Source organism: Semicossyphus pulcher, unplaced genomic scaffold (assembly GCF_022749685.1).
Source record: "Semicossyphus pulcher isolate SPU_LCO1_2020_fin unplaced genomic scaffold, fSemPul1.0.p SCAF_12, whole genome shotgun sequence".
Taxonomy (NCBI): domain Eukaryota; kingdom Metazoa; phylum Chordata; class Actinopteri; order Labriformes; family Labridae; genus Semicossyphus; species Semicossyphus pulcher.
Window position 1 is genome coordinate 8,593,856 of NW_027211626.1, and position 101,903 is coordinate 8,695,758.

The 101,903-nt window shown below is 41.3% G+C and overlaps 7 protein-coding genes across 8 annotated transcripts; 2 read left to right on the plus strand and 5 right to left on the minus strand.

Annotated features, from left to right (window-relative positions):
• Nucleotides 1-40,816: 40,816 nt before the first annotated feature.
• cuedc2 (CUE domain containing 2) lies at nt 40,817-45,339 on the plus strand. 2 transcript variants are annotated; one of them, XM_069658799.1, is made up of 9 exons: nt 40,817-40,915; nt 41,771-41,856; nt 41,945-42,088; nt 42,191-42,252; nt 42,445-42,578; nt 42,705-42,872; nt 42,975-43,039; nt 43,128-43,188; nt 43,284-45,339. In XM_069658799.1, the coding sequence occupies exons 2-9, from the start codon at nt 41,783-41,785 to the stop codon at nt 43,428-43,430; spliced, it is 855 nt and encodes a 284-aa protein (XP_069514900.1). In that variant the 5' UTR covers nt 40,817-40,915; nt 41,771-41,782; the 3' UTR covers nt 43,431-45,339. The 2 variants fall into 2 exon arrangements, with proteins under 2 accessions (XP_069514900.1, XP_069514901.1); XM_069658800.1 differs by lacking the exon at nt 40,817-40,915 and adding an exon at nt 41,445-41,475.
• Nucleotides 45,340-45,424: 85 nt separating this feature from the next.
• Nucleotides 45,425-53,013, minus strand: hif1an (hypoxia inducible factor 1 subunit alpha inhibitor). The gene is made up of 8 exons (XM_069658421.1): nt 52,632-53,013; nt 49,883-50,133; nt 49,179-49,327; nt 48,922-49,067; nt 48,565-48,671; nt 47,895-47,958; nt 47,684-47,794; nt 45,425-47,373 (listed from the first exon to the last, which is right to left on the minus strand). The coding sequence occupies exons 1-8, from the start codon at nt 52,809-52,811 to the stop codon at nt 47,317-47,319; spliced, it is 1,065 nt and encodes a 354-aa protein (XP_069514522.1). The 5' UTR covers nt 52,812-53,013; the 3' UTR covers nt 45,425-47,316.
• An 8,380-nt stretch (nt 53,014-61,393) lies between these two features.
• Nucleotides 61,394-66,288, minus strand: wnt8b (wingless-type MMTV integration site family, member 8b). Its single transcript, XM_069658631.1, has 6 exons — nt 66,218-66,288; nt 65,270-65,303; nt 64,199-64,337; nt 63,295-63,420; nt 63,060-63,202; nt 61,394-61,963 (listed from the first exon to the last, which is right to left on the minus strand). Exons 1-6 carry the CDS (start codon nt 66,286-66,288, stop codon nt 61,394-61,396), a joined length of 1,083 nt encoding a protein of 360 aa, XP_069514732.1.
• Nucleotides 66,289-69,175: 2,887 nt separating this feature from the next.
• scdb (stearoyl-CoA desaturase b) lies at nt 69,176-78,963 on the minus strand. Its single transcript, XM_069658547.1, has 6 exons — nt 78,861-78,963; nt 76,839-77,097; nt 75,917-76,047; nt 73,774-73,979; nt 72,796-73,028; nt 69,176-70,874 (listed from the first exon to the last, which is right to left on the minus strand). The coding sequence occupies exons 2-6, from the start codon at nt 77,080-77,082 to the stop codon at nt 70,675-70,677; spliced, it is 1,014 nt and encodes a 337-aa protein (XP_069514648.1). The 5' UTR covers nt 77,083-77,097; nt 78,861-78,963; the 3' UTR covers nt 69,176-70,674.
• Nucleotides 78,964-80,593: 1,630 nt separating this feature from the next.
• trmt2b (tRNA methyltransferase 2 homolog B) lies at nt 80,594-82,317 on the minus strand. Its single transcript, XM_069659175.1, has 2 exons — nt 81,435-82,317; nt 80,594-81,334 (listed from the first exon to the last, which is right to left on the minus strand). The coding sequence occupies exons 1-2, from the start codon at nt 82,299-82,301 to the stop codon at nt 80,711-80,713; spliced, it is 1,491 nt and encodes a 496-aa protein (XP_069515276.1). The 5' UTR covers nt 82,302-82,317; the 3' UTR covers nt 80,594-80,710.
• Nucleotides 82,318-83,934: 1,617 nt separating this feature from the next.
• dnajb12a (DnaJ heat shock protein family (Hsp40) member B12a) lies at nt 83,935-90,138 on the plus strand. The gene is made up of 9 exons (XM_069658449.1): nt 83,935-84,067; nt 84,402-84,579; nt 85,669-85,814; nt 85,913-86,083; nt 86,902-86,981; nt 87,088-87,197; nt 87,289-87,461; nt 88,357-88,499; nt 88,982-90,138. Exons 1-8 carry the CDS (start codon nt 83,935-83,937, stop codon nt 88,476-88,478), a joined length of 1,113 nt encoding a protein of 370 aa, XP_069514550.1. The 3' UTR covers nt 88,479-88,499; nt 88,982-90,138.
• Nucleotides 90,139-91,914: 1,776 nt separating this feature from the next.
• LOC138588924 (DNA damage-inducible transcript 4 protein-like) lies at nt 91,915-93,150 on the minus strand. Its single transcript, XM_069659178.1, has 2 exons — nt 92,904-93,150; nt 91,915-92,810 (listed from the first exon to the last, which is right to left on the minus strand). Exons 1-2 carry the CDS (start codon nt 93,070-93,072, stop codon nt 92,311-92,313), a joined length of 669 nt encoding a protein of 222 aa, XP_069515279.1. The 5' UTR covers nt 93,073-93,150; the 3' UTR covers nt 91,915-92,310.
• Between the last annotated feature and the right edge of the window lie 8,753 nt (nt 93,151-101,903).

The window sequence follows — 101,903 nt, forward strand, 5'->3', positions numbered from 1 at the left end:
ACTGGGCTGTGTGAAGTGTGCAACCGCACAGGGCCTCGCGCCTCTAAAGACACTTTGAAAGTTGCCCAGTTCAGCAACCCTAGCAACCCTGTCTTCGCATCCCATGGAACTTTGATCATGAAGCCTGACGCCCCTCTGAAGCTCTGTGTTTATCAATAAAGTATATGAAACACACAGCATACGCGCATGTGACAGCCCGTGGAGACGAAGTTAATACTTTAACTGTGCGCAGAAATACGTACGGATCGCAACATTATTGATTCAGATATGAGCATCGAAACACACACAGGTCTGCATCATATCTGCTCCTCTCCTAACGTCTGTGTCCTCCCCGCGCGGCGCGATAACTCTATGGATCATCTGTCTCTGACCCGCGCCGGCTCATCCTGTATTACAAACTTAGATGCAGTCTCCTCACTGAATAAATACAGATACAATCTGTCTGTATTTCTGCTACTGTCTTGTCCGTGTAGTCAAAAAGGTTGGGAACCCCTGTGTTAACCTAAAGCCCCTTTTACACTGCCAGTTCAAGGCGGGATTATCACGCCTCTGTTACGCCTTGTCTTCTATCTGCAAAGCGCACTAAACGTAATGATGAGGACAGCGGAGCCTGCGGGGTGAAACAGCGTGCAGAAACACACACTGGGGCGGCTTTACGTCGGCGTTGCTTGGTCCAGTGTATTATTATAGCAAAGGCGGCATAACGGTGGAGCGTCGTTACCGCACTGAGGCGGAACTGCAGTGTAAAAAGGGGCTCATGGTAGGACCACAAGAAGCAACAAGAAGACACCACCATGGATTAATAAATCATGATCAGGATTTTGTCACTATTTTAGATGAACTGATGGATTAAATGCACAAAATTATCAGTAGATAAATCAGTGATGAAGGTAATTTTTGCAGCTCTAAATGACTCCTAGTTAGAGTTTGGTTTATTGCTGAGGGTTTACACATTGGAGGAATTCGTCCTGGTGGTTTGGTGCGTAGACGCAAGTAAAAAGAAGTTCTCCTTCCGTCAAGAAACATACACAGAATAACAATAAAAGTATGAAGCTTAAATATTTGTAATATTTGCTTGTTGAATGTTTAAAGAAGAGCTGTGCAGGAATTTGCAAGAGTCAGAGAGTGAGGTCACAAATGTTGGTGCTACTTAAACGTGTGACCTTCTGCAGGACCAGCTAGCATTAAGCATTTGTCCCTCAGCACTGTGCGTCTCAGAGAGAAGAAGTAAAACAGACTAAAAAGCCACCAGCGTGCAGACACACACCGAGCTTGTACTCGCTCGTTCTGCCTGCTCTTGACAATGAGGTTAAGTACTTCTTTGCACAGGGCCACGAATAAAAATGTCACTTGTCCCTGCCAACTAGAAACCCGTGTCAGTGTGCCGCGTGCAACGCCTCCAACACAACCTACTGTCAGGTTTACAGAGTGTGTGAGCTTCTGCGCTGCACGGCAAAGGGAAGCTACACAGACACATGTGAAGCAGTGTGACGTGGACTTTTTTTTAATGATTTTTAGAGCTTAGCATGAGGATAGTTCTTGTCTTTTTGGCGCTACAGATCAGAGCTGCACAAATACTATTTTGGCTTAAAGAACATGAGGAAAAATTGGTGACATTAATGACATTTCTGCCGTCAGTTGCAGCCAAACACAGGATCTATACCTAACTTTCTCTGTGGAAAACACACAACAGCATTTAGGGGTCTGCACGCGGCCCTGCAGCCGAGGCTCTGCGAAGCGGACAGCTCAATATCCAGCCTTAGCTCGGCTTGTCAATGCAACACCAAACTCAAGACAGAGAGGGATGGGGGGGCGGGTGCGGGGAAGGCTTTTTTAATTATCTGTGGTTGGGTCGGACTGTGCATCATCATTAGAGAGACTAAATAGCAGTGGTCACTGACTCAGGTAGTGGTAAACGGCACAATTAACAAGCTGAGGAGGGAGAACTGTATTCAATTTGAAAGCCTTCTCTCCTAATCCATCTCCAGTGATCAGCAGTGCTGCTGAGCTACGCCCTTTTACATTCAATTACATTAATCAGGTTATTACCCAGCAAAAAGTCAACATTTTAATCAAGAACTGGCAAAGTAGGGCAGGACATTATACCTATAGGACGGGGCTAAGTGACAGTCAGAGGAGATATTGGAGATAATCTTTCACTCAGAGGTTTGCAACTTCAGGACGCATATATCTTGTATTTATGTGATTACAACGTGCCATTTTTTTTTGCAGGATCCTCCAGACTTTATCCAGCATCCTGTCCACATTTGTACCAGTCGGAATTAATCTCATCTTTCGGCGTGAACTTCATGAACGCGTGCAGCACATGTAAAGAATTCAGGCCCTTGTTTCAGCCGGCAAATCCTCTTGGCTGTAATCCTCGCAGGGGTGTTGTTAGCACAGCAGGTGTGTGAGAAATGTAAAAACACAGCTGCAGGGTTCGCAGCTATCCTGATAGTGTCCAAATCCTTTAGAGAAAAAACTCACATTCTCTTACAGAAGCCATTATTCATGTACGGACGGACAACAGCTTGTCTAAATGTATGTAGAGCTCGACGCTGCGGTCAGGACGGAGGATTATTTCATTCACAGCACAAAAAAAAAGCCAATTTATATGAATATGTGCTTACTTCACAAGCAGTGCGAGGTGCCTTTGCTGACTGACTGCTGACTGCACACACAAAGTGAATCTAATTTAGTAGAACCTCTGGCTAAGCAGTAGTTTCTCGCCCGTTTTCTCCAACTAACAGGGAAGAAATCAATCGCGGGGCATCTATGACACTCAGGAGATGCTCGTCTTGTTTTGATTTTTTCGTACTTCCACACTTCTTTTTGCATTTTTGGCTTGTTAGGAGTTCTCTGACGGCTGACCCGAAGGATCGGGTTCTTATTAATGGAGGGAAATTCTGGTTGTCCGTGCGATAATGAGAGAAGACAGAGGTGAGAACAGCTCAATAGGAGAGATAACCACTCTTTGATCCAAACGGTCATGCAGAACCTTTAACTCGCTGCATCGTCAGAAGAGCGGACTGTCGAGCTCCTCGCTTTCCCCCTCGCGCGCTTTGGGGACGGACACGCTTTGAGGACGATTATAATTTAAAACTAAAGCAATTTGAGTCGTCTTTTGTTAATAGAACAGTTTGCAAATGATATCAAACTGTCTTGAACTTTGAGCGCAGCGTTTCCAGATCACAGCCGGCAGACAATTGCAGTATGATAATTGACTTCTTACACTCAGTTACGCACAAACAGCAGCCCGGCGACGCGGCGGCTTCACCGTTTTCAAAATATTCAACTGTCTAAACGCCGTTTCAGAGTTCCCCCGCTAACAAGACCCATCTCAACTTAAGATGTCTTGTTAAATTGAGACCTTGTTCCCCAGTGGACTTAAATGTAAAACACATCTCTACCCTTGACAAGCAATGTTAATCCATTTAGTGTAACGAACTAACATGTCCCTAATTAAAATATGCCTTTTAATGATACATACTGACATCCTGGAAAACACTGTCACGCTTCCCTCCTTTAATACAGGAATATGCTAATTGCTCCAGTAACACTGGTGTTCAAATCCCAAAGGCTACCGGCACATCCTGAGGGAGGCGGCGTGTTGGGGTTTGGAACCTTTGCTTTCAAAAATAAAAGCCCCCTTTGTAACGTAATGTTTCCTGAAGAGCGTTTTGTTAGGGAGCTTTGGGGACTGAAGCCGTTTCATTTCCATTCATTTACAGACGTTTAATTTACCATTCAGGCACCGCCACCCTCCTCGCTCCTTCAGTCCGGCGCTTCACCTTTAGCTGCCGGAGGACGGATCCCGAGCATCAAGCCTCCCTACTCCACCCCGTGGCAGCTCATTTAAAACAAATCAGGCTGATTGCCGAGTGTCTGCGCTCACACAGCACAGGTGATAACGCAATTAAATCCCTCTAATTCCGCAGATCAGGAAGGCCCGGTAGGTAATTAACTGTATACAATGAAATCCTTTTGTTACCTTGTGGTTTTTCTCCACGTTTGGTTTTTTTTTTTTTGTCTCTTGATGTGCGAGGCCGTTGGTTTGATGGGCAGCGAGGGACGGGATCATGTGGGTGGGGTCTGCGGCCCTCTGCGGCAGGGACCCTGGATGAGAGTCAGGCTTTAGTTAATAGGCTCTCTCTGGACAGATGAGGTCCATTAGGAGGTTAATTTAAAAATGAATAGAGGACACAGAGAGAAGAAGAAGAGATGGAGGCACTGAGAGGGTTGAGTGCAGACCTCTCAGAATGCAGCGACTTATATTTATTTTCTGTGCCGCTAATTAAGAAGGCGATAATTAAATAACCACAGATTCACACGTACGACGCCGCCTCCAGACCGACACAACTGAACCCGACCGCTTCCCGTCCGCGAGGCCGTTCCTCAAACATTGAGGCATTGTTCAGATGCATGGACTGCAGCCCTTTGCCTCCCAAATTTCCATTTCTCTCCCCCCCCTCCCCTCTTCTCCTGCAGAAAGGCTGAATCTGATCCGGACCCATTGGTGTGTGGATAATGAAGGGGTTACCAGGAGCTGGGAGAGGCCCAGTAATTCCCCGCACCGGGGGAGTGGGTTTTTGGGTGGGGTTTGGATGAGTAGCCCTGCTCCGTGATGCATGCACTCATGTGAGCTTGTGACAGACTTTACCCAAATCCAAGGCCAGACACAGACGCTGCATGTATTATATAGAGATACAGTAGAGACGTTTTATTGCTGCAGAAATTCAAATGGAGCTCAAACTGTTTACATTAGTATCGCTCTTACATTTCAAAGGATTGTAGTAGAAAATCTTGATGACAAAGACAGATTAACGGCATGTAAATAAAATCCAGTCCCTCATATTTCTGCTGAGTTGATCGTCCTCTTTTTCCCGTAGACGTGGGAGTAACCCAGCTCAATCTAAGGTCACAAAAATTAGCATATCATCTGGCAAAATGGTTAGCCAATGTGTGGGCGTCTCCCCAAGGGGGGGTCACCTTAAACATCAGTGTTAAGGCACTAAGAGACCCCCGCGTTCTCCAGGGTTAAGTATCTCCACTTCATTATGATAAAGATGTTAACAACTACCCAACCTACCAACGCCGTCAATAGACATCGAGCCCCGGCTCCATCCAGGCCGCCTCGCCCTCTCTCAGGACCCGGCGCTAGCCTCCATCCATCATCTGAATACTCCGGGCCCGAATCATTGCCGATCATTATAGTAACAGAGAGAGAGTCCCGGTGATTGGCCGTGATTGTTAGATCACAGGGACCTGAGGGGTGATCCATCACGCTGGGTGGCACGCTAACACCTCTGTGTGATGGGGTTCAGCTCAGGGGTCAGGGCCGGGTCAAGCCAGAGGAGAGCCCCTCCACGGAGAACAGCTCCAGCAGTCCCAGTAAGCTATCACAGGCTCCCAGCGTGAGTGTGAGATAAAAAGGTTACTATTTCTATCTTGATCAGTAATCAGTAACTTAATTGATCCTAAGATGATCTAAGCCCCTGGGTTTGGCTTGAAATAGTAAAAATGCATATATGCTGTCAAAGTTGAGTCTCAGTAAGCATCCACAAAAGTCTGAGTCGTCTGAGTCTGAATCCAAGGAAGCAGCAGTCCTCACCACTTTGTTGGCAACAAAATGCTTTGCTGTCCATATTAGCAGTTAGCATACACATGCGACATTAGCTAAGATGCCCCTGTTTGTTGTCAAAGTTGTGAATACAATGCTAAATGATAGCTCTGTTGCGTTAGCTAATGATATGTTATCACAGAGCTTATCTTCTCCTGCCGACGCTCAACACCAGCCATCGAAAATATATCATCAAAGACCTGCACCATGTTCTGGCAGCCAAAAGTAGACAACTGTTCTCCATACTTAAAGTTGTAATCTCGAAGATCTCAGTTTCGTTCTCTTTGGCGGCACCTATGGCGATAAACGGTAATTGCGGAATCACATATTATGACAGTGTTGCATGTGTGACGTCCACGGTTGGCTCCGGTTGTCACTCTTGATTTTCCTCGCTGACGGTCGCTTTCCTTTTCAGACTGTTTGCTTCATCTGAGCGTCGAGTTTGTTTCTTTTTCTTTGGATTTTCACTTATTTTTGAAGTTGTATCTGTAGTCATGGATCTTTTCTTTGTTTGTTCAGCCATAGTAGGTTACTGTTTACTCGCAACACTTGCAGAGACCGGAAAAGCAGCCGCTTAGCTCCGCCTACCCTCTCTGGCAGACCAACCACTGCTGGGTGATGGAAAACGCGTCACTAACTGGGCGCCGCTTGTGATTTTTGTCCGTGAAAGTCGCCACAGACACCCAGTCTGTAATACTGCAAATGCAAAGGCTTTCATCAGTGGGCCATAGGCTCAATCACCATTGTGTTACCTCATTCGGCGATAGATAGTGATTTAACAGACATTTATTTAAATGAAAATCTTTGAGATTATCTCTTTAACACCCTCTTTAGAAGAAGAAGATGCTAATGGGTGTTAATGCAGTATCAGACAGTTTACAGGAGTGTAAATGACAGTATTTTGTTTTGGGATTTAAACTAAGTTCTAATTATTTTGGTTACTATTATCTTTGTACATCCTAAATGACATAGTAAGAAGGCTAATGTGGAAAAAGGGGTCCCAGGTTCTTAAACAATCACTGGTATATCATAATTTCTCTCTGCCTCACAACTCCGCTGACCCCATCCGACTTGTTTCTCAAAACTGGTGCAACACGACACGGTAACCCGAGGCTATGTGTTGTCATCCAAATGAGATAAGTTTATTTTCCCTAGACCAGCATTTGTTCCATCAGCCTGTAGGGTCGCAGACCACACTAGGAAGCAGTGGGGAGTCCTTCTCAGCACCTGCAGCTCGAGCGAGGTGGCCCGCTAGCGAGGAAAGGCTTTGGCCGCTGCCCAAATATCTGCCTGCACCTTCTGTGCAAACGCAGCAGCCTTAGGAAACCAGGAGGCAGCAATATTGTGGAACAAATGTCCTCTAATCTCAGCCTGCTGGTCCGGGGTCCTGGGTGGGGCCTCCTCAATGTCCCTTAAGGACACTTAGTGCTCTTAAAGTCTGATCCTGCATGATGGTCACACAGGACAGTGTTAATGCTGGTTAAATAAGAAACAACTACAGAGGCGTCTCAAAGTCTTCCAGCTTCCCCTTTATAGTGGCCTTATTAACGGAGCGCTAATGAAATGTTTGTACCAACAAACAGGGGTGTTAAATAGACTTTAACTCACGATAACTTACAATTATTACTGAAAATTATGTTATAATACAGAATTACTTTCTTATGTCAGCTTTTTGAAGAGTGCAATAACAGATTTGTATCTTTGACGTATCAAAACAGCTCATGTGAGTCATCCACGTTGACCCCTCCTCATGTTTAAGTGGACAGATACTTTGGTTTGCTGAACAAATGGAGAAGATTTTAAATGCTTTGGGAAAATGGCTTCATTATACTCGTTTATATGAAATACATACACAACCTTCATGCTTCAAAGACTTTAACACGGGGGTTTTTTGGCATCAACCAGACACGCAGATGCATGCTGGGTAAGCAAGGCCACCCATACATCATTTTAAGGATAAGTTTATGCTTTAACTTTTTTATAGGGCTCGTTGTGCATGGGTTTCTCAGCAGGCCAAAATGTCTTGCAGGTGCAGCTTAGAAATACATTAAAACAGAGCTTTAACAGCTTTTCCGGTGTCCTCATGTGTCCTTTGCAGAACACCAATTCTTTTAATTTCATCTTTTGACTTTTGACGAACACAGACCAAAATTCTCGAGACCCTACAGCCAATAAGAGCAAAGAAAGGTAAGACAGCAGTAGGATGCTTGGTTAAGTAGCTTGGCTACAAAATCCAGATGGTAACACAGAGTAACCAACAAGCACCATTTCTATTTAACATGAAATACTGTCTATGTTGTTGTTGTTTTAGGATTTTTTGGCCTTTCGCCTTATTTATATGGGACAGTGGATAGAGTTGGAAGTACAGGAAGAGTGAATGGGGATGGCATGCAGAAAAGGCTGAAGACAGGGCTGTTGTGTTAAGAGCTGAGCCTCCATACATGAAGCACGCACTTTAGCCGCTGAGCTAAACTAGCGCCCCCGGTTTATATTGTTGTATACTGATGTCTGAGCAGGATCAAAAAGTTCCTGAGCTGGGTCACTTCAGCTGGAAATGTGTCTGAATGGGATGAAGACAAGACTCGTCTTTAGAGCAAATAAAAGTTTGCAGACATGTCTGTTTCCGAGGCTACAAACTGATTCTCCTTTAGCATAAAGTCAAATGTGCACTGTTGGCCTTTATTGTCTGTATATCTGCTAATAAGGCTATTTAACTACTCTCATTACAAAACTACACTTAGACTGCGAGAAGTGTCTGTTAGATGTTTTTTTGTTATTTGGCTGTTCAAGTAGACATTCAGAGGTGTTATAGTTGATGTTGTTTGTTTATATTTATAAAAGGTTAATTGTTAATCACAAGATTTATTTTATGTTCTGTGCTTAATTTGTCAAAACATAAATTAACAGCTACTTTAGAAATGACACATTATACCCATAGTGGCCACTGTGGCCTTTTAGGCCTTTGTCCACATTAGGAAATGAAAGAAATAAAATTGAACTCCATTATTAACGTAAGATATTCATTAGTTGTTTGCAACTGAGCTACTGCAAGAAAAGAGAAGCTCAGTACTTTCTGTGATACTTAAAGCTAAGATGCTGGTGTGTCTGTGTCAGAGTGTAAGAGTATTTTTTAACTTTAATTTGAAACAATCGTCCGTTTTTTAAAGCTCCTGTGAGGAACTTCTGGTTTGTGTTGATTTTGGCGCCCCCTGTGGACAAAGCTGTACCTCTTATCTCTTTGCTGATTTTGTCCTGTAAATGCTTAAGTGTTGGTTTATATGTATCACTCACTTTAAATTTTTGATCTGCAAAATGTAAACAAAGGCAGCGTGCAGTTAATCCCTTCGTCTGACACCTACCACATTTTGGTCGGGATGACGGCCATCTTGAATATACACCGATCAGTGTACTTTGATTTTGTGATCACAGGTTGGTGGACACAGTGTCCATGAATGAGACCAACGGGTCTAAGTTTGGCAGAATTAAATATTGTGGTGCTGTGAAGCCAAAATGTAATGTCCCCGTATGAGGACGCAGGGTCTCAGGAGGTTCAGGATAAACAGATGGTTTTCCCTTTAGGTCAGTTTATAACTTACAGCTCGGTTTACGTCACCATGTTTTTTTAATTTAAAGTATTTAACTATGCTTGATGCAGTCGAAGTAAAACAGAGATGATTCTTTAGCATTTTTTTCAAACTTAGGATTTATTCCTCAGAGAAGTTCTTGCATAAAAACCAAATTCCCCTCTGTTCAATCAGTGAACAAGACCTGTATCTCCTGTAGCCCGGCACACAGGAAGTTGCCCCGTGGAGTGTGTTATTGGAAAATAATATTTGAAATTATTTTCCTGATCACTGGTTTATCTCTTGGAATTCTTCCATCTCCAGTGAGAAAGTTCTGCAATTTGAGCAAAACAAACAGAAAGGCAGTCACACAGGGACTGAAATCTATTTTTACTGTTCCAAAAACTGACTTTCCATTTTTCATAATCACTTCTAATAGATAAAAATTAAACCTCAGGGTGCATGAAGGGAAAGAGTCTCCACATTCACTGTTCATATTGTTCACTCGTAAAGCTGCTTAGAGAAATAATACATATGAAACTGGTCACTATTAGCTGAAACTGTATACAGCATATCTATATGTGTGTGCGTTCAAACGAGCAGTCAACTGGGGGAGGAGACTGTATCTATGGTAACCGTGTGGTCCCCAGCTGTCACGGTGAAGAAGAAGATGGGTGCCATGAGCGAGGAGACCACTTAACCTCAGCTGCTCCTCAGCTTAGGGGAGTCAAGATGCTGCTGAAACCCTCGCAGACCCTCACTTAATATGTAGACAATAACCCCCCCCACAACACACAAAGAGAGAGAGAGAGGGAAGAGAGAGAGGGAAGTTCACGTTCAGGCGCTCAGATACAGCAGATGTAATGTTTAGGGGTACGAGAGAGGGGGAACTGGTAAAAGATAATTAGATCTGGTTTAACTGGAGAACCGTTTTAATTGTAAAGTGTTAACTTCTGATGGAGGGAGGCCGTTATGCAGCAGATTTAACTCTGCTGTAGCCATCTGCCAGAGTTACATCTAACTAGTCGGAGTGAATACAAAATAAACCAGTGGAATGTAGCAAACACGAGTAGCTCATCTATTTGCGATTACGGTTGAACTAAAATGTCAGGAACGATGGTTTCTAACATTTTCTGAGTTGTAAACTTTGTACTCGTTACTACGACTCGCTTATGGTCCAAACAAAAGGACTTCCTCACTTAAAAAGTAAACGTAACTCAAACAGTAATCCTCTTTACCTCAGACAAATTTGGAAAATAAAAGAAAGCATGGTACAAATTGAATTTTTTAAAGTTTATATGCTCTCTTATTTTTTCTTTTTCTGGTAATGAGTACAGTGTCACTTTCAGTAATTACAATATAGCACCACCAAGGATACCAGTTGACTACACAATTAGAGTCACGCACGTAAAAAAGCATACCATATAAAACAACGCATATATTTAGGGCATGATAGATAGATGATAGAGGTAGTTAGTCAGCACATAGTAACAGTTACATAGTTCTAATTTGAGTCATAAAACTTAATAGTACAATGGTGAATGTAGTACATACTGATATGATTGGTTTTCTTTTTTGACCAACTTTTTATGTGTTTATGAGAAGTATTGCAGGTGTACATTCAATGACTTTGTCATACCATATAACTGATGAAACAAAAAACATAACGACTTAAAGTATTGACCTGCAGAATTGTGCTTTTCTTAACTCCTACTTTTCCCCTTCTCCATGCGTGTCTTTCTGAGTTACACAAAACAAGTAGAATATGTCTTTAAATTCTTTTCAAAGTTCGTGATCAATCATGTAGTCATTAAAACAAGTGGATCACACGTTCCTAATACCAAAGACGATGTGTCCATATTACATGATAGTGTCAGGCAACAGCCTGAGAAAAAGATGTTAAATGTACAATCATATTACGCAGATAAAAGCAGCATGTGTTCACCTTTGAGAAGCTAGAAGCAGGAAATGTTTGGTTTGATTGCTGGAAAGGGATTATTAAAGAAACATACCAAACTAGCCAGTTTAGCTCAGCGGTTAAATTGGCGACCTTATACAGAGGCTACAGTCCTCGATGCTGCGGCCCCGGGTTCAACTCAAACTCTCTGCCCTTTGCCGTGTGTCATCCCCCACTCTCACTATCCACTGTCCTCTCTGTCAAAAAAGGGATAAAAAAAGGCCAAGAAAATAATCTAAAAAAAATAAAATATTTCTCAAGAGACGAACGGTTTCAGTTGAAATGACACCGATCAGCCATAACATTATGATCTCCTGCCTGACGTTGTGTTGGTCGCCCTTTTGCTACCAAAACAGCCCTGACCCGTCGAGGCGTGGACTCCACGAGACCTCTGAAGGTGTGCTGAGGTATCCTGCACAAAGACGTGAGCAGCAGATCCTTTAAGTCCTGCAAGTTGCGAGGTGGGGCCTCCATGGATCGGACTATGTTGTTATCAATTTCTATTTCTTGTATTTATATAGTTTATTGGTTCACTTGACAGCTATATAGCTAATTTACTGCTGTGGTCCATATATTTGTGTATATGTGCGGTCCAGAGACGCAAAGTGTGGAGGGCTTTCATCCTTCTACCTTTCTATAGACACTGAAGAACTTTTTATCAACATGGTACTGGATCTCGAGTTATCAAAAAGGACTTCAAACATAAGACCCCCATTTCTCACACCTGCTGTTCCTAAAGTGAATAATTTGGGGGTCATCAGCTGACAGGTCTGGAGTGACAGACTTGAGGTTGAGAGAAAGGAGGGAGGTGGGTGATGGAGAGAGGGAGGCAGGGAGGGAGGGGTTGGGTGGCTCTGACAGGGTGTCGTCCCGGCTGTGACACGTATTGCCGGTGACAGAGGTTAGGGGGTCAGACAGGAAGGTCTGTTGTTATGAAGGGGAAGCGGACTGCATTGTTCAGCCCTCCCTGACTGAGCAGCGACGGCCTAATCAGGCATTGTCGCTGCTGCCCGACATGGACAGCACAAGCTTGTCTGTGTTTTTCTCCTTTATCTGCCATTGTCTCTTTGTCCGTCCCTGTCTCCATCATTTCCCAAACCTCGCTCTCATCTTGCTCCTGCAAAAATTCTCTCCTCCTTCCTTGTTTTTCTCTCTCCACATCCAATCCCTCTGGCGTATCTCCCTCTGCCTTTTTGTATGTGCATGCATTTGTGTGCGAGTGTGTGCGTCTTTGCCTCAGGCCTTCCCCTGGGAGGCTTCACAGGCTTTAGAGGCCAAATGAGGTGTAAGTCTATTAAAAAAAAAGGCCGAGCATGTGTGCAGATTCACCGCCATGGCCTTTCATTCAGATGCAGTTAATTTCCACTTGATCAACAGTAGATGTGCCGCAGAGGTGAGCACAGAGAGACTGACAGGTTAGCGTCAAAACACCCGCCATCTTTCTGCAGCCTCAGGTGAACCTTTAAGACCTTTCGATGCTTAAGCTGCGGCTCTTACTAAGGTTTAAGTTGCGAAAGCATCCAACACGTGCGCAGGCCTGATCTTATTCCAAACACTGTCAAAGTTTTCCACATAAATTCAGCGAATGACGGATTGCTTCTACATCTCTGTGCAGTTCATTTGCAATGGAGATTCTGTTGATAACCATTCAGTGGAACAGGACAAAACAAGCATGTTTGTAGGCTACACATAGCCTGCTGTTAGCGTGTATGTGTGTGGAACAGAACTCCAGGAGAGGACAGAGAGATTAAATAGGCCTGTTTATTCATATGAAGATGACAAATGTAGGAAGCTGGAGGAAAACTAAAGGCTCCGAGGACACACTATTCATTATAAGAGCGCCTGTGGGTCGTCGTGTTTTTATCTAAATCAGGTCCCAGCGCATTTTACAAACCGCACCAGCAGGCCAGACGCATGTGTGTCTGCTTAACCTACTTCAGGTGCTCCAGGTTTTTTGAATACATGTGTCGGCACTAATACAGAACACATAAGGAGCAGATATTCTAATGTGCGGATAATAACACATATAAATGCACTGTTTTAATTATAATCACAAAATGCTGGTGGGTAGATCTCAGCGTCTAGGTCTTAACGGCGAGCAAAGTGACATGAGAGCAGTGCAGCCACAGTCTGTCAGGGCTAATTACAGGTGATTCTGAGTGTAGCTTGCACTGCTAAAAAATTTAATTTGCTATTGATTTGATACTTAAATGGCTCCGTCCAGTCCTATCATTATAACATGGAAGCAGGGCTGCCAATACACAAAGACCCCTGACTCCTCTCAGGGTGACTCCAAAAGGCTGTGAGGGAGTTTTCTAAACACTCAGCACCAAATGAAGTCACAGGATCGCAAGGCGAATATGCAACTTTCCTTTGATATTGTGGAAACTTAGTGACAAACACATGTAACCTAATACAAAAAATCCATAAAATCAACATATGATATTGTAGAAATGATCAGGAGAACTACAGGACTGGAACACAGGTCTAAGAAAAAAGTATATGACATCCATAGACTCGTAAGCAGCTTCCAGCTTTATTAATTCATTGGCCAAGAGGATTCCAGCAAATATTATAATTAACGATCATGCTCGTCAAGTATATTCAGCTGTTTAGAGAATTAACTATGCATTATGACTTTATCTCCTCTTTATTACACGGCTGTGTTAAATCCTTGATTCTGATCGGTTCATTACGGCATTCCGAGGTCTGCTATTTCTCGACAACAGCCCGTTACTATGAAGAACAGACCGTTGCTAGGGATGCGGCTCTAATCACACAATCGAGCTGTGTCCCAGTCCAGGTGATGCGTCATTCATAGCCGGCGTAGATCGCTAAAGCCGAACTGAAATGAGACGGTCTGGTCTATGGAAGATTTCTGGTTTGCATCACCAGCTGTCTCCAAAACGCCGCTCCTGTCGCCTAGCAAAAGGTAGCTAGCGGGCTTACTAGCTAGCATAACTAACGTCACGTAACTTAACCTGTTATTTTAAAGATAATTTGTTTAAAGGCCCCTTCGTTTGGTTTAACATTTGTATCGCAAGCTTTTTGACTGAGTTGAAACCAAAAACTTTTACATTTAAAAGTGTGTTCCTCGGCCGTTCAAGAGTCCGCCATCTCATTTGAATTGGTGCGCAATGAATCTCGTGATATGTTGGGCTGCGAAGGATGCACTCGATGCGTAGTCAGGTGCTGCTCTGATTCCTAAGGTCCTGTTCACCTTGTCTTACTTCACCATCAGTGGAAATGTTTCCATTTAATGTGAGTAAAAACAGGTAGCTGAGCTCATTTTAAGAAGGCTAGGGTTAACTGTTGCTATGGAAGCAGCTCTCACTGTGAGTGTAACGGACTACTTTTAAACGGAAATATGATCACTTTTAAATTAACAAAAACATTTCCAAATTAATACTTTTGTGTCAAATAATTAATTTCGTAAGTAAATAGCCGTGCTGGGGCCTGCTCACCTTGTCAAGGTTCCATTCCACTATGACAACCTGCTCACTACATTGTTCCTTTAACCCAATCACTTTGCGTATCTACTTTTAAATTGGCATGTACAATGCTCTCCTCGTTTTGTCCCTTTCTTATCCCGGATGTTACGTTTGCATGGAATAAGAAGGCTTGGTTATTCCTGTCTTTCTATACAAGATCAGAGCAGTAACCATGCTTCTGATCATCTGCATGCAGGTGTCTCTCACCCCACAACATCACAGCCGAACGGATGAGCACAGTTTGGTTTGTAGGTCTCTAAAATCTCTGCTTTAACCGCTCTGCTGGATCTAGCTTCTCCATTTTATTGCCTATTATTTGAAGAGCTACAACACAATTTATGCTCTGCTTTTCAAGAGTCATACCTCCACTTTCACACATCTCATCATGTTGATTTCCTCAACTAACGGTGCATCTACAAACATGACAAGCAGCGATCACAAAATCCAAAAGGTTTCTCATTAAATAGATTGTTCTGCATTGTTCCTCACAGTGACAGAGTGGACAGGTTAACTGACATCACTGCGAAGGTAAACACATTTTCGTACATTCTGATAAAAGCGTGCACACAAAAACAGACACCTGCCATCAAACTGAGTATTCCACCGTAGCCTGCGTCAGCCTGCTCTGTCAAGGGGGGGCAGAGGTCAGGAGCCCAGCTCTGACCTCTCTGGACCCATTTCTCTGACGGACATTTGTCACTCTGCAGAGGCCCGTGTGCTGTAATAGATTATTGACCACCTCAGCAGTCCCATCACTCCTCACAGCCTCGGATCCCCAACGCGGCCATCTCTGACGGCACGCAGGAACAAGAGGGAAAAGACGGAGAGCAACAGCGTGAGGAATGTTCTGATGAATGCTCATTAGTGTTATTTTATTTGCATGTGAATTATTGTGCTTTAGGAGTCAAAATACTCCCACTTACAGAAGAGTTTGATTGCTTTTGGAATAGATATCAATATCCGAATACGTGGGAACAAGCAGAACAATCAGTTTGACATTTAAAAATTAACTGCAACACATTACAAACAGAAACGTATCGACGGAGCAGACCCGTGTGTAAATGCTCCCTGTTCCTTTAAATGGAGGATGAGTCGCCGGTCTGTCTCTGATGAATTCAGGGGGAAAGTAGGTCTTTCCTCCATATTGTGTGTTTTGTGTTTTGGCACATTCTGGGCTCCTTAATTGTATGATAATTCATCTCGGAGCACTAATTTACCCCCTGCCAGTTGCTTTAAATGTTGGACCATTTTGTGAACCGGCACTCTGAATCAGAAATGAGCTGATGGCCCAAAGAAGTGTGTCTCCCAGCTAAGGAGCATATTTACACCCACATTCTTCACTGTTCCTTCACCATTAGGGCTTTGGGCATATGAGTGTCCATATGTGGTATTTTCTGACATTGTTTTAATGTTTCATGTGTCGGGGTTTGAATCTTAAAACAACTGAAAGTAAGGCTTTGTCTTTAAGGCATTCACGCTGTGAGAGAATTTGTTTTTTTGGATATTTAATAACGCTGAACACAAAGATATCAGCAAACATTGTGCAGCAAATGAGCTTTTTCCTCCGACATAATGATTCAAATCCAATGCAGTGTGATGGTTTTGATGTGGCATGTTGGGTCTGCAATATGTCCCTCTCCAGCAATTCATATAATAACTACCTGCTGTTCGGATACTTGGGTCCTGTCTGTCATGCGATCGGGGGACATTTAGGCTTATTTCGCCATTGCTTATTTAGCCACGGGAGGCCTATTAATTTCAGCAGGGCCTGTCCTCTCCAGGGGCGATCGCTACCCGCAGCACGCGCGTCCCATTGTTTGGATCCATTTACATCTGTGGTCAATGAATAATGACAGCTCCAACGCAGCAAAACACATACTTGCACACGAATGCATATAGGGACATGTGCGGAGATAAACAGATTTCCCAAATGTAGGATTAACAAGAAAGGAAATTTGCAGGAATGCGTCATATGTGGAGAATTAGGATTAAAAGCTGCATAAAGCCGAGCAGAGCTGCAACTTTCCTTTGTGATTCTCCGCCCTGTTAGAAATTCTGCTGCTACGGCTGTTGTTTTGGCACCCTCCCAACCGTATTTGACCCATTAAATTAGCCACATTGGTTGATATGGTGCCATGCTAATGTTGAGGGTTTCTCTCCATCGGATGCACAGACTCCTGGCACACGCTATTTCACTCTGGCTGTGCAAAAGAGGCTGTGCCACTGCTACCACACATCATAGAATATTAACCCTTTTCTGTTCCCTGGCAAATGCACCAGATGGCACAGCACAATAGCAGCTGTCAATTTCAAGGCAGTGCCTCTTTGGTGGATTTTCTCCCCCTTGCTCTTTGGGACGCTGGGAGGATTTTTTAAGACATAATAAGCGAGGCTGATGTGCTGTTTCAGATCGTAATGAATCAAATGTTACAGCGGAGCAAGAAGCGTGTTTCCTCCCCGGGAAAGCAAAGAGGTGTTACAGAGCGAGAGCAACAGTCAGCTGCGACGTAAACACACACACACGCACACACGTGCGCAGGAGCAGCGCTGGAGCAGTGGAAGAGGCTGTGCACATTGAAATGTACGGCACCAGGTTGAGGTTTCCCCTCCTTCCACCCGAGCGATCGTAGCAGCCATGAGATGAGGTCCCTGGTGCCCCCTCAGCTGCCACTCTAGTTAAATTAAAACTGAGGCCTCCAAATACATTCCTCATTGTGGGCCTAAAGCGCAGGAAAGTTGTATTTGGCCCAAGTGGCGGCTGGGGAATTGTCCCCCTAACCCAGTCCCATTCGCCTTATTTACATGATAAAAGCTGGAGTCAGGAGGAGCCACAGGCGCCGGGGCTGTGCTGTGTTTTTTTTTCTCTCCTCCATGTATTCATTTCTTTACCAACATCACTTCTCCTTCACGTGACGAAATGATGGTAGCAATTTAGATTTAGTTCAACACACTCCCCGGGAAACAGGACAGGGAATTGCCTCTGTGCCTGCCACGTGTTTCTCCCCGCGTCGAGAGAGAGAGGGAGTGTTTTACATACATCTGCCTGCCCCATCAGTCTGTATTTGCCCATAGCAGAGCTCTTAATGTCGTGTCTTCATTCCTCCAGAGCTCTCAAGAGGACTCAACCTGCTTCGAGATTACAAGAGTATGAAGAGAGTAATATGGATTTTTACTTCACTTCAATCATCTCACTTTCTCCAGCTGGAGTTATGAAGAGCAGACACAAACTGTATAACTGTCACAGAGGTCATCTCTGCCTCTCATGCTCTGCTTTTGTAACTCAATTTCCCACCTGGATTGAGCTGAGGGGGCGACACACACAGAAGTCAATTCCAATAGCGGCTCTTCAAAGTGCATGTCCAATCGAGAACTCTGCAGTTTAACCTGAACGGACTTCATCAATCGCAGAGTTGAGGTAAATCAATTTTGAATTGACCCGAGTCCCAGCGCGCTCTCTCAGGTGACACTGCATTGTCTATACGCGCTGCCTGTCCGCACCTGACTCTGCTAAACGAATCTGACTTAATGACATCACACTGGAGCGTGTAAGTGACGCGCTCGCCGGCTAAATCCTCGCTCTCATCTTTTCTCCTGGAGTTCTCTTTCATGCCACAGGTTTCAGGCCCCCCCGAGGCAAAGAGGAGAGAAGTGCAGTCAGCAGGAGGTAAAAATCCATACGCATCTCCTGAGAGCTCATCACACTCATCAGCGTAAGAACTCATACGCTCCTGCTAATGTCTGCGCGCCTGTCAATAGCAGCCCTCGCTGAGACAAAAGTGTCCTAATTAGAAAACAAAAGTGCAAACACACTTTATCCGTGTGTGCGATGACGGAGGGAGAAAAAAAGGAGATGATGAAACGCGAGCTAGGTGAACACTGGAACGCACGTCGTTAAATTTGCATGAGTCAAATCGTCTATTTGCGATTTTCATAATTAGCAGTATACCTTCCGCATCTACAAACGCCCTCTTCATATCCCCCCTGCCATTTCCGCCGAATGGTATCCTCCCCCTTAAAGATTAATTGAAGCTGGGATAAAACAAAATGGTTCCCAGGGGGTGGCCCACTGTTTGTTATTCATGTGGGTCTGAAAACAGCAACAGTAAATCCTCTAAGTTGTTGTTAAGCTGGGGATATTACCATATGTGTGCCATTTCCATAGACTGACAGCTCCCTCTGGATCAACTGGGGACTATTGATCTTGCAGCACTCCATTTCAAGTTAATTGTGCTTGAAATGAGGTCCACACTCCCAGGCATACCTTTGTTTGAAAGGTGGATATTCATTTTTATTTGGCAGGATGTTGATATCACAGACACAGGATATATTCTATATTTAGTTTATGTTTATCCTGCAGAAGCACTTTCTCTTGCAGTGATTGGTCAAACAGTCAAATGCGGATAATAGCCTGAAGAACGCGAGCGCTCGAGTGTTTTTCTCAGTTGTGATTGGACAGAAATAATGCTCCTCCTACACTAAGAAAATGCAACGAGGCCAACATCGTCGTCATCATGTGATAGAAGATATCAGCTACGAATACTCTTCTTGTAACAGAGAGTTTAAGTGAAAGTTGTGACTTCTGATTGACTTCAGTCATGAACAGGAGAGGATAAGAGAGGAGATCTTTACTGTTCTGAGACAGAAACAATTCTTTTGGAGATAATTCATGTATTTCTTATGTTTTAGTCACACTTGTGCGCATCATAAAGGCTTATCTGTTGTTATAACATTATAACACATACATACATACATACTGGAAAGTGCTTCGTTCTGATTGGCTGAAGGGTGTCGATTATTTCCTGTCAATGAACAGCTTTGAAGTAGTTCAGGTGAAACTGTCTATTCACTGTTTTTTAGTTATGTGCCTGCTGAAATCAGCCTCTTTATAACTTACTGATAATATAAATTATGTTAGCGATCATCTCACAGCCCATTGGCTTTTCACTTCAGGCTGTCGCCAACATTAACATGGCCGACTGTTTGTCCGCAAAAATCTTGATGTTGATTTGGGCAAACTGACATGGCTGGTTAGCTAGCTCGTGCTGTTATTTAACATACTGTCAAACTATATTTAATGTATCTAAACCGTAAGCGATGTTATTGACTTTGAATCTTGCTAGCATGGCGTTAGCTTTCTGCGTCATAGCTGTGCCGAAGCATTCTATGAGCTGTGCTGCAGACTTCAAATATCTACAGATGCCAAGTTGTACTTAAGATGTGTTCTAGTTCCTGGAGTAGTTAACAAGATATTCACTGCATAAGAATGCTAGCAAGAATTAAATATGGTTTAATTATAGCAGCATTCCAGTCCGAGACAACTTTCTCTGTAGGGACAATATAGTGTCGTGTGTGTGTCGTAACATATCGTGTAACATGTTGTGTGTCATATCGTGTGTCGTATCATGTCATGTTGTATCGTATCGTGTCGCCTCTTCTTGTATCGTCTCGTGTTACATCGTGTCATATCATATTGTGTCGTAACATATCGTGTGTCATATCGTGTGTCATATCGTGTCATGTCGTATCATATTGTGTCGTATTGTGTCGTGTCGTAACATATTGTGTATCGTATCGTGTCATATTGTATCGCATTGTGCCGTGATGTGTCGTATCGTGTTGTAACATATCGTGTATTGTATCGTGTTGCGTCGCGTCATCTCGTGTTGTGACGTGGTATATTATGGTGTGGTATGGTTCCGTAGAGCCTTATAAAATGGTACATTTTCTTTTCTAATTATGAAAAAAATATTTGATTGCAAAATGCATGACGAGGTGTCCATTATGAGGTTTTTATGGACGACATGGAGTCTGTCATGGTGTCCACTACTAGGAATGAATGAACTCTGTGGAAGCACAGCACATCCTCCTGGCCTCACTATCAACCATAACTTACTCATAATGAAAACCTGGTCGAGCATTATCCCTTACTTAAGTGACCCTGCATTTGTGTGCTTGCCATTGCTCTCATTCACAGGACTAATGAGTTGTTGTTGACGCAGAAGAAATTAATTGTTTCTAATCACACTGTTTCAAGCTAAGAAGGCAAACTTTCCCACCAACTGGCCGCTGCACAAGCAAACAAACACTTGAGCCAGTAATTCATCTACTCATTTGCGGCGATTATTCAAAGACAAAGCCTTAACAGGAAACCTTGAAAGCTACTTATGTAAAAGTTCTTAGTATTTTCTTTTCTTCTTGGCTTGTTAAATTTTAAGTCCTAATCAGAGTGAAATTGTCTGCGTCGTAAGCTTGTGCCAAACTCACAGGCAGGTGAACTCGGCTGCTGGAAATCACAGAAACTGCAGTGAAAGTTTCACAGCTTCGTGCCTACTGTACGTACAGTATAATCCCTGTCATGATTAAGTGCAAATCGGATTAGCATATGTGACATATGTGTGTTTATACAGCTACTTCTGACAGCCAGGCAGGAACAGAGTGTGAGAGGTAGACTTCCAAGGAATGAAGCAAAGTACAACCTCATTAAGACAAAAGAGAAACCGGTGAGGTAAGCTCTGTTACGGCCCAAATACTGCCACTCACACTGATTAAACCTCTCAGTCTCAACTGCATCATAATCCTGCCTGGAACTCATGAAGGCGGATTCGTAAGGAGAAGAAAAACACCCGCAGACGATGCAAGAGGAGTGTCAGTCCCAATCTGAGACCATCTTGGAATATTCCCGTCGCTGGTTCCTCCGAGGCAAAGACCTCGCTGGCTGGAAGAACAAGGAAGCAAATCCCATCTTCCCCAGTAATCACTCCAATCCCAGTTTGATGTCCCTGACTGTTACTGGAACTGTTTGCAATATCACACCACAACAAATAAAAGGTGTGTAATGGAGGACATTAGAGGGGCCAGTACAAAGAGGCAGGATTCAATTTGCATGGCAGATTAGCCTCCTAGTCCCACTGGTGGGGCCTCGGCCTCGGGGGCAAAGTCACCCCTTTTCTTCTTCCCTCCATCTCTTTTATTCCTTTATTAATAGGATCTAGTCTCTTCAAATCCATTAAGTCAATTGAGCCAGGCCCGTATATAATCTGATTTCGAATCCGGCATGAAAATGCTTAACCAGTGGCGCTGGCTTCATGCTGGGTTTCCTTCTCCAGGCTACTGGAAGGTAGTGTGAGGGAGGAAGGAGAAGAAGGAAGGCAGAGTGAGGATATACAAATGTCTGTGCAGTGGAAGATGCAAGAAAAAGGACAGTTTAGCTAATGCCTAAAACAACCTGTAGAGGCTGTAGGAATTAAGACTATCATGGAAAAGAAGATTCAGTTCCCGTTTCCCTCCGATAGTTGGTGCTGCTTTCTTTTACCTTTCCTGACCTTAGCCAAGTGGTGGTTTTTAAAATCATGAAGAAAAAGGTCCCCTAACGTTAAAGTCACGAGCGGCGCCCAGTTAGTGACGCGTTTTCCATCATCCAGCAGTGGTTGATCTGCCAGAGAGGGTAGGCGGAGCTAAGCGGCTGCTTTTCCGCTCTCTGCAAGTGTTGCGAGTAAACAGTAATCTACTATGGCTGAACAAACAAAGAAAAGATGGATGACTACAGATACAACTTCAAAAATAAGTGAAAATCCAAAGAAAAAGAAACACATTGGACGCTCAGATGAAGCAAACAGTCTAAAAAGGAAAGCGACCGTCAGCCAGGAAAATCAAGAGTTACAACCGGAGCCAACCGTGGACGTCACACATGCAACACTGTTTGGATATCTGGGGAGTGTGCTCCAGCAATTACCGTTTATCACCATAGGTGCCGCCAAAGAGAAGGAAACTGAGCTCCTCGAGATTACAACTTTAAATTGAGCTGCTTTAGAGGGTTATTTTTCGTAATGTTGATTTCTTTCTTAAAAAAATCTATCAGACAACTGCAGCTGATTAAAAACACTGCTGCTAGAGCAAGAAAGTAGATCACATCACTACAGTTCTGACGTCTTTACACTGGCTCCCTGTCTCTCAGAGAATAAAACTACGGCCTTGCTTTAGTGTTTCAGAAGGCAAAGACAAGTGACATTTCCCTGCTGATGTGTACGCAAGATCAAAAGAGTTTTAAGTTTCGTTTTGATTAGAAATGCTGCATTTCGACATTTAATTTGAAGGTTGGGAAACAGAAACACTGAACTCTGAAGCCTGCTTGTGCATCTGTAAATTAGAAAATCTCTCCAAATCAACCACAAAGTCAATGCTTTTTTATTTCTGTCACTGCAGCATCAGTAAGAATGTACTGCGTGTGCATTTACACAAGGCCAAAGAATCCCTGAGTGTTGTGTACAAAATAAATACATGTTACATCCTCCGGGCTACCTATTTCCAAATCCCAGAGGAAAAGTGAGAGATTGAATGAGAGAGAGAGAGAGAGAGAGAGAGAGAGAGAGAGAGAGAGAGAGAGAGAGAGAGAGAGAGAGAGAGAAAGCACGGCTGGAGGCTTTTGGTCTCTGCCCTCTGCGCACTGGCCTGACTGGGGCCAAGTTTCGCCTCAGTGCCCCGGCGAGCCTCAGCTTTACACAGGCAGACAAATACACACACACACTCACAGCTGGGGTTACCAGTTATTAGACAGCAAGAGGAGAGCCAAGTACACACTTTCACAAAATCATGCATTCATAAATACATTTACACAGCCTGAACTCTTCTCTCTACAACACATAACTGAGTGACATGGACGCGGGCGGCTTGACAGCTCGAGATGCTGCATAAGAGGTGCGGCGATTACCAATACAGCAGGACTGTAATGAGCTCGCAGGCTTTCTGTGTCAAAATGTTTTTGAATTTATGTATTTTATGATAAGATTTTGATTCACAATCACTATGTTTGAGAAGTAAGTTGAAATATATCGTGTTAAATCAATTTGTCACTTCTTTTCTCGGAGCTTCCTCGTGTGAAATCATCACCCGCACGTCTTTCCTACTGACTTTAAAACTTCTTCTGTCTAGGTCTGCCAAATGCATGATATCCCTCACTATAGGTGCATTATGAATCTTGTGATGTCAACCTTGAATTACATCTGTGCACCCCCCCCCCCACCTCTATCCACGTCTTATTAACATAGAAGGCAACAGCAGCAGCAACAATGTTTTGCTAACAGTTCATGCATTACTACTCAGGGGAGGGTTAGCACCATGCATCCCTGCATCTCAAACACACACACATGTTCCCCAGTGTGATTCAGTGGGAAAAAAAAAAATAACACAACACTGCTGATCAGAGCTGCTCAGCCCGCTTGCTCTGCACTCGGGGCCCCTGACAGAAGCAGTGATGTTTGAGATGCAGGGAGCCCTGAGTTTGTCCATCACTGATTAGTAAAAACTCTTCCCGCGCAGCTGCAGCTGATTCGCACGTCGATGGATCCTGACACGAGCTCCGAACACGCTTATTTTTACAATAAGACATAAGTGGACTAACACAACGGCACATGTAAACAAGGACGCACGAACCGGCGTGCACGGGAGGCGCGCACACGCTGACAAATGCTCTGCCGTGTGCAGGAGCTGTTGTTTAATTTGTAAAACACAGCTCGGCAAAGCTGGAGCAAAGCAGGCAATTAGGGGCTCTTCTTCCTGAGCACTTGACTGTATTCCTTTAACCTTTACACAATGATTTATGTCAAAGGATTTGTCACCTTCGCAGTGGGGCCTTCACACACGGCTTTTCAAAACACACAATGGGGGAAAAGGAGGGGAAAAAACTTACAATCCTCCTGTGAGGATTTTGGAACTTATATAACTCCCAATTATCAAAACTTCTTGCAGCCTTTGCAGGCCTCCCCTCTGTTTGTAAGACTCACAAAATAGCTGCAGTGCCACTGAAGAGTGTATAATGCCTGTGTGCCCACATGACTGGCGAAAACACTCCTGCTCTTTCTGCCCCGCTGAGTCCTGCTGCATAATGGGGGTCTTGAAGGCTCTGGGCTCAGAGCAGGCCTGCCTAACAAAGCCTTGGTGGCTTGCAGCAGACAGGAGAGTGTGTTTGCGAGCCGCTTGCCAAAAACTAATTTTCAGGAGGTTTTCTGTGGGATGCAGTGGCAGCAGCATGACAGTGTGAGGTTTAGATATCTCGGTGAGCGGGGAGGGCTGGGGTTGAGATATGTAGGTCTTTTGTGAAGGTCCAGAGAGTTGGTTCAAGGAGAGGAAGTTCACAAATTGGTAGTTCAGAATACATTTCAGAAGGGGGAAAAAAAGAAGTTCAACTTTTTTGTTTGTTTCTTTGCACAAAATGTGTAAATTTGCAGCACGTCTTCAGGCAGTTTTTGGAATTAATTTCAGATTAACCGCCCCAAGTAATCCGCTTCCACCCGTCTACCAGCTTGTCTCGTATTTATTTCACTCGCTCTGTATCCATCTCTCATCAGTTTTTTTCCCCCTCTATCCCCCCCACTCCTTTTGGCTCCACAGTAATGTACCTGTTTACCTGTTGGGTGGTCTTGAGCTGGGCTAAACTAAAGCCCCAGTCCCTGCAATGTAAGTGTAGAGTAGCTGCTAATCCGATTTCAGGAAACAGCCAAGCCCCCACCTCCCTACCCCCTAACCCCCCTCGCCCTCCTCCATCCCAGCTTACCCCTTCTCCTCAGAGAGCGGAGGAAATAAAAGAAAAATGAGCGGCAGAAGGAGTCAGAGGGAGGAATATTTTAACTATGAGTTTGGTTATTGGACTATTTTCAGCATATGCTTAAATACTCCAGGAATACATAAGCAGGGCTTTTAATGCGCATCTGGCCCTTTAACAAGGTGTGACACAGGGGACATATTACCTGCTCAGTGACTGCTCTCTCCTCTGAGTCCACTCTGCCCTCTCTGGGACGTTACCGAGGCCAAACATAAAGCAGTGTTTCATGGTGCGGGGGCTTATCTGGCCTCTGAAAGTATGTGAGACATGCCAGGAAACAAAGGAGCGTCTCTGCGCCCACTAGCAGGGTGAGCATATCCCTTTCACGGGCCACACATCTCCCTGGATTTACTTATTTGACAGGCTCACGGTGGTTTTCAGAGGAGAAGGTTCTGCACCTGTACAGAGACGGACCAGCACAGCTAAAGGACCTCTGCTGCTGGGGGAGAGGCAGACACCTGACTCAGTACTAGTTTGCAACACATATGTGGTCTTATAAAAGTTATGTGTTAATATGTTTGATTTCTCCATGTGTTCTTCATGTGCTACAAGACATATCAGGGACAACATCAGCAGTCATCTCCATGGCTGGGCCTGTCTGCCTTTAAACTGCAGTGTACCAAGAACAGGCTGAACAACACGTTTTCAGATTGGCAGGTTTGAGACGTCACAAACCTAAGGAGCCAATCCCGTTAATGGACGGGGTGACGCTATGCATATCATTATGTGTAACCTATGGCAACCACTTCAGCAAACTCACTACTTACTACTAACGTTAAGGTTACTGCTACTAATTACTACATTTTGAGCTAGCTAAGTTTCAACAAGTTGCCACTAAACGATGGCAGAGACGTGTTTTGCTTTCACGACGGAGGGGGCGGATGGAAATGTGCATAGTGGGCGGGGACTATGCAGATTGAGGAATTTTTAATGAGGGAGAAGGAGGAGATGCCTCGGGAGGATTTTTTCAAGGTAATTTTGTAGAAAAAACATATCAGACACAATTTATTATTTGTCTTAAAACATGACTGGAGCTGCTCTCTAGTGCAGGTTAATTGCTTTTGTCTTTAAATCTGTGGGGGAAAACTGAACTTCCCAGAAGTTCAAAGTAAATCTTTACGAACTTAAAAAATCAAAGGGTCCTTTTATTTTCTTATCTTATCTTATCAACTCCACAGCTGTGTTTTAAACCTCCATATTGTTCAGATTGATAAGTATCTAGTTATTTACTAACAAAGTCTTAGTTGTTGGAAGGCCTTTACTTAAGTTTACGTAGGCTAAGTCAAATTAATAAATCAATTAATAATACAGCAATAGAAACACTTCAACACATGTATGGATTTATTTGCAGTAAGGTAAGAAAAGGTACACATACTGGACATTTACCCCTTAATGCATCGACCTGCAAGAAGCATTTTAGTTTGCGAAACATCAACTTTTTTTCTGAGTCTTGTCTCGAATATGTTTAGTAGAAACACACAGAGGGGAAAAACAAGTCACATGTAACAGAATAAAAGAAAAGACAAATTAAAAAAACGGTAATAAAAGAGTAGAAGTCACTACCTCAACATTTTCTTTACAGATCTCGACCACTTTTATAGAGAATAAAATGTGAGATTATTGTGCGAATGCTGACCCATATACACGGCTTGGTTGTGAGGAGAGAAGTGGGACAGAGTGACAGTACGCGTTGAGACTGGAGTCAGACTCTGAGTCTCACCCTGAGGAAAGCATGGCCTCAACTGGCCAAACATGAGCAGTACAACCAACTGCACCCTGTTTGTGCAGACACTGACGAGGTGGATGAAACCTTTCAAATTATACAAACACGTAAAATATTTTGATGCATTTATTTATTAAAATTTGTATTCTGAAAAAAATGAAGAATAGGGGTGTAAGTGTGGCGGTCACGTAAAGGTGCATTAAGGCAGTTATTCTACAGACATGAATAAATCTGCAGTAGTATATATGACGTGAAAAAACACACACACTGAGCACGCGGTGTTAGGGCAGCATTGTGTGCGTGACATGAGGGGATCGGTGTCACTGTGTCACAGCTGATCCCTGGTGTACTGTCAGACAGCGGAGACCCTCAGGGCCCTGCTTTACTGCTGAGAATACAACAGTCCATACGGCATCTGTCGTACACACTGAAACACGAGCGTGCATGTGTGGGTGGGTGTGTGTGTCCCTGTGGGCAACACTTGTGTGTGTGTTTGTGCATAAACGTGTCTGTTGCCGTTCTCCTTATATTGTTAATTTCTGATTCTGCACTGAAGTATCTGTTTGATGCAGAATGTCACTCTAATTGTCACTGTAGCTCTCTGATAAGCCACATTCTCCACATTTCCTCCCGTGTTTATTTGTCCCATCTTTAACGACGAGTCGCCCCGTTGCAGCCGCTGATGACCTTTGTCTAACACTCCTGCCACAGTAGGATTGCTCCATAAACGGTGAGCGGAGACTGTAGTGTGTGGGGGGTTAACTATCACAAACAAAGGTAGGTAACAGGGAGCGGGCTGTGATCGTTCAGGGCTTCTGTTCCTCCTGGTATGACTGTTTCCTCTGGTTGCTTTTTAAGGAGAGTGAGGCTTTAATGTCTGATTCAGAGTCGCTCACTGCTTTCTCATTAAAGGCCACGGAGAATCGAACATCACGGAGGTCAAGGGAAAAGAACTAGCTTTGTTCCTTCCTCCACAAAAGTGTTGTCTCAAATGAATTAGCAAGGGAAGTGATCATGGAACGGCAGAGCCTGGACTGAAATAGCAAATATTGGATGGATTGCCAATAAATGAGAACAGCCAATCATTTTCCAGAGAGTTTAAATCCTACTTACTTTGGCATTGATTGGGTGTACTCCCATGAAATGTGCTCATTTTGAACATTCAAGTTCTCCTCAGGATGAATTTTAATAGCTTTATAAATTGTTCATCAGCAAATGTTAGCATGCTCAACACGCTAAACAAAGAAGAGTAACATACAACTGCAACCGGCTAGGTCCAGCAGGTCAAGTCGCGTTAACACCCATCTTCTTTTCCTTACATTGGCTGCCAGTTAAATTCAGGATTCATTTTAAGGTCCTTCTTTTCATTTACAAAGCCTGTGCACATCTCTGACCTGCTCCATCACCTGTAGATCCCTCAGGTCTTCTGAACAGGTTCTACTTGTTGTCCCTCGTGTCTGACTGAAAACAAAAGGTGGATTTTGTGGCTCCAACACTTTGGAGCTATCTATGCATATACGCTCTGCAGTTTCTACTGACGCTTTTTAAAAGCAGCTTAAGGTCCCGATCAGACAGGATGTGTTTTAGCAGCTGGGGGCGGTTTTTGCGCGCTGCTTTTGCGTTGCAGAGCGCCTCGCGTTTTTGAGGAAACGCTCCGAGCACCTGGAGTTGGAAAAACTTCAACTCAAAGCAGAAAAGTGCCTGATGTCATTGCTGTTTTTTCTCAATGTCCAACTGGATGAAAGGAGAGGCGGGCCTTCTGTCAGTTTACAAAATAACGGTTAGGTTAATGACAGCTAATGATTTGGTGGCTGCCTTAACAACATAAAAAAAAGCAGCTCTTGTTTTAGTTTTTTTTCCGAAGGCTTCAACAGAAAAAAGGCAGTGCAGTGCGCCTCGTGTTTTACAGCCTGCATTCTGACATATCGGGGCCTAAGACACACCTTTTAAAACTGGCTTTTGATCATCTGATGTCATGTTTTTCTCTGTTCATTTTTAGTATATGATTGTTATTACTTAATATTTAGTTTGCTCAAAGGTGCTATACCAAATAAACTTTACTTACTTACTTTGGGCTGCACAACAAATCACTTTTTAATCTCCTTTGCCACACACACACATATATATATATACATATATATATGCACGATACACACAAAAGACTGCCTGAAAAGCAATGAATAAGAAAACTTCTTTTTTTTCACACCGGCCAAACATTTACGAACTTTAGGACAATCAGACAAAGCCTCAGCTAACCGCCTGCTAACCTTACATTACTTGATCACTTGTCAGTTTGAGGGACTGCAATGTTAGCTAGCACGATGGCTGAGAAGGGAGGAAAAGAAGGAAAAGAAGAGCACTTCAACTGTTTTTAATTATTTTGGATACAAGACAGACGACATTACAAAAACAGGAACTGTTTAAAACATGTCAAACAGCAGAAAGACATAGGGACAGTAATGCTAACGCTAAAATGCACACTTTAATACTTGTTCATTTATTGCACTTCATAATGTCATCTCAATATTGAACAATGTCATGGCAAGTAGCAGATAATTGGCAGGCCTAGAACAACAGTATCCCTGCTTAACATTAGCATGTTAGCTTGTCATTGTGAGCATGTTAGCATGGGTGATTACAGGCCTTAAAAGCAACCACTTATACTTTGGCATACAGATATTACAATCAGGCGCATGAGAGGGGAATGATACTTAGTTGAAACATTAGGGCACGTTGCTCTGCATTATCATCCAACAATATGTTTTGTGAATTGAACCTTGAGACGGGGCAGACAGCGGTTGTAACATTTTAAAGCCTTCCATCTCAGTAAACTAAAGAGGCTCCCCACTTATTTGTTTAACCACTGTGTCTTCATCAGGGCTCCTGAGAAAAGTGCTGATCCAACACTTCTACGGCCGCTGTGAAGAGAAAACCTCTTGAGAAGGCACCAAGGAGCTGGGTCCGCTCCCTGCGCAGACACACACAGAAAGCTCCAGATTAACTGGTTTTCTTAATGTCTCCTCTGTGTCGAGGTTTCTTTCAGAGCGCTGAGAGGCAAACAGGCCGCGGAGAAAGACTCACTCCCCATTAGCGGAGGTAAATGCCTCTTCTGTGAGCAACCGGTTAAAGCAGCGAGGGATAAAGGGCCTCTCCACACACTTCTTCAGCCAGATTAGAGAGGTGACTCTTGTCTCGAGGATGTAAATGTTTATACGCGCGCACAGGGGAGCACTCTACCGTGGAAACCTCAGCAGGGTCACCGTTACGTTTATCATCAGGAATTCACGAGGATCTGGTCCTCAGTAGTGAAACAGGCTTACTTTTTTTATGGTTTAACTTTCATGAAATGTGGTATAAGTTTCTAAATAAGTTTTGAGACAGTACCAAACTATTACAGCACATTTCTCCTTCCCAGTCTTCCTTACTTCTTGAGAGGAGGTGGGGGGGAAACTGCACCTAATCGCAGGCTCATTGCTTCCTTGCCAGCGACCAGCCCCTGATTGCATTTCAGCCGAGAAGTAAATACTACATGCTCAGTTACCAGGTGAAATCAAGCAGGCAGATGTGTCTGCAGCCTCAGTAGACACTCGCTGGACCCTGCTCCTGTCTACCTGTGCCACAGAGTTTCTAGCCAAGTCAGCTGCTGCTGTTCCATGTTGCTGAGTAGGTATATGTCTGCGCGTGTGAAGGAGAGATTGAGAGAGAGAAAGTAGAGAGCAAGTCAGGATAATTCAGCTGACTTTTTAAGGAATGAACCACAAATACTCTTAGTAATAAGACACTAAATTCAGCTCCTTTTAATCACTAAGATAATACCACTCTGCAGCACCATCAGGCCTGTTTGTTATGAAGAGTGTGCAAAGGACGAGAGCAGCAGAGGTGTGTTTGCCAGAGAAGGGGTGAGAATACAATAGCCCTCCTTCCAAGGGTCTGTAACCATAGACCTTAATAAAGTCACTGCCTGCAAATAAAGAGCCACTGTGCGGCTCGCGTTACAACAACAAGGACGCCATTATACAGCGCGCCTCTGTTTTGAAGTACACCAGCAAATGTTGGACAGGAACAAACCTGAGAGCAAAATGTGCTTTATAAAATATTAATGATCATATAATATCCTATATTATTCTTATTTGTAGAAGAGCTGATAATGAGTCTCTATTATTGATGCTGCTGGCTAGTTTGGGAGATGTTTTTAACGTAACACTGTGTCAGGTGCTTCCTTATAAAACAGGGTTTTTATGTGATTCATGTGATAAAAGACTTTGTGGACTTCTTCACCCTCATGCTTTCAGATCTGAATTAAGGTGCAGTGAAATTTCACAGACAGATTTGACAGTTCAATTTAGTGTTAAATAAACTAAACTACTAGCTAACAATGATTTGGATTACTGACATTAAAAAACACTTTAAACTTTTTAACAGACTGTAAGAGACAGACTGTTCATCTCTTCTGCAACAACCTGCCAGGGCAATGTTCAGAAATAGATCACTATATTATACCTCAGGGCTAAATAAAATAGAACTATATGTTGTATTTATAAAACACGCACAAAGTAAAATATTGAAATACATGTTACTAATTACCTGCAGCACATTTTAACATTTAATCAATATAACAAAAGTAAAGTAATTTTGTTTTCATGTAAATTTCAAGCAAATATAAATGAAAGAATGTATGTGAAATGTAATACTGACACATACATACTTTTGCACAGAGGTGGTAAAGTAGACACATTATTGACTCAAGAAGAAGTAGAGGTACTCGTGTAAAGAAACACTAAATAACTAGAATTTGAAGCTTATTCCAAATGGAAACTGGACTCGTTTAAAGTTCTTAAAGACGATTCACCTCTCATCCAAAAGTTTTCTTCAGTTCTAAACTGACTGATGGACGGAGCTAGAGATATAAGCCTCACTAACAGATGTTAGCATGACCTAGCATAAATAACTGGAAGAACTGACATAACTTGTTTACTAAAGTAAGAGCGAAGTGGATTGTACTCACATCATAAAATCAAATCTAACTTCCAAAAAAAATAATGAACATTAACTTGCTGAGAAGGTGATTTTATGGTACACCTACTATATCTTAAAACTTATATCTCATTTCATACTGCTAAATGCTGCTGCTATTAACCATACATGTCATTTTGCCCCCTTTTGTCTACCAGTTGTATACTCTTATTTTATTTTATTTATCTATTCTTATTTCTATTCGTATTTACCTTCCTGCTACTTTGTCTTGTGCTGTTGCAACGCCTGAGTTTCCCCTCTGGGGATCAACAAAGAAGTATCTTATCTTATTAATGAGTAAATCAGTCAGTGTCTCAGGCAGTTTGGCTGGAGTTGTTCTCGATGTTGGGAAGGCGCCGCACAACAACGCAAAATAAAAATAAAGCAAAATTCTCCTTAAATGCATTCAATCTAAAGTAATGAGCCTGTTTTGAAAATATGAGGAGGATATACTTTTGTGGGGTAAAATGTGGAATAAAAGTAAAAAGTTGACAGGAAAATAATCCCTCCAGCTACTTAAAAACTTTACTTATATAGTTACAAAGTACTTTCTTACGTCAAAGACACCCACCTCTAAAATGTAACGCAGTTAGACTGACTGGATTTCCTTTTAGATGATAACTTCCCCCATGAACACTTCTGTCTGTATTGTGTCAGTAGTTGCATCCAGCCAAAGTTAGCGGGAGCCTCTCTTTACAAACTTCAGGGCATCCCCATTGCTAAAGGTTGCGACCCCGCTTTTTATTTTTCCTGGGGCTGTTGGGTTAATGAAGTAACAACAAACTGGGCCCGCGGCTAATTTGGAGTGGCACTTCCTGGCCCCTCCTGTCTGCACCAAGACGTATTTCATTTTCTCTTATCTCCGCCTCGGTCATGTGGCTTTCCGCATGGACGCCCATGTCTCCCCCAGTTGCGCGACTAATGGAAACTTCGTTAATGTCATTAATCTGCGGACCGGGACATGAACCAAACACGTTTAACCTCTCCCGGGCAGGCCTCTGCCACCGACGCTGCGGTGACCGTCCACACGCTCTTGTGCTTGTGGCTCAGTGTGACGCGTAACAATGCGAGATTCTCTTGTCCAGTCGCCTTGTGTGAATCAAACTTTCCAACGTGATTTTAATTCGTCCGCTGATTCTAAAGTTTGAGCAGGAAACAGGCTTTACACACTTCCTGAGAGGGTTCCTGCATCTCTGCTTATGCACTGAATATCTATCTCTTCTAATCAGCCTCACTTGACTGAGCGGCTGTTTATAGATGACAGCACTCTCACTTCCACCATGCACATTTAAACAATGGTAACGTCAAAAGACTGCTTAATGACTTATCAGGTGGCGGTGATTCCTCCCTCATTCAGGGCCCTTATTCACACATTCCAGCAGCTCCATGAATGGACACTGTCAGCCCCACATGTCATATACTTTCATTCATAAAGAGGAAAACAGGAGAGGGGGAGCGAGGCTGGAAAAAAAGGGACTCTCTCTGGTAGGATGGGTAACCCAGGGGACATTTTCTTTTGTGTGGCGCTCAGCTTATGGGGCCAAATGCCAGCAGGCTTACCTCCACACTGTCTGTCTCTGTGTGTCCCCCTTTCCTTTGCACACAGTAATTAGGAGGATCTTAATGGAGAGGGGGTTTATTAGTGTCTGAGGAAGGCTTTAAAAGTCACTTTAATTAAGGGGGATTCTGCAGACAGCTTGTGTGGCGATGTCACCCGTTTTATAAAATCCTTGTTTGGGCACAACAGGAAAATAGAAGTGGGGCTTTAAAAGGAGGGGAAAAAAAGGCTTTGCAGAGGAAGGCCGTCTAGACCTGCGGTCAGGCACAGAACAGATACTCTGACCCGGGCTGAGCATTAAGATGACGGTCATTATCTGCCAAGAAATTCCACATGTGTGCACGCGGGGCGCAAACAGCACCCCCCCTTCCTCAAGAGAAAATTGGCCAAACGAAGCGGCCGCCCTGCTGCAACTGTTTCACTCAAAAGATAACCTCTCTGCAAAAATTTTGGGGGGGATTAATTTATTCTCAGCATATCCTATGGCCATTCATGCAGGATATAAAATCCTAGATTATTTCCTGCTTGGTTAACCCGCATCCGGCCAGTCCCTCTCACAAAGCCATTCTAATGTTGCCATTAGTTATGCTCCTCTGGTGGCCAAAAGATTGATCCTGCAGACTTGGAATCCAATAAATGTGTACATGAATGGCAGAGGGAGATAACACGTTTCCCACAGATAGAGCGAGGGGCCGATCAGGCCTCAAACATGATTGGAAAAAGATGATTAACAGTATGTGTGAAAATAGACTCAACATTAAATTTAGCGTCACATTTTCGACCACTTTTTTTTTAAGAGAGGTAAAAAGGAAGACAAAATTGCGGGGAAGCCTCCCTCTTACATCCGAACGACCACGAGTCAACACGCACTCACTCATAAAAGCCAGTGTTGTCACAGACATCACGCTGCTATAAAAGTCTTCCACAATAACTGCAGCTGCTGAGGGAGCCTACAGAGGGGATCTGATAATGGGCCCGAGGGGAAACGACGGCGCGCTCAGGGACCCGGGATTGTCAGGAAGACAGATAAGAAGACACAGGAACAGGTTATCAGCTAGTTTATGAGGTGTCACTCTGCTCAAACACTCACCTGTTCTGCAGGAGAGTCACAAACAGGCGTCCCGTTAATTCATGCAGGGATCTCGCTGTTATGAGTTTTACACCTTTTAAAGCAGCTCTCAAATGATTTGACTCCTTTTTAAGTTTTTTAAAGCTTTAAGAAATTAAAATCTGTTTTACATAAAAGCTCATTTTGTTTTGTTTTATTTAGATAATGAAGACAGCAAGACTGAGAAGGGAAGCTTAATTCTAAGAGTTGAAATAATATAATAAATCTGCGTGGCATTCAGGTTTCAGCATCTACATCTAATATGGTGGAGAACTGATGCGCTTTTGTAACAATTCATAAGAAGATTTTGTCAGAGTTTAGGGCCTAGATTTTTAGATATAAACTCACCGGCCACTTCATTAGGTACACCTGTACAATCTAATGCAGTTCAATATGACAGCACTGCCATGGATTCTGCTTTTATGAAGTTTTTGTTGACTTTTGTTTTGTTGGAAGTGTGTTAATTCAATGATGTTTATTACTGAGGCCGCAGTTAAAGGTTGTGTTGTACTGAACGCAATTATATTGATGTGTCTCCCTATTTACAAACATGAGGGGGCCAGAGTATTAGAAACACCTCTGAATACAATGCAGCTCAGTACAGCCCCACCACACTTATGAGCTAGACGCTGAAATATCATTGAGTTAACACCTCTGTGACAGCTTAAAAAGAAGCCTAAACATTACAGGCAACATCAAAGCAAACCTTATGGCTGAGCTGGTGTATTGGATTACATTAGATTTTTCAGGTGTACCTAAAGAAGTGGCCGGTGAGTGTAATGTCACAGTGCACACAAAGCAGTGATTTTCCTCTTGTGTAAGATCCCTAAAAACATACAAGAACACAAACATAATCTGAAGTTTAGTTGACTGAACTTGATCCTTACAATCTCAAAGAAAACTATTAATTTGTTGTATATATATACATCATTGTTTCGCAGTGGATCAGTTGAGCAGATTATCTGAACGAGCAGCCCGACTGAGATAAATGGCAGCTGACCTGAGAGGACACAGAGATGCGACGTGCCTTGTAGCGCTGCTGGACAGGTGATCTCAGAAACACTTCCTGTGTGGGTGGTGAACAGCGGCGTCATCGCACCGAGGGCCATCCTGAAAGAAAGTCAGACAGAAAAATCTGTTGATGATAAATTTCAAGCAACCGTACAGATCACCACCTCTCTTTAGTTTCAGTAAGTTTGTGCTAAATTAAAGAGACTGTTTCGTTTACTCAAACTAAGCTGACAGAAGGGATGAGCGTGTTTTACTTTTCGTGCAAAGAGAAATAAAATTAACACGATGGGACGATGCCAGATTTCTCTTTTCCAGTGACTTCTTCCGAACATGATAAGGATCAGCACATCATGAATAATTAAAGAGCATTTTTTGTTATCGCCTTTAAGCAGCTTGTCCATAACACCACCAGTGTTTTCTGCAGAAATGGTTAACATTTCTAAAAACGTAACTTTGTCATGTCACTCATTATAGTTTACTTTCACATTAAATAACATAGTTACATGACATGCATCAATGTGCAGATCAAAAAGACACTAAATCAGAGAGAAATGCTCCTTAAAAAAACAATCTAAACCGTAGACTGCTCGACTGCGTGGATACATCCTCCAGATTCTTTATCGGTATTCTCTCACCCACATAAATGATCAAAACAAATGACAATCTCTGTGCAAAGAAGAGACGGAAACCCACAAAAGGGAGTCTGACAGCCATTTCCACAACAGATGTTTTTACAGAGGGGTGTCTTCTCTCCGCTGAGCAGTCTCACACATGAGAGACCCCCAAAAGCTTCAGAGAAACGTCCAGAAAACCAACATGTAAATTTGTAACTGCCGTGTCTCCGACGAGCGGGCCCGCGCCACTTTTATTTCTTTAGAAGGGGGAGAAAAAACACACGAGGACAAACGAGGAAGGCATGTCCAAATATACATATCAGCGTGGATGATTTAAAAAGGCGGAGGAATTAGACCTTCAATATGAGAAAAAGACAACAGACAACATCGTTATGTGTTATCATGAAAAGATAAGTCCCTATTGATCCGCTTTGTGGGCAAAGGCTGCGCTATTGACAGGAAGACGGAATATGTCGGAGGGGCAATATTTCATACATTTGGCCTGTTCACTCCATCACTGTGAGAGGCTGTTTTTCTGGGCTGTATATAATAACACGTGTGCTCTTTATTTCCCTCAGATCAATGGTAATGCGAGGGGGGCCACACAAGATGGATGCCAGGGGCAGGTTAACCTATCGACTGCTGAACAGAGACACACAGAGCAGGACAAGGGACACAAAACAGCTCACTGAACCTGAGCTGGTTGTGTTTGGATCGCCCCGTTCAATGCACCCATTTATTCTCTGCAAAAAAATCTAGCATTGTCTGCTGCCGTAGATTTTTATAACATATATTATTCTATTTTTTTCTGTTTAAAAAGGATCAATGGGATTCCTGTTGACGACTTCCTGGAGACGGTACAGGAGGCAGACGGGAGGGCAGGCTAGCCCACACAGGTGGCCCCGGATCTGGATCGGGTCAGCCGCACCCTCGGACAACCGGCCAGCTAATCTCCTGCCCTTAAAGCCACTAACCTGCACTTTTTAATAAAGCAAGAAAAAAAGTGTAAAATGTAATTAAAAACATGTGCAAACTTTGATTCTGCATGCGTTTATAACACCGGAGAAATCTACACAATAATGCCTCTAATCACACGACCTTTAAAACCAAGCAGAGAGGTGAAATCATTAGTAAGTCTTCGATGTGATTAAAGATGGCTGACGATTGCAAAGGAGGCCTTGTATTATAAAAGTTATATCTAATTAAACTGTTCTGTGCTTGAATTCACTCTGTAAATGCACCTTTTGTGACGCCTTGCAACAGATTTGTTAAGTGTTTAAAATTTTTAACAAATTCTCTCTCCTAATAATTAGCGATCCCATCTCTGCAGCACAGGTGATTCAACTGCCAGATAATGCTGAGCCTCTCTATTGTGGATGCAAAGCCACACATTCGCTTAGAAAATACAATAAAATCTAAATATGAAGTCACTCTGGCTGAACTGCAAATCGAACGTTAATAGAATCAAAGTGTTCCGACAGACAGCTCCGAGCACTTTTTGTCGAAAGTTGGGTAAAGGGTAATTAATTTGGCAATAAATCATTCAGTGTTTTGGTGACTCTGAGAAGAATAGTAGATTTTTTTTTCCTTTTTGCTCAGACGTCCCCCGAGCCAACCCCCCACTCCCCATTGTCTGTGTGAAAATGGAAATCTGTGCCACCAGTACAATATCCACATTATGTGCCCTGCCTCGACATTGTTGCATGACATGCTTGATTGTACCCGGGCATATAGGAGCAGAAATGAGTAAACATACCATTAGCACATATTAACGTTTGGCTTCCACTTATATTAATGTAATGAATTAGTTTAGTAAGTTTTAAAATGATTTCTTCTGCTTTTTTTTAATTAAATACCTGTAAGACATCGAAGCAGTCTTGTTCTCGTGCTAAACGGGTAAAAAAATCAATTTATTTCCAAATCATTTTTCACTTTCTTTGGCTAAAGTGAAGCTATAAACTTACATTAAATACATTATATAAAATACTCTACATACTATAATAATACTATAAAAGAATTAATGATTTATTTTACTGTCACAGCTTTCAAACTGAACTTTTCCGCTGGTTTGTGCTTCCCTCAATGGTTATTTTAAATAATCATGTTGCTCTGGGCTAAAAGTGCGATATGTCCGTGTTATTATTGAAGGCACGGCATTTGTATACAATGATTTCGATTGTTGTTTGTGTTTCTGTGTGGTATTGTATAATAATCATTCAACTGCATGTCTCTCAGGATGTTTTTTGTTTGATTCTGTTTAAGGAGGTGTGCAGCAGACTAACGGCCCTCATCAGAGCTGCTTCTTTGTTCAAACTGAGGCTCATTTCACCTTCGAAACACTTGTTCTATGAGTCCTAATTAAATTTCCCCTGTTGTGTTATTATGCAAAAAATTAAACATTGTTGGAATAACTAATTGGACAAACTGTTTGAACTCTATTTGACCTCTTCAGTACAGCCGGTGCATTTATGTGTCTTCTTTTCTCACTTATGCAAAAGCATGCATTAATTTACCAACTACTAAAACACTCACTACAAAGATGTGAATGACGTGCTCATGAGGGCAAGACAGAGTAAATGACAGCTGAGTTGCTGTTCTCCGACAGGACTGACTTTCAAAATTTAAGAGAACTATCTTCCAACAAAATCTCTGCGACACTACTTTCTGAGAACCAACTACAGGCACAAGTATGCGGTGTCTGTACGGGTGAACTCACGACCTTTGTGCTTTAAGGTTAAGCTGTGTTCCAGAACAAATAGGGCTGTTTTAAAAAAAAAATGGCAATAAAAGTATTTTGATGCTTAAAATCTGCTACAAACTTTTGATCTGTTGTTGTTGCAATCTAACTTTTTTTTCTGTTGCGTTTCTACTAGAAGATGTCAAGAGCAAACCACCTCTCAGAGACGTGGATGAGGTGCTGCTGGCACTTATAACTCAATGCTGCCATCTAGTGTTGGGACACAAAGAAAAACAGGAATCCAGTCACAGCTGTAAAAGGTATTTTTTAACCACTAAATGATGACTTGTTTAAAATGAAAAACATCTGGGATAGAGATCAGTTATTTTGTGTGGGACTACATGTGACACTGCTGCTAAGAATTAGCTTTAAACGAGTGCAGGCAAATGGCTTGAAACTTGAGTCTGTACAATGTAAATGCAAATGTGATCATATAATTACAGTATATTGATGGCACTAAATGAAGGTGTATTAGATTGTGTTATACGGCTTGCAGGATGTTCTCAGTGTCAGCTGTTAACACACGGAGAAAACCGAGATGCTCTCCTGTGCTGTACATTGTACCCGCTCTGCCCGGATACCTCAGCCCCACCTGTCTAGCCATGAGCTCAGAGTTGAAACAGAGTTCAGCCAAGTTGAGAATTGTTCTTCCTTGTTTTATCAGTGGCGTGTACCATATTTCCCCATGAAATACTACAGCCGGCAAAGGATACTGCCAAGGGAGCAGGGAAACAATTGAATGGGCATTAATGATTTACAGGTACATATCTGCTATAATACCAACACAGGCGGAGGTAACTGAGAGCAGGATCTGATGACATCATTGATGTTGCCTCAGATAACACCTTGATCATCAACTATGTATGGATCTGGCAAAAGATATAAGATAATGTCCAAGTGAGAGTAGACTATTTACTGGCTTAATGCAGGCTAGACTGGTGTTCAGACACTGAGTCAGGAAACCAACGACGAGTCACAGAAAGTCTTCACATGTGTTTTGTGTTTGTTAATGTGAAAGCTTAGATTTGCTCCATTTTCTCATGGATAAATGTTTGATGACAGCTGGTTTTGTTGCCTTAAATCATCGCAGATGTTGTCGTTGACTCACTTAAATAACATTTGTTAGATTTAGATGCCAGTTTATGAATGCCTCGCAGACATGATGTGCGAAGTGGCTAAAAATGTTATGACTCATGACAGTTTGTTGACAAATTAAAATGTCCTCTGGGAATGTCCTTTCCCAGCCCAGAGGACAAAGTTACATCTTTGAATGCCTTGTTTTATCCGATCAACAGCCTTAAAACCAAAACAGTTTTCATTTAAATATATAACAACAACTAATAAAAACCCTCACATTTGTGGAGCAGGAAAAAGCAAACGTAATCGACTTATCAATAAACAAAATGGTTGCTGATCAGAACCTACAAAAATGGTCCTCAGGATTATGTTTCTGTTGTGAGTAGTCCTTTGGGAATTATGCAGGTATTAGGCAAGTTCAGCCAATAGATGAGACTATTAATCAGCTAACTGACAAGTTGTTTTATGCTTCAGTGTCAAAATGCAGACTTAAACTGGTTTTGTGTTTTTCTCTTTGCACATAGAAAACATCTGCTGTCAAAATAGGAAGATTATAAAAAAAAATGCTGCTTTTGAATTTTTAAATAAACGTAAAACACCTTCTCTTTGAGTAAGAACCATAGTTCCACACAGCATTACATATCCCCCTACAGCTCTTCATGAAGTATTAGCTGCATTTAACTGGGCTGTTTACAACCAGAGGAACTGACGTCACGTGCTAATGTTTTGAATCGTGCAGGCTAACAACCAGCACGGACAGAACAGCCTGTAACCACTGCACTGACCAGCCTGCCCCTAACACATTTGGGGAAAACTTTGAGCTTCATGTCCCTGTAATTTTTCACAGTAAGTTGCACTCTATTCAAAGACGCTCCGCAATAAAGGTCAGTTTGTTTGTGAACGTTAACCGTTTGCTAGCAGTTGTTAGCTCACAAAACATCAGTTAGCTAGCGCTGGTTCGCTAACAACCTACTGCTATATCTCTACGAAGATACGAAAAAAAAAACTAACTGAGCTTGTTGATGAATTAGGAGAAATATTGTTCAGAAAAATTACAGGGCGTTTGACAATTTCCTGAATGAGGTTGGGTAAGAAAACACGGCTGTCCTGCAACGGTTTAGCTAATAAAAGCGTAGCTGTACCGTTAGTAATTAACCATTAGCCAGCTGATAGCTAGCTTTAGATAGTGTCCGAGTAGCTGCAATGCTGGCATAGTTGTTATACTGCTGTACACGAGTTTGGTGCAAATTATTACTTTTAATAGTTACTTACTTAGCCATAGATAAACTTACTTTGCTAAGTGAAGACGTTAAGTAGCTTCCTCGGTGATCCTGATGTTAGTTATCGTTTCCTCCTGACTAACTTTTTGGGGGATTTTTGTTGAAATGATTCGAGAGGTCTAAATGGTGAGTTCACACAGGTGTTGCGTTCTAAACTGACCACCACTGGCGTCCTACCGTTACGGCATAAAATGCTGCAGCGCCAGCTAGCTTTCACAACCAAGCTTTCGTAAGAAATGCTTTTGTAACATTTCTATGTTCGTCTGAGCTGATGGTGTGCCATATTTGGTTCATGGGTGTCAACTGTTATGCGTGGTTATTTAAGGTTAGCAGTAAGGTCTGCTGCTCATTATATCTGTCTTGAGCATTTGCTGCTCTCCAACTCAAGCACTCTGACTTAGTATTTTTTTCTGCTGCACAGTAGGAGAACGCAATGGACCTCCACAAAATCATCCACAATGCGCTGCACGAATTTATTCAGACTTACATTCCCGATGCAGATCTAAGGTAAACTATTCCCCAGATTTTTTGCATCCATACTAAAATTGTAGTTCAGTCAGTGTGACGGTAACTTTTTTTTTTACCTTCATTGCAGCACATTGGATGATGTTCTTCTCTCTTACATCACTGGTGTCCTGGAGGATCTTGGCTCTCAGCAGAGTGTTGAGGAGAACTTTGATGTGGAGGTCTTTGGAGAGATGCTTGAAGCTTACATACCTGGCTTTGCCGAAATTGACAGGTAAATCTATGTCTCTTTTCTCATTGTATCATGTTTATTTATAAAACGTAGAATTTTGTCTTCCTTTTTTATTAAGCATGCTTTTTTTTCTCCATTGTGCAGTGTCAAAGTCTGTGAAATGATGTTCAACCTGGCTTCAAAACTTGCCACTGCTCGGACCTCAGGTAGGGTTTTTATATTAGTTATAATTAACATCATATAAATGTTACTTCTAGTATTGTAGCTATCTAAACCCTTCTCAAATGGTTTCCTCATTTTCAAATATTTTCCAAACCATTTATCAAATGGTTACTTTATTGGATGACGCAATCATTTTAGATCCACCTTGTGCTGATGTTACTTTGTATCAATTTTAGCTGATGAAGAAAATGGTGTGCCTAAAGCAAGGACAGAAGAGATTTCACTGAAAATCTCCACCCTGCCCACTGATCCTTCACCAGAGAGAGAAACGCAGTGCCTTCAAAATCAGACAGAGGGCGCCACTGCTAAGGTGATCTTTTCAGTTATCATTTTCCTGATGAATTTTTGGATAACTCTGGTTTCACTTATGCTCATTGTGTGTCCTTTTTATCAACCATTGAAATTAGAGGTTATATGAATGTGTGTAAATTCCCAGCTTCCAGTGTCTGAGTGGGAAGCTGAGGAGCAGCACCTGCTGGAGATGTTTCCTAAATGTAGCCTGTCCGAGGCTCGCAGCGCCCTCTCTATTGCTAAAGGAGACATGGAGGAGGCTGTGCGCCTCATCATAGAGGGCGATGTCCAACTCAGCCCCACTCCTCTTAATGTGAGTCTGCTACACATAGAAACACTGCCACTGTGTTTAATGCCACTATTGCCATCGTTTTGTGTGTTAGCAGTCTAATTTGATGGAATCCTGTTGATTCAGGTAAACCATGGGAAGAGTATTTCCTCTCAGCCGGACCAGAAACTTAAAGAAAGCATCCTAGAGAAGTGAGTAAGATTGCTTTTATCCTGTTGAGAGCAGAATTGGCCTCCCTTCTTTGTTTTCAGTGTTTATGATCATGTTTCTCCTCCACAGGTACATGTTAGTGGACAGGGAGGATGACAAAAAAACACACCGGCCCGTTGCCCCCAAAGATGTAAGCCTCTGGTTTTACTCCACATTCCTAATGAAGCTTTATTAAGTCTGTTTTCTTGCAACAAAACTTTGTGTGTGTGTTGTTTTTTTTTACAGGCTCCAAAGAAGCTCGTTCGTTACCACAGTAACCAGGTGGTTACCACAAAAGGAGAGCGATATCAACTTGTGAAGACAAACGAGGCAGAGGACATGAAGAAGACGTATGTCAACCTGAAGCCTGCACGGAAGTACAGATTCCATTGATGACCAGCACTCAACTGTAAGAGCAGCTACTGACACTTTTGTTTACACTGTGTATGATTTATCATGTTCATTTAGTCTGCATTGGTTGGATTCGTTTTCCCGAGTAAAGGACGATATTTGTTAGTGAGTCAGTGGCTTATTTTTAAAGATTCTTACCATTATATGCCTTTGTTGAAACGTTAAATTACAGTGTTTCAGTTACTTTCTTTTCCTGGAGAGCTTTTGGATTTTTTTGTGATATTTTGGTGTGGATGTTGTGACTTGTGTTCTGGATTGTGTAATAGACTAGCCTCTCTACTTTTTGCCATCTCAGCAGGTCTGATGTTGCACTGACATTATTATAATTTTTAATGTCTAATCTTATTTTATTTTTCAACTTGTATTATTTCATTATAGATTCATCAGTATGACATCAAGTTTAAGAGATGAATCAATTGTGATTTCTGTAAATATGTTCTAGTGGTGCTGTAGAGTTTCTTCTCAACATTACAAATCTCAGCAGCTTTCTTACGTACAAATCATCAATGCCAATTTTATTTAAAGATCTATTTTTACATCATAAAGGTAAACAGTGCTGTGACATGTTTGATAAGGCCCTGTGTCTCGGACGATTCGTTGTGCTACAAAATGTTTTTTATTTAGCAGGTCTCAACTGTTTTTTTCAGCCACGTGTTTGATATTTTCTCTTTTAGTTGGACACCTTCAGTGTGCTAAAGAAGTTCAGTTTGCTGGACTTAAGGTAATACAGCTGCATTGTTACTTACAAAGTAACAAGAATATAGTATGTGCAGCACTGAATGTTGACTGGGAATCTGGCCTGCATTTACCAATTTATCCCAACTAAACAGATAACGTTGGTTATATTGTACTATGTGTTTTCGTCATTTTAGTTTTTTTCATAAGAGGTAAATATACTGCTCATTTTGTTTTTGTTTTTACCACCTATTATAATATGCAAAGTTTTGCACCATGGAAGTTTTTTGTTTTCTTTCATAAATTATAACTGAAAAATTATTATAAAAAGTAAAATAAAACCAACCAATAAGATACAACCAGAGACCTGTAAGCCCTTAGCCTAAAAGGAAGTTAAATCTTTGTCTGTGGCACAGCTAGGCCCTCGTAAATCAAGAGGTGCACATGTTTTCTCACACATGAAATATATTTGAAATGTTCAGCTGTAATAGAAAACACTGTTTAATTATGAATAGATTCATTTGTTTATTTTGTAGCACAACAAATTCAATTCTCAAGGGGTTCACAAACTATTTCAGCACTTTGGCATAATGAGCGGAGGACTGTAGTTGCCCCCTAAAGGTTAAGCGTAACATGCTGCTGGAGCACTAGTATAGATTTCAAAGTTAATTCCAAAGGCATCGTCTTTATTTTTGATATAGATGTCTAGATTTGCAAAGTCTCCAATCATGTATTTATTGTGAAGAGGCCTGTCGTGTGCTTTCAGGGTCTGTTTACATGTTGCTGGAGTGGTTCATTATCACGACTCTGTGTATCTCATTTGTGTTCTGTGGATTTTGCTTCGCTTGTGATTGTTGGTTGTGAATTTTGATTATGATTGGACATTTATTTGCTTCTAGTTAGTTGTATATTAGAATAAATGGGTCGGTCAGGTTCTTTTTTATAACTAAGTTACTGTTACCGTTTGTGTTTCTCTGCATCCATTTGGAGCAACTATAAGCAATTGTTTTTGATTGGTGGTATATTATATTTTTCCTCAAGTAGATGTAACATGATAGTGTTGTTACTGATACTTGTCATTATCAGCAGCAATTAGTATCTGATGGTGTTACTGTAAAGCTTGAACGGATTTACTTAAGCTGTTTAGTCAAAACTCAGTTTAACCCTGCGCTTTGAAAAACCGCTGACGCACAATTTATAGTAAATAAACACTAATTTTTGTAGATCATTCACATGGTATTCTTTGGAGTATTCACTCATGACCTCGGTATGTTAGAAATCACACATTACGGCACTTTTTTTTGCAAACAAACTTTAATCAGAGGAACAAGGAGAGCACATACTGTCATTTCAAAACAAACAAAAACAAACATGCCTCTATCTCTATGAACCCTTGTCAGTCCAAACTTTAAAGCTGTTTAATGCCAGATTGAAAGCAAAAAAACATGTTGACCATTAAATAAAACTTAAAATCAAGTACTCGCAACAGTAAGTGCCATGCCTTCGTTATGAAAGGCACATAAGTAGTAAACAGGTTAAACTGAGCAATAGAAGAGAGAGATGAAAAATAAATCTTATACCGTATAAGATCAATTATTTTTACAGACTTTACCGTTATATGAAATAAGCCTACACTTTATGAGCAATTAAGATGTTAAACCTTTATCATACAGAACAAAACCGTTAAGAGCTAGGTGTTGATAATTCCAATGTATAGGCGAACAGAGCTTTCTGAACGCCCAACTTCTGGTTTGGCACATACAGCACAACGTATGAAATCACCCTCCGGTTTTGTTGAAAGAACATTTTTTTTCAACAGCTCGAGAGCACTTAAAAGTTGAAACACTTCAGTCTTCAGAATATGGCTGCGTGGAAGTAAAAATATGTGCATATCTGTAAAGGTACAGTAATCATAGGAGTAGGTACAAGTTTTAGACTTTCCTACAAATTGCAGCACAATTTTTATTCTATCTGCTCAATTTAATGCAACATTGAATATTTGTATTGTAGCAGTATAGTGCATGGAGCATATAAATTACACATCAAGCTTAGCATGCAACTGCAAACTTGACCACTAGATGGTGCACTGCAATGGCTGATACATAAACTACATCCCAGATAATCCTGCTATATCAATCCATTAATCAAATATAAAACACTTTAACCACTTTCTAACCAAGATTCTCCCAAGAAAATATCACCTGTAAATACTTTGATAAGTTTCCCTAAAAATGGTAACTTGCAGTATTTTCATTTAATTTGAACCTAAAAATGAAGTATTTTTTTAGTGCTCCTGCAAGTATCCGGAAAAGCACATCCAAGACAGTCTTTGAAATATAATTCAAACAAGCAAAAGCATAAATAGAAAAACAAAAACAATCACTCATCTAAAACAACTTCGCTGCGAGCGGTCACATGTTCCCTCATCTGAATATATGACTCTCTTCCACACCCACACACATTTTTGATCAGGTATCACCACAGCTTTTATTACTGTACTTCTGTGTTTTATTACGCCGCCTTTGCTGTCTTCTTTGCAACATTAAAATTCTTGCTGATCACTCCTTTACACCTAGTAGGTGGGTGTGGAGATAATTCGGATTACATGGATAAATATGTCAAAACAAGACCTGTCATCTTTAATAGTATGAAATGACAGTTTTAAAGCTGTATGTGATTTGGATGAAGAATATGCTCATTCCAGATTTAGTTATCAACCAACAACCGTTAACATGTGTATATAAGAAATGTCCTGTATTTTACTGATGTGTACTGTATACACATTACCCCTTAACTCATCCATTAGTGGTCAAAATATTGAGGTTGTTCCAAAAGTACCAATCCCAAAACAACTTTTACTGACCAACTGATCAAATGCACACAAAACCCATCAGGATGAACATGGATTTTCATAAATATTCATATAGACTTTATCTAAATCAGGCCTCTTCCTCAAAGACTTAAAAAAAGGACTTCTTCAAGTAGGGTACATTCCCATGACTTAGTCAGATGTTTGTTCTGTGATCGTATTTGCAATGACCATGGCACTCGATAACTGAAGCAGAATGGTTTCAAGATGGCCGCTTTTTGCCATGCAGCGTTACTTAGCTCCAAAGTCAGAGTGAGCATTACACACGCAGGAGTCTCACTTTCACACACATACAGTTCCAAACGCTTGAAGGGTGGGGGGCCTCTAACTGAAATCCTGATCATATCGCCCGTTGATCATCGTTTTCAGTAAAGGTCCAACCTACAGAACAACAAGGATTCTTGGTTAGGATATTTCAGACGTATACTGTCAGACTTATCACATGTTTTACTCACAGTCCCTGACTGCATATATCTTTCCTTTGTACTAAATCAGGTAAGCCATAAATATTCACAGTAATTGGGTTGCTGGAAGGGCCAGCATGCCCCGGGGACTACATGTAACAGGTGACCTAAATGTGGATCTGATTTGATGTTCTAGAAAAGGGCAATGTGACATTTATAAGTGACTTATATAATCAGTACAAAGATGGGAGAGTTTATATTGTAAAGAGGATATAAAAGTATTTTACCTCATGTGGGTTCCCGAGTGCTTCCCCCAGCATCTTCTCAATATTTCTCATGATGGCCACCTTTTGATGAGCTCGGAGGGGGTACTCTATCCTCTTGGGTGTGGGGGCTCCCTGAACAAAAGAGTCAAACAGGTGAGTGATTATAAAAAAAAAAACATGTAGTTGCAAAGTCAGCACAGATGTAATGTTGTAGAGACTCAACAGTGCGTACTTTGTACCAGAAGTTTACAGTGATCGTCACTCCCCCGTTCAGCAGTGATTCAATGTGATGCCACCTGACAAAACAAACAAATACATGAATGAGTTTGATATATTTCTGCAGTTCTTCTTACCACTAAACTCCTTTTTTAATGTCCTTATCATACATAGAAGTAAGAAATAGTTAAAGAAGCTACACACAGTATAAGCAATTAGACATAAAAGGTTGCAGGACAAATTATAAATAACCTTAGACTCTACTGTGAGAGAAAGAAGCAGTACAATACATAACATGGTAACACAAATGTCTTGCACAGTTATGTTTACATTCATGAGACAACTCGTGAAAGTGTTTTAGTTTACAGAAGAACTAAAGCTTGTGCAAGGAGTTCAGGGTTGTACACTTGCCGTCAACTTGTCTTGCTCCCAAACATGAGCTTTGCTACTAACCATTACAGCTGCATCGTACAGTATTTATTTTTGACAGAATAAACGTCTTGCCTATTCTGCTAACACCAATAAGGCATGCTAAATAATTATTTTCTTACATGTTAAGCAGTTAAATGAAAAAAATATCATACTGAAATGTAGACGTCATTGAACACATGTGCGAGATAATAAGCTGATGTAGTGGTGAAGCCAGCTTTTGGACATGAGTAATGTCTTACAGATGTATTGCTTACCAATACATGGGGATGTAGAGCACATCTCCTGGGCCCACAACAGCCTCATAGCCAACAACATTTTTAAAATTGGGAAACTTCTCAAAATCGGGGTTATCAAAATCGACCTGTGAATGAAAAATATAGATTTACAAAACATATTGGACGACTATATATTGCATAACAGTCCTACAAACATTTGTAGTTATTTAAAGTGATAACAAAATATCATAATAATAATTTTGTATATTATGCAGATATCTTTTAATGGTTTTTCTTCATGCTTTACTAACCATTTCCTCCACTACAGCAGTTAAATATATAACTGAACTAAATCACAAATATGCTTTTACATAATTAAGTTATATATAAGCTTACTTGGCTCTGTCTGTCACAGGGGTGGTGCACAGGGTATGGATAAAGACACTCAAACTGGTCTGGAGGAAAGAGGATGCATCTCTTGTGGCCTTTGATCTGTGCAAAGAAGTTCTGCTGCTCGTCGTAATGTGCTGGCGTCACGTTGCCTAAAGAATATTAACAGAAAATGTAATCTGAGAAAAAACACTGCTGACAACAGCAATCAAGGAGCCATAAAATGCTCCTTTATACAGCAGAAACTGTGTCAGAACCCTTACCCTCCATGCCTATGAGAAGCAGGTTGGATGTCAGCTGTCCCCAGCTTCTCTTGGCTTGCTGCTTGTTGATCCAGTTCCAGTTGAAACCGAGGAAGTCGACAACAATTTTCTTCCCTACTGTGTCATTCAAGGTCTGTTGCAGATAAACCCTTAATATGCATGAAGGAAGACACGTGCAAAATCTTTTAGCCACTTTGTTCTACAATCGGAGAAATAAAACAAGTCTTTTTCATAAGTGCTGAAAATGCGTCTGCAGGACATAATCTTGCAAAAAAGGTTCTTCTATTTTCGCGGATTCAATCAATATGGCGTTGAAGGAAATGGACAGTGTAAATGCAAATAGGTAACTGCAACTGTGCGTCAGTGAGTCAGAGCAAGTTCACTTTGGTAAGTGATCTGTGTGTGCTGCAAAGGCCAAGTCAGGTCACAGTAATAGGCTTCTCCTCTGATTCTCCTGTGTTAATGCTTAGTCATTCGCTCCACTTTCCTGTGCTGCATTACATTTCATGAGAGGAAACACCCTCAGCTGTCAAGCACACCTGCAGCACAGTCACATCTTGTTCCTAACACAAGGGATACCTGCCTGTTTGAGCTTCACATAGAGGAATTTGTTTAGATAGAGCATCAGCCAAGGCTCAGTTAATATAAACATAGCTCAATTATATTCTAGTTCCAACTAAAATATCCCTTTAAATATATCTTACCTCTCTTCTCCGCCCATTTCCTCTGTCATATGCATTTTATCCACAAATTCAGAGAATTTCATTTCCATTCGTTGTGACTTGGGGACAAAGTTCTCAAAAAGTGACATTTTTTTCTCATCATAGTAGAGGAATTTGTGGTTTTCTGCAGTGTACACAGAGAAGTCTCCATTTCCAATGTTCTCCTGGAGGTACGCAATGTCCCATTTGAGAGCTGGATACACAAGGTTTGTGTCTGTCAAAACCACTGGTTCCTGAAAACAGATAAAGGACATTTCAGTTACAGTGATAAAACAAAAATGCATTTCTTTATTTCAGGTGAATGAGGCTATGTACTTATAAGAACAAGCAGGATCTCTAAAGGGACAAATGCACTAAGAAATAACCACTGTAAGACTGCTAAAAGGGCTTTTTGACTGGTTGGCCATACCATTTTTAATTTTATTATTATTTAATTTTTTTTCTTAATTTCAAATAGTAGCATACAACTGCATTTTACACACAAAAAAACAGTTTAACTTTAAAATCCATTTTAATGCGGTTCATGAAATAGTGAAAATATAACTGAAACTGCCAAAAATAAATTTCATTTAAATGTCATTTTATTCTTTTAAAATAAAAGACGGCGCACATCAACAGTAGCTGCAAGTGTATCATCTGCTTTTTATTCGTATTTCTCAACCACAACTTCCCGAAACTAACAGCTTTATATTTCTGTCTAACAGTATAGTACAGATTAGGGCAGTAAACATACTGAGCTCCGAGGGCTACGTGACTAACTGAACGTACACTGGTGAGCGCGCTCCCGTTGCCTGTGTCTCATGCACTGGCTCTCGGTTTCACTTTCGCCGGGGAGCAGAGGGAGTCCCTGCAGTCCGGAGCAGCCGCCGCAGATGGCTTATTTAAGTGTGTTAAGTTTCTTACTGTTTCTCTTTGCAGCTTCCAGAAACAGAAACAACCGACAACATGAGATGTACTGACAGTTTAGCAATGTATCTTTTTCTGTTCATAGTAAAGTCGGCTACGTTTGTCGTTTTCGTAAGTGAACGAGTGAAATTGGTTTAACGGGTGTGTTCAATAGGGATATCTTAACAGTTAACTTTATCTAACAGCAATATGAACAAGCCGTTTTTTAACAAACCGACATTGTTCTACAACACTGTCGCACGCGCGCGGATGTGATTGGCCGTTGGTAGCGTTCTAGAACATTAAAACCTTTGAATGAGGAAAACTTGAGGCGGTTACTCCCAGTGTTAGACATAACATACATAACTTACAATGGCTTAAAACACAAATGTAATGTTAATTTCTGCATTCATTCATCCATTTTCATTCAAATGACTTATCAAAGCACCTTACCTTGTGAGGTAAAGGGATTCCAGTATGTTTTAATGCCGTTTTTAGAGCTGACGTGCATATTGGTATTAGTTTATGTTACATGGTAATACCCTGCCTTGCAATTATACTAGGCCAAGATAATAGTAACATGATATATTCATATTGTCACATGACTACTGCAGTGCACAATACAACAAACTATTATTTTTCTATAACCTCTTTGTTTCCCATCGTAATGTTTTCTGCATAACGCTAAACAAAATTATTTACAGCAGCCTTATGGCTTCTCAGTAGCAGACTTTTAGCATCCAAGAGTTGAAAATGCTAAAAATCTAAGAGCAAATAATGAAACTCAGTTAAAACAAACCCCTTTGTCTGCATTTTTGGGCTAGTTTGGCAAGATTGTTGTTGTTATTCTTCCTGTAAATCAGTCTGAAAGAGCTGAAAATCATAGGTTTGTGAGGATAGAATAATGAAAAGCTGAGTGGAGAAGGGAACCTGATCAATTTTAGAAGTGTTGAAAATGACATATCTATTCCTGTGTAGGCCTACACTAATAGAGAAGAAAGTATTAATTCCGTATAAATGTTATTTGTTATGTTAACACATTTTTGGTCTGTATCCAAATATGACAGATTTAATAAACTCCTTAATGTATCTGTTTTGTCAGGAAAGTCTTAAATCAATAAGCATCAATTGGGTGAATATGTACCATATCAAAACACAAACTATAAACGCTGCTCATTATTGAAAGTCATGCAGAGTCTGTATAACCAGTTCTGCCCTCTGGGAAATGCACCTAAGCACCATAAGCTGAATTTTCCTAACCAAACTATCAATGAAAATATTGTTTTATCATCAGTCAAATATCATCAACCAAATGTCAAAGGCAAAACAACTGATGTTTTAACAACTGACATCCCTGAACCAGAATCCCAACCAGAAATAAAAAAAAGCACACTGTGTGTCAGGCAGCCTATTTTTATTTTTAGATTATCAATTGTAAAAATGCCTTTCTCTTGATACTTTAGGAGGTGGTTTATTGTCTAATGCACTAATGCATAATTATACGGTTAGATCCTGAAGACTGGAATTGGGACTTTTGGGGGGAATTACTTAAATGATTGATAAAATAAAGTTTTACAAATAGAGCCACTTGACTAAGAAAAGTGAGACAAGGCTAAGAAATAAACCTAAACAAAACCACACATAGTTCACTTTCAGCTTCAGTACCTCACTGTACAAAAAACATTGAACACAAATGACCTAATTTAGTTTCCAGAAGCATCTTGACTCAAATTCTTATTTAAATAGTGTTTGTGGTGGCGCTTAGCCTTTTCTGTTATTGCTCTGAAAAGATACAGTGCAAATGAGGTGCGTTAAAAGTTAAAGTAAGCTAACTTGGCTTATTTACCTCGTTATTTATTAGCACCTCTGCTCTGGGGTCCGTATGAGACAGTCTGGGAATGGGCTTGGTTGGAAAGGAGTATTTTCGGAGCTGAGACTCATCCCAGCCCCGGTTGTGGACGCCAGTGAAAGCGGCACCGCCTTCGCTCGTCGCCGGGTCAGCTTCTACAACGGTCGCCGCTGCCATGGTCGTCAAGAAGCGCTGATTAGCCTCCCCTGCCTCCGTCCTCCTCACAGTGAAACAACCAGAGGCTGGCCTTTCTTCCGGACTCTACCCTGCTAGGCTCCAGGGGCAGCGGCGGGAATATCATACACCGTTTCCCATTCACGGTTATGAAATTAATTAAGGGAGACTTGCGCCGTCCAGCAGCACCTCTCCCAGGCTCTGTTCCGTGTAGGTGTTTACACACCGTGTTGACAGCCACAAAACAAACGATGCAGCGAGTCAAGGAAACACTCCGATAATTTAAGGCCCGAGATTTCAGACAGCGACACTGTCGCACTGGATGAGTAGTTACTCATCCAGTGCGCCAGGTTGTATGACCTACACTCTACCACAAGAGGGCGCAATTGTACTTGCTTTTCTTGCAAAAAACTAATCGCCATGCAGGCAATAAAAACATTTAAATGTCACAGTATTATGGTTTTATTTAATTTGGGAATTTAGATTAAAGTAACCAATGTCGATTGACTTTACAATTAAAGATTTTTAAAATATTTAATTACACCACAACTCCAGAGAACAAGAGGAAAGCCTGCCTAGCCAGAGGAAGGAAATAGACTTATACATGTTATCATTTAAAGAAAAAGCCGTAATGGGTGTTTTTAAATTGGTATTTAGTCTCTTGAAAACTAAAAAATATTAACACCGGATGCACTATGGAAATCAGCATGAAATAATTTTTTAAAATTGCAACTAGGCTACAGTTCTAGCGAATATTACATTGTTGTCTGTTTACTCGAGAGCTATAGCCTACTTAAACCTACTCACACTTTTCTTGAGTGTTTCATATGTTTTCACTTCTGTTACTTCGCTACAATTCTGAGGTAAACTGGTATGTTAAGTCTTACTGCACTTTTGCCCATTAATATTGATCTTTTTTTCACTTTTACACGGACTACCATTGTTTTTACAGCAGCCTATGTTTAAATGTGTTTATATTCAAAACCGTTTTAATGAAATATTGGCTACTTTTATTTTACATCTATGGCATGTTTCCTTTCAGATCAAGATTTTAAATACAAAATGTCAAAGTTTATAAAATATGAAGAAATGTCTTAGATTGAACAATCCGAAAGTATGTTTATATTTATGTATTTTTTGTTTTTAATAAGTAGGCTATGAAAATATCACAGTATAGCAATAGGGGATGAAAAATGAGTACTTTCACATTTGACATGAGGTCAAATCTGCTGATATTTATGAAAAAATCAAGATTTGTACCTTTAAAAGCATATTTTTAGTTCTATTGCTACTCTAAATCTGAGTCATTATCGAATCTGAATACTTCTTCCACCAAAGCTTGTCCGAACAAAGCTCTGTACTGTATGAAGCCACATGGTTAAGTGTAAAACACATACTCATTCATCAGACCTCTCCCCCCTCTCTCACTGTCTCTCTAAGAAGTTTGAATGAAAGACAAACACTTTTCAAACCCTGAGGCAATGTTTAACTGTGCTTATCATTACCTCAGCATCACTGTACTGATCACACACTGATCATCCCTCATCAGACAGCAGTGCACACTGTACCTTGCTCAGTGGACTGATCGCCTGATGGAGCCTGGCTCTGTTTTATCAATGTCAGAGTGGTATTGAACTAGGTGCAGCACATCTTATCAATCACTTTGATCATTGGTAATATGTGCTTTAACCCTTTAACAAACAGGCTCAAAAGTACAAAAGCATTTCCTGGTTTTGTGCTAAAACCTGATACGTGTCGTATGTTTTCTCTCGAGTCAGGCTTTATCAGCAGATTTCCACCTCAGGGACCCGGCCAGGCTCCCTGGTGTGTTCCCATGCTCTGTGTTTCCTGTGCAGATCAGTGAGCTGAGCTGAGCTGATCCCTCTGATGCTCCTCTCCTCTCATTCTTTCAGCCGGGAGATTGACCACCCCGGTGAGTCTCAAGAAGCTTGTATCTCAATCCTGCTGATAGTAGCGAACACAGACACCACTGCCATTTTCTCCCCAACACAGGGACTGCTGTCAAAACAAGCAGTGTCTCTCTCCCTCTCTCTCTTGAGGAGGTGCTGTTGCAATGCAACACTCCCCTGATTACTGCTGCAAACATCTAGATTGTTCTTAAAGCTTGTAGACTGAGACGTACTCACCTTTTATCTCAAGTAGAAGTACAGATACAGAGACTCTGGTACAAGTAAAAGTCCTGATCAAACTTCTTTATTGTAGTAAAAGTGAACAAGTAAAGGCAAAGCTAACTTGACCTTAGTCATACTTGGGAGGCGATAAAACTTGCATCATTCTAACTACATATAAAATAGAAACATATATGTGTGATATACAAGTGATGCAGTAACGTTGCAGAATAACCTATATCCAAGCTCGCATTACTGTTTCCATTAGAGTTCAACAGCCAATCACAGTGATCCAGTTTTTGATATTTATAGAGAAGGTGACAAAACAGCAGGACTTTGCTCCAGTGCCTGTCACAGTTGGACAGGGAAGGCCTTAATGCTCTGTCTGTGGAGGCTCTTAGCGCTTGCCCCGCCAACATGCACTTATTGCCGTCCTGATGTTGTCGCACCGCCACCATCCATAATCACACATTACGTTGAGAACATGGGAACTGTTTATATTCTACTGAACCACATTATTCCACGAAGAAACCACAGATTTGACCTGTTTTCATGAAAGTAATGCAGTCCGTCAGTGCTCAGTTGTTTAGACCAATACTGTCAGAAATTGGATACTACTTTACATTTCCGTCTTTATACTAGATAGAATTAAAATATATATATATATATGTGTGTGTGTGTCTGTATATTAGGGCTGTCAATCGATTAAAATATTTAACCGTGATTAATCGCATGGTTGTCCATAGTTAACTCGCGTTTAATCGCACATTAAGCACACATTTCGTAAATGTACCTTTAAGAGATATTTTTCAAGTTTTTAATCCTCTTATCAACATGGGAATGGACAAATATGCTTCCTTTATGCAAATGTATGTTTATTATTATTGCAACATTTCAAAACAATGACAAATATTGTCCAGTATATTCTACAGAATTACCTCAAAGGTACTGCATGCTCAAACAATCTGCTGAAAGCATAACATGGCAAACTGAAGGCCAACAAGCAACAACAGACGGCATATTGACCTGAAGTAACATTCCTAAGTAATAAGTCACTGAGTCTGCAGCAGGAGATAAAAATAACATCATTTTAGTCAAAGTTCAATCAGACATTTTTCACAGCTTGGAGCTCTCTGCATCAGCTGTGTGCTTGGCCAGCAAGCATAATGTAAGACTCGACGTACTCCGGTGGTAACTCCGTTCACATCGACAGTAAATACAAATAACTTTTGTCTTGTCCAGAGAACCATCGAGCAGGGCTTTGAGGCTGAACCTGACATTTAAAAGACCCTTTTTTTATCAATTTCTGCTCACGGAGGTTTGTTTCTGCTTGTTATCCACAACATTACAGCTGCATTGCTTCCTGATTTCTCAAACTATGAGCCGGGCGGAGGGTCATCATGATAGAACGTGCATGCGCTAATCACGCGTAAAAATAAATAGTGGCGTTAAAGGGAATGTGTGTTAACGTGTTCTTATCGCACTAACATTGACAGCCCCAATATATATATTATTATTCTTTGGGGGCACAAGGGCAGGGGCTCAAGCCCCCCTGGGTCCTATCTGTGCACGTGCCTGCATCCAGGTCATGGTAATTCAAAGTTTAATCTAAAAAGCACCTGGACTTGGTTGAACCTCTTGACATCCAGTTGCCTTTTCGATTAAACTTTGAGTCTTGATGCTCTGAATCTGCTCCGACGACGTCAGCGATGATGGCTGGTTTATTTCCGTCCATGTTGGTAACCAGTTTCTGTAACCCCCGGACATCACGTTCATTAGACGCCTCTTCTCCGCGGCCCAGTTTCACGTTGTTTTCTTCATGTGAAAGGCACTGATGGATACACAAAGGAATCATCTTTAAACATGTGTTATTGTTTCATCATCATTTAGACTGAATTTTGTCTTGATGTTTGGAAGGCAGCAGGCAAAGATGCAAAGTAAAGTACAGATACCTGAAAACACGACTTTTTATTTCCCACCTCTGTTTAATGCTAATAAAATAACATCTAAAAAATAGACATATTGTTGCAGCAGTGTTGAGAACCTCTTTAAAACAGCGTGCTGGACATCCCACTTTTCTGTGTTGGCTTTCTTTCACATACACGCTGACCCTCGCCCCTCTAGGTGTTGTAGGTCCAGAACCACTAAGTCATAAATCCTATTAGTGGAGGATTCTCTGAAGCATTATAAGTCGTTTTCCCATCTTTCCATTGATTGCATTATCACTCACTACCTGAGAGAAATCTGCTCCCTTTGTGCATCTTTTTGCTTCTATTATTAGTGAGTGATCATTTGGACACCCATAGAAGTTTCAACAAAAAACACTCCCTTTCCTCTCTTACTAAAACTCCAACAATGGTCTTGTAAAGCTTTCAGTTTTTATAGCAACAAAAATATTTGGATCTGTCGATCAATAATCTTTATTGCTCTCTGCCAAAGATGAAATTGATTAATGGAGCTCTGTGAGAAAGCATCCACTTAAATCCTCGCTCTTCCTCTGGTGTCGCCTCTCTCTCCGCCACCTCGCACTCATGTGTTTTGTCAAATTGAAGGTGGCAGGGCCGGCCCGAGAGACGGAAGTTCAGACCCCTCGGTCGGAGGTCGTGTCACTCTCTGGGTGGGGGAAATCGTGTAGTCTGAGTCACGATCAGTGTTGTGTGCTCGTTCACACGCTGCTACAAGGTGTGTTGCGTTCAGAGCATTTCCGTTACCCACCTTGAAGTTGTTAGAGAAAAAAGATGGTTGAAAGACTGTAATTCAGGTTTTTATCTCAACCTGCAAACTAAAAATGATTGGGTTAAGAGAGTGGGGGATGACACGCAGCAAAGGGCTGAGAGCAGGTGTCCAACCTGCTGCTGCTGCGTCGAGGTCTGTATACGGGGTGCCTGCTCTACCCACTGAGCTAAACCAGCGCCACATTCTCGGGTCAATATAGCACCAACCAAGCGTTGGATTATCCATGTAGAAACCTCCAAACAGAGGGGCTGTTTTCATGTAGTAACCCAACATAAGTCAAAGCATCCCGTCGGTGCTGGATCAGGTCAACCAATGCGAAACAAAAACAACAAAAAGACATGAATTAAAAGGTACAAAAAAGTGAACCAAACATACAACAATGGGAGCAAAAGGGGCCAACATATTTTTCTATTTAATAATTGTTATTGTGTACGTTTAAAGGCCCATCTCGGGACGGGCATTGCTAATTAGCCACGGCTATAAATGCTGTCGTGTGTGGCGTCGGTTTACTTGCTTCATACTTGTCCCTGTACAAATAAATATTAAATAAAAAAATAAACAAACAAAACACCCACATCCACTAAAAAAAAAAACTCCTTAGAGAAACCCTTCAAGCTTCCTTCCTAGCTTCCAACTAGTTTTAGTAAATCAGTGTTGAAGTTCTCAAATGACAAAGGCTACACAGGCTAGCTCAAAACAGTGCTAACAAAACACAGAGATGCTAAGCTAGCATTGAACAAAAACCAACAAGTATCTCTGCGGTCGGAAGCATCACTGATGATACAATGAATCCCAGGTGTTCTGACCCCGATGGGAAAAATAGTAGAGTAAGGCACAGCAGGGTAAGTGTTCCAGTGGTCATTTTGTGCAGTGAAGCTGTGTGTGTGTGTGTTACTCGGTGTTTTAGAAGCTGACATTGTTTTGCATCTCTAAACTGCAGGCCAGCACCTGATATCAGGTTAACTCAGGTTAACCACACTATTATCTTCTTGTCTTTCCCACTCTTTCAACGCCACTGCTGCACGACCGAACTCGACTGCATGTCGCAGGTGTGTCAAACTGCTGAACTTTAAAACGGCCAAACGTGTTTTTCTGCCCGGCTTTCCCACACATCAGCTTATAGCTGAGACAACATGTTTTCCTTTGTGTAATACGTAAACATGGGAGATTTTCCCGGCAGGAATGAGCCAGCACATGACGGATGATTGACGCCAAAATAAGATCAATGTGGCAAGTGGCATTGGTAAATTTAATGCAAAATATGGCTAAATTTCCATCATGCTTTGCCTCCAAAGTCCTGTGATTGAACATGATGTGCCTCAGTTGTCCTCTCCTGTGATAGCATAGTGCAGCCTTCCACAGAGCCGCAGGGCTAAAGCTTGGTATGCCGGGTCTTTTGTTGCTGGGAGGGTTTTTGCACATGCCAGGCTGAGCGATCCAGCCAGCCCACAGGGGTCATCAGAGGAGGGAGGAGTTTTGATTATGATCATTATTCGGTAAATAAGATGTCAACAAGGTGTTTCCTTGACACTTTATTGAGTAAAAGGAGGAAGGTGCAGAAATGAACGCCCCCTTCTCAATGGGCCCTCTAATCTCCTCTTTCATGTCCCATCTCGTCTGAAGGGTTTCGGCCTCGGCTGCCATGTGCGAGCCTGCCTGGGCCTGGCACCTCTTACTCGCAGGTGGGGTGAGTATCCTGGCAAGCATGTGTTTATAAAACCCACTTGTTTGGGCACAATACTTGAACTAACTTCTTTTGAGAGAACAGTGTGAATCTGTGCAAAGCCTTTTCCCAAAGTCCTTTAGAAGGCGACGGCCCATTGAGAGCAGAGAAGAAGGGATTACCTTCCTCGACAGTGGTGCATTTCCGAGAGAGCTGATTAGCTCTGCATTCATTGTTAAATCGAGCAAAGGAAGGCCCTAGAGGAGTGAAAGGATCCAAATAGGTGGGCCCAGAAATAAAACAGCCGCAGGAAGCCTTGCACAGGCAGCCCAAAGTTTTCCCAACATTTCTTTCCCCCACTCCTAAGGAGGTGCGGCGTGAAAAAGGAGATTAGCATACAAAATTAGAGGCGGGATGATTTTTTAGGGGCAACTTGCCTCATGCCCTCCACCCCCACGGCCCTGCTCCGCCTGGACAAAGTTAATTAAACTAGTATTAAACAGTAAAGAAACTTCCAAGCGCTTGGGAGTGAGGGGGCTCTTTGAGGATTACCATGATGAGGGAGAGAACGGGAGGTATTTGTTGAGGCGAAATTGAGAAAGGCGTGATGGAACGAAGAGTACACGTGAAAGTTTTCTATTCTTGTTGGTTTGGCCCAGAGCATCCCGACCCCGATGTGAAGAGAAAGGTTGTGTTTACCGCAAACAGGCAGGTATTACCGCCACAAAGAGTGAATTAAAGAAGGATGAACACTTTCTTTAGGGTGAATGATTGAATGATATGTGAGATTTAAGGATTTATTATTCGTCCAATACATCTTAATAGAAAACAAACCACGAAGGGCGACTAACAACGATGAAAAAACTAGGAACTGCTGTGAAATAAATTAACAATGTACAGTACAAAGTGCTTCATTTATTATACAATTAAATACATCAAGAGGGCAGCAGAGGTCAGGGCGAGGGCGGATGATGGGAGGGCAGACCGTCCCCGAAAAAGTCCAAATGTCTCTGAATAGATTCAAGAAGTGTGGCAGTGAGAGTTCAAATACAGAAAGATTACTTCTAGGGGTCTTGACAATGTTTAAAAGCTTATTTTGCTCGTGTTCAATCATCATATCAACTGTTTAATCAAAAGTTTTTATGTTTTTAAAGGTATCATCTCGAAGATTTTCATGTAAATAAATGTCTGTTAAGTCGCTATCTATCGCCGAATGAGGTAACACAATGGTGATTGAGCCTATAGCCCACTCATGAAAGCCTTTGTATATAGTATTATTATGGACTGGGTGTCTGTGGCGACATTTGTGGAAAAAATCACAAGCGGCGCCCAGTTAGTGACACGTTTTCCATCAGCCAGCAGTGGTTGGTCTGCCAGAGAGGGTAGGCGGAGCTAAGCGGCTGTTTTTCCGGTCTCTGCAGGTGTTGCGAGTAAACAGTAATCTACTATGGCTGAACAAACAAAGAAAAGATGGATGACTACAGATACAACTTAAAAAATAAGTGAAAATCCAAAGAAAAAGAAACAAATTTGACGCTCAGATGAAGGCAAACAGTCTAAAAAGGAAAGCGAGAAAAATCAAGAGTTAAAACCGGCGTCTGGTTAAATTGCGAATTGTCCTCCCGCAATTACTGTTCGTGGCCATTAGAGGCGCCAGAGAGAACTGAACTGAAATCTTCGAGATTGAATCTTTAAGTTTTACAATAAATAAAAGATGTTGAGGGGAAGGTTGAAGTCAGAGAGAAACTCTTTAAATGCCCGGTGACTTTTTCAAAATGTTGTAAAAAGTATAAAAATATATCTTAAATACATATGTACCAAAAAATCTACAAAGTTTTAAACCTCTGATTCTCATCATCTCTATCATTTCACTTTGTGCACATCCCACCGTCTTTATCTTTTAATACAAACCTCACAAAAAAGGTGTCTGAACTTGTATTTTTCTTAAGTATTTGTCCAAAACAAGCATTATGTGAACATGTACAGAGAGTTAATGTGTTGGCAGGAGCTGCAGGGACACACATATGACAACAGGAGGGGAGAAGTGATGAGGACGCTCAGTGCTTCTTCCTCAGCCTGAGGTTCTTCCGGCGGCTCCCGGCGCTCTCATTCCTTCCCCTCTGACCTCCCTTCTTCACACAGAAGTATTTAGTCACTGTCTTCCTGCACTGCTCGCACTTCACCGCGCAGCACCAGTGGAATTTACAATTACAGCTCGACACCATCTCGGCTTTGCGCTCCTCCACGGCCAGCCCGCACTCCCCGCAGAGCCTCTTGCAGCTCCGCTTCTCCCACTTGCTCAAGTTCTTGCCCTTCTTCAGGCACTCGCGGCCCTCTGTGCCCGGCAAGCCCAGAGTGCGGTTTTCCAGGCAGTAATCGGGGGAGTCCTCGAGGTGCACCAGCTCCTTACGGGAGATGGAGTTAAAAGTCTCGGCGATGGCCCCCCGGCTGGCCGCGCTGTTCCCCGCTCCTCGGAGGAGGTCCACCTTCAGAGCGCGGTGGTACTTCTCCTTCAGGTAGATCCCCACCTCCCTGAACTCAGGCAGCTGCAGCCAGCAGGTCTGAGTGGTGCAGCTTCCTGAGACGCCGTGGCACTTACACGTCCTCTGCATGGTCCCCTTCACAGCCTGGAGATACAGGAGGAGGGAAAGAAGGAAAAATCTTTAAAATGTATTTATCGTCTCAAAAGCAGAACAAAGATATTTTGTGCTTGTAAGGACATTTATGCACACATATGTACGTCCATGTGTGTACAAAGGACAGGATGTCCATTGTCTTTTGATTGATGTGTTGTCAAATTAACTGATTGTATCCTCAAAGTTTTCTAGTTAAGGAAAAAAGGGGATGAATGATAGCTTCAAGGTCCACTCCTGAGTGTCTTTGTCGCCCTCAGTGTTTCCTGACTTTCCCCGACACAAAACAGCTGTCGCTTGAAAAGCGGACGTTTTGTTTCCGTGAGGAGGGGATGAACTTTCAGCCGAGGTGAGTCTGAATCAAAGTTTCACATTGAGTCCTATTGTCCCCTCAGAAGAAATAGGCGTATTTATTTAGCATGTTCATTATCAACATGTTTTTAGTGCGAGAAGACCCAATGGAGAGTCCCATTGAGAGGAGAACTGAAAAAGAAGTTTTTCTCTCTTTCTGTCCCCATTTTTTTCTGTTACAAAGATGCTCCAGGTGCCGTGGGGATCCCAGGGCCCGACAGGGGGGAGCGAAGGCACCGTAAACAAAGAGCACTTCAGCTGCACGCCTGTGGTCCCCTCAGACTCCCTCGGGGCCAAACAAAGACCAACATAAATGTGGGATCCTTATTGCAAGAATAAAACTAAACACTTATTTTAAAAAGCAGCATAATACAGAATGCTGGGCAATGTCTGGCTCCGCAGGATCTCTAATTAAGCCTGCACCAGCGATCCTGAGATTCTCGAGTTGAGGTATTGTCATAAGGGGCATTCAGCGCTGGTAAATAGGCCCTTCTGGTACACCGAACACACTGTTATTATTGGGGACGAGTGGCACCTCACTTATAGCGGCGTGAAAGGGATGCTTGGGTGGCACACTCAGAGTAATTCTGAGCGGGGAAAAATGATTCAAAAGCTGCTTTACACGGTGTAATCAGTTGGAGGGCCGGTAGAGATTACCACCCAGTTTTAATACTGTATGCTTTAAATCCAGACATCATATCTCTGCATACATGGAGTGAAGTAAGAGAACCTACTGTACCTTACGGCCCGCCTCGTTGTTATGTAGATTCATGGCTGCTCGTGCATCCTGCCCGGTCTCCAAAGCATCGACGAACTGCTTGGAGATGGCCTCACCGAAGCCGACGTTGTCGCTGCAGCCGCCCCAAAGCCAACCGTGACCACCTGTCAGGATAAAAGAGGAATTCTGTTAAAGTTATCCTGCTAAAAAAAAAAGTCAATATAACCTCCGCTGTGGTTTGTGTATTCCCTCTGACCTCGCTGTCCGTTCCTGCTGTCGTCGCAGCCGCAGTTGTCGAAGTCTCCGAGGCTGCAGTTCCTCGTTAGAGTGTACATAACTCCGGCCGAGCTGATGGCGTGGACGAAAGCCGTCTCCCGGTTTGCTGCAAACAAAGAGACAAGAAAAAATATTATAAAAGATTGGATACTCAAAGTTGATTTACATGAAAGTCTGTTTAAAAAGGGCATTTTTAGAAGGGATTTAACTTCCTCTGGCAGGCTGTTAAGATGCCATAACAGAGGCGAAGTCACCTTTAGTGTTGAGCCTGGACTGTGGAACAAATGAATGGAGGATCTCGGCTCATAAACAGTTAAATACAGCAAATCATTCAGTAAGATTGTAGGTTAGGATTCATATTACAATCTCCTTCTCTCATATTACATATAATATAACGTATTTAGTCCTACTTTTAACATATAAAATGGCTTACGTCATTAGTCAGTATTCTGTTCAGGATAATAGCACCAGTCTTCTCTTCTAAACCGTGCCTGTATGAAGTTGATTTTTGTGTTTCCCAACATGTTAAAATCTCTTTGTCTCCAATCAGTATGTTACTTTCATAAGCTGCAAATAGAGGCAGTGATCCTGGGGGATGTTGTGATACGGATTAGCTTGTTTGTTTTGCCTCTAGCAGCCGTGCCCACCGTAGGTAGCGAAGGGAGGGTTCATGTGTTGACTAAGCAAACATCTCTTTTTCACAAAGGGAAGAAATCTTCCTCTCCAACACAGAAACTAGAAACTAACATGAGCACATAGTGACAGAACATCTTTCAAACACATGAGCCATGTTCCCCGTTTTCCCGTCTCTCTCTCTTTGCAGCGCAGAAATGGTCGTGCTGGTGTTAAGGCTTTAGGGGGGCCTTCAGGGACTCTGGTCTTACCGCTGCGCAGACTGCTGTGCGTGGACAGCTGCAGAGCTCTCTCGGGGCAGTTCCAGCGGTCCCATGCAAACTGGTATTTGCACTCCTCAATGCCACTCTGAGCTCCGGCTGCCACACTGCTGGAGTAGATCAGGTACGCCTGCAGCCAAAAAAAACCCCATGAAACACTGCATACATCTTTCAACAATGGCTCAAACGCTCTATAAGGTTCCTCTAGCGTGATTTGATGCTTGGAAATATCCACCTTTAGGGAAGATTTACATGATGCAAAATATGTGACTTGTTGCATCCTGCCTGATAAACCCAACCTAATCCGCAGAATAGTCATGTAAGCTTTGCAATGAATGGCACAAGACTGAGCTCATAACAAAGTTCAGAAAGAAGCCACTGAAAGAGAGTTATTCTGGCGTTTAGAAACAGACTCGGGCTTCACAAAAGCCTTACTAACCTTAGCCTAGTTTACATTTCCATCTCCCTACTGGGGTCAAATGTTTTACTCTTAATGTCCAACAAGTCTTTAATGACCAGAGCAAGAATTTCATGATAAATAAGATATATTAAAAAAAGTCTTTATTGTTTTGCCGACTAAGACCTGTGAACTGATTCAGCTTACATTTTACGACACTTTTCAGCCGCATTAATAAGTTAAGTTGCTCTCAACCAGTGCGATGTGTCCTTGGCTTTCGGCCGCCTCTCCGCTGCTTCTTCAGACTGTGTGAACGATAATATAACTAATATGTCTCAAGTGGCCTTGGGGAGATGGAGCACCACCTCTTTCACAGGGGTCCGGCTCACTAATGATGACCACCCACTACAGCGATGCCTGCCCCGGCCTCTTAAAACATCCAGCCCGCAGATACACGGAGCCTCTGAGTAAGGTCAAGTGTACGAGGGAGGGAGGGGGCATCGCAAAGGGGCCGAGAATATCGCTGATATAACCTTTAGTGCCATGCAGATACAGACGGGTCAATACACTGGAGTGAAGGTATCACAAGGACCAAACGCAGGCCCACGGTCTCTCTGTTTTTGGGGAAAAGGACGGGGAGGTAGATCAAAAGAAAGTTGGCTTACCTTGGGTCCAGTCATCAGGAAATTATTCACTGACCTGGAAAAGGAGAAAGCTTATTCACTCAGGGAAGCTCAGCGTCCTTCACAAATTCCTCCGCTAACATCTCTCATTAGTGCGCTTTGTAGCACGTTAAACCGCGACACCAGAGCAAACCTTAGTGAACATACAGCTGAATTTGTTTATAAAGTTTATACAGATGTAAGAACTGAGGCACGATTTTATTAACACTTCATTATTTGAAATTTTGGGTTGCCAGTTTGGGAAAAAATGCCATCGACTGGGGTTTAAAATGTAGTAATAAATGTTGGTAATCCATTTATAAATGCTCACGTGTCTACCAATTTCTGATTAACCATCAGATCTGTCAGTAAGAGTGTTAATAAGTCAGGAATAAATGGTTTTAACACAGTAAATCTGCAATTCTTAGTGTTTGTATGTTGTAGATGGATGGATTTTAGTCTAGATCATCTGCAGCTCCACTCTAGATATAAGCGGTCAGATGTGCATGTGAGCTTTCACAAACTGGCAAACCCAAACTTTGTTCTTACTAATGTCATACAGCTTGTCTAGAAAGCCTTAGCAAACAATAATAAAGTTAAACGTTATAAACATTTTTAAGAATCAATTTAAATAGTGGTAGGCCTGCTGTGGATTTAATAAAACAATAAAGTTACTATTTATGTGAAAATAAAGTTTTTAAATATACTATTTTTGATTGAGATGATTTTATTAATATCAATACTATATTTAAATATTACTCTATTACTGACGAAGTGCAAAATAGATACATTTGGGCATACAAACTATTTATTCTGTCGAAAATTGATGCTAGGTTGCAAAATTGGCAACACATGCTACTGCAGTGAAATGAACTGTTTGGAGACGAACGTCATCAGGAACCGAAATTAATCTGCAAATCATATAAATATTTCTAAATAAATCAAACTCACCAGCAGCAGTAGGACCTCATGTGAGCCAGGAGAATGAAGATGTAATAGAAAACCTCCAAATGCATGAACATCCTGGCAGGTGAGGGGGATCCAGTCCAGAGCCTGCAGACGGTCCAACGATGGAGAGGAAACTGAGCTAGCAGCACATGAAACTTCTCCAGGGGCTTCCAGGACTCAAGGAGGGGGCTCTGAAATGGAGCTGCTCTCGTCCCCAACAAGAGATTATCTGCTTAATTAAAGATTTTCCCCCTTCTTACTCTCTGGGCCAATCAGAAGTTCTGCACCGAGGAGAGACTGAAATGATCAAAAGGGCACCCTGGGCCTTCAGGGCCGGGCAACGGTGGGCTCCCTGCCTCCATTCAGCAGCAAAGGAAGATCTGTTTAATCCTATAGGAAAAGTGTAACACTGATCCCTTGAATTCCTGCTCGGAAAAAAGAGTTTATTTAAGCTATCTAACGCGGAGCTGATTGTCAGGGATTAGCGGAAGATAGTCTTCTGGATGACGAATTGTTAGCTTGATAGGAACACAAAATATAGTCCCATACTGTTTGTTATGGCGGAAGTATTTCATGGTCTCACAAAGGTGTGATTGAATCAATGTTTATCAACCCGGACCACGAGGACACTAGCAAGATTTAAGGGGGAAAATGTGTCATTTCATCTCACATGTCACGAAACGGGGTCCAATCGGCGACATTTATGTTTGTTTAAGAGGATAATTAATTTAAAATTTGGATAAATCAGCCTAGTGGATGCAAGTCATCAATCTTTACAGTTTTACCGAGGCCTTATTTCGGACACCTGCAAATTAGAAATTGCTGTTTGAGTTTAGTAACTTCTGAGTCTTAGTTTCTATTTCTAATATTTAGGTTTTTATTTCTACCGTTTTGTAGTGAGGCTTTCAAATGATGTCCAGCAATGTTTTAATCATGTACACTTAACCATTTCCTTGGGGAATTTAAAACCAGAGAATTTCCCCAGAGTGAGGTGGATCAGGATGAAGTGAACGCCACTGAGGTTATGCGGACATTTGCATCGCTAATCCAGACGGTCCCTACCTAACACTGGATGAAGGGTTATTCCTCAATAACCCCGTCTGACCTTTAGGACCCCTTCCCTTTGGCGCAGGCAGCCCTTTAGCAATCTTCTTGTGTGCAAATTAGGATTAGAGAAAAAGTGATTTGGAGGGTTGAGAGGGGAGGATGAAGACAGAGAGAGGGTGGGGGGCTTCTGAGGGATGTTTTTGGATTAAGATTTAAAGAGGAATGACAAGTAAAAAGAGACAGCAGCAGGGTCCAGTTCTTTGTTTTGGCATTTTGAAACATGGGAAATAATTCCTTCACAAATTGCATCACCGAAAGCGTTTAGCAATCTTCCATAGTTATTTTAAGCGCTTTTATTTTGAAAAATAGCCGCAGTAAGAGCTATTCCGCAAACTTCATCTCCTGAGCACACTGGAATGTGAGTCAATCTGCTCACTGTGGGAATAAAATGTATTTTCAAACATATATGTGCGTATAAGAATCTTAATTATTTATCTAACGTATTATATCTTTTAATTTTTACCCCCAGCAGCTGCTAGATAATCTTAAAAAATATGTTGTATGTTTGCAATCATCCTGCAAAAACTGCGTAGCTGACCACAGTGAGGTGTCTGAGCTCTCACTGGCAGAGTGTGACCACAACACTGAGGTGTCAAAGCCGTGCAGAGGATGGCCTGACAGTCAGCAGCCAATGGACGGAGGGCTGATGTCACTGCTGGGGCAGCAGAGATCAGCAGCAGCGGTGGGGCCACTTATAGTGCGTGGAGTCAGAGTCAGGCTGGAGGCTGTGACTCTGTGACAGACTGCAGCATTTTGGCAGAAAAACTGCAGTTGCAACACGTAAATCTTATCCACTGTTTGTTACACAAAAGAGAGGGACGATGCACTGTGTTAGCTGTTTGTGTAACTTGCAGTAAAGTAATAGTCCAGCAGAGGGAGCAAATGCACAGATCCCTCAAAAGCTTCAAAGATGTGCCACTCATTTTTTTCAGCTCACACATGCAACAAAACATTAACCTTTAACCTACAAACGGCTGTAACTCAACCTTAATCTTTTACTATGGTGTCAAAAGAGTTATTGTGTCTAGGATGCCACTACAATGAAATGTACTTTGGACATTGTGCAGAAAAGGTGATCAATGAAAAGTTTGTTGACTATTTTGATCACAATGACAATCAATAATTGTTTAAATTAAGAAGACAACTGTGTCTAGGTTATGTGCAAAAACGTTTGAGAAATGCACTTCTTGTTGTGCACTAGTAAATTGCTAAGGCAAAGCAACTAAGAAAAACTGTAAAATAGAAAAATATCACTAAGGAAAGTCTTTCTTTAACAAGAATTCAAAAGCCTGTTTACACATTCAAGTCTGCAGGAAACCAATAGAGTGGACGCTAAAAGCTGCAAAACATAACACTCTGTATCTACTGTTATCTGTCCTCATCGAACAAAAGAACATGTGCAAATATTTTAAATATGTATATGCTGATGTCACAGGTGAGGCAATCATGCAAAAATGTTAGATGTGGGTGAGACAAGGGAGGCAACGAGTTCGGCAGAGTTAGATCCGCATCAGTGCAGGCATGTAGACAGGAGACACGAATAATGTTAGGTGTGCTGCGGCTCCATTTCGTCAGCGGCAAGATGAAGATAAAAAGAAACGAGCACTCATGAACAACTCGTGGGATCAGTATGTAACAGCACGTGTGCTTTTGGGCATGCTTTTTTCAGTTATATTATTTCTGAAAACACGAATGATTTATGACTTTTTGTTTGTGTAAAGCCCTTTGATGCTTTTGAAACCCTCTCTAAAGAATAGTCAATATAGTAACTATGACAATAAATCATCAGTCGTGGTTGTTGTACTTCTAGCTCCCGTAAGCTACTGATAAAGAATTTAACAGGAAAGGTATGATCATATTTTTTATTCAGTATACGAATAAGGAGTATTACAGAATTCAAACAAAAACAGCAAAACATACTTTGTCACAAGTAGAAAATTTGGTTTATTTACGGTACATACAGTGGGCAAAAACATTCTTTGAAAAAATGTGCCATTTTTTAAGGCATCCAAAGTTCAAGAAGTTAACACTGTATAAAATTGTTGCTCTGTAAAAGAGGAAGTGACAAATATTACAACAGTATCATTTATGATATGATTACAACTTTGAATTTTGTTTCAGAGCTTTTTTCTTTTTTTGGATACACAAAAGATATAGTTATCCGTCATTTTGTTCAGGATGAGTTGAATGGTCCCTGTTTTTCCGTTATAAATAAGGATTTGAGTTTGAATGCAGACAGAGACCACACAACCTGGATTACACAGAAAATTTAAGCCCTAATTTTTTATCCAAAACTTGCACTTTAATTGTTTCAAACAGGTGCGCAACCCTCATAAGGCATTTGGGCAAGAGTCCTGACACGTCTTTGTAATATTGCACAGTCCAAAAGGTAAATGCACATCCAACACATGCCTCGTTTGCCTTATCTGAGGGAGAGGGAGACTTTATATCTGAGTTTACTTTAAATAAATACAGAATAAATGAAAATAATTCTCTCTTTTCTTATTAAGAGTGAGAAGTCTGGTTCTATGTTTCAGTTCAGTAAGTGATGAAGTCTGAGGCGGCTCCAGCACTAAACTAGAGGTATGTTCTGCGTTAGAGCAGAGAACTTAATCCACATCAGGAGCCTTTTGGGCAGTTGTAGAAAGGCAGTGGGTGTGAGGGTAACCCAAAGACAGTATAATGCACCTGAACTGTGGCAAACCAGAGTAACTCTGCTATAATAGTTGGGGAAAGTGCTCATGTTTTAGTAAGACTATAAGCTTACCAAAAATAAGGAGAACCTTAGCTTATAATAAACAAATATCAAGATGAAACTCCCTGTGGATAGAAACAAAGCACTTCTGACAGACATTAGAGCAAAAGGCCTTCAATCTCGCCTGTAGAGAAACCTCATTGTTAAGGGTTTCAATAAAGCTTTAAAGTGCCAACGACTATTGATAAGTAGCACACCAAAAATAAGACATACAGTAAATTATTTTTTAATTACTGCTTATAAACACCACTCACACAGACTTGTTTGGTTGCCTTTCTACTGGCGAAAGAGTCTTAAATCCCAATTAGCCTATTTTATGCTCTTCGCGCCTGTGTTATGGTGAAAAAGCTGTGCTTGCACATGTAGCCACTCGCTGGCTATGGCTAATAGTCTGTGAGGACACTTCAAAACATAAAAGATACCCACACAATTTATGGAAAGCCAATATTAGTCTCAGGAAGAGGTTTAACTTATAATCAGAAGCATGATAATCGATCTCCCCCCATCCTGCACCACTGAAATGCTGCTATGCCTGTTGCTACGTCCTGTCTTACTTCAACATGTTGGTATCAGTCGCAAGTTTGTAAGCTAGTGCTACTCAGCCACTTTTGTAGCTGCCTTCACCAGTTCGCTGTATGCGAGCTGTGATCATCTCCTTCGACACCCTCTTGCAGTCCTTGGCCAAACCCAGGAAGCACATGAGGTCTATAAAGGCGGTGGTGAGATTGAGTTTGCAGCCAAACTCACTGGTGGCGTAGTCGAAGGGGAATGTGTGATGGTAGTTGTGGAAGCCTTCGCCTGCAAAACAAAAAGAGAAGTGTTTTGCTGCATTACCGCAAGCATGTATAATACATGTTTATGAAGATGCACACAGCAGCAATAGAGGAATACTTCATGACAGGTGACAACAATCATACGATACATTTAAACTCTTTTGAACGCGACAGGATTGTGGCAGAATGACAAACAGCTGCAGGCAGCATGTGACTGATAATGTGATTTAATGCTGGGTGGGACTTGTTTTGGGATTTTAACGGCTGACTGTCCCGAGAAGCAATTTACAAGCAACCAAAATCAGATTAGTGTTTCAAACTATTACTATATTGATTATGTACTGGATGGTAACTGGTTGAAAGGTGTGCCCACAGCTAAGAGTTAACTACAAATACACCAAATCATCAAGCCTAAAAAACGCCTGCACAGGTAGTACTGCTGAAACAGTTACAGGCTGCACAATGAATTTTAAAACTCGACGACATTGGAAAAGCATTCTGAATATGCTACAACAGCTCTGATCACCAGGAGTAAACAATCAACAACTATTTTGTGTTGATGCATATTAAGGTTTTCATCAGAAGCCGTCAACTCTGATTGTAAGTGAAAAAAAGCTTCCGGAACAGGCAGCTACAGTCTTTACTTCTGCACTTACTGAGAGTGTGTGATTGTGATTACTACAGCTGCTCTGTGTGCTGAGGAACAAGTAACATGGAAACACAGCTGTTACAATTTAAATAGGTGAGAAAATAAGGTGAAAATTGGTGTACAGTTTTTCCATTTGCTCTCACGGTTGCTAGAGGGCATTAAGTTAGGTGCAGAACATCAAAATCCTCAAAAAAAAACAGGGCGGACAATGTTTAGTTTTATAAGAGGGCCTTGAAATAAAGCTAAAAGCAAATAAAGCCTTCCAGAATTGTGTAATCGTTAGTTAGCTTGTGAATTTGGCACTGTTTCTTGCACAACAATGCTCTTTCCTGTTTGCAGCATCGAACCCCAGTGGTATCAGCAACCACAAACAAAGTCTTGACTCATGGTAGACAATGATACGAAAAATACCATCCAACTCAAACTAGACAAAATTACTAAATTCACAGCTGAACAAAGTCGACAACCTCTTACTTTCAAAGCTAACACGAGCACAGCCAAAACATATGAATCGACAAGACAAGCTTTCAACAAGTAATGAAAAAATGATCATTCGATCATTGAGGGGCTTAATGACACTGGAGTAACAAAACATACACAATAACTCAACAATATCACACCAGAGGGAGTGCTGTTGTACTCAATATAAGAGTGATTCGGTCATAGGTACAAGGCTGCAGGCCGATTATGGAAGATAATCACAGCCGTGCTGATATTCAGTATAACAGCACTACCCCGAGTGTGTTATTGTTTTATGTTACGGTTCTACCGTTTTCAACAGAAATAAGAGACAACTGACTATTGTTTATTTATTTAATCATTCAACACAATTAGTTCTGGACTTTTGCCAAGCAACAATTATAAAAAATAATCACAGCCGTGCTGATATTCAGAATAACAGCACTACCCCGAGTGTGTTATTGTTTTTATACTACAGTTGTACAGTAGTAAACAGAAACAGGAAACAACTGACTATTATTTTGTTATTTTATCATGTAACACAACTAGTTCTGCAACTTGACAAAATCTGGTCTTTAACCAAGCAACATTTTTCTGCACACTTACCACGTGTATGCCTACATGTTACAAAGACCGGCTACTATACGATATGTTATCTGTACTTTTCATTTTGTTGTCCTGTGAAATATGACTGTTGACAGTTGCTTTGGCAGCCAGTCTGATTCAGAGGTTGTTGTACTCTATATCAGCACTCATGGAATGCCTCTTGTCCAATCAAATAACTTGGTTGTAACCAACAGTTGTATAATTGTGAATAATGAACAGGCTGTTTTCTTACCTATGGCGCTGAAAGCGACGAGAGGGTTTTCCCTGGGGTTGATGGTCTTGTCATAAGGCCTGTTGCCCCATATGTGGGCAGCGCTGTTGACCAGCCAGGTGGCGTTGAGCGTCACGGCATACCTCAGGAGTCCAGGAACAAAATATCCCACGGCCAAAGACTCACCCCAGAAGTACCAGGGCACCAACATGGGCACGAGGAAGCAGAGGATCACCACAGAGAGCTTGTAGTGTCTGGGATGAAAGAGCAAACTGTATCTGACACGTATCCATGAATTAAACAGATTTGACATCTAACTTATCTTTTTACAAAGTAGATAAATCTTGTTTTTTTTCTCTAATGGCACGCATTCTGTAATCACACATCAAAAAGAAGTACAAAGCAATGTCATATCTGATATGTGCTAAAAAACATCCAATGCTGCAACCACCTCAGGGTAAAAGGGTTCCAAATAGGCCACGCATGTATTCCTTTACTTTTATAAGGACAAAAACGAACATATCAACATAAATATCTCGTATCTTTTGCGCATTAGTTCACAAGGTTTTCTGATTGGGTGTTTCCAGCTAATGTTAATCTACTTTGCCAAGAGCGGAAGGGAAAATCTGGGACTGAGTCCAGAAAGGAATAGATGTCGACAAATGAGCAGTCAGTGAACACAACATGATTTGGTCCCTGGTGCAGGTTATGAGATCTACGTAGCATGACCCAGACTACACACCTTATGATGTAGGTTCGGGGCCTAGGCAGTTTAGACATTTTGAAGCAAGATTTCATGTATGATTCCTTTGTGCAGAAAGATTCCTGATTTAAACAAGCTGCACAGGAGTCAAGACTAATGCGAAAAAATGATGGAGTATCAGACCTTGTTGATCTAGTTGGTCTCGTAAACCATGCTGCAGTGACAGCAGCTGACCACAATTGCACTCTCAACAGCAGGAAACCCCCCCCAAAAACCTCCAGATGATTATTTCTTACTGTCTCTGGAACATAACCACTTTATCAGCCTTGAGGTCGGTCAGCTCCAGTTTTTTGCCCTTTTCGATGACGTCAGGATGTTTACGAACCATCAGCCAACCGATGTGGGCGAAGAAGAACCCCCGCGTGGCATTGTGAGGGTCCGCGTCCGTCTCAGAGTACTTGTGGTGGACACGGTGGTCCCTCGCCCACTCGTATATGTCATTCTGCTCACAAGGGACAGACCAGAGAGAGAGAGAGGATTACATGGGGCATCCAAAGAGACGCATGGCATGATCAGATCACAAAACAGTGACGGAACAAAAGATGCATTTCACTCTGAATACATTATTTTACTTAAATCATGCACAATTATTTTAAAACCAAACCAATGCTACTATATTTTTAAGTAAATATGATGAACATTAAACATAACGATAACTTTAAATCCTCTCCAGACCAGTAAGAAAAGATTCTGCTTCGAAAAATACTTTTTGTCTAAGGTAATTTTTCCTTCAGTTCAGTTGTGTAATTGAAAACTTTTACATTTATATACACTTCTGTCATAAGAAAATATAGACATTGTTTTTTGCAAATATATTTAATTTCAAAAGTTTAAACTTAAACTAAAAGCTCTGTACAGCTCCTGTGAGGAACTTTCGGTTTGTGTTGATTTTGGCGCCCCCTGTGGACAAAGTTGTACCTCTTGTCTCATCGCTGATTTTGTCCTGTACATGCTTAAACTTACAATCTCGAAGATTTCTGTTTCGATCTCTTGGGCGCCCCCTAATGGCGACATTCAGTAATTGTGGGAGGACACTTCCCAATTTAACCAGACGTCTACGGTTGGCTCCAGTTGTAACGGTTGTAACTCTTGATTTTCCTCGTGACGGTCGCTTTCCTTGTCAGACTGTTTGTCTTCATCTGAGCGTCGAATTAGTTTCTTTTTCTTTGGATTTTCACTTATTTTTGAAGTTGTATCTTGTATCATTTTTGGTTCAGCCATTGTAGATTGCTGTTTACTTGCAACATTTCCAGAAAACCGGAAATGCAGCTGCTTAGCTCCGCCTACCCTCTCTGGCAGACTAACCACTGCTGGGTGATGGAAACCGCTTCACTAACTGGGCACCGCTTATGATTTTTTACAGACACCCAGTCTGTAATACTGTGTTACATCATTCGGCAATAGATAGTGACTTAACAGACATTTATTTACATGAAAATCTTTGAGATTATTAGTTTAAGTGGTGGTTTTAAACAAAAAATCTCATTCTGCTTTCTTTAACAGTCATATGTATCACTTTAAACATTTGCCCTGGAAAATGTAAAGAAAGCCAGCATGCTGTTAACCGCTTCCTCTGACACCAACCCCCCACTTCTGGTTTCAGGCATTAAAAATAACTTTATAGAAATAACCAGTCTGTTTCATACCCAGAGAAAACTCCTCACAGGAGCTTTTAATACAGATGTCTGGTGCTAATGGTTAGCCATATGCCAGCATCTGGCTCAGTGCTGACAAATAAGTCGTTTTATAGATATTCTTATATATATTTAAGAGTTTGTAATTTCCTGGAAGACATAAAAATGTTTATGACTCATCCTGCACTCAGGGGCATTCGCTAATTTTGTGCTCAATTAAAACTTTTCTGCATTTTTTGTGCCCCTCGGCGATGACGCACAGGAGGACAAAGCTAGCTAGCAGTTAAGGGTCATCACTGTGGTTGTGCTTTAGTTTTCTCACATCTAGCGCCATTTTCACTGTAAAAGCCAGTCAGTATCCATGAAATGTCCCTCCTTAGTTTCTTTTTATAAGATAAGTTAATGTGTAGAGTTTCATAGGAACTTTAACTGCTGGTCACAAGATGTCTCTTAAAATGAGTCTCAGTGTCCTTTGTTAGTCTATTTGCACTGGATACAACTTTCTACACCACACTGGTGTATGTTACATACATGACCACTTCAGAACTAGTCATCATATCACAAAATCCCGGTCACACATCCGCATGTGAAAACTGGGTTAAAGGTGATCAGCAGTCGGATGTTTTAACAGCCGTTATCTGTGTCGAACGCAGCTCCACCCCTTTATTGAGTTGATCATTTTAGGATAGGGTAGAAACTGCTGTGTGATAAATGGGAACACATTCGGATGTTTTTTCAACTTTACCTGAAATGCCATGGAGTTGGCAAGGGCAAGAAAGACTCGCAGGGGAAAAGAAGCCTTATAGGATCTGTGGCTCCATAATCTGTGCACACCTGCAGTCACACCGAGCGCGCTGAGGAGGTAGCACACTGCAGCTGGAAGAGGGAGAGGTGAAAAGGACACATATCTTAGGGGAAAACAGTCACCGCTGCACTTAGATTAATTTTAAACCCGTGAGAGCAGAGTCACTGGGACACCATGTCCTTTCCATTTCAGCCAGGCCTCTTTGTTCAGAGAAAAGTCATCTGTTTAGGGAGATGGGATGGTGGGCGCACGCAGGTCTGCCCTCACACTTTTGTTGTTCTAAAAGTGCTGAATGTGTTTCTATGTGAAGCCCAGACAAGACTGCCCAGGATTTGAGAACCGGGGGCTTCTGGCTGGCAAAGACCATACTGTTGTGGTGTCACGCAGTTCAACAATGGGATGTCTATGGGCATGTTGATTGTGCTTTGTCTTTCTCGGTGGAATAATATGCAGCTCAGCATTGCAAAGAGAGGGGAAAATTATGCAGTGCCAGAGTAGAAACAAAGTTGAGACTGTTCGGGAATCAGAGTAATGCTGCAATAGTCTACATGTATAGGACACAAAGTCTAAATATTCAAACAGTTGGCTCTACAATTTAAACACTTCTATTTTTTCCCAACAAGTGATTTACAATCTCCCACAACTTTGAGCTCTTAAAGATGAGACAATATAAATGTGGAGGCTTACAGGCTCATGTAATGAAAATGACAATACCACAGTGACTCTCTATTATTCCTATAGGCACGACCCCCCCCCCAATCAATCACACAACATCAGCACATTTTCTAACTGTGGCCTACATGGAGGAAAACTAATAGACGCCGCACAGCGACGCCTTCTACTGTTTATACAAAATACTTACTCCATGCAAGAGTTAAAAACGATGCAGAGGGAAGGAGAATCAGTCCATAAAGAGCACCGACATGTAGGAGGGTCATCAATATGATATTTCTCCACACCAGCATCCTCGGCGGTTTGGGACCCTCTTTCTCTGCATAGGTGTCGTCAAAAACATCCTCCACCGTCGATGTTTCTGCCATAGCACCTCCGTTCAGCTGCTGCTTATTAACGGCTGGGTTGAGAGTCATGGTTTCCGTTTCGGTCATGTTGCTGGAGTGGTTCTGTAGCGGCAGTGCGCAGCAGGAAAAAGGGCGAGAAATGTTGCTCAGTTAAATGCGTACAGCGGGGATGCAGGAACAAGAGAGGAAAAGTACGGCGGCTGGCTGTGAACATGCAGCAGGCAGGGGCGAGATCGCAAAGTGGCTGAAGCGCGTGCCACTCTTGTTCTAGTGGCAAAATCAAGGAGTTATGTCACTGTTGCTTTGAAGTACGACGCCGCTTTTCTATTGGTTGACGGTACTTATTACCATATGTAACGTTTGCTCAAGTTCCCTAGTCATAAATGATGCCACTTACCACCGCTAAACGAATTTAAAATGGTACATAACACTGATTATAATGCCATAGCCTAACTGCAGCTGCTAACACTCATGTTTCACAAGCCACCATGTTCTCAACTTCCTGTGCCCCTATTGTTAGTGTCAAATGTCGATTTTTGGCTGTCAGTCACTCGGTCTCTTTCAACAAACAAAGCCAAATTTCTACTTTGTCACCTCTTGATATGATATTACTGGCTGTTATGTCAGTCTCTCATGATGAAAACATTAGCCTACTATCAAAAACTTAGCTAGGCTATAGGCTACCACAACACTACTTTGGAAGACAATTCTTCAGCTATCCAAGGGCACTGTGACTTTTACTACAAACGATGCAGTGTGTGTTTGATTAGATTGATCAGAATGGTACGGAATCACACCAAATCAACCGTTAATGGGTTGCCTGACGAATGAAAATGTACAGATTAGCGATACACGATATAGGATTTTTTGCCTATATTTTCCAGCCCTTTTTGCCGATTGCGATACTGATATATTAGGCGCATGTTTTGTACGCTTAATTGCAAAGAACATCAAGTCTCCCCTATTGTGGAATTGATGTCATGCCTACTCTTATTGTAGTGGACCACTGGCATATTCTTAAGATGGGCAATTACATTTGTAGTGTGGAATGAGCTTTGGCCCCTCCTCGCAGGACGGATGCTGAGCACAACCTTGCTGTCCGTTTCGGAAACTTTGAAAAGCTACCATACCGCAGACATCTTGCACCCTTCTTCATCCTTGACGGAAGTGCACACACTAGCACAGACTTAATGTCATAGCATTACAGCAAGCTTTAATAAAAGGCATAATTAAAGTGTTGTTTTATCTTAAGAAAATATAAGCAGAAAAATGATTTATACATCATTTTTAAGCCATAATCTGCATCGATAACGTGCCAATAATATTGTGCATCCCTTGCACAGATAAATGTTGAACATACAAAGGATTAGGTCTGCATGTAAACATAAAAACTAGCGAGCGGGCAAGAAAATGTTAAGGCCTATGTGTTGATGACCGTACACTTTCAGTCATTTGTGGTACGAGTTTTGCCAGTGGAGCCAAATTAATTATTATGAACAAGAAAGAAACATAAGTAGTTGCATATTGCTGTTAAATAACACAGGCCTATGCGGCTTGTAGTTCTGTTGTATACCAGCAATATCACAATCGAGGTCAAGCTGGTGCACTGAATATCACAGACCAAATCACAGCTGTGCTTATATTCAGTATAACAGCACTCCCTCCCGTGTGATATTACCTAATAAATGAACTATACTAAGCTAGGCTAAAACTTAAACAGCAGTGTCATGCTGCATAGGCTTTTATGTCAGTAATATGTCCATGGACATCTGCCAGCAGCAACATACACCACTATGCAAATACCAATTACAATTTGCATACTACATTTGCCATCTCTGTAAAAATGTCTGTGCATGGCTGCTTACCCAGGTGGTGCTCTCCAAACACTACAGAGGAGGGTACCATAAAGAGAAATAAAGAAGGTAACACTGTTGCGTTGATCCTCGGTAGCAGAAGTCCTCTTGCAGTCTATTCAGAGGGCATTTTAAAGCAACTGGTGGATGTTGAAACTGATGCCGCAAGATCTGGATATCCCATTGGCTGTTTGCTTTAAGTTTACCATCCTCCTTTTTTTGACCATGAGAGAGTCATTTCATATGCACATGAATCCAACATGGCCATGACCTAATCTTTCATATCAACATTATGATGTCAATTTAGCACTTTAATCTGATGAAACATTGTAAATTAGCAAACCTGACTTACCTCAGCTGACCTGACATCATTATGTCATACAGTGCTGACAGTCTCAGTGTGCGAGGGGGCAATCATAAAAATAGCATATTATTGCACCCTTCTACTTTAGCCCCACTTTCGTGTTCCTCTTTTTCAAGATACTTCAGACACTGTGTTCAACAGCAACTTTGTGGTTGCAATGTTCAGTCAACTATTTCAAAACAAGTCTAGTCTCGTTTGTGAACTGTGGCAAACATATCACAACTCTTATTTGTTACAGTTCATTTCTAATAGAATATATTTAAATGTATTCATTTACATTTTGAAATTAGCATTCAAAGAATGCAAAAAATAAGTTTGTTAGTTGAAACTTTATACCTAAAATGTGATTTTTAATAAAATATGAAGACTTTTTATTCCTTGTTTTCTACTAAATGTTTTGGCAGTAAACCAAAAAGTTTTATTGTGATTTTTAAATATGTCAGTTCACATCTTTGTCACAAGTTTGTCAGAACAGAGGCAGAACAGAATATTATGAGAGTACTCATTGCAAGAATCCTGTGTTTTGGGGACTGTTAAAGTTCATTTCCCAATCTTTTTGCTTACCCTGGCACATGCAAGAGCATCATCATCCCATTATGTCACTCAATAGATAAGGAACATCCTATCGGCCAAGGTCGCCTTGTTGCAATGTATGACCACACATGAACAGAAGTAACCTCTCAGGAACAAAATTGGGCCACTCCTAGGTTACACCCAATATGTTATGACCCTTCGTGAACGGAAATGAATGGGAGGTTTCCTAAAAGGTCCATATATATTGTAACAGCGCCATCTGCTGCACAAATATGGCTACTGCTGGGGGGCGGCTCTGGCTGGTGGTTTCCAGATTGAAACTTTAATCTTAAAACAAACATTACCTAATAGTCAAATCAGTATCTCTTTGACACACTCTTTACAATTTAAAAAATACTGTAAACTTGACAAAGTATTAATTGCTGGATTGCATTGTAATGTTTACCTTCTGCAGCCAAATCTTTCAGAGCAGATTGACATCCCACTGTCGTGTGTAAAGGCCCTCTTGTTAATTATTAGCACCCCTTTTGGGGTATTACGTGTGTTCACCAAACTCAATGAACTCATGGGAATCACAAAGGAGTAAGCAGACTAAATGAAGCGCAGAACAAATGACTTTTTAATCGAGCAAAATCTGTACGCCAACAGTTTTGCAGATTAGTTTGTCAGCTGAAAATTACTTGACAGCACATTTCTCTATATACATCTTCTCAAATGTGATGATTTATTCTAGATTAATATATATAAATTGAATATCTTTCAGATTTGGACTGTCTGTTGGACTGTATTTTATTCACAAAATCAAAATTGAAAGCTACAGCCCTAGCATACATCCAAGGATGTCGTATTGTATGTGCAAACCCTTAACATTGTACATGGTAAGATACATATCCATTATCATCCGCCATACAGCACATAGTTATTGACGGAGAGTTGAAGCTCACCTTTTAACTCAAACTTTGTGCTACCTTTCAAAAAGCAGCACCAGTTCACAATGAGGAGTATGTGGGAACATGTCCACAGGCACTGCCAGAGTTGGAGAAAAAGCCTTTCCTGTGAGTTTCTTCTGTGGGTCAGGAGCACAACAAAGCTCCCTGAAGTTCCTCATAGCCTCTCCATCGGGTTTACAGGAAACGAAGACCAGTCTGCGGATAGCAGGTTGGTTTCGTAAAGCTCGGACAACTCTGTAATGCAGGCCGGCTCGGGCAGGGTTCACCACAGCTGCTACAACTTCTCCACCTGCAGAGCTCAACTGTGACATAAGACCAGGAAGCACCACCTCTGCCTTCCCAGGGATAAACTCACAGTTCAGTACATTATTGAAAAGTGCGTTGTGTCTAGCATCTTCCACCGCCTGTTCTATGAGCTCTATACCAATAATTCTGTCCACACTGCGAGACATAGTGATACCAATGGCACCCGTCCCACAGCACACATCCAGGAGTGTACCACCAACTTTTGTGTTTCCTCCACCATCCTCATCCTTTGGAAGACACAGGTCTCTCACTGTGCCGTACAGCACCTCAGCAGCTGCCTGGTTCACCTGGAAGAAGGCATCGGCAGAGATGCGGAACTTGAATCCCAGCACCTGTGAAGGGAGAACACAAGATAGGCATTTAAAACGAAAGACAACCAAGTATACATGGATGTTTTATCTACTCTGTCTCTCACATTCACTGTATTTATACCTCCTCGTATAAGTGTGGCTGACCATGCAGAAGCTGGTACGGGGACTCCTCGTGAGTGCAGCGAGTCATGGTGTTCTCCTGGAAGAACAGAGAGTCCAGCTGACACACTGCTCCAGGGCCCCGCGTGAAGTAATCCACCAGCTCCGCCTTGTGGTGTGCTATCTCTTCCGGTGTAAGCGTCTGTGGATGAAAGTATACTATAGCCATAGTGTGGCCCTCTGTATTGGTCCTCACTGTGACCTCTCTCCAGTGACCCCCAGTGTGGAACAGCAGGCAGGGCTCCAGGGAAGAGAGGCGGATAAAGTCCTGGTAGCATCTGGCAACCAGTTTGTGCTTCTCAGGCATGTTGAGCAGGTGGTCTCCATTGATGCAGATGATGTTTCCCTCCCTGCCTGTGCCCAGGTAAAATCCGACTGTTTTTGGATTTCCATCCACTCCTCTGTTGACTGAAAATGTTGACTTGTTTCGGTAGCCGTCCCTCACTGGTGATGGCAGGAAAGGCAGGACAGGAAAGCTGAGTTTATTTCTAACAGGTGATGATGATTGTGGTTGTAAGGTACCTGAAAGATGACTACAGAGCTGAGAGAGTATCCTTTCCTGGTGTTTTTGCTTGAGTTCAAGTTGCTCATCATACCTCAGCCTCCACAGAGGAGTGACCACATCAGCCAGCCTTTCCTCCCAGGACAGATCATCCGTCCAGGTAGGTTTCCTCTGACCTTTTCTGCCCAGTTTCTTAAATGGTCGCTTCCTCTGTTCAGCTAGAAGAGTGCCATTAGTTGAAAACAACACACTCGTTTGCCTCAAAGTGTACAAAATCTTGCGTTTGACAAATATGACTGACCTGCTGCATGTAGCTGCCAAAGACATTTTCGACTTTCAAGGATGTAGCATTTATTGCTAAAGAAGCTACAGATTTGAGCTCCTGTCACGAAGAAAGTCTGTGCAGCTAAACATAGAAAATAGACACAACTCTCAGAAAATATCGCAGGTTAAAAGGTATTTTCTGTCGATTTTTGGGGGGGGGGTTTCACGAAGCGCATGCTGAAGGTAGTGGTACAAGTCAACTTTTATGACGTGTTATTTACGAGACCGCTAGCGATTAGGTATGGAAAGCCGAAAGTGCCAATATTCACCTTCAATTTCACACGATAAAATGAAACATTGAAACTCAAAACATCAAACAACACTATCTGTATAGAAAATGAAGCTTTAAAAATGTGAAATAAAAAAATAAATAAGTTTTATTTTGTTTTGTTTTTTACTGTGCTTTAGCAGAGTAGGTATGGGTGGGTCTAGCTGAGTCAAGCCTGTGATATGTCATTTACATTCCTCATCTCTATATTACTGTCTATTACTGTCCTATTCGGTTTCATTTCATTTTCATACAGTTGTACAATGTAAGGAAAGGGCAGAAAGAGTATAATTTTGGTATTTATTGGAGGTAACAGTATGTCTATTAATGATGAAAATTTATCGAAATTATATCAACTTGTTGATGTGCTTCTAATGAATAAATAGAGCTGAAAACCAAACTAAAAAACAGTGAGCCAAAATGTTTGTTTTACAGAAATGCAGTTGTTGCTGCTTTGCCGGCTTATGTTATTGTTGCTAAAAATAAATAAGTTATAATCTCAAAGATCTCAGTTTCGTTCTAATTGGCAGCACCTATAGTGACAAAACAGTAGTTGAAAGCGGGCAACCTTGCCAGATATCCAGACAGTGATCCATGTGTGATGTCCATGGTTGGCTCGGTCATAACTCTTGATTTTCCTCACTGACGCTCGCTTTCCTTTTTAGACTACTTATTTTTGAAGTTGTATCTGTAGTCACGGATCTTTTCTTTGTTGGTTTACTTGCAACACTTGCAGTGACAGGAAAAGCAGCTGCTTAGTTCCGCCTACCCTCTCTGGCAGACCAACCACTGCTGGGTGATGGAAAACACGTCACTAACTGGGCGCCTCTTGTGATTCTTTTCTGCAAAAGTCACCACAGACACCCAGACCGTAATACTGCAAATGCAATGGCTTTCATCAGTGGGCCATAGGCTCAATCACCATTGTGTTATTTCATTCAGCGATAGATGGCGACTTAACAGACATTTAATGTCTAAGGTAGGCTTGTAGATTTTTGTTTTATATATCATGCTTGATGCTTAATGCTTGTACATAGAGAGTGAAGTTACATCAGAGTCAAATTCCTTGTATGTTTACATACCTGGCCAATAAAGCTGATTCAGATTTATTTAAATGAATATCTTTGAGATTATTACTTCACTGCTGTTCCATAGAAAGTGGTGCGACAATGTATCTCCCAAGCGTCCCTCATCAGTTCAACATTAAAAGCTGAAGACAGTTTCAATTTACAAGAGCAAATGTACTACCTTAAATCAGAGAGCCGAAATAGCTTTTTAAATTACATGTGAATAATGGCCCTTTCTGCTTTCCATACCGACGTCATCTCCGTGCGTCCCAGGGCAAGTAAACATTTCCGCTGTATCGCGATGGACTCAAACAAGGACGAAGCGGAGCGGTGCATTAAAATAGCCCTTATTGCAGTCAACAACAATCAGCCGGACAAAGCCAGGAAGTTTCTGGAGAAAGCACAGCGTCTTTTCCCGACAGATCAGGCCAAAAGTACGTCGAATAAACGTCTGTTTCGTTGGTTATTTTATTTCAGATAAGGGGCCGTCGCTGTGAAACCAAATCAGCTAACGTTAGCATAACCGACTTAACATTACACCAGCTGCTCCCAACTGACACTGGTATTTGTAGTTTTTAAGCCCCCCACCCGCAATTTCTGCTCTATATTTTGTGACCTGTTGTTTTGCATCAGCGATTCCTAAGTCGAAAATTTGATTTAGTTCCTTGACGTCTTCGTTAGCATCTACACTGCTAACTGTTAGCATGGTAGGGAATTAAGCAGAGTTAGGTGGCACATATGAATAACATGGCTCCACTTTCTTCACAGACTTATTGGAGTCCTTATCGCAGAATGGAAAGCCTCCAGATGAAAACGGCAGTCATGTGAACGGAGAAGGACCCACTATGAGGCACCGCGGCCATGGAGAGGAGGCTGATGTGTCCGCACAGGGGGCCACAGACTCAGCCAAACCTTACAGCGCAGAGCAACTGGAGGCTGTCAGAAAGTCAGTATACATTAAGATATATCCTTTTGATGTAGTAAAAAACGTCCCTACATAGTACTAAAAACAACACTGTAGATGTGGTAAATTAAGTTACTCTACATATTTCCCTCAGTACCCTCAAATTAATCAGTAACAGAATTTAGTTATTGTGTAGCATATTCACAGTAACTTGGGCTGGTGGTGTGGTCTCTTAGAAAATATAATAACTGTCAGTGGTTGATGCTGATCTAGAAGCACTGATTGTTCATGTCACTGGAGCGGTAAATTGATTTGAATGATCGTTTGTATTGCCCTGGAAATAAACCATAATCTGATGAATATAGTTGAATGTAATAATTGTGATTTTTATTGACCGTATCTTAAAACATGCATTTTAAAACCAGCATGATGTAAACATGTCATCAGTCATATGACAAAGCAAGATTGCATCACATATATCCTGATTAATCTTTTTCCTACTGATGGTTGATTATTAACTGTGAGACTTTAGTTGTCTGCTGTTTGTAGAGAAGAAGCAGCATTCTCGAAAATGCTTTAAAGTGCACAAATTAAATGCGTTAGTCTCAGAATTGTCATATGCTTAGCTCACACAATGCTAGATGTTTCAGAATCAGTTTTATTGGCTAAGTATGTGGGCACATACAATGAATTTGACTCTGTTTTTTTCTTTACTCTCAATGTACAGACACATTAATTGACATACAACACTTAAGACAAGGTAACACAGACACTAAAAATTAAAACTACTATATGCAGACCTATGGATACAACTATATATTACAAAGTATTAAAAGTATTGAGATAAATATTGTTGAATCAGGCTGTTGTACAAGAGGTAGATGGTTGTAGACTTTTCAGTATTTACAGAGAATGTCAATTGACACTTTGACAAAGGTAACTGTTCATCAGAGTGACAGCCTGGGGAAAACTGTTCCTGTGTCTGGTTGTCTTGTTGTACAGTGGCGTTCTGTAACGCCTACCGAAGGGGGGGAGTTTAAACTGTGTTTTCAATGTTAGCTGATGTCTCATTGATATCTCCGGGATGTATCTACATGTTGAGTCATTCTGATTTTTTTTTTGTGCCTGCAGGATTAAGAGCTGTAAAGATTATTACCAAATTCTGGGAGTTGAAAAGACCGCGTCCGAGGAGGATCTTAAAAAGGCTTACAGAAAGCTGGCTCTGAAATTTCACCCAGATAAAAATCACGCCCCTGGAGCCACAGAGGCATTTAAAGGTAAAAATTTGAGATAATCTCTAGTGTTGTTCCATGGAGGAAACGCCAATGTGAGCTCCAAGTAAGTGAAAATTGTGTGGGTTTTTTCTGTCTTATAGCTATTGGTAATGCCTACGCTGTACTGAGTAACGCTGAGAAGCGAAGGCAGTATGACCAGTATGGAGAGGAGAGATCACACCCAACCAGACACAGACACCATCGCGATTTTGAAGCAGACATTTCACCTGAGGACCTCTTTAACATGTTCTTTGGAGGAGGCTTCCCATCAAGTAAGTAAAGGGGAGATGAATTAAGGGTCAGTCAAAGTGTTATTGTAGTTTGATGATTTGCTCTCCGAAGCCTGCTGAAGTTTTGTGACGTCACAAAACTGTGTGAAACCTGGCGTTCACAGCAGCCTGCAGACTGAGCTGAGAAGCCTGGGGATTACTCCAACATACTTTTCCCAACAGATTTGAAACTTTACCCACGTTTAGTCTGGACGTCCAACATTATAACATTATATATATATATGTCTTAAAATGTGAAACAGCACAATACCCCCTCTTTAAGTACTGTTTCCCTCTTACAGTTTGCTCTACTCAGCGCTTATCAGCGATCATTCTCTGCTCAGAGTCAAAAAAGATAGAGCTGTCTGTCTGGATGTTCTTCCTTGTGAATGTCAGTAGAAACCAAGCACAAGTTTTTAAATTGCCATTATCTTCTTATTGACAACTTACAAGCATGTGACAAGACTTCATCAGATTCACAGTAACGTATACCGTGAGTTAGAATGCTATTCTAACTAGTTATTGCCTTAAATATTCTATATGATTACTAAAACCATTGCATTGCAGTGGTATATATATATATATATGTGATATACTATTTAGAATGAAGAGGCCAAAAACCTGAGGAGATATCCTGAAAAAATTGACTGCCATTGTTTAAACACACTTCTTCCATACTTCCTTCTCTCTGGTTGATATGAGATATTCAGTGGAATCAGCAGCTGCAGAGAAAACCTTGATTTAACATGGCTGAGAGTTGTCGCGTAACTGAGTGCTATTTGATCTTTTTTTAAGCCTTTATTTCCTGAAATTCCTTCCAGGTAACGTACACGTTTACAGAAATGGAAGAATGCACTTTGCACATCATAATAGGCAAGAAAGACGAGAACAACAGAGAGATGTAAGTCCTGCTTATCATGCTTTGATTGCACTTTGATTTGATTCGAGCTGATTTACAGTATGACTTGTAATGATTGAGTAATCAAATGTTTCTTCTGTCTGCACAGGGAGGTCTGGCTCTGTTCGTACAGCTGATGCCAATCTTAATTCTCATCATCGTGTCCGCTCTCAGCCAGATGATGGTCACTCAGCCTCCATACAGCCTTAGCTTCCGCCCGTAAGTGCTTCTCTGCTCGCAGAACATTATGAGATACACATGTCACAGCCTCTGTCTCATATAAAGTTACCATTTCTTCTCTGTGCATCAGGTCAGCTGGACATATTCACAAAAGGCATACATCACACCTGAAGGTGCCTTTTTATGTGGGAGACCGTTTCAATGAAGAATATAATGGGAATAACCTGAAGATTGTCGAGAGAAGTGTAGAAGAAGACTACATCTCCAATCTCAGAAACAACTGTTGGAAGGAGAAGCAGCAGAGTAAGTTTAAAGCACTCAAAAGATATTTTATTTGTAGATTTATCTGAATGCTATTTTGAAATTGAATCGCTTAAAAAAATTCAGAAAATCTAAGATATTCCAAATAATATTAAAGTGTTGGCTGATTTTCGACCTCAGTCCTATCATGCTATTATGGAGAGCTCATGCCATTATGGTACAAAATGCAATTTTGCCCCATGCCTTTGGAGGACGCTATCCGCTTCTCCGACGGGCCCTGGAAAACCTCCAGAGTACGTAAAACGCGCCATCTGGCGGAGGCCAGGGAGCTTGCTAAACTACACTTCCTCAATCTGGGACGTCCGCCTCCGTTGTCATGTTCAAAATCATCAGGTTTGAAATGTAGACTGCCGATCCACCGGTATATTCTCATATTCTGTATCTCAGATTCTGTACCGCTCTGAGCCATTGCCTGCAGCAAAAACGGTAGTATTTCACTCCAGCATCTCTCGCTGGGCCGTTCCTTTCAGAGGGAGGGGCGCAATGCATGCTGGGTATTGTAGGAAGGCAGAATGGGTGAAACCACGTGCTGTACAACTTTCTCCACAGCTATGGCATCAATTTCAAATATTATTGCTTCTATCGATTACAGAGAACACCAGCTTTGACTGACAGTGGCTTTTTACAGGGTCCAATTGCTGCTTTAGATCAGAAAGTTAAGAAATATTAACAGACCTATTTATATATAGCTAATAGATAAGCTCTTTTTTAGGGTGAATTCTTTTGCATTTTTCCCTCAAAACTGGATTTCAGCAGGTTTTCTCTACTTAGTTTTTTTCCTCTTAGTTCATTGTTGAAATGAAATATCACTTTTTGAGTTCATTTAATCATCTTCCAAAAGAATAATTCACTAACTTTCTCTCCCTTGTACCTTCAGAGGAAGGCTTACTGTATCGTGCTCGTTACTTTGGGGATTCTGAGTTGTACTCAAGGGCACAGAGGATGGGGACTCCCAGCTGTTCCAGACTATCTGAGATTCAGGTTATATTGGACGGATAAAAACCACTTCCACACGAACGGGTAAGTTTCCAGAAAAATCTGTGACATTACACTTTATTATCTATTGTATACAGAACGGCAAAGACTTGATTGACAGTTTTTTAAAGCATACAGAACATTTTTGTAAGGATTTAAATACAACAAACTGGCCTCCAATATGTAATCCATCAAGCAAGCTGTAAGCGCAGATTTATATTTATCTTATTGACGCACAGTGATGCAGTTGCGAGCAGCGACTGACACCTGATATTCGGGGGTCAGCTGTGTTGTCTCACATGTTTCCTGCAAGCACTTAAATACACCAACAAGAAGAGTTTAAACAGGCCCCGCTCACAAGTGCAATACCATGTTGTGATAGTACTTTGACGAATTAAAAGGCATCAATCAAAGCAACTGGTGCATTGCAAAGCCCTTGATAAAGCTGGGATAATGAATGCTTTGTGTGGAGTCTCTTCTGCACGAACAGGAATCTGATATAAGCTGGTTTCTTCTGCTCTTCTTAGGTTCGTCGGTACTTGAATCTAATTAGAAGACATCGGTCGGAGCCCACTGAAATTGGAGCGTATTTCTGCAGCAAACCAAGAGAATCAAAATGCCTTACGTGCAGTGGGCAGCGAACTCATCAGGGAACCTCTCTGCAACTCCGTGTAGATTGACTTCCTGTAGAACTGTGAGAAGCTTTGAGTTGACTGCTGACATTTTCCTACTCTAGTGTCTTCAGGATGGTGAGAGTCCTTTGGGCGTCGCGGGGGAAAGTAAGAGCATAGTTGTCTGTGTGATGGTAAATGAAGCTGCTAAGATAAGAATTCTCTGTCCCGGTCTTTTTTTGTTTTTCCTTTTAACATTTTGAGAAACCTCATGGCCTTCTCATAGACAGACGTCTGAGCCACTCACAAGGAAAGTGTGTAATTTTTATAGTTCTTACCACTGTAAATATTCATCTTACTTTTAACAGTGCAGGGTTTATTGAAGTTAATATCATTTACTGTAATGTTATAACGTGGATTTGCTTGTAGCCTGTTGGATCATGTATTGAAATCGTTGCACAAATAAAAGTAAACCATATTTATTAAATTAACATGCTAAAATTGTATGAAAGTTTCTTTGAATTAAATTTGTCCAGTGGTTAACTTGTGCATAGTTTCTCATTTACAGGATGCTAAGGCCATCTTAAATGATTCAATACTCCCTCATCACTATATAGTTCTATGTAGGGCTGCACGACATATTGTTTAGCAATTTCAATGTGCGCATGTGCAACAGTAACATCGCAGGATGTTCGATTGTGATGCAAAAGTGAAACACGTCAAGCTGCTACTTTATCGTTGCTCGGTGCAAAACGAAAACTTGCCATTTCTGGCTTTCCGGGACTTCTCTACAGTCCAAATGATATCACATTAGTGCAGCTCTTCAACAAAGGCATACAGAGAACTGACCGCTGAGTTGCGGAGTCTGTGTCACTTGCTTGTAAACTGTAAACAAGCGTGAAAACGAGGTGGTGCTGATATTGCGAATACATTCACTTATAGGCCACCTCGCGTAACAGAGCTGCTGCTGTCACGGATAATGTCGGCAGGATGATCGAGGCTGCAGCCCACAAGTCTATTTGTATTTACTTCATAAAGGGCTTTTGTTTGTGTTAGAAACAAATAGACTTAAAAGTCCCAAATAATTAAAAGTATTGTTGAAAATTGTTTATATGCACATTAAAACACACTGCGTTCATCTTAAAGAATTTCCTGTATTTTTTTTTAAATCGCAATAAATATTGTAGAACAAAAAGTTCAGCTCTTGTTCTGTGTAGAGGACTTTAAAGTGAGCTCATCAGTCAGATGGAAAAGCTACTCGACTCTTTCTCTCCTACATTTAATCCATCATTTGTTTCTTCTTTAGGCGAAATGCATGATGAAATATAGTGCGGGGTTAGTGACCTTTTTACTACTACTACTTTTCACAATGCATTGTGGGATACTTTGAGTCTGCTATATAGGGTTTGATAATCCTCCCTATACGTTTGGACAGCACTACAAAATGGTGAACTCTCCATTTAGCAGACTGCATAGTGAGTAGTGAGTCATTCTGCACTCCTTGAGCTAAATGCAAATGTCAGCATGCTCAAACATACCCACAGTTACAATGCTAACATGCTAATGCTAAGCAGGTATAATAAGTAGTTCTACATTGCCCATTTTCTAATATGCATGGTGACATGCTAAAGCTTACTAATAAGCAGCACAAAGAACAGCTTGGGCTGATGGGGATGTCAATAGTTTATTATATTATAACAGTATCAGGGTTCCCACGCGTCCTGGAAGACCTGGAAAATCTGGAAATTTAGAGACTAGTTTTCCATTCTTGGAAACACCTGAAATTGATTAAAATGACCAAATATCCTGGAAATATTTTATGTTCTCCTTGAAAATTTAAATTTAATTTAGCCCCATGCTCAGCACAAGTTTGCCGCCTCAACTCCAGTCAGGGATCCCAGAGCTGTCACATTCACAATCACAATCGAGGCCTGCGAGCGATGTAAGATCGCCGCCTTTAGAAGCTTTCTAACCAACTGAAAGAAGATAGAAAAGTATGACACTTCAATTTTATAATCTTTTTTTTCTTCAATACATTGCTATGTCCTTTCAGGTGTAACTTGGATAGATGCAGGCTTAATGAACGACTTCGCTCCATCATTGCGCCTCTGTGCGTTTTACACAAAAGATAGAACATGACAGGTGTAATAATCCCGCCTTGAACTGGCAGTGTAAAAGGGGCTTGAGACACTTCATCAGGAACCCTGCATCATCAAAAAAAGGAGGAATAAAACTGGGGCTAAATGTGTCAGTACTAGGCCTACCGGTAAACGATATGACCGTTTGAGAGAAAGTGCTGTAGTATTACAACTAAAGAAATTTATATCTGAACCAGAATTCATGTCTATCTAACCTACGGAAGCGTATTGCATTCACACGAGGAAAAGAAAGTCTGCCCTGTTTTTCTGAATTAGCGAGATAGCTACAGTACCTACAGGTACAATCCTCTGGCAATGTAATAGCAAACATAGCCAGAGTTTGATTCTAAAACCATTTATTTACATAAATATCTAGCTATTTGCACTTTGATGTCAAATATGGTCTGAAAAATCTACCTGGAAAGTCTGGAAATTTGAGTCTAGAAAAGTTAATTCAGAAAACTTTTTTTTTCTCAAGTGAGTGCAATACACTTCCCTACTAACCCATACTAGTTCAGACATTTCATTTAGCTAACCAGAAATGTCAGCCTGGTTGTGATGCAAGAAGAACAAAGTTTTTTGCAGTCCATATTAGTTTTGTTGTATTCCCTGGAGCCACGCCGCTAACATGCTACAAGTACACTCACTCTTATGTGCTAATAGACGGCAAATCACTGATTGCTTTTGAATAAGAAAACACACAAACACAAATGAATAGAAAATAATTTATTTGTTCATGTTTAAGTCGTTGATACAAAACACACACACACATGTCAGGTGATATTTGACTATCAAATACATAAGCCGTTCCCTTATGGGTAGGATTTTACATTCATAGGACATAAAGTGACCCATGTGCAAACATGCGTCTTCCCTGTGGAGTCACCTGCAACCAGGTGAGCAGCTGCCGTGACACATAACTTGTTCCTTAAAACCTTAAATTTCACAACATACACCAACAAAGTCTGTTCTTTCAGGACCATCTTGTCAGTGCCATTTGACATATGTTGGAGCCATAAGATACAAAATAAGACAATGCTTGACCCGCCAGCCTTCTGTCATAGAACACATGATTTCAGTCGAGTTTATCAGTGACAGAGCACCTGGTCAGCAGCACTCCTCAATCAGCAGCTCTCCTGAACAGTACAGTTTCCTCTTGATCGCCCTGAAGCTCGTACTCAGCCTCAGAGTCTCTCGGTGCCTGGATATGGGTGACTTGCTCCCTTTAAAGAGCTTCTGCACCTTTGGCCACAGCCCACTGGACTCCGGCCTCAGCACCAGGGTCACATGGAAGGTCGGGACCAGTGTGGCGTCCACTGCTATTTGGTCCACAGTGCATAGAGGGCCCTGGTCCCCCCGGTCCACACAAAGGTCAATGAGCGCTCCCTTGAGGCCGCAGGGCTCGCTGACAGCCAAATGAATCAGCTCTTGACCGACATAGTGCAAAAGACAATCGGGGAGGATGAGTTTGGAGCAGCCCAGGATGTGAGAAGCATCTGTGAGACTCTGGGTTATAGATGCTACAATTTCTGCAGCCAAAGTCTCCTCCAGGGGATAACAAAAGAAGCTGCTGTCTGATTCTGACAGGGACATGTCTGCCACTGACCCTAAAACAAAAGAAAACAGGTTTAAGAAAAAAATATTCTTGGCTTCATACAAAGACAATAGAGCCTTCTCAGACAAAAGCCTGCAGCACTCACCAGTTTCACTCCTGCTGCACTGAGGATCCTCTTTGACCCTCTGATTGATCCCCTTCAGCTCAGTCAGCCTCTGCAGCAGACTGCCCCAGGACAGCCGCTTTGAACCCGGGCCCTCCGATGGAGACGGAGGAAAACTACCATCCAAAGACTGGTTGCAAGAAAAAGACATATTTACGAACAAACAAAAAAAAGATCTGACTGCTAAAGTGCAATGGTGTCCTCGGACTGTGAGTCCCCCCTCCTGAGCCAGACCAGCTGGAAAACACACTCTGCAACAATGGAACAAAGCGTTAAATACCCCGAGACAGAACGCCCCGCCCACTGTATTTCTCAACCAATCAGGTTCCAGCTCATGTCCCCAGCTCTCTACCCTGCCTGGTAACATTTCTCGTCCCTTTGATGAGGCAAAGGCCAAGCCCCCTTTACTGACCCCGCAGGCGAACGACCCCCAACCAAACTTCTATACATACGCAGTTAGATGTTTTTCTAAAGTTATTTGACTGTCACATATTGAATTATAAAAGAACCTAATCCATTGGCCAATCAACGCCCGTCGTCAAGATGCAAAGTAACAATAAGATGACACACCCCCTCAGTATTTTTGGAGAAGAAGTGATGAAATAGCTGATGAGAGATTAATTCCTGGTAACAGCAGCTCGAACTGACACGTATCGCACGTAGGCCTCGTGCTTTTCCGTATGATAATGATCTGAAGCCATGGTTGCTGACAGAGCAGTTTTTTTTTATTACCTTTCATATATTATTGACAATTGTGATGAAAACACAACTTTTTAGTAAATTACCCCATCAAACCTTTTTATGAAAAGCAACTAATGACGGGCTTTTGGTTTTAATTCCATAAGTTGTTGTTGGCTATTTAGGCTGCTTGTGTTAACTTCTTCACATACAGTTAATAACTTTGGTGTGTGCTTCAGTTTGTTTTGTGTGAGAGGATGGTAGAGGTGTGTATCTATACAACCATTTAAGTACATTTATTAAAGAAACGTATTCTTATGATGTCGATTTTATTCCAGTGACTTACAAAAAATGTAGTCCGATCTGTCCAACAGGACATCTGACTCCTGATTTACAACACGCACGCAGCCTACACACCCATTGACCATCCCCCACCCCTTAAAAAAACTCCTACCGAAGTTAACGTCACGTATCATCAGCTGGTGTTTTTCTTCACGTTATTTATTCATTTCAGTCATTTTCTTCTTATTCTGAATGGACATTCTGTAATGAAGTCTGTTTTACTGTCCAAAAGCTGAATTCTTTCTTAATGTTTCAGGCTTGATAGACAAGTAGCTGTGTGAGCATATAGCCTATTGTGTGACATTTTAAGGGGAGCTGGTAGAATGCAAATACTGTAAAGCCCAGCTGCAGACCATTTATACAAACTTTATTTGATTATTTTTACAAGAAAATAATATTCAGTACTGCTAGAAATGCTTTAACTCTCTATAAACTCACTTAACAAAACTTCTTTATATTGCTTAAACTGGTTTATATCCAAGGTTGAATATGATTTACATAATATTTGTAGAGCAATTTAGGGTTTTATTTAAGAAAGCCCTATACATATAAACATGTAGCTTGAAAAATATATTTAAGTTTAAGTATAAGTTTGCTGCTACATGTGGCGACGGACAGTGCAATACAGTAAATATGCAGCAGATGGCGCCACTGCACAAATCACAAACCTGATGACGCTTTAAACAGTGTGTTGTTTGTGCATGTCTGCGTGTGAAATGTTTGTGCCTGAGTGCATCTATTGTTTTCAGTGATTGTGCCTGCAAACACTTTGCACATGTGCACTTTACAAGTTAATGTTTTTTCTACTTATTTAATGTGTCTCTGCACATCGATGTAAAATATCTTTTAACGATATGATTATATAAACACTACACTGTTTGGGGTTAAACATCATTTGTGCCGTCACAAAAAAAAAAAGAAGTACAGCAGAGAAGAGGAAATAAAGCGTGACAGGGGCTGTGTTTTACAATTCAAGCAGACCTGAGAGAGCTGTTATAGGCCGGCCTGCCTCGGGCTATGTAATTCATGTATAATAAATCTACAACCTAATGGATTGGATTTTTATTTTCTGGAACAATTTGCTTTAATCTGATATGCATTGCCGTGAATAACAAAGGAAAACCTTTGCTTCCTTTATGTTTCATCCCAAAGAACAATTTGTGTCAGTCATCGGTGTGGAAATAACTCGCCAATTATGATGCACTTAAATAGAGAGGGCGACATATTTACACCTGAATTGACTCAGATACAACTGTCTCCTCCAGACTCCTTCAATATGCTCGTGTTGTTAATTAATTCAGGAAGGGGTAAAAGGGTCCCTGGATTGTGTTTGCCAGGCTGTAACTATAGCAACAACATGCTGTTGTGAGCAGAGTCTGTATCACTGAGACAGCTGAGATGTTTTGTTGAAGATTTAAATTGTAACAATCGTGGTTGTCTCGTGTTTTTATCAGTATTCATGACATGAAACGTGGTGTTGTCAGACATCATTATTCTGACAAAAGAAGAAATAAAGTATCACTCCATCTCAATGGTAAAATTTACCAGCATATAGCCTCTCATTCCTCTTTAATCTGAGCTCTGTGTTTATCTGGACAGTCTATATCTCTGATTGCAGTTAGACTTCATGCGCCTGCGTCCCCTGAAGTTGGAGCTGGGACGGCGTTCCATTTAGGTTTTGATTTATTGCTGGAGGAAGCAGAAACAGACCCGCACTCTCAGGGGGGGCAGGAGAAAGTGTGATGTTTGGCAAGTTTTACTGAGATGCACTCTTCCTCATCGAAACGTGAGCTCAGCTTAAACAAACTGAAATCAAACCTTTGTTGCAAATTTACTGTTTAAAATAATGTTAGCAAGAAAACCTCATACCCGTTTCACATTGTAAAAGAAGAAATCAGGAGTACAAATTGGATGATTGCATGAAAACTGCCCCGTACAGTACAGCATTGTTGAGGTTAGAGGTGCAACGCTTCATCAATACAAACTTATCTTTGAAAGAAAAGACTGTATTTCATGAAAATGTCTGATATAGTACAGTTATAAAATGTCAAAGCATATTTTATTTGTTCTTTTTTCAGTGTTGATTGCAAAAATAGAACCAAACTCACAAATAAAGTAGTCCTCTTATTTATTGTGGACACTATATTATTTATTCTATTGCTGTCAATAAATAAGAAGACTTTATTTGTGAGTATCAAGGTTTGGATTTTGCAGTGATCACCTCTACTCTGCACTCAATGTCATATAGAGCAATATCATACCATTGTCTACAGAATCTATATCATATTGTATCGTGATGAAACTTGTGATTTTAAACCCTACTTGTGGTACGTTCCTTTCTAAGTACCACAAGAATTCAAGAGGCCATAACTCATTTGTTTGACTTGAAAATTCATCAGTGGTTCAGTATTCATAAACAGTCAGGTGGCATCATGCAACACAGGTCGTTACACACACATAAACATACATAAACACAGTGCAGTGCAGTCCATATATATTTGCAGTGTTGGTTATTTTTTCATGCATTGTTAGACATCTTTTCTTATGTCTCATAGTCTACCACATTTATTGTCTATAGATTTTCTTTCCACTTGTACTCTACTGTACTTCTATCTTACACAGTTTCTGGCCTTTCAGTATATCATCACAGAAAAGAAAAGGTTTTATTGTTCGCCTTCACTGATTTGACATAAAACACCCAAAGAAGCAGGATTATTTGTTGTTACCCGTTTGTATTGTCGGGCCTGTGAATGAGCCTTATTATTGATATTGATCTAATGCCATTATGCACAGAGGCTGCTTTGCCCAGTGATAGGTGCCGGAGCAGGAAAGTCAATACACACATGATGAACTGTGACCACATGACATCAGACGCAGAGAAGGATCCTGATTATTATTTATAAGTACTCTTACCGTGACTCGTCCCTGAGCGAAGCTATCTCTCATTTTAGAACCATGTGCATTATTTAGCAATGTGCCAATGGTTTGCTTTTTGTGTTTAGCTTTGAATTAAAGACTCATAGGGCTGTTGTGACTGTTCTTTGAATCATAAAGTATCCTAGATACCACATTTAACATGGCATGCTAATGTAAAATGCAAATTGAAGTATATATTCTTTGACCTTAAATGAATAACTTGGACATTTAGGAAATTTTTAAATGTTCACTTTCAGGAGGCAAAATCTGAAGCTAGCGCTAGTTAGCCTAACTTAGCATCAAGAAGAAGCCGGGGGAGGCAGCTACCCTGGTTCTGTTCAACGAGATCCACCAACCAATACCTAAGAAGCCCAATAAAAGCAATTAAATACAGTATATTTCCAGAATGCCAGATTGTTTCTTTGATGATTAAAACTTTGGTAATATTATTTTAATAAATAGGCATATAAAAATAAAACCGAACAGTGGAAGATTCTTTGAGATGTTTGTTTGTATGATAGTCCAGACGAGACTCAAACATTTTGTAAAACATTCCTGTTTTTACTGCTTGTTTGTAGTATTTTCTGTGGCTAATGAAATACTAAACAAAAGAGACAGTAAAAAGGCCCAAACACAACTAAAGCCTACCTAGAAACTAGGAAAACATGACTAACAGACTAGCAGCTAGCAGTGCTATGAGCTAAATGCTAACATCAGCGTGATAGCATGCTCAGAAGGATAAGGCTAACACGCAGATGTTTTGAAAGAATGTTTTCTATGGTCAACATGTAATTTTAGCATGTTAGGTAATTAGCACTAAACCCAATTGCTAACAAGCTAACATGCTAGTGTTATAAAAAAAAAAAAGCGCTTAACATAAAACACAAAGCATTGTTATTGAGCTAACGTTCTTCTATGTGAAAGTATTAGCTACAACTTTTCCACTAGCTTCTTTGTGGTTCATCCCTGACTTGACGACACAGCATTATCTTATGTCTTGGCATGCAAGGTTGACAACTGTAGCAAACATGCTTTGTTAATGAGCATCATCCGATCTTTATATGTCTCCACCCTGCAGCCATTCCAGCTGTCAAACTAAGATTCCCTCTCCTCGCTCCACAAAGCGCCAGACATGGGAAAAACCACGCTCACATGACTGACAGGGGGGTATTTTCCCCCAGCTTTTATAAGGAGATTACCTGAAACCCCCTATGGCTCTGTGACTCTAGGATTACTCAGCCGTTTTCTCTTTAACTGGCTCCAACAAATGAGATGAACATTGTTGACCTGCCATGCTCTGCCCTCCCCTTTTCTCTGTGACTGTCACACCACATCTGTCTGTGGGTTCATGACCAGGCCTGTGAATAAATCCCAGAGCAGCAGCCTCAAGCTTTTCCACTAATATGTGTCTTAAAGGATGCGTAATGTTAATCACACTGCCGTTTTAGTTCATTTTATTTCGGTTGACTCATTGCTCTTAGTTTGATTAATGTCACCAATCATGAACCGGCTGATCGCTGCAGCTGCAGAGGCCTGTGTTACAGTTTTTCTGTGTCGCTTTGGCTCAATTCTCATAGGGCTGTTTTAATCGTCAATCGTGCAATATTTTAAGTTAAAACAACATATTTAATAACACATTAGCTACTGACAACTGCAGCGAATGCCAACACTCAACCACTAATTGTGTTATCTAGGATTTTACTAGGTAACATGACACTAGCAAGGAATACCTTTTCTTGTGTATTGTGTAACACTACCAACGAGTAATGTTAGCTTTCAGCTGACTGCTAGCTAACAGCCTCATATTATCAGTTTAGTGGCTGAATACTAATGTAAGCTGTTGTCTGTAGCTAGCTAACCCATAAGCTACCATTAGACAACAGCTAATGCTAACACTCAACCACTTCCTTGCTAACTTTGTGTTAACTAGGACTTAATACAAATAATACAAGTTAAAACAACATGAGACAAGTTAAAACAACACGAGACAACAACTAATGCTAATACTCAACCACGTCCGAGCTTAAATTGCCTTAGCTTAGAATTAGCTAACATAACACTAGCAAGGAAAGCCTTTCCTTTAGTATTATGTTAAGAGGTAATATTAGCTTTCAGCTGACTCCTTGCTAACACTAATATTATCAGTTAAGTGTCTGAATACTAATGTAAGCTGTTGTCTGTTGCTAGCTAACCCATTAGCTACCGTTTGACAACAGCTAATGCTAACACTCAACCACTTCCTTGCTAACTTTGTGTTAACCAGGACTTTACTAGCTAATGCTAATATTATCTTTTTAGTGGCTGAATGCTAATGTAAGCTGCTGTCTGTTTGTAGCTAATGGGCTATCAAATATGTTGTTTAAACTTGAAATTTGGTCAGACTTACCTCCAGATTTTCACATTTTCTGTCTTCTCTGTTTTTATCTTTATGAATTACAACCTCGAACACAGCTGTGTGACATAATAACAGCATCTGCTTCCGACCCGATCAACATTACATCATGTGTGCTCTTAAATTTATGTGAAAGCGGTACGGTTCAGACCTTCTCTGTATGCAAAGAGTTATAAAATAACTTCTAATACTTAATTTTGAGACATCAATAAAAAGTTTTGGGTAAGTAAAATCCTTTTGCAGGTCGGCTGTACTGTTTTTCTGCGCTAATGAGCAGTTTTGGGAAATGCATCTTCGGTGCCAACTCATTTGAGAAAAACTGTAAAATGTATCTGTCTGACTCCACTTAGAACAAGTTTAAAGCAGGGAGTACAAACTGAGAGAAGTCCGGTTCTAACAAACTGAATAATGCAGATTTGTTGTTGCACATAAATAATTTTTACCCGTCTGAGTGTATAGCTGTGTCGAGCACACTTGCATCCCACTTGTATCAAATACATGTGGATTAAAACACCCTCTGCTGCTTTCAGATTTCATCATGCCCAAATGTCTGCACTGGGTTCAATTTAAACAACTTCCTTTCTCTTTATCTTTGCTCGTAAACTTGATTACATTCAGCCCGGGAGATTAGGCGACGCCCCGTCTCGTGCCTGCCTTTATTAAGAGGGCCTCAAAGACACTCTTTTCAGGATGAAGTAAAGATGGCATCAGTTAATCCAGCATTTCAATTACAAGCTGTCATTCAGCGCATGTCTCTCCGGGGGGACGGGCTGAGACAGCAGCAGGGAGAGATACAGCGAGAGAGGGCAGATTCAGTCAGATACTGAAGAGCGGCACAATGCAAATCACTTTGCTTCCCAGTAATGTATCAGAGAACGTGGCATTATTATCTGTGGGCCATCTCAACACCGCAGATCAACAGAAAACGTATCTAGATCCATGAACCTCCTTTTTATGTCGTCCCTTAATTGATCCAGGTAACAAATCTGAAAGAGATTGGCGGCGCAGATCTTGCACTTTCAGCTTTTTCCATCTTTTTTCAACTATTTTAGTCAGCTATCTTTTACCGTTACAGAGGTATTAACATCACAAGATTTGCATTTACCTGTACTTATAGAGCATTTAAAAAAAATCCAAAGTGCTTTACAAAGGCAGTCAGGCTTTAAAAGAAAGTAGATATCAATATAGTGTAAGCACAAATAGGAAATGAAAAATATTCTAAAAGAAATGAAATACAGCAAAAATGTGTACGTCAAATTCAAGTAAAATCTGGGAAGACTCTGATAAAAGTAATTTTCAAGAAGGGAACACAGGGTCACTCAGCTCCAAACCAATACAGCCTATCATTTAATATGTGAGTCATAAAATGTGCAGTATTTGTTAAGATGTTGATTCAGCTCAGTGGTTATCAGCCTTTTTTATTGCATGCGTTAGCAGGAACAACACATTAATAACATTAAATATGGCTGCATTGCATTTAGGTGTTCCAGTTTCAGGGCCATGATATATACAGTACGTGTGCAGCGGCTCAGTGTCATGGCTTACTGGGACACTTAAGTGGAACAGGTTAATGTGTTAGTAACACCTGTGCTTTTCCTGCTATAACGTTTTGAACTGTTTGCAGTGAATTTTTTTTGAGTCATAAAGCAGGGATTCTCCTCTGGTTTGGAATCACCAAAAAAGTCAGAGTCCTTTTGAACGGAAGCTCTTAGCAGACATGCATCCATACATTTTATTTACTATTCATTTCTGGACGTTTTCTCGAGATCTCGACTTACTTTTGTCGTTATCTCAGGAAAACAAAGCTGATGAGATTAGTTAGGCCTGTTTCTATGTTTGTTTTGTGCTTTTACAGCTCTGGGGATATGAATTATGGTCATCTAACGTTACGGCGGTGCTGTGTCGTTATCTTGTGATAATGTGATATGTAAGTCGAAATCTCTAGAAAATTACCAGAAATAAGTCGTTATCACAGGAAAACGGAGTAAATATAATGTATGGATGCATGTCCGCTAAGGGCTTCCATACTTTTGGGCAATATTAAACATATATGAAAAAGAAAGCTGCTTGTCAATTACATCTGAAGATTCTGCACGATGCTTTGGCTAAAATGAAATAGTATATTGTCCCATTATCTGATTATGTTATGTTGGGTTATGTTAGAGTGGAGCAGCACTTTATAGTGAATTTGGACACTTTCTACATTATTATAATAGCCAAATAAAAAAAACATGTTTGTAAATTTGATTTGCAGCTTTATACTGGCCTTCTGGTTAATTCTGATTATTTGGATTAACATTAAAGCATTACATTGCTATGGACAAAATCCAAACAGATCCACCTCCATTACAACTGAGTGAACTTCATCTGATGCCCATGTGATGGTTGAAGGCGAAGAAAGGAAAGTAAGAGGACCTTGAGTTTCTACTGTTTAAATTAACATTGTTTTTTTTGTGGAAATGCTTATTAGCAGTATTTTATTGATATATTGAGTTGAGATTGTGTAATAATAAGTGATAGTAAACTAGATGTGTTTAGATTATGGTCATGCTATATCATGGTTATGCTTTGGTGAAACTGCTGGGCGTTTTTCACACGTTTCTAACATGTTGTCGACAAAATAATTCATCAATTTATTGAGAAAAAAAATCCAT

What these genes read in the sequence shown, in the direction of transcription:
- cuedc2 (XM_069658799.1), top strand. Translation starts at nt 41,783, where the DNA reads ATGGACCTCCACAAAATCATCCACAATGCGCTGCACGAATTTATTCAG. An exon ending in CAGAGGGCGCCACTGCTAAG is followed by an intron (nt 42,579 to 42,704) that starts GTGATCTTTTCA and finishes GTAAATTCCCAG; the next exon opens with CTTCCAGTGTCTGAGTGGGA. An exon ending in AAAGAAAGCATCCTAGAGAA is followed by an intron (nt 43,040 to 43,127) that starts GTGAGTAAGATT and finishes TCTCCTCCACAG; the next exon opens with GTACATGTTAGTGGACAGGG.
- hif1an (XM_069658421.1), bottom strand. Translation starts at nt 52,811, where the DNA reads ATGGCAGCGGCGACCGTTGTAGAAGCTGACCCGGCGACGAGCGAAGGC. An exon ending in GAAATGGGCGGAGAAGAGAG is followed by an intron (nt 49,328 to 49,882) that starts GTAAGATATATT and finishes ATGCATATTAAG; the next exon opens with GGTTTATCTGCAACAGACCT. An exon ending in CACTCGGGAACCCACATGAG is followed by an intron (nt 47,374 to 47,683) that starts GTAAAATACTTT and finishes GTTGTTCTGTAG; the next exon opens with GTTGGACCTTTACTGAAAAC.
- wnt8b (XM_069658631.1), bottom strand. Translation starts at nt 66,288, where the DNA reads ATGTTCATGCATTTGGAGGTTTTCTATTACATCTTCATTCTCCTGGCT. An exon ending in GCACAGCAGTCTGCGCAGCG is followed by an intron (nt 63,421 to 64,198) that starts GTAAGACCAGAG and finishes CTTTGTTTGCAG; the next exon opens with CAAACCGGGAGACGGCTTTC. An exon ending in CAGCAGGAACGGACAGCGAG is followed by an intron (nt 63,203 to 63,294) that starts GTCAGAGGGAAT and finishes TTATCCTGACAG; the next exon opens with GTGGTCACGGTTGGCTTTGG.
- scdb (XM_069658547.1), bottom strand. Translation starts at nt 77,082, where the DNA reads ATGACCGAAACGGAAACCATGACTCTCAACCCAGCCGTTAATAAGCAG. An exon ending in GTTTTTAACTCTTGCATGGA is followed by an intron (nt 76,048 to 76,838) that starts GTAAGTATTTTG and finishes TCCCTCTTCCAG; the next exon opens with CTGCAGTGTGCTACCTCCTC. An exon ending in CGTCGCTTTCAGCGCCATAG is followed by an intron (nt 70,875 to 72,795) that starts GTAAGAAAACAG and finishes TTTGTTTTGCAG; the next exon opens with GCGAAGGCTTCCACAACTAC.
- trmt2b (XM_069659175.1), bottom strand. Translation starts at nt 82,301, where the DNA reads ATGTCTTTGGCAGCTACATGCAGCAGGTCAGTCATATTTGTCAAACGC. An exon ending in AGCCACACTTATACGAGGAG is followed by an intron (nt 81,335 to 81,434) that starts GTATAAATACAG and finishes CTCCCTTCACAG; the next exon opens with GTGCTGGGATTCAAGTTCCG.
- dnajb12a (XM_069658449.1), top strand. Translation starts at nt 83,935, where the DNA reads ATGGACTCAAACAAGGACGAAGCGGAGCGGTGCATTAAAATAGCCCTT. An exon ending in CAACTGGAGGCTGTCAGAAA is followed by an intron (nt 84,580 to 85,668) that starts GTCAGTATACAT and finishes TTGTGCCTGCAG; the next exon opens with GATTAAGAGCTGTAAAGATT. An exon ending in TGGAGGAGGCTTCCCATCAA is followed by an intron (nt 86,084 to 86,901) that starts GTAAGTAAAGGG and finishes AATTCCTTCCAG; the next exon opens with GTAACGTACACGTTTACAGA.
- LOC138588924 (XM_069659178.1), bottom strand. Translation starts at nt 93,072, where the DNA reads ATGTCTTTTTCTTGCAACCAGTCTTTGGATGGTAGTTTTCCTCCGTCT. An exon ending in GTGCAGCAGGAGTGAAACTG is followed by an intron (nt 92,811 to 92,903) that starts GTGAGTGCTGCA and finishes CTTTTGTTTTAG; the next exon opens with GGTCAGTGGCAGACATGTCC.